Below are 144,179 nucleotides of genomic sequence, written 5' to 3'. Positions count from 1 at the left end.
AGGTGACACTTACAGAACCTGTCTGATCCCTACTGTCCAGGACTGCTGGTTGCCCTCTTTGCAGACTTTCTGGAAGATCAGACTGACTATTATTACATCAGACATCTCATGGCCACTCACCCTCTTTCACCTCCTGAATAATCTCTTCAGGCAGAATAAAGTTCTTCTCAGAATTCGGGAAGGGCAGGATCTCTGATTCATGCTGAGGAAGAAAGGAATACATTATGCAAACATAGTAACATAGTATAATGAGTCTGATTTGCATGCCGTTCAGGGTCTCTGGAGAGCTGGAGACAGTCATTACTAGCCAGAGATGTACTCACCAGGGCCTGCATGTCATACATGGTGCGCAAATGTTCCCATATAACCTTCGATGATATCTGACGGCCGATGTTCTGGCTGAACTTATCCCGAATACAGATCATGTGGAAGTGTCTGTTCACACCTGCATCAAGGAGAAACGACAGGAGAGGCTCAGATTCAGTGCTTAACGGGTCCATGGCGGTGGTCAGTATTCAGACACCACAAGAGGGAGCAGTGCTATTCTTATTTATATGACTATTTACTTGAATAGGGCTGCAGTACCAGATACGGCCACTAGCTGATTACTGACATTTATGTCCTAGTGGGTGTATCTGGTACTGCAGCTTGGCCTCATTTACTTTACATAGGGCTGCAGTACCAGACATGGCCTGTAGGACACAGATGGTGCTATACTGAATATAGTATAAATGCTGGGTACTCTTCTTTGAGGCATAGTGCCGCCATGTCCTAGTGGTTGTGATTGGTACTGCAACTTTGCCTGAACTACCTGAGGCGCAGCGCCAGACACCGCCACCTGAGGCGCACCGCCAGACACAACCACATAGAGGAGGATGGCACTGTGCAGAACTCAATCAGTGTCCTTGTGGCTGTGTGTGGTACAGGGCTAACATGCAGTACCAGACTCAGCCTGACAGATTAGGTGGCGCTGTGACAGCAGATGTCACTCATGGATGGTCAGACCAGCGCTGGTGTGTACTACGTTTCCACTGACCTCTATAGGAAAAAGTCATTTCTAGCTGTTGCAAAACTACAACTCCCATCATGCCCAGATAGACAAGCGCTGTCTAAGCATGATGGGAATTGTAGTTTTGCAGTAAGGTTTAGGCATCAGCTGCCTCTCCATTGTGTTATAATGGGCTGTATGACATGGCAGCTACTGAGCATGCGCCATAGCAGTCTCTATTGTTACACTATCTATTCATACAAATACAGTACAGGAAACCGAGATCCGCCCGCAGCTCCTCCGCGCTCCACCCTCACCCCTCCCCGGCTACGCCACCTACTCCAGCCCGGGGATCTACTGCGGCCTCCACTCACCGACGGGCTTATGCCCGAGCATGGCGTGAAACAGGCACACCTCTACCTCCGGGCTCCACAGCACCGGCTCCTCCGCTGGGGGTCCAGGGACCGGCTCCGTCCGCTCCACAGCTCCTTCCCCGGTCTCTGACTCACCCATCGCAGCCGCCACTACCGTGAAACACCGGAGGACTGCCGCCTCCGCTGGAGGAAAGAGGTAGCGCACAACGACAGCGACACCTAATGACGGCTTATGGGTACTGCAGGTAAGATTTACAACACGGAGATCGGGAATATAGGAGCACAGCGCCACCTGGCGGAACGTCCTGCGTCCGTGTTTCCGGATCCGCAAAAACCACGGAAAGGCCTCATTCACACGTCCCGTCCGTAGTTCGGCCCGTAATAATTCACGGAATGATGCAACTTGTCCCAACCGCCCACAATGCTCACATGATACCTCGGGAGCCATTTTCCCCTCATGGTGCTGTGGTAGAGTGCTGTAGAAATCCTTCACTCATTTAGTTTTGGATTTCGGCCAACGTCTTTAGCGCAAAGATGGACGATCCAGTGGCTGATGCCCTCCTGTACTGGCTTATCTCAAGAGTATTCGGACAAAGGCGCACAACGCAGGAAGAGATGCCGAGGAGGAGGACGACGACTAGGCGGAGTCATTTCCGTCGGCTATACGCGCGCCTACGTCAGCACCCGGACACATTCTGCAATTACTGCCATATCTCCATCGCAGGGTTTGACATTCTGTTGTCCGACCTACGTCCAGGACTCCGCTCCCAGGACCCCGCCATACGACGCTCCATCTCTCCAGAAGAACGGCTCATTATCACCCTCAGGTATTAACACATAATGGCCGCCATTTCCCCCAGCTACACATAGTGTGATCATAGTTGTTCCCTTTAGGCTGGGTTCACACTGCGTTTTTGCAATCCGTTCAACGTATCCGTTTTTAATTGGCATACTTTTAACGGACAGAAAAACTTAAGTCAACACTACTTTTGTGTCCGTATAAAAAAAAAACGCATCCGTTTCGAACCGTTTTTTGTTTTTGTTTTTTGTTTTTTATTTTATGATGGAAGTTGGTGAAAAAACAGGTAACACACAAATGCATCCGTTTTTGCATCTGTTTTTTCCATAAGACGTGATAACCAAGTTATATCAACAACAGTATCCGGATTGGACTCTGCTGACTGGTAAAGGGTTGTCTTCTCCGCTCATCCATGTGGAGGTGCTCTTAGCCACTCTGGGTAGAAATCCATCCTTGTAGATCACATACACCCCCTGATTTTCTCACTTGGGTCTATGGGTTCTTCCAGCAAAAGGCCATGTTCCCACTGCGTAAGTTTCATAATAATCATGGCCGTTGTTGCAGATTTCCAACAACGGCCGTGATTACTACGGAACTTATGTAGTGCTGCCCTCTATGGAATCCCGGCTAAAGTGTATTCATATACATATAGTATACACTCCTGCTGGGATCCCTAGCAACACAGCAAAAAATAGACTTGTCAGTTTTCTCCGGCCGCACGCTACATTGTGTGCAGCGGGGAATTCGGATGCGGGTGCACACTGATGCTCCCACATCAATGAAGATCTTCTTTGACACCGGCCGTTCTGTGACCCAGCTGGGTCACAGAACGGCCGGTGTCTTTATGCCATGTGAACATGGCCTAACAATGCAACATGTCACACAGCTAGAAACATCCAACATTGGTTGAAGGAGCATGACCACAACTTCTAAGTACTACCCTGCCCTCTAATTCCCCAGACTGAAATCCAGTGGATCATCTATGATGGTGGTGTGGGCTCTATGGACCCTTCAGCAGCTGTAGGATACAGACAGCATGACTCCTGATACCTGTGACACCTACCAGGAACTTCTGGAGTCACTGTGTAGTTGTCCTCTCTGCCTGTTGCTGTCACCCTGGATCTTGTCCTCTCTGCCTGTTGCTGTCACCCTGGATCTTGTCCTCACTGCCTGTTGCTGTCACGTCACCCTGAATCTTGTCCTCTTTGCCTGTTGCTGTCATGTCACCCTGAATCTTGTCCTCTCTGCCTGTTGCTGTTGCCGTCACCCTGGATCTTGTCCTCTCTGCCTGTTGCTGTCACGTCACCCTGGATCTTGTCCTCTCTGCCTGTTGCTGTCACGTCACCCTGGATCTTGTCCTCTCTGCCTGTTGCTGTCACGTCACCCTGGATCTCGTAACACTAATATATATTTTTTCCTTCCAGATTTTTGGCCACCGGGAAATCCTTCTCCGCCCTGCATTATGAATTCCAGCTGGAGACGTCCACGATTTTTCGGATTGTTCTCCAGACCTGTGAAGTCATCTGGCAGCGCCTGAAAGTGGAGGTGATGCCCCAGCCAGATACAAAAAACTGGCTTGATACTGCCGATAGCTTCTACGGCTCTGAGCAGTTCCCCAACTGTTTAGGAGCGCTGAATGCTACACACATCAGGGTGAGGAAGCCGCCTCACTCGGGGTCCCGCTATTTTCATTCCAGGCCGTATTACTGGGTGGTCCTGCTGGCCTTGGTGGACAGCGACTTTCGATTTGTCACTGTGGATGTAGCGGCCTATGGCAGTGCCGCCGAGGCTCGTGACTTCAGGGCAACCAGAATGGTTGAGATGATGCAGCCAAACCAGCTCGCCCTTCCGGGACCAAAACCTTTGCCGGGATCTTCAGGACCTCCGGCGCCCTATGTGATGGTGGCTGGTGAAGACTTCGGACTCTCTCCCTCCTTGGTGTGTCCATTTCCCGGCCACGATTTGGATGACAAGAGGAAAATCTTCAATTATCGGCTTGGCCAAGCTGTGTGGTATGGGGAGTGCGCCCTGGGGATGCTGAGCCGCAAGTGGCGGGTCCTCCAGTCCTCCATGCAGATGAGTCCTGATAATGCGGTGAAGGTGATCCAAGCCTGTGTCCTTCTCCACAACTTTTTCCGCGGTCAGGATACTGAAGGTGATAATGACCTGGAGCCGGCCATGCCGTCATCCGACTTCCTACCACAGCTAAACCGGTGTGAAAGAAGGGAATCTGCAGGAGCGGCTCTCCGGGATCTGTTTGCTGACTATTTCCTGTCACCGGAGGGCGCGGTGGACTGGCAGGTGGACGCTCTCCAGTAGAGACTTAGTTTCACGTCTTTTGTAGCTTGAAGCCCTTTTACAGTTAGGACCCTTGAGGAGGGTTGGGGGCTTACAGTATTTTCTGCTCTAGTTGCCTTAAAACATTTTTTTTGTGTGTGTGTCTGAAACGCATCGGTGATGGTTTCCCCAGAATAAAGTTGTAAGTAATTTGGAGTGTTTTGCTTCTTTGCACCCCAGGGTAGTGTGCAGCGTCGTGCTGTGGGTGGGTTATACTCCCTATTTCACCATCCCCATGTGATCAGGAGATGCAGACGCAGTGGATCGGTATAAATAGATGTTGTACTTCTGCCTCATCATCTCTTGTCGTTCTCTTACACGTCAGCCATGGACCCTGAGCTACCAGTCCCTCCCACACACCAGACCCTGTGATACACGTAGCTAACCTGTCTGACGCATCACAAGATTACTGGAATTCTTAGCTTATTTCTGGTTTCTGTGTATTCCCTGCACAGCGACTTTATGGTATCAGTGTATACTGGTATACTGCAGTGTTGTCACAGTAAGGTAGCACTATGACGGTATTATATGTGCTACAGCTGGTGCTATGTAACTACCACTGTAGCAGCCATAGCAGCTGCTATGGGGCCCACTGCATCAGGGGGCCCTGTGGCCTGCTCCTGAAATACCCTGAGCCCCTTGAGCTGTCATTATTTGCCTTCCTGGATCTGCAAATGTCCCTTTAACTGAAAGCACTGCAGTTATGACTACACTTCATGGCTTAGTGGTCAGTCAGGAGGGGGCCCAATAAAAGGTTTGCTATGGGGCCCAGCCATTTCTAGTTACTCCACTGGAAGGGACAGTATGGCAGTGTGATTTGGGCATTATGAGGGCACTGTATATGGAGACTGTGAGGTGCTATTAGTTAGGCACAGTGTGGCAGTATTATAAGGGCACTGCATGGCAGGTGTATGTGGATACTATGTGGTAGTATTTTGTAGGCCCAGTTTGACAATGTTGGGTGGGCACTGTATGGAAATATCAGGTGGACACTGTGGTAGTATTATGTAGGCACACTGTATGGCAGTATTATTCTCATTCTATAGCATTATGCTATAATGTTGGAGTAACTTTTGCATAGGACTTGCACAAGAATGATATGGCCACCAGTTTTTTATATGACGGTATGTCACGCCATGTGCTGCCACAGTCTCTTTAACAAAGTTTTGCATTTCATCCTTCTTGCCTTGTTGGTACAGTGTCTCTTTAAGGGGCCATTTACACGTCCGCAATATATGGTCCGTGCATGGACTGTATCCTGCGGACCAGACCTTGGAACATCCGTCGTCATGATTCATAATGATGCCAGAAACTTTAAATATTCGCGATGCTGTAATGACACAGCATGTCAGTGCAGTAGCACAAAAATTTATACAGTTTCAGAGCTCCTGGCTCCCCGCATCATTATGAATCATGACGACGGGAGTTCCAAGGTCTGGTCCGCAGTATATAATCTGGAATGTGAATGACCCCTAAGATGACGCTTTGTGTTTCTGTCATTTATCAGGACAGTCTGGATCTGGAGCAGATGTTCTCATATTTCCTGCTGACAAGTGAGGAATGTACAGAGACTTCTGTATTACTGGGTCACCACTGCCTCATCCTTCGCCTGGGTCATAGCCATGTCACTGCCTGATCTTGGGCCGTGTAGACTTCCAATATTCTCAACTAGAAATCTCTAACAGTTTTGTGTATACATCTCTGATCCGTGTGCTTTCATGGTTACAGATTACACACAGACCCACTTACTAGATCAGGAAAAAAATGAGGCAACTACAGGTAGCGGAGTGACACATGATTGCAGAAACAGAATTCCTTTGTAGTCTGTAACCATGGAGACACATAGGCCTGCACAGGAGCTGTATACACAATTTAGACGTATAGATAATTTTTAATGGACTACTTTGAAAGTGTCTAATAAATATTTTCTTGAAGAGATCTTCAAAAGCCTTAAAGGAGAAGTCCTATAAAATTACAAGAAGGCAGGGGAGTGCGGGAACATAATAAAGTATAGTTACCTATCCCTGTGCCCTGTATCGCCACTGCTGGGTCCTGCTGCCAGCCGCCAGCCTCCTGCAGCTCTTCCTGCTGCAACTTAACGTACCTGGCTGATTGATTGCTCTCTCAGCCAATCAGTGACTGGGGCGACTTGACCGCTTACCAACTGGAACAATCGATACAGCATGGTGGGTCAGACTAAGCTGCGCATCTCAAGCCATTCTGTTGGGCTGTTCGCACCATCCATAGTTTTACGGATCCGTATTCATGGATTGTCTCATTGAAGTCTATGAGAGTATCCATAATTTTCGGATGTTACAGAAGAAGAGTATAAAAAATCACCTTCCCATTTTTGCAGATCCGCAAAAAATCTGGATTAGGGATGCATTATGGATGTATTTTTTTTGCGGATGTAATATACTGTCCTAAAAAAATAAAAGGTGTGAATGAGGCCTTAAAGGGGTATCCTGGTCTGATACGGTCTGATCTCCGTATTGGACCCTGACGGCTCTGTTATGAATAGAGGCGCACAGGGTTGGCAGGCGACCCACGGCTGTATTCATTCCTATGGAGCGACGTATAGAGCCTTTGGGATAGGGAAAAAACTATTTTTATCTGTCTATTCTTACGTTGGCCAGCAGGGGGCAGTATGGTGCTAGATGTTGAAAACGGAATGATCTACAGATAATTAATTCAGAGAGTGTCCCTATTCTAATGCATTCAATGAAAATGAAGGAAGAATGTGAACAAGAGACAGAAAATCTGATTTTCCTTCCCTATAAGAAGTGTCATAAAATAAGTAATAGAATTGATTCTCCTAGTGGCCTGAACAAAAGCCTGAGGAGATCGCCTCCTGATTTCTGGTTTCCTTCTATTCCCAACTCTCTATATTGTATAGAGTTCACGTGTTCCGAGACTTTGATGAAAATTGCATTTAAAATGATTTCCCTCTCCAGATTTGTTGGCTTCTTCCTAAGTTGTTAGTCCTGATCAGACGCTGTGGTCCACCATGCTTACACCCTTAGGTTATATTACAACACACGGCCATTGTTTCGGAATAACGGCCGTTAATTGTTAAATGACGGCCATCCTCCTAATTTCAATGGTGTTTGAACATAGTCTTTTTGCGTTTTAATCCACTCCTGGTTTTGGTTGAATAATACTGAGCACAAATACTGTGGGGGGGTTCTGAGCAGAGTTGGTGATGTCACAGAATGGGGGGGGGGGGTTTAGCAGAGTTGGTGATGTCACAGAATGGGGGGTGGGTGTTTTCTCAGCAGAGTTGGTGATGTCACAGAATGGGGGGGGGTTCTGAGCAGAGTTGCTGATGTCACAGAATGAGGGGGGGGCAGTGTTTCTGAGCAGAGTTGGGGATGTCACAGAATGCTTGTAGTCAATGCTTGTAGTCCCAATGCAATAAGTGACACAGGGATAACGTAAAGCTCGTGGGCCATATTCTGTAACAGGCCCCCACCTATCATCTATCACATTTGTAGGGCTGGTGATGTTTGGTTTGAGGATGTCACAGAGGATGTCACAGAGTTTTTGAGTAATCTTTACTGTACTCAGACATAAGTACTTTTTTGAGTAATAGAAGTAGTAGGCTCTCTAGCGTAACTCCCCTTAAATTATCCAAATTAATATTTATAGTCTTAGATATAGAGCTAAGACTATACATATTAACTGGGATAATTTAAGGGGAGTTACGCTAGAGAGCCTACTACTTCCATTACTCATATTTGCTGGTTCTTGGTGCCAACCAAGTAGTGCACTCGCTGTACACCCCTCTTCCTAGCAGTACTGTTAGGTTGAGTTCTTACACTAGAATATTTCATAAGTACTTTTTTCACTTCTTAAATCTAAGTTTGAAACTTTTTCTGCAGTGACAGAACCTTTTAATAAGAATGTTGTGTTATAAAGGGCCGGAGCGGATGACTTGTGTGTCACCAGGAAGACAGAATTGCTGAACTCTGAGAATTTCCTCCTTTAATCTCCTCCGCTCGCTGTGACATGTTGTCGCCCATCTCCGCTCATAACACCATTTGCAGGGTTTTGAGAATATCACCGGTAGACAGGTGGAAGAGATGAATAAGACGCCCTGTACTCCCCCGGGAGGAACCACTATGGAGTCATTCAGATGTCTGAGGTTTCCTACATAGTTTATGGGTTTATGGTGAATATTCCTAACATGGTTTAGAGTTTGATGATAATATTCCTGATGGTCCAGAGGTCTACAGTGGACTGGGAGATGATAATATCCACTTTGTATTAGGTTGGGTGTCTAGGATGGTGTTAATATATTCCTGGTGCTGTAGGGATTACTGCTACAGAATTGTGGGTGCAGCTTTAAAGTAAAAGGTCCCCTTCACACATCAGGAAAATTTGTCTGGATTTCTTATCAGGTTGTATTAGACACGGACACCCTTCAAGATTTTTTCTGAAGGATGTCCGCTCCAGAAAATAGGTCAGGAAATTATAAAACCTGTCCTATTCCCGTCTAGAATTCCATCATTGATGTAACCATATGGGAGTAATGGGATGTAACCATAATAGGGAGTGTCAAGAATTTTGGGCGATTTCCTGGTAATGTCCGCAATTCCAGATGCTACAATACATATTTCTTTCCTGATCAGAAATCTTAAAGACAATCCTGATGGTTTCCTCAATGTAAATACTGACTTATTGGCATGAAATCCTGATGGTTTCCTGAAGGCCTCCTGAACAGGATTTCCTGACAGTAAAAACTGACGTGGACATGTTAAGGGGGCCTAAAACAGGAAGTAATGCATGATTGGTACAGGATAAGTAATGTAATGTATGTGCACAAGGACTCTACACCAGCAGAACAGTGAGTGCAGCTCTGGCCCCCTTTAACACGACTATCAGTTTTTACAGTCAGGAAACCATCAGTGCCTTCAGGATTTCCTGATCAGGAAAAGAATTTAAAACATTTCTGAACACTTTCCTGATCCACACTAGTAATTTCAGAAGCTCCCATAAACTTCTATGGGGCATCTGTTCATGAAACCCGAACGAAAATGGGACAGGTTCTAAAATTTAGGAAAAATCCTAAAGGGAGTCAGCGCCCTACACAACCCTATGGATCAGAAAATCTGTCCGGATATCCTGATAGGGATCAGTACAGAATAAATAATGTATGCACATAGTGTAACTCATGGGTAAGTAATATAACACATTAACCTGTAGGTAGGATGGAGTCAGAGTTCCACTTTACATGTCAGAGTTTTCCATATAAATGATTTAGCCTATTCCCTCCTCTGTGACAAGACAATGACATATTCAATCTTAGGAAATCTTTCCCCTGCAGGAGACAGTAAATTCCTATGGAGTTAATTGAGACTTCTGGCTTGGACTCAGCTGTTTGGGATTTTGGGCGCTTGCAGAGGATTTACAGCCGCAGATGCTTCTGACACTAATGTCTGGTCGGGTGCGGACACTCATCCAGCCCTTTATACCGGTAACAAACAAGAAGATCACCAGATGTGACCATCTGAAACCCAGGGAGATCACTGCTTTATGTGGAGCAAGATGGGGAAAGAAGACAAACAAAAAACATTACAAATGACAGATCTCAGTTTCAAAGTTACCACTTTGGCCTTAAAGGGAATCTTTCAGTACCCGGGCCCTACCTAAGGTGCTGGCAGTCCCCTAGTGAGCATGGTGTCTTTTGATAATTTGTCCGTGCAGTGGATTTTGCACAGTGCCACTATAATGAAGAGTCAAAGAGGAGTTGTTTGTGCCGCACTCTGGCACACCTCTCCACTCCTTCCTCCTCCCTTGTCTTCATGAGTAATCAATGCTGCCCGGCCTCCTGTTTGCTCAGCTGTCAGCCAGTGTCTCTGATTGCAGATCAGTCCTCTGTAGGTTATGTCTGGAAGAAAAACTCAGATATAGTTGAATCTCTGACCCCAAATGTGTTGGAGCTGTGGTCTAGGGGTAACTCCCCTGTCTAAAGACCTACCAGCAATTCCTTATTTGCTTTAAATACCTGTTTGAATTGAGTGGATGGCCGCCATTTAATGGCAAATAATTGCTGTTATTTAAAAACAATTACAAAATACTGAGCAAAAATACTGTGAGTGAATATTGCCTTAAAAAGGATACATTAATGGGAAAAAAAAGGAAAAAAATAAATGTAATTTCCATCAGGGTATTTGAACCAAAAAAATGAACTGCTGGCAGGTAAGTAGACAGGTGACTTGCCCCTAGATCACAGCTCCTACACAATTGGGTTCAGAGATTCTACTATAGCTGAGTGTTTCTTTCAGACATAGGTTAGGTTCACACAATGAGGGAGATTTTTTAAACATGGTGTAAAGTACAACTGGCTCAGTTGCCCCTAGCAACTAAGTAGATTCCACTTTTCATTCCTCACAGACTCTTTGGAAAATTAAAGGTGGAATTTGCTTGGTTGCTAGGGGCAACTGAGCCAGTTTTACGTTATATCATGTTTGATAAATTTCCCCCAATGTCTTTTTTTGGCCGTTTGACAGCCGTCTTTGTGGACATCCATCATTTTGAGCTCAAATAACGTCCGTTAATTGGAAATTACTAATAACAGGCGTTATTTATCCTCAAAATGTCTCAGGTCCAAAAAGACAGCCTTCGAACGCTCAAAAAAAGAAGTTGTGTGAACCTAGCCTTAAACTGCCTACAGAGGACTGATCTGCAAGCAGAGACAATGACTGACAGCTGAGCGAACAGGAGACCAGGCAGCATTCATGAAGAGGAGGAAGGAGTGGTGAGGCGTGCCAGAGTGCGGCACAAACAACTCCTCTGACTCTTTATTACAGTAGAATTGTGCATAATCTGTTGCACAGACAAATTACCAAAAGGTACTATGCTCACTAGGGGACTGCCAGCTACAGAACACTGTCAGCACCTTAGATAGGACCAGGATGCTGACAGATTCCCTTTAAAGGGCCGAGTAGCCACCATATCACTCCCCACTGGGGTGTGGCCTAACTTTCCACTGACTGTGGATAGTATAATCATCTGTATTATCCTGCAATTGCATCCAGCTATTCACTTATATTGAGTCTTTGTGTCAATCATGCATCAGAAGGATCAGGATGAACACTATTTGAAACTCAACTGATCCCTCACAAGAAAAAAATCTTGTCTACCTGTTGCAACCACTAGGGGTCAATCCTTGCTCCTTATACAGGTGTTTACAGATATAGATGACTTGCTTTTATCATGCACTGGCATTAGAGATAAGCAAACCGGGTTCAAGTCGATCCGAACCTGAACGTTCGGCATTTGATTAGCTGGGGCTGCTGAACTTGGATAAAGCTCTAAGGTTGTCTGGAAAACATGGATACAGCCAATGACTATATCCATGTTTTCCACATAGTCTTAGGGCTTTATCCAAGTTCAGCAGCCACCGCTAATCAAATGCCGAAAATTCGGGTTCGGATCGACTTGAGCATGCTCGAGGTTCGCTCATCTCTAACTGGCATCCATTTGCTCCCTGATGTTTTGCCTGTATGTCAGTCTTCACCATCATTGCATAATTCTATTTTCTGTCAGGAGGAAGAGGATGAACAGTGTTCGAAACCCAACTGATCTTTTAAACTAAAAATCTTATGTACCTGTTGAGACCACTAGGCGGCAATATTTTCTTAGCTTCATTTACAGCTGTATACATATATAGATAACTTTAGCTAGTAGTTACACCCAGCTCCACTCTAATGTTATGCCTGTGGATGAATAGTCTTCACTATCATTGTAGAATTCTATTTGTGTATCACGTAGATCAGGATGAACACTGTTTTAAAATTATATGATCCTTAACAAGTAAAAATCTTAACTACCATTCATGTCCACAAGGGGGCTGCCCTTACTTTGCTCCATTTACTGGTATATAAAGATATAGATTTGTTTTTCTAGTATCATGCAGCTACACCAATCTCTTTTCTAATGTGACATCTTTGTGTCAGTCTTTACTATCATTTTAGAATTCTATTCGAGCATTAGGAGGATCCTAATGAACAGTGTTAGAAACTCAGCTGATATATGAGATGAAAATCTTAGCTACCTTAGTGACTACTAGAAGGCCATCCCTGCATCAGGTAGATCATGATGAACAGTGTTTGAAACTTAACTGCTCCTCAAAATTTCAAAATCTTAGCTACCTTTTGTGACCACTAGGGGGAAGTCTTTACATTGCTCCATATACAATTATATACAGATATAGATGACTTTTGGCACCTCAACAGCACTCAAAAAGGGAATTAACTCAAGTGTAGTGATGTGTGGGTGGGTGCAGAAGAGACAAGCCAGAGTCCAGCACTTTAGAAAAACAGAACAGTTTACTGGAAGTGGTGCAATACAAAGAAGTGCCAGTAGCAACAATACAGTCCAGTATAACACAGTAGACACAAATCTTGCTTGTAACTGAGGTAAAGATCAGGTGCTTGTAGTAAGAAGGTAGAGGAGAGGAGTTGCCAGAGGTGTCCTGCCCAATGTAGAAATGTACTCTGCCAGAACAGTAGAAGTAGAAGAAGAGAATAGAGAATACTTGTACTCACGAATGACTTTTCTAGTGACAACTAGTTGCGAACTACCCGTCCTAGGTGGGTAATACGAGCCTCAGGTCTTTGTTATCTGGGTGAAGCAGATTTCCGACATTTCCCAGTTGTCCTGCACTGCGCTGTGAAATACGTAGACTTTTCTTTTAGTACCTTTGTTCCACTGGGATCAGTTCCTATAACCCCTGAGGAACCTACCCTGCACGGTTTAGAGAGGTTCACGGCATTGGAAAGGTGATCCCTGTTAGGCTTCTTTCCCCTTGTAAGGGCTTAGCATGACATTCTGGTTCTAGTGCTCATTAGAAAAAAAGTGTCACTTGCTAGCTGTGTCCCTGTTAGAGGACCTGGCCAAAGCCAGGTCCTGGCTTAGCTTCTCCAGAGACTTGTTTGTCTAGCTCCTTCTCTCAATAAATCTCCAACTAGACTGACTAACTCCTCCCACCAAGAACAAGGTCCTAACTACAGGGGTCTGACTAACCCTGGCTTTGATTGGTGGGCTGTGTGTATGCAGAGAAGAGAGAAAGCAAGAGATAGGCTAAAAAAAGGTGGAAAAGTACCCGCACCTGTGAGTGTACAAAAGGCAACACATGATACACGATAGTTAACCTCTGGAAGACTTTAGCTGTGAAAAAGACAGAACACAGTAGTGACACCTAGTGGGAAAAACTCTTAAGTACGGCAGATACCTCATCCCACTTGTGTGAGTCCGAGAGAGTTACCTTACTCAGGTGCAACGTAATTCACGGGCCCATAATGGGTCACTACACTAGTCCTTGAAAAGCCCAGAGGACTGCCAGTAGGGGACTGTACAAGGTGAAGGCAGTCCATACAGCAGGAAGGAGCAGATAAAGTGTCATCTTTCATTTTCACTTCCACCCAGTGCCTCTGTCTTATTACATCTCATCACATTAATATTGCATCCCTGCCTCTCCTTTGTCATGGTGTACAGGTTTTTCAGCTTTAATGCGGGGCCCAGCCGCGGTGCCAGGGCCGGCGGGAACTTGTGGGCGCATTGGTATCTACTGGGACAAGTTGCCTGGTCCTTAACCCTATATGTTTCTAACATATCTTCATGCATTGTATCTCCATGCCCATGGCTGGATGGTTTTTATAGGGTTAAACACATGTGGCTTGATGCAATGGAGCAGAAGTGAAAGTAATTATTCCACTTTTTTGCATGGTTTACAACTCGGCTGAACACCACAAGGCACCATGGACTGCGAATGTTACTCTGCACATATGGTGTTACTCCATGCTTTCACGTGTTCACTTGCACCTGGGACACTGTTGGCACTTTCTATTTTGTTACTTAAATTTGGTTGCAGTAAATGGGCTAAAGTAAATTGAAAGGGTAACACTGCATGAAAACCATGCCTCCTCTATTGTTATTGACAATCTCTTGTTAATCACTAGTTGTTTTGCTGCTGGGAATCTCATCAGTCACTTGTAATCTTCAAGAGAATCCTGCAGCAATCAGTTTCCCATCACAGGAGATATTGTAGTGTCCCAGCACAGGGTGCTGTTCTTTTGCACCTGAGTAAGTAACTCCCTCGGGTTCACACAAGTGGGAGATGGTGTAACTGTACTGTTGTGTTTTCCCCACTAAGTGTCACTACTAGAGATGAGTGAACCGGGTTCGGGTTCGAGTCGATCCGAACCCCAACGATCGGCATTTGATTAGCAGGGGCTGCTGAACTTGGATAAAGCTCTAAGGTTGTCTGGAAAACATGGATACAGCCAATGACTATATCCATGTTTTCCACATAGCCTTAGGGCTTTATTCAAGGTCAGTAGCCACCGCTAATCAAGTGCAGATCGTTCGGGTTCGGATGGACTCGAACCCGAACCCGGTTCGCTCATCTCTCGTCACTACTTGTGTTTTCTATTTAAATTGTGTATGTGGAGAGCCAGCTGAAGATAGAAAGGGTTAAGAATTTTATGTCACGTTATGTTCTGTCCATTCACAGGTGCAGGTGCTTTTCCCTCTTATTTGTCCTGTCCTATCCTCTCTTTCTCCACGCACACACAGCCCCACCACTCACAGGAGGGTTAAGTTAGCCCCTATAGGAATTAGTTCTTGGGGGGGGGGGAATAGTCAGTCTTAGCCTAGTTTTCAGTGTATGAGGATCAGCTCAGTCACAAAGTTTTTCCTGTGAGCCCTAAAACTACTATGCAGTGCTTAGTCTTACAAAGGGGAGAGAAGCCAAACAGGGAACCTCTCTAACATGTGCAGGGCAGTTACCCCAGAAGCTATAGGAGATGACCCCAGTGGGACAAAGGTACGGAATGTCTACGTATTCCACTGCGCAGTGCAGGACAACTGGGAAGTCTCGAGAGTCTGCTTTGCCCAGATAACAAAGGACTGGGGCTCATACTACCCACCTAGGATGGGTAACTCGCAACTAGGGGGCATAAGGCGGTCAGGACTAAAAGTCATCCGTGAGTACAAGTATTCTCTTTTGCTTCTTCTATTCACCTCTACTGTTGCAGCAGAGCACACTACTACATTGGGCAGGGCCCCTCCAGCAACTCCTCTCTTTCTCTACTGCAAAGCACCTTTCTAACAAAAGCACCGGCTCTCTACTTCAACTTCCAGCACCTAAGTATTCTGCAAGATTGTAATCGTTATACACAGTTACCACATGTACTGTTCTTGGTTTGCACTACTTTGGTCCAAAGTAAAAGTACTTTATTTTTGCCAACGCACTAGACTCTGGCACCTACACACACCTGTACTCTTGGGTTAATCACTTTTTCTGCTGGTTAGGCGTCAATTGTCCGGGGTGGGTGCAACACCACTCCAGGCTACCGAGACAAGTGCCCAAGTGACCCTAGACCCACTCAGATGCCACACCTCCGTACCAGCTGACCCGGCAGGGAAAATCACCAATCCCCAGCGCCTCACCGCAATATGATGTATTGCATTGTGTCCTCCAGAGAAAGTAAATTATTATTGCCAATACATTACAAAATTTTCTTAATCTGGAGTTGTCTTTTAAAGGGGAACTCTGGATAAGAAAAACTTTTTTTCTATTAAAAGTACATTAAAAGTTATATAGATGTGTCTATACAATGTATTACCATATTTGTGCAGTTTTGCCACACTGGTAGCTGATAGAGATCCAGGAAGTAAAAAAATGGCCTCTGTGCCAATCCACATTGTCTCCTGCTCCCACTGCTCTCCCACCTTAGGAGACAAATCTTACATGCCTCTGTCTCATGTCACTGTGTGTGTTTGCCGAGCACAGGCTGATGATGCAGACAGGGGGCAGGGTGTGATGTCACAGGAGACTTGACTGGATCCCCCAATCCCCTAAGTGATTTACCATCTCTGGCCAGCCACAATCAGGTGCAGCACTAATTTTACTGATTGTGATAGGTGGGGGACTGTGATGATCAGCTGAGGGAAAGCATTGCATTCTGGGAATTGCTCAACCAGGAAGGACAGAAACACAATACAGACCCCCCCCCCCCCCGAACAAATGGATTTTTTTGTAGTTTCAAAACTGGGATAGACAGGTAAGTAATGTAATATGATTCTGCAGAAGTTTAATTTTTTTAATCTCTACCTGGAGTTCCTCTGAATTGCATGGGATGTGTGTTGGATCAGGAACAGACCTATGATTATAGTTTTCTAATTCTTTGCCAATTTGGGGCTCAGAAGTGCACCCCCCGAACAATTGCAGAATCCTAGGTATGCTCACACATATCTCCCTCTCCATCACTTTCTTGGCCTCTTCTTCCATTACGGTGTTTTGACGCTTCTTCATTTGTCATTTTCAAAGTCACATTGCTTCAGTCCATTAAGCAGGGTTCCTTCTTGCACGTGTCATGAGGTTGAGTATATCTCTCATTCCTCTCCACATATAATAAAGGCGCCAAACCGTGCACGGATGGTATTTCATCTCTTTTTATGGCCCTGTTGTTCTACTACCTGATCAGGAACCGAAAACTTTCCCCATGTTTTCCATCCCATAAATACAGACGGTGAGAGATCTGAGATCAGAAGCGAATCCGCTAGATGGGGGACAGCAAAGTAAGTCAGGATTTACAAGTACAGGTTAGTGTCTTTAGGACCCAGAGTGACACCCCCAAAGTTAGTACCCAAATCCTCTGCAGCGATTGTGGTACCTACCGAAATCGAGAGGCACTGGGGTAATGCTTGAAATGATGGCCTGAGTACCCCAATTATTAGTGCTAAACATTCTGCCCCAATAATAAATGCAAACTCTGTTGCCACCATATTAGTGTCATCCAGAGCACCCCATAAGTGCCATCCAGTGTGTCCTATTACTAGTGACTTCCAGAGTGTCCTATGATTAGTGACATTCAGAGTTCCCCATAATTAGTGCCATCAAGCGTGCCCTATTTGTGCCACCCAGAGTGTCCCATAAGTAGTGCCATCCAGGGTGTCCCAATAAATAGTAACGGTTATGGTGCCTTCATGAATAGCACAGGCTAGCTTCTTAATAGTCCTAACAATGGTGCTACCATGAATAGTTCCAATGATAGTGCTCCTATTACTAGTATCAGCCAGAGCATCATCCTGAGCTCCCTATACATAGTGTCCTGTAATAGACATCTCCTCCTCTCCTCTCTCACAGTCTTTCCTGATTCTTCTGCTGTTCAGTAGGGAGAGTGAAACGAGCAGGGAGAGCATCTGAATATAGTTAGACAGCAATATTCACAGTGGTAGTCAGTCAGTGTAGGGAGGGAGAGCTGACCGAGTAGGGTTTGAACTTTGCGAAATTGTCAGTGTAAGAAGGGAGAGCTGACCGAGTAGGGTTTAGAACCTTCTGAAATTGTCAGTGTAGGGAGGGTGACAGAATCCAGCGTTTTAGCACTATAAGGATTAATTTCTTAACCCTGAAGTGACCAGGCATCCATCATAGTCCATCCTGGCCATTATCTTAACAATGTATTTGAGTTCTCCGAGGCTAAAAGGGGAGGCTTGCTGGGACATCTTGATTTGCTGAGCTTACCTTACGCTGCGGCCTAGCATTTCTCACACGTGTTGCCTGATACATGCAATGATGTATGTAGATAATTGCGTATATACACACGGGCGAATAAAAGATACGCTAATGCTACGTACCTCGTAATTTCTCTGCTATTACGTATTTGATGCTTTGACCTGATAATCTGTACTCACCGAAATGTACACTTCTACTGTATATTCGTTATTTGTTCATGAATGTTCGGCGAACACAAACCGAATCAATCACAGGATCTGAACCGAACATCGGGATGTTGGCTCATCAGTAGTCAGCACCGGTAGAAGGGACATAATGCCCCCAGCCTCCTATATCTTAGATTATATAACCTCCCCGCCCCCCCCCCCCCCCCCTCCATTAATGTTGACTTTCATTTCCCGGTCTTCACACATTTTCTGGTTTTAACCTTTAGATTGTGAAGAACCATTTACAGATCACAGGGTGACAGACTCAATTTAAGGGTCATTGCCGGGAATGGGAGGAAGGCGAGACCAAAATATTTTATCCTTACCAGTCCTGACACTGGTGTCAATCTGCTTAGAGAAAATATTAATATTAATAAAATGTGAGGAATTAAATTTACCAGGAGATATGATTTACTGTCACCTCTGACCCCTGGTCATCCCCTGACATAAATTACCTAGACTATCTGCCAATATCTAGTGGTGATATTACATCTTCGAGCACTCAGCGACACGTATATACTGTAAATACCCAACGTCGCGTGTATACTGTAAATACCCAATGACACGTTTATACTGTAAATACCCAACGACACGTATATCCAGCTACCATTAAAGGACTAATTATTTGTCAGTTTTTGGGAAACAGTACCATTCTTCTTCACAGTCAAGTGAATGCAATACCAGAGACTGCCAGAAATAAGCACTAGATATACAGCTATGTCTACCCTACAGTTTCTGTTTTTTAGATATTGGCAACACATTTTGACCTGTATACAATGGACTGGGCACTGCTTTTAGGATTGGGTACTAGTCTTGTAGGATGGGGTTCTGCTCCTGCAGGAGAGGTACTACCTTGCAAAAGTAGGTATAATTCTTGCAGGATATACAGTAGTATTTCTCTTGCAGGATGGGATGCATCATGCTGCAGTACTTTTGAATGAAGTATTAGGCTGGGTTCACACACAGTATTTTTGCTCAGTATTTTAGTCCTCATATTGCAACCAAAACCAGGAGTGGATTAAAAACAAAGAAAGGCTATGTTTGAAACTTAGTTGATGGCCGTCATTTAATGGCAAATAATTGGCATTATTTTTTAACATCGGCCACTGTTATGAAATAACATCCACTAGTGGTAATCCACTAAATTTCCACAGTGTGTGAACATAGCCTTTCTGTGTTTTCAATCCGCTCCTGGTTTTGTTTGCAAAATGAGGACCAAAATACAGAGCAAAAATACAGTGTGGGAACCCAGCCTTAATCTTGCAATGCTGGGTCTCTTGCAGGATGGGTTACTACCCCTGCAAAACTAGGTACTATTCTTGTAGGATTGGGTACTACTCTTACCACATGAGATACTTCATAGGGTACTTCTCTTGCAGGATTGGGTGATTCGATACTCTTGCAGGATGAGGTACTACTCCTGCAGGCCTGTTTACTGCTCTTGCAGAATGAGGTGATGCAATACTCTTGCAGGATGAGGTGATACAATACTCTTGCAGGATGAAGTGATACATTACTCTTGCAGGATGAAGTTATACAATACTCTTGCAGGATAAAGTGATACAACACTCTTGCAGGATGAGGTGATACAATACTCTTGCAGGATGAGGTGATACAATACTCTTGCAGGATGAAGTGACTCAATACTTTTGCAGGATGAGGTGATACAATACTCTTGCATAATGAGGTGATACAATACTCTTGCAGGATGAAGTGATACAATAATCTTGCAGGATGAGGTGATACTACACTCTTGCAGGATGAGGTGATTCAATACTCTTGCAGGATGAAGTGATACAACACTCTTGGAGGATGAGGTGATACAATACTCTTGTATAATGAGGTGATACAATACTCTTGCAGGATGAGGTGATACAAACCCTTGCATTATGAGGTGATCCAATACTCTTGCAGGATGAGGTACTAATTCGTCTCGTGAAGGATGGGGTGCTACTTTTGCAGGACTGGGCCCCTTGGGCTGGGATATCACTTGTACTACTCTGACAGCAGATTAACCTGATTGCTGTCTTTACATTGTTTGAAATAAGATTCAGAACAGTTTCAGAAACGCAACATTGTATCTGTTGTGTTCTGTGAATGTATTTGACGATGCTTAATTATTGTTGTGATCACAAAGTGTATTGTGATACTGACTTTGGTTAGAGAGTAAGTGTGTTATTTGTCCAGGAATCACACAAAATGCATCTTGTGGCCCCATCCCCAGTGCACCAAACCACCTTAGGCTGGGTTCACACTGCGTTTTTGCAATCCATTTAACGGATCCGTTTTTTTAACGGACAAAAAAAACAGTGTCCGCAACGTTTTTGTGTCCGTCAAAAAAAACGGATCCGTTTTGATCAGTTTTATAATGGAAGTCAATGGAAAAATGGATGCACACAACTGCATCCGTTTTTGCAATCCGTTTTTCATCCGTTTTTTCCAAAAAACGGATGAAAAAAACGGATTGCAAAAACGCAGTGTGAACCTAGCCTAATTTACAAAGGGAATACATTACGATTATTTCATACTTGCTTTCGTTCTCAGTGCCCCATGAACTATAGGGATATGACAGCAGGTTAGTTGCTTCCAACCTGCTGTTAGTTTCCCTTTAAATGCAGACACCCCCGCTCCCTATATGATTTACAGACCAATCAATGTCATGTGACCCTGAGCATGACCCCACAGGCTATATGACCTGACCCCAGTAGAATGGGAGTGGATACAATATCTCATAACCTGATGATTGCTCCTCTGTCATCCGCACCCAATGGAGCGCAAAGACTAAATGATACAGAGGATACTATTAATTAGTAAAATTGGAAATTATCCATAAACCAGAAACGCGAGAGAGAATCCCATCCAGGCAATAAATCAGCCCGGCCATGCGAGGAAACAGAAGAAAGTCACATGAGGAGCAATGAACCTGAATCTATAACAGTTCAAACCCTGAACAAAAATAAAATCTATATACATATGATGACTTGTCATCTATACTGTTCATAAGTAGAAAAATGCAATAAAGCCTGTTTAAAAAAACAAATTCTGTTGACAACAGGTTGGCTTTCTTTAACTAATTAAACTAATTAAACAGCGCCACACCTGTCCACAGGATATGCCGTGTATTGCAACTTAGCTGCAATAATAAAAAAAAAAATGGACTAAACTGTAATACCACACATAGCATGAAGACTATTGTGGCACTGTTTCTGGAAGATAGTAGCCCTCTTTTTCTAAGCGTGGGCAGCCCCCTTACACATTAAGGCTATGTTCACACTATGTATGTGTGCGGCTGTATTTTTTATGCGGCTGGAAATGTGCGGCTGAAACTACGGCCGTGGGAAAAAATAGACATGCGGCTGAAAACATACGGTTATTTACTTGTTCAAGGGCTTATGTCAATAATCACATAAGCCCTCCTCCTGATGAAGCCCATGTATGGGTGAAACTAGTTGAGGGGCTGTGCGGTCTATTTTAAATGCATTGCTCTCTTAGCCTAGTTAGATAGTAAACATTACTATTAGTTAGTCAGTAGTCTGCAGCTACTATGACTATATAAATATATATACAATCCACCTTGGAAGGCTAGGATAGCTATGTGATTTTAGTGAGCACAACTTTATACTTATTATTTTCTATTTGAAGGCCATTAAAAGTTACGTTTTACTTAGTGGTAGGTGTTATTGGATGTGATTTGGGCTTTTGGCCCTTACAAGTTGGCTCTGGTTCTGGTTTCTCCTGGTGCAGCTAGTTAGTAGAAAAAGTACTTTTATTGCTGCAGCACTTCAGGGCGGGGAGTGAATCTGGTGTGACCTAAAGCATCCATGCCCTAGGCCTGCGGAGCCTCTCTCACTGCCTTCCTCCAGCCTAGGGGCATGCTGAAAGTAAACGGTGGGGGAAGAGGTGCTGCAGGCCTAGGGCACGGATGTTCAAAGTCATGCCAGATTCACAACCCGCAGCAGAAATAAAAGTACTTTTTCTTCAAACTATCGGCACTGTGAGAAAGGCTGACCCCAGAAGCGGATAACAATGGCGAGGACCTCTACAATGTGGTTTGGGGGCGGCTTCATGCTGGTATAGAGTCGCTTTAAGATTGTGACTAGACTGTGTTAGTACCAAAATTTGAATCTTAAGGTGGACATGCCCCTTAAGAAGGACTGTCTATGCAGTGGTACTCCTCCATGGGTTTCTCATGTGTGATTTTGTGTCAGTACCAGGGCCGACCCTAGCTTCTCTGTTGCTGTGAAAACTAAAATGTCCCCTCCTGTGCCCTCAAGAGGCAATAATCCCCCCTCCTGTGCCCAGAAATAGCAATAGTCCCCCTTCCTGTGCCCCCAAATAGCAAAAATCTTCTTTCCAGTTCCCCTAAATAATAATCATACTCCCTTGTGTGCTCCAAAGTAGTTAAGAATCCCCCTCCTCAGCTCCCAAGCAATAATAATCCCCCCTCCTGTGCCCCAAGTAGTGATATTCTCCCCTCCTGTGCCCCAAGTAGTGATAATCTCCCCTCCTGTGCCCCCAAGTAGTGATAATCTCCCCTCCTGTGCCCCCCAGTAGTAATAACCCCCTCCTGTACCCCCAAATAATAATAATCCCTCTCCAGTGCCCCTCCCCCATTTCCTTCCATACTAAAGTTAAAAAAAAAACAACAACAACAAGCTATTCACCTCTCCAGTAGCAATGTCATGGAGCAGCCTGTGGCAGATAGACATCACCAGCTGCTCTGGATCACTTCTATATGGCAGGCCTAATGCAGCCTGCAGTTTAGAAATGAAGGGCAGAGCAGAGAGCTGACCCTCCCTGCTCTGTGCCACCTCTTAGCTGTGTCTGCAACCGGTGGCCTCACACTGCGGTCCCTGTTTCTGTACGCATACTCTGTTGTGCTATACGCTATTAGTCTAGTGCGCCATGGAATATGCTTACAGGAGCCGAGACATAAGTCAATTGGTGGTCCTGCACACTATTGGGTGGTCATACATATAATATATGCATAGCCGCTCACTGTAAAGGGACGACCGGTGCCGCCCCCACAAAGGCAGTATAGTCTGCCACCTGAGGCGAGATCTTCATCTTGCCTCATGACAGATGCGGCCCTAGTTTGTACATTAGCACCACCACTAGAGTGAGCGGCATCGGACATCTGTGTCATTCCTATTACTCATCATAACATGACTTTTATTAGGCATTAGTAAATGGGCACTTAAGAATAAGTGTCCTCATCTCCATAATAACCTAGAAGTTACTTGTCTTATCTCAAGGTCTCTGAATCTTTTATGTCTAAAGTAACTGCACATGGGAAATGTGAGCTTCTATCTTATAGCAACCAAGAATCTGCCCTTGGCCTCACTTTGTCCAGGTAAAATCACCACAGTTACTGGTAGCTGAATTTAGCCTCATCCTCTTGATCTTTTAGGCTATGTTCACACAAAGGACATTTAATGATAAGCCGTTGTTATAAATGAAAACAATGGACGTTCTTTTCATAGTGAAATAAGTTGCATTGAAGTCAATGCAAACAACGGCCATTGAAATAATTGACGTCAATTATTTCCGTCCGTTGTGCATTGATGTCAATGCAATTTTTAATGCAACAATGGCCGTGGCCGTATATTACGTCCTGCCTCTAGGACTCCTAATGACCAACAGAGTGAGGGCTACAGTGCTTCAATACCCTACTAGTTCAGTGTCCATAGGGTAATGAAGACACATTCCCTTTAAAGCGAATCTATACTTGCAATCTGCCCCCACCCAACCGCGTGTACCATCAGACAGCTGCTTTAAATTCAAGATCTGTCCTGGGGTCCGTTTGGCAGGTGATGCAGTTATTGTCTTAAAAAACAACTTTTAAACTTGCAGCCCTGTGTCAAATTGGCGTTGCCTAGAGTACCCGTGCCCTAGGCCTGCACCGCCTCTCCGTCCCTCATCCCCGCCCTCTTCACTATTAGGAATGGCCCTGGGCAGGATTTCTCCTATTCATCACTTGTCTCTGCACAGGTGCTGGATTGTTAAGGAACATGTGCAGTGTTCAGACAAGTGGTGATTAGGAGAAATCCTGCCCTGGGGCATTCCTAATAGTGAAGAGTGCAGGGAGGAGTGGTGGCGCAGGCCTAGGGCACAGACACTCTAGGCCACGCCAATTTGACACAGGGCTGCAAGTTTAATTATTTTTTTTTTTTTAGGACAACAACTGCATCACCGACCGAACGGACCCCAGGAGAGATCTTGGATTAAAAGCAGCTATCCGAAGGTAAAAGTGGTTGGGGGGGGGGCGGATTGTGGGTAGAGAGTGGCTTTAGGGAGTTGCTTCACCCAAAGCTGAAGTTTCAGTATCTGATACAGATTCCTTTTATTAGTAACCCCCCTTTCCTCCCCCCAAAATAACACTTTTCTGGGGTTTTGGTTTCTGAGCTTAAAGCAGTGTTTGAAGCAAGTTGCAGTGTATTCCTCTAAAGAGAAAAGTAGTCACCCTGAGCACAGGGCCCCTTCAAGGGCTCTGTAACTAACAGCAAAGGGGCCTCTAATTTCTGTAATGAAAACCTTATGCTAGTTGACCGCACTTTCTTCAGGCTACATAGAGGCGGCAGCTAGATGCACAACGTTGTCACCTCACACAGGCCCCAAGGAGACTGTGTCACCACATACCGCAACATTTATGGACCACTTGCAGTTCTTGTGTGCAATGTTGTGGGATGCTCTTACAAGGATTAGGAAGGAATTAAGAGATTTCTTGTAAATCCAGAGCGCTACCCACCTCTACAACATTTGCTTTCCTTGTGCATGTAGCTGAGGGATCTTGGTAAAGGTTGTAATAAATCTCAGTCAGTGGAGGGTGACAGCGCAGAGGTGACAGATGTCACAGCGCAGGATTAGCTGTGAGATGTAAACAGCAGCCAAGGAAAATGCATGGGGAGCAAGGTGTATAGCTGTCAGCATCAGACTCCGCAGAGAACTTCCACTAGAATTCTTGGCAGGATAATAACTTGGGATCCCCCTTTACCATAAACTGCTAACAGAATGTGACCACCCCCAACTAATATTGGGTCTGTGGAGATGCCGAACTGCTTCATGGCTTGCATTTACACTAATGTAATGTGGTGTCCCACCACTGGTGTTTATCACTTCTTTTATGCACCTCTCAAAAAGTTCTCAGGTTACGTGGTGGATGAAGTACTTTCTATGCACAGCTGAAGGAGGTAATGGGTTAATTGTTTATGTGTACCATGTGTTATGTGCTGACCATTAGGAGGTGCTCTTTATTTTCTGCCTATCCTCTCTAGCCTCTTTCTTTCCCACACTCATCCCCACCACTCACAGGCAGGCACACAAGATCCCCTGTAGGAGGAGTTAGACTGGTGGGGGAAGTGAAGTCAGTCTAGTCAGATTTCTGATTGAGAGAGGACACACCCAAAACCGTTCCTGCAGTAGTTAAGCCAGGTCCTGGCTTAGGCCAGGACCCCTGTCAGGGACACTAGTTCAGTGGAGACTAGTCCTTAGTGTGAACAGATGCAGCTAGAGAAGGAGAGTTCAGGGTAGTATCCTGAAGTAAGAGGAACTAACCTCAGTAGGACAAAGCAACCGTAAAGTAGAGGTCTGTGTATCCTACTGTGCAGTGCAGGTAACTGGGAAGACTTAGACACCTAGCTACACTCAGATAACCACAGCTGGGGCTCGTACTACCCTATTGGGATGGGTTCTACAATACCAGAGGGCAGAAGGCAGTCAGACACAGTCTAAATGTAAGTATGAGTATCACTTCACTTGAGATATCTACCAAGTTTCCGGCAGAGTACAAGGCTACATTGGGTTGGGGCTTCTCTGGCAAACTCCTCTACTCTCCTCTTCTGCGAGCACTATACAAATCTTCTTCTACTTTTCTCAAGCACCTACCTCAAGCATTAGGTCAAGCACTCAAGTTTGTGTGTCAAAGATTTCTATTGCTTGTAAAACGCATACTGTAAACCTGCAAAAGCTCAACAGTAAAGTTGTTAAATTTTTTATATCAAATGCACAGGACTCTGTCTATCTCTGCTCATCTCTGTCTGCATCTATACACACACACTACCATACACCTTGGGTTATTTTCCCCCTTCTTTGGGAGGCGGTACCGAAAATCTGGGTGGGTCAGTTGCCACTCTAGGTTGCCGTGACAAGAGCCCAATGGACCCATAACAACCCGGATGGTGATCGACCATTTTGGGGAATATACTACCAGCCACATACATCAGGATCAGGATCCTCATCTTTTGTAGAGCACATACAAAGAGCGTCTCTTGCTCTGGTGGACCCATATTGTCCTAGATTACAAAGACAACCCAATAAAGTGAATTGACTTGGTGTAATTCCTTATTTTTTCTGTGGTGGGGCTGCAGAGAACTGAACACTTACAGCAATTTTTCCCTGCAGATTACAGCTGATCTCTGAGGATTCCCGCTTTGGGACACTCTGTGATCCTATTATGAAGGAATCCTTCTGATAAGTACAGTAGGTATTGACCAACACTGTCAATTTGGAGTGTTAGAAACATAGAAGACCGATAGCAGCATATTTGACGCTGCGAGTTTGCAGCGAAATCTGCTGTGGATCCTGGTAGTGTGAAGTTGAATGAGTCACATACCCGCTGCCAGTATGTGACCGGTCCCTTTAACCCCCAGCAGCCCACAGCCCCCTGGCCGCAGCGTACATTTCCTGCTCGGTGCAGCGCCTGTGTGTAAGGCTCCTGGCTCCCCTGGCTCCCCATAAGCCAATCAGTGCACGGCAGCACCGATTGGCTGATGGGGAGCGAGGGGCCTCCCCCCACAGCTCATCCACGGTCTCCGACCCCCCACGCAGCTCAACCGCGTTCGGCTCCCCCCTTCCACAGCTCCCTCGTGGCCGGCTATGTCACTGCCTCCGGCAGCTCACCCATGGCCGGCTATGCCACTACCTCAACTCTGTTGTATCACTACCTCAACTCTGCTATGTCACTGCCTCAACTCTGCTATATCATTACCTCAACTCTGCTATGTCTCTAACTCAAATCAACTCTGCTATTTCACTTCCTCAACTCAACACTGCTATGTCACTACATCACCTCTGCTATGTCACTACCCCAACTCAACTCTGCTATGTCATTACCTCAACTCTGCTATATCACTACCTCAACTCTGCTATGTCACTACCTCAACTTAACTCTGCTATGTCACTGCCTTAACTCTGCTATGTCACTACCTCAACTGCACTATGTCACTACCTCAATTGTGCTATGTCACTACCTCACCTCAACTCTGCTATGTCATGACCTCAACTCAACTTTGCTTTTTTACTATATCACCTCTGCTATGTCACTACCCGAACTCAACTCCGCTATGTCATTACCCCAATTCTGATATGTCACTACCTTAACTAAACTCTGCTATGTCACTGCCTCAACTCTGCTATATTACTGCCTCAACTTAACTCTTCTTTATCACTACCTCAACTCTGCTATGTCACTACCTCAACTCAACTCTGCTATGTAACTACATCACCTCTGCTATGTCACTACCCCAACTCAACTCTGCTATGTCATTACCCCAATTCTGCTATGTCACTACCTTAACTAAACTCTGCTATGTCACTGCCTCAACTCTGCTATGTTACTGCCTCAACTCAACTCTTCTTTATCACTACCTTAACTCAACTCTGCTATGTCACTACATCACCTCTGCTATGTCACTCCTTTAGTGCATCTAGAAAGATGGGAGATGGCTCAAATTACTCAGGAGGACTTAGTCAGTAAGACCAGCTAGGTTTGGGAGCATGGGACTCACAAGATCTGGCGGTGCACACTGTGTAGTACAGCTATGAAGCTGAGCTGATTTTGCTTCCTCAACATATTTGCAAATAACATTGTGGAAATAATCTATTAGTATAATGCACCTGCAGACTGCACTAAGTACCGAGTCAGGCTGATGATAAATGTGCCGATCTGGGGAGGAAACCAGACTACATATGTAGCAGAGGGTCACAGGTGTGAATACTTTTGCAATTCTTTGAAGTGTTAGCCTGGGTTCACACTAACATAGTATGGATGCAGTTTTGCATCAGTATTACGGCTTTAGGTCCGTCCTGACTCATATCAGCTGTCAGTACAACCAAAGGCTTATCCATGTTTTACCAGACTCCCTAGTGCTGCATAAAACTACTTCAGCCATCGGTATTCAAATAGCGGATGATCAGGCTTGAGCTCATTTGAGTTGTTCTCATTTACCCGGCAGCTGGGCCAGAACTTGAGGCTGTGATAAGCGAATCGGAGGACCATCATGGAGGATCATCCTTATTGAATTTTTGCTCACAGGTCTAAAGTTGCACGCAACTTTGCCGCTAGAGATGAGCGAACTTCAATTATATTCAGGTATGTCCGAACCCAAACTCAGCATTTTTGATTACCGCTGGCTGAAGAAGTTGGATGCAGTGCCAGGGAGTCTGGGGAAACATGGACATGGCCTATAACAAGATGAAGGGTGAGACTGGCCTTTTGGAAGTCCAATTGGTTATCTATATGTATAACCCCCATCCACCTTGTATGTATGGCAATGGCTACAGCCAGATGATTCTGTCCTTCTACAATTGTTGGGCCAATTGTTCTCTCCTTCCATGGCTCCAGTGCTGGGTCAGTCGTGGAGACCACAAAGACGTAGAAGAGTCAACCTGATTGGGAGGATTAGAAGATCTACTCCAAATGTGGCCTCCTCGATGTTGCAAACTTCTTCACTTCCATTTACATAAGCTGCAATACCAAAAGCAACCCATAGACAGGTGTGGCGCTCTTCCTGGATGAAAGCAGTCATGTATTTTCTAAATCTGTACAATCCCTTTAAGATTACCCCTCGCTGCCGACTTGTGAGTATAAAGTGTTATGTGTATGCAGCTCACTAGCTCTAACAATAGGCTCTCAGTACAGACAAGTCTCTGTGAGACCGGGTTATTAATATCTATTTAGGTTATTATTAAGTATCTGAGACCTCCATGTCCACATTACCTTGTAATCCTCACACAGGACTGACCATTGAGCAGGATCCAGTCGGTTGTCAGTGACAACCATCCATTGTGCGGCTCTGGATCCGCATTGCGGTGTAAATACATATACATGAAAGCAGGCAGCCCACGTCTTGCACAATAGGAACGTATCTCCAGTCGCCCAGGATACCGACCTTCCAGTGTGAATGGATGCAGATTTCTTAACTCTTCAGGTGATGTTCCTTCAGATGATTATTCTTATCCAAAACCCTGAAAATGTCATCTGAATCTTCACAGGATTCCACCTTTATCTACTACAGGGGACGGGGGTGGTGAGTGGTAGACAAGTCCTGACCTAAGATGATGGGAGTAATGAACAGCAAGTACCAGCAGGGGGCCCCAGTCCTAAGAGCACTATATGGATTTAGGACTTTGCCATACGGAGCTACAAAGGCTTGAAAAAGGTCAGAGGTCTGACCGAATCATCTCCAATAGCAGCATATTACTGTATGTTTGATTGCTTCTCATACTACGACATATATCTCACTGAACACTGGAATTAATCTTCACATGATATTCTTGGAAAAGTTGAAAAAAAAAAATTCAAGGTTTGTTTGATAAATATGTTGGTTATGGCAGGTTTAAAGGGACTTAAAGGGTTTAAAGGCCCACTTTCCGTATCGTATTTTAAAGCCAAAACGAGGCATTTTTGTGTCACATACTATTAGTAAATAAGGTGGAAAAGTAAACTGGCAGGGAAAATGGACCGAAAACAACATTAGTAAATCGGTCCCAATACTTGCCTAAGGCATGTTTACCACTCACCACCCTTATTCCCTTTAAGAGAGGGGAGGTGTAGGGGGAAATGTATCAAGCCTGGTGCACGGGACCAGTTACACCCAGCAACCAATCAGATCCCAGCTTTAGATAAAATTTTTAAAAGAAAGGAGAGGCTTACTGTATTAGGGCCTGTTTACACTACAGAATCGGCGTAAAGATTCCCCTTGAAACCCCCGCCTGCGGACTACGTGCCGAATCATGCCAGCTATGTCTTTCAATGGGAGGTCTTGGTGCCTCCGCTCTCCGTGCCTCTCTTAAAGAATTGACATGTCAATTCTTTGAGTGGAAAGGCACAAGGATCGGAGGCGAGCAAGGGTGGGGGTTCTGAGTGGAATCTCCACACCAAATCCGTAATGTGAACAGGCCCTTATTAGGTAATTAAAGCGGTTGTCCAGTAAAAAACTTTTTCTTTCAAATCAACTGGTATCAGAAAGTTCTATAGATTTGTAATTTACTACTATTAAAAAAATCTCAAGTCTTCCCATACTTATCAGCTGCTGTATGTCCTGCAGGAAATGTTTTATTTTCAGTCTGACACAGTGCTCTCTGCTGACATCTCTGGCCTAGACAGGAACTGTCTATTCATAGAGAACCGAGACAAGAGTTCCTGTCTTGGCCAGAGATGTCAGCAGAGAGCACTGTGTCAGACTGAAAATAAAACAACACTTCCTGCAGGACATACAGCAGCTAATAAGTATGGGAAGACTTGAGATTTTTTAATAGAAGTAAATTACAAATCTATATAACTTTCTGACGCCAGTTGATTTGAAAGAAAACGTTTTTCTCTAGACAAACCCTTTATCTGGGACCCGCATGTAGGAGCCCACCACTCAATGGAAGGTGGCAAACTCTATGGTTACTCTATGGTAGGAGGTCCTAGCAATTAGACCTCCATATTCCACCTCCTGCTTGTCTTCTGTAGTGGGAATGCCCAATGGGCAGAGTCACATTGGGGGCTGTAGTATTCTCTGTAGATTATAACCAATTTGTATTAAAAGCATGACCAGTGGTTGGGTTGTAGTGATGCATGTACAGAATATAAGATTGTAGTGTTGTACATATAGCGCATGTTAGAATTGTATTGTTATCATGTCCATTACTTAGTTCACGTTGGGGGTTGTAGTGTTATATGTATAATCTATCATAGAAATGTATTATGGTCATGACCAGTGAGCAGTAATATTGGGGAATGTAATGTTCCGTGTATATAATGTACAACAGAATAGTTTTATGGTCATATCCAGTGGTCATGCCTGTATTGTTGTCCTGTTGGGGGTTGTAGTTTTCTGTGTATACAATATATACTATCTATCATTACTGAAGAATCTTCAGTCTTCCACAGTGCTGCACCCCTGAATAGTAGGGGTTCATTGTGTCTATGCTTTTGGATAGTGAATGTATGTATGCACGGCAGGCTGCACAGCAGGATGCGCACATCTTGTCTTCTCTCCGCTGAATACTTCAATAGAGCTTAACAAAAGCTTAAGTCTTTACAGGAAATCTCTCCTTCACGTCAGACACTTTACAAACATCTCCCATTTATTAGACAGGACGCTGAACATACATATTTATTAACATCAAGACTAATCTGCTTTGACATAAATAAGAGGACGGTATAAGAAATAAAGTGCAAGTATTAAAATGCAAGCAAAAGTCACAGACAAAGGAACTCGGAGGATCACAAGTATATACATCATAATATTACAGGATCAGAACTGTACAGTGGAGGCATAAGAGAGAGCCCGACCCAGGCATCCACCATGGGGATCAGTAGTCATGATAAATCTATATTGGGTATAGCTCTCGTTTCTGGTGAATATCCTTACCAGACAACACATCTCAATATGTGGGCTCTGATACATCCGTACCCAGTGTAACAACCCCCCCCCCCCCCCCAACACAACAGCCAAATGAAGATGTAAGAAAATATTAACACCAAATAATGGTACAGCCAAAATATCAGGTGAGGCAGTGCTTAAAGTGCAATTCCAGTCATTGATAAGTGATAAGTTTTGCTATATAACTTGTGTTAAAGGAGCTCTCCAGGATTAGGAAAATCACAAAAAAAAAATCATAATGTGTGTGGTATTACAATTCAGCTTCATTTACGGCAATAGAACTGCACTGTAATACCACACCCAAACTGAGGACAGGAGAGGTGCTGTTGCTGGAAGAAAGCGGACATGGTTTTCTAATCCTGGACAACCCCTTTATGTTGAGTCACTGTCATTCTTTTATGTGCAAGAATTTAACTACTACAATACTGCCCACTATGTACACGAATATAACGACTATAATTCTGCCCCTCATATACAAGAATATAACTGCTACAATACTGCCTCCTATGTACAAGAATATAACTACTATAATACTGTCCCTATATACAAGAATATAACTACTATAATACTGCCCCCTATGTACAAGAATATAACTACTACAATACTGCCTCCTATGTACACAAATATAATGACTATAATTCTGCCCCTTACATGCAAGAATATAACTGCTACAATATTGCCTCCTATGTACAAGAATATAACTACTATAATACTGCTCCTATATACAAGAATATAACTACTATACTACTGCCCCTATATACAAGAATATAACTACTATAATACTGCTCCTATGTACAAGAATATAACTACTATAATACTGCTCCTATGTACAAGAATATAACTACTATAATACTGCCTCCTATGTACAAGAATGTAACTACTACAATAATGCCTCCTATGTACAAGAATATGACTACTATAATACTGCTCCTTTATACAAGTATATAACTACTATAATACTGCTCTTATGTACAAGAATATAATTACTATAATACTGCCTTGTATGTACAAGAATATAACTGCTACAATACTGCCTCCTATATACAAGAATATAACTACTATAATACTGCCTCCTATATACAAGAACATAAATACTATAATACCGCTACTTATGTACAGGAATATAGCTACTATAATACTTCTCCCATATACAAGAATGTATATACAAGGTGCCCGCTTCTATTTCCTTTCCATATGCACATAACTACTATAATACTGCTCCTATGTACAGGAATGTAACTACTATAATACTGCCTCCTATGTACAAGAATATAACTACTATAATACTGCCTCCTATGTACAAGAATAAAACTACTATAATACTGCTACTTATGTACAGGAATATAACTACTATAATACTGCTCCCATATACAAGAATGTAACTACTATAATACTGCACACTATGTACAAGAACATTACTATAATACTGCCTCCTTTTTACAAGAATATAAATACTATAATACAGCTCCTATGTACAAAAATATAACTACTATAATACTGCTCCTATGTACAAGAATATAGCTAATATAATACTGCTGCCTATGTACAGGAATATAACTACTATAATACTTCCCCCTATGTACAAGAATAAAGCTATTATAATACTGCTCCTATATACAAAAATATAACTACTATAATACTGCTTCTATATGCAAGAATATAAGTACTAGAATAATACCCCTATGTACAAGAATATAACTAATGGAATACTGCCCCCTTATGTACAGGAGGAATATAACCACTATGTTACTGCCTTCCCAGTGACGAGAATTATACTCTTATTATACTTCACCCTGCAGGAGCTGTTATACTGGAATTGCACTCTAAGCATATTTTCCACACTAAACAGCACAGGATATTGATGTTACTTTTCAGCTCTTTTGGGGATTTTTTTTTATCTGACCCTACCAGCCAAGTTCAACCTGATGGCACCTCCCACATTGTTTATATGAAGGGTACATGCTGGTCATAGGAGGTAGGTAGACATAGCAAAAAGTAGGGGCCTCCAACCCGTTGACTGTCATTAAAAAACGTTACGTTCTAGTGTTGGTCCAGCCATAGGCTGCATGACACCTTACGTGGGACTGAGGTTAATAGCTTTGCACAGGGGCACAGATAAGTTTGTGCCTGTAGGCCTTACCGCCTGCATTTACAATGTGTGGTTAGTACTGCTTGATCCCGCAGTGTGAGGGACCGAGAAGCACCAGGGCATGTATAATAATGCACAGGCCAATAATGTGATCTGAGCCTTAAAAGAGTGGGGTTTATGTAAACCTTGGCTTAAATGGCCAGTTCCTCGGGGGCGGGGTCAGGAATCCTCCAGTACACTGGGAGTTTGGCAATGGTTGGGACACCACAGGTTGGAGGCCACTGACTAAATCCATGAGATTAGCATCACATCTCCACTAACAACACAAAATAATGAAGTATACATCACTGTGATATTTGTCGTGGTTTAACCCCCTCCCCTTCCCCTATTTGTGCCCCTGTCCTTCTGCTCTCATACTTGCTGTTTACTGTACCAAAATGGATTTTTCCGCTAGTATTTGCAGAGCGGCTGCAGGAGGGTGCAGATCAGCAGTCCCAGTCTTACTCCGTCAGCTGTTATTTACTGAGTCCTGACATTCACTGTAATGGATGGTTTGGTAAGGCAAATACAGCAGATCCCTATCACCATCTGTCCGTGCGTTACTGACAGAACATCTTTGCCTGCGGCTTCCTCGGGTTTGGAGACACACAGTCCTTTTTGGTTTACTTCACATCATCGACTGAAACATAAAAGCTTCATGAATAATATACAAAAAATTCATTCACCTCTCCCCCTCTCTTCCTGGATGGATATGGCACATTCCAAAATGCTCTGGGCTACCGAATAACACACATAAAATGAATTCAGCTCTCCCCCTTCATCTCTGGGTGGATATGGCACATTCCAAAAAAGTCTGGGTTACCAAATAACACACAAACAATTGATTCATACTCCCACATCCTTGGGTCAATATGGCACATTGCAAAAAGTTCTAGGCTACCAATTGCCACCATATCTTTGATGAGACAATATCAAGGGTTCCTTCCTGGATATGAGAAAGTGACAACCAATATGGCTTTTGGTCCAGTTCCTGTGTATTCCTTTCTAGAGTAAGAATCTGCCTACAGATCCAGGTTAAAGACAGTCTTTCTGTACGCCATATTAGAGTCTGTGGATATCAAGGCAGGGGTCCATGCTCAGGACCACTGACTGGTCCACTGACTGATTGAACTGGCCTATCCAAATGGTGGGGGCTACTCGGAGAGATTCAGAGGTTGCAATCGTACCTAGACCCTACCCATGGGGCCTAAGGGTCCCTTTATCCCATACAAGAAGACCCTAGCTATAACTTGTACGTCATAGTTTGAGGGTCTAGTAACTGGATGTGCATTAGGTCTCAAGATCTCGACTTCTGGTCTATGGAGTTCTCGAAGCTCCGGCCGACAATCCATTTAACCTGTTAACCATTTACTATATCAATAGGGAAATTTAACCTTTGGAGTCTTGGAAAGCTATGAACTGCAATAGTAGCCATATTGGTTGTCACCCTAAACAATGGTGGTATGGACAGTATCTGTCTTATAGCGCCAATCACCTTGAGTAGTCCTAAAGTGGACAGACAGGATAAGACTGTCCATAGTCACTGTCTTGAGAAGAGTAAGAAAAAACTTTTGTTTGGAACATCTTTCCTATTTGTAATAACCCAAACTCAATGTAAACAACAATGGATAAGGAGAGGAATAGATTATCCACCATTTTCCAGTGCAACATCTGTAAGGTGGTGCTTCTTCCACGTAAAAATTATGGCAACATATCTTGTGTTTTATAATTCATGCCTGCATGCGTCACTGGAGGGCTTTCGCAACGTCATGGCTTCTGCTGGTTACAGTATTGTGCAAAGGTTTCAATGTTGGAGAGGAACAAGTTAATCTTCTGAGGAAGGTTGATGTTGAGTACATGTACAGACAATATATGTGCCAGACACTCTCTTTATAGTGAGAACAATGAACTTGAAGAAGACTTTATGAGGCAAAGCTATGGAAGTTCTGGTGGTCGTCTCTCCTGTGCCTTCAGTACGGGGTCTCCCTGGTGATCTGGGTGGAAAACGTGTGGTTGGTACTTGAGATACTGTTGGATTTCCTGGTAAAACCAGGGTGCTTTTTCTTTCTTCTCCATGGTGGGCATAAAAAACTAAGGGTGGAGACAAATATTTGTCGAAAGTTTGCAGATACCAGGTTGTAGAGTATTGGGTTGACAGTTGAGCTCACATAGAAGAGGACGTTGGTCAACATGTAGAAGTAGTGGTAGAAGTCGTGTAGTTCACTGTGGATAACAAACACATGGTAACTACATATAATACTATTGATCCCTCTCCAGTGAGACTCCACCTACACTCTATGTTGGGCTGGTTACGCAGCCTCCTGACACTGACCTTACAAAGTACTTTATGTTTTTGCTTTATTGAAATATTATTGTTACTTTCTTCCTAACCTACAAGCCTTGGTGCTTCAGAGCTCCTGATCATGTCGTTCAGTAATGTAGGGATAAAAAATGAAGAAATTCCATTTTATTAACTTGAGGAAATGATACTATTTAAGTGGATATTTGGCACGTGTACAATCGGTTTTGATATGTACAGTGTTGACCGCTGTGTCATTGCTTACCCGTCATCAAGGCTAATATCCTGGATTAGAAAACTGGCATCCACAGCCAGTGTTTCCAGCTCGTATTCATTGTACTTTTAATAAATACAGGAACAATTTCAGGAGTCTTGCATTAGCTTAAGCTTTGGGTCATACTTCATAGTCTGTAATAATTGACCTTGTGTCTGGTCTTGGACAATAGTTACTGGAACGTTCACAGGAGAAGTAGTCAAATCTATCGCTGGCCAATGGTGTCTAACCTATGGTTGTCCGGGTGTGTCTAACTTATGCCTGTCCAGCGGCATCTGACCTATGGTTCACGAACAAAGTGTACCGCTCTCTAGCCGGAAACATTGCCTGCACTGCAGCTAGGAAGAGACATTGCCTTTGGGGAACAAGGGGTACATGCTGAACTTCTGCCTTTGAGCTTCAGCATCGCCCATGGTCAGGCGGTATAATGAGACTCTAACTTAGAACCTATAGAGGTTTTTAAAGGAGTATTCTACCCCAGCTACAGTGGGGGAGTCAGGACATGCTGGGATTTGTATTCCGCAAAAATTTTTACATCAACTAGATGATGCTGAAGTAAAGTGAGGTCCCTCATGTTGCTGTAGTAGTTTTACTAATGGCTGCAATAGTACTTACTCTGTCCAAAGCTCCTCTGGTACGTAGCAGAACATGAGACGCCTCACGTGATATGGAAGCCAACAGACGACAAAGGCGATGACTACGACACCTAGTAGATAAGAGAAAGAACAGAGTGAGGCTTCCTGGATTTTGATTTATCTTATACCGGTCTTCCTCTAGCTGTTGTTGAAATACAACTTTTGCTGAGAGCAAAGAAGAACATTCGCTCTTGGCAGCCCTGTAGTATTTACGATGTAGGCATCCCCCTGTAGATAATCCCCATATACAGTAGGTACTCCCCCCAGTGGTTAGCCCCCCTCCCATGTAGGCATCACACCAGTTAGATAGTCCCCCATGTAGGCATTCCTCCTGGTAGTGAGCCCCCTTCCCCCAGGTATACATTCTACCTGGTAGTTAGCCCCCCTAGTTCCTTAGTAGGCATTCTCCCTGTTAGTTAGTCCTCATAAAGGTATTTTACCTGATAGCTAGCCCGCCCCCCTCCCCCCCAACGTTTAGGTATCCCTCTGGGGGGGTTGAAAGGTATGCAACTACAATATAAGTCCTAACATCTGCTAAAAATAAAAAAAATCTATGGGCGTCTTCATAAACATACTACCATATAATGTAGAAGGGCAGAAGGGGTTACTGATATACTGGCCTTGCAAAGTGTTATGTAGGTAGAAAGGATTAAGAGTAGAGATGAGCGAACCTGGAGCATGCTCGAGTCGATCCGAACCCGAACTTTCAGCATTTGATTAGCGGTGGCTGCTGAACTTGGATAAAGCCCTAAGGCTATGTGGAAAACATGGATATAGTCATTGGCTGTATCCATGTTTTCCAGACAACCTTAGAGCTTTATCCAAGTTCAGCAGCCCCAGCTAATCAAATACCGAACGTTCGGGTTCGGATCGACTCGAACCTGAACCCGGTTCGCTTATCTCTAATTATAATAAAAATCTAATTTCACCTGAATGTTATATCTAAAAAAAATATCATATAAATTCTGACAGTGCCCCCATTATACTAAAGTGCTGTATAATGACTATATTCATTGTCCAAATAAACCCGTCAAATTGCCCTAGCATGAGCTTGCCATATAATTCACACACAGTAGTGCCAATCATCGAAAGAAACAACAGTCAAGTGTCCAAATAATACCACCATACAATGCCTACATAGCTCTACCGTATTAATAATACTAGTGATATTGTGTTTGCCATTCAACGCGTCAGAGATCTCTGTCCTGTTTGGCCTTAGTACTACTAATCCTAAAATTTTCAGTCATCCTAGGTGAGTAGTTCCTCACTCATCCTCGAAGTTCTCTGCTTCTATCTGGAGCATTCATCCTGGAGACCTAATTACCCACTATTTCTATCTATTATCCTATCCTGCTCTACCATTAAGACCTATGGGCATCTGAGTACTAAACCCAAGTCAAACCACTATTCAGTGTCCAAATAATACCACCTTACAGTATCCAGAGTGATGGGAGTTGTATTCCGTCTGCTGGTTGGAGAACACTGTTCTATAGGAATCTAGTGCCCTCATTTTTTTTTTTTGTCTGCCATATATTTTTACACAATACTCTCAATGCCCAAATATAACTTCTATTCAGAGTCCAAATAATACCACTATATGATGCCTCACACGATGCCTCACTAGAATTATGCTAGTCTTTGATGGTCCAAAGCACTGAAGGTTTAGATCAGGGGTGGGGAACCTCCGGCCCGCGGGCCGCATCCGGCCCCTGAGACCTCCCGATGCGGCCCGCGGCCCGCGGCTCCCCTGTGACACGCGCTGCTCTGGAGGAAGGAAGAAGCCGGCGCACACAGCATCCTCTGTGACAGCTGCCGTGCTGTCTGTGTCGGCTCCTTCCTCCTCCAAAGCGGCGCGTGTCTTCAGTCTCCTGCGGGCCGCGCGCGATGACGTCATTTCATCGCGCGCCGCCTGCAGGAGAAGACCGGCACAGAGGACCTGGGAGAGAAGAGGACCTGGACAGCGTGGGAACGGAGGAAAGGTGAGAGGGATGTTTATTTTTTTTTATTTGGGGGTTAAATAGGCCACCAGGGACATGACTGATGGGGGGGGATAACTAGGCTACCAGGGACATGACTGATGGGGGGGGGGGATAACTAGGCTACTAGGGACAAGACTGTTGGGGGTTAACTGGTCCACCAGAGACATGACTGTTGGGGGTTAACTGGTCCACCAGGGACATGACTGTTGGGGGTTAACTAGGCTACCAGGGACATGACTGTTGGGGGTTAACTAGGCCACCAGGGACATGACTGTTGGGGGTTAACTAGGTCACCAGGGACATGTCTGATGAGGGTTAACTAGGCTACCAGGGACATGACTGATGGGGGTTAACTAGGCCACCAGGGACGGGCCTGATGGGGGGTTAACTAGGCTACCAGGGACATGCCTGATGGGGGGTTAACTAGGCTACCAGGGACATGACTGAGGGATTAACTAGGCTACCAGGGACATGACTGATGTGGGTTAACTAGGCTATCAGGGATATGCCTGATGGGGGTTAAATAGGCCACCAGGGACATGCCTGATGAGGGTTAACTAGGCTACCAGGGACATGACTGATGTGGGTTAACTAGGCTACCAGGGACATGCCTGATGGGGGTTAACTGGTCCACCAGGGACAGGCCTGATGGGGGTTAGCTAGGCCACCAGGGACATGACTGTTGGGGGTTAACTAGGCCACCAGGGACATGACTAATGGGGGTTAACTAGGCTACCAGGGACAGGCCTGATGGGGGGTTAACTAGGCTACCAGGGACATGCCTGATGTGGGTTAATTAGGCTACCAGGGACATGCCTGATGGGGGTTAACTAGGCCACCAGGGACATGCCTGATGGGGGTTAACTAGGCTACCAGGGACATGCCTGATGGGGGTTAACTAGGCTACCAGGGACATGCCTGATGGGGGTTAACTAGTCCACCAGGGACAAGACTGATGCGGGTTAACTAGGCTACCAGGGACATGACTGATGGGGGTTAACTAGTCCACCAGGGACATGACTGATGGGGGTTAACTAGGCTACCAGGGGCATGACTGATGGGGGTTAACTAGGCTACCAGGGACATGCCTGATGGGGGTTAACTAGGCTACCAGGGACATGGCTGGGGGGGTTAACTAGGCTACCAGGGACATGGCTGGGGGTTAACTACAATAGCAGGGGCACTAGGCGAACAATACCTTGCCTTGCCCTGGGTGCTGCAAACCCACGCTACTAACTGCCGCGCACGGTATGCGGCCCTCGAATGATTTTATTAATGCCCGACCGGCCCTCGACATGGAAAAGGTTCCCCACCCCTGGTTTAGATGCTCCAATCCTTGGTTACTCCTGGGAGGGGGGATTGTTCTTGACCCCACACACTTCTATACTTCTATACCATGTAGCCCGGTAGCACACAAGGAACAGATGTCAGGAAATCTGGCTTTACTTGGCGAACCACTATATCTGCATTTTGCTAATCTGGGACCACATCCAGGAAATTTCGGAGCCACAGCATGCAATATCCTTATTATGCTGATGACAGAGGCCACAAGTTACATTACTATAATAGATGATCTGGTCGCGAGCGGAGAAGAATAGGAAAATATTCCATCTATGTTGCCTCCTCTACATCCATCATGCACAAAGCTATTCGGTATGTGCATTACTCTGTGCATTATCCTATCCTACCCCCTTTCATCCCAGGATACAAAGCAGAGAGAGAAGGCCTTGGGTTCTGGTGCAAAACCTATGGTTGGCCCACTACATATCCAGTAATACGCTAAGTATTGTCCCAGAGGTTGGGAGATCAGCGATGAACTAGAGATCCAGAGAATCACTGCACGGACGCATCATCAGATGAGAAGAATGGCGCCTAGTGATCCATCCTGTACTGTGAGGGACATTGGATATCACACACCAATCCTAGAACATCACACAGTGTCAACACAACCATCAGAAAGGATGACCACTGACCTCATTCCACCACTGTAATGGAATGGATGAGTTTTGCTTTTATCTTGGACACAATAATAATCTAATATTGTTTTGGAGACCATGTGGACAAAGCCATGAAGATGCTTCTTGAGGGAACATCACACCAGTCCTACTCCTGGGGTTATGGTATGGTATAATGTACAGTAGTCAGACCTCTCTATCCTCCACTCCAGGTACACTGACAGTTCAGGGTTACATTGATTTGGTTGTGGACTTCCAGGTACAGCACTACTCTTGTCCTCAGTCTGGGTTTGGGTTTTGAAGCTCAGTTCTACTGAAGTGAATGGATCTGAATTGTAATACCACACACAACCTGAGGACAGGGGTGGTGCTGTTTTTGCAAGAAGATAGCTTTCCTAATCCTGGATAACCCGTTCAAAACAACACCAGGCCGCATGTTACTTGTGCTACTGAGAGCAGCCTGAGAGAACTAACCCTGCTACCATGGTCGGCGGCATCTCTGGTCTCCCATTGAGTAAATCTGGCGCGTTACTGGTCGGCAATCACAAAAAAGCTGCCAGCAGGGAAGCTTGACTATTTGCATATCATACTGTACACCAGGGAGAAGGGGTGAATCTGCGCCTTCACACCCCTGCCGTAACTTTAGAAAATGTCCCCCAATTTGTTTATTCCTATAGTATAATACTGGACAAAACAGTTCAAGGTTAGACAATCCCTTTAAGTGCACAATTTCCGCGGCACTGTAAAGAATACTTTTAAACCAAGACTTCAAATGATATTATAAGCCAAAGGGGGAAAAGAAAGAAATTACAACTATATAAAGGTGTCATGGAGGCAAGCGCGATAATCTGCGGCGAGGCGGCGATTTCATCAGTTAAATCAAATTATTGCAATATGGGATTTGCCGCTAGACTGGATCGCGAGGAAATTGAATTTTTTTTGCTTCTCTTGGCTATAGAGGGAATACCGAAGGCGCGTTGCAGGGATCTGATTTCTCACATCTCTCCATCTCTTCCTATTAGCCGGGGTCCAGCTGGGGTCTGCACTATATCTACATGTCACAGACCTGTGTCTGGCTGGAGAACTGCGAAGATGGAAAGAGACAGTGATCACAGTGATGTGCGAGACGCGGCTGGGTGACAGGCATGGGAAGGTAGCTCTCCGATTATCATGGAAACTTGGTCTTTGTAGCTTTGATGTATTAAAGGGACAGGAACGTAATTCCTCCTTCTAGGCATTCAATTGTACACATTTCATGTATTTCGAAGCTCACTCTGTTAGATTGGTGCCAACTAGAGATGAGCAAACCTTGAGCATGCTTGGGTTCATCCAAACCCAAACACTCTGCATTTGATTACTGGTGGCTGAAGAAGTTGGATGCATCCCTGGGAAACCTGGAAAACATGGCTAAAGCCTATAGCTGGCCACCTGTAATCAAATGCACAGCGTTTGTTTTTGGACGAACCTGAGTGTGCTTGAGGTTGGCTCATCTCTAGTGCCAATGTCATACATAATACTCCATAAGAGTAAAGAGGGTGCTAAAAACCATGCCGAGTCTAATAGGCAATTGTCCACTGTGAAAAAAAATTATAAGTAAAGTAGTCCTTCCATGCCATCTGCCATGTCAGTGGCTGTTTGGAGCTCGGTGTGGCCCTCAGCTTGTGGTATGCATCCGAGACGGCTCCTGTAGTCATGTTTGTGTTTCAGTTATATGTTTTTGCATTTGTCTGAGCTCTGTCTGAACACTGCCCTACTCCTTCTGCTCTGTTGATTGATTAACCTGCCACCCCTGTCTCTTTCCTGCTAAGCTGCTTCTGGCCGCTGCACAGTTAACCTCTGTTTTGTGTAGGTGATAGACATCTTCTCTTTTCATTCACTCTTGCTGGATTCTGGACCTCTGTTCCAATCACATTCTTGACTGAATCCCTGACCTCCTATATACACTTCCTCAGTCTGTTGCTAGCTAGTAGTCTTCTTTGTAAAGTGTGCTAGCATATCTAGTGTGCTCTCTCTGTCTGCTATTTATGGTTTTCTGACTTCAGCTCTGAGACCTGACTATTTTCTTGGATTCTGTTTTTGTACCTTGAGTCCCGGCCTGTTGACTATCCCTTATATGTAAGTTTGGCTTGTCCGTGTTATGTGAATCACCTTATTGCAAGTAGAGGCCATCTCAGTGCTTGTCCGCAGTCACCTAGGACTGTTGAGGCATTTAGGCAGTGTCAGCTGGTTGGACCAGATTAGGGCTCGCTGTTTGTGTCCTTCCCCGTCCCTTCTCAGGCTACTCTACCTACAGTATGGTCATGACTAGAGATGAGCGAACCTGGAGCATGCTCGAGTCGATCCGAACCCGAACTTTCGGGAATTTGATTAGCGGTGGCTGCTGAACTTGGATAAAGCCCTAAGGCTATGTGGAAAACATGGATATAGTCATTGGCTGCATCCATGTTTTCCAGACAACCTTAGAGCTTTATCCAAGTTCAGCAGCCACCGCTAATCAAATACCGAACGTCCGGGTTCGGATCGACTCGAACCCGGTTCGCTCATCTCTAGTCATGACACCACCTACTGGAGGAAGCATCCCTGCAGATCAATGCAAAGAGAATTGAAACCTAACGGAGGGGTTTGTTTCAAGGTTCTTTCAAAGGGAACAAGCATAGACTTGCATGGGGTGTTACCTTCACTAGGTGGCACCAGAGAGCAAGTTCTCTTCTGGAGGAGGACTACTTTAAATAAAAGGAATTTAAGGGTTTTCTAAAAACAGACATGTCAGGAGAGTTGACAGTTCAGCTCTCAAAGAGGTTATCCTAGATTATAAAAACTTGGACTCTTTTCTTCCTTTAATTGCAGCCCTCTTGTGCTCGGGTTTGGGTGTGAAACTGCAGCTCAGTGCCATTGAAGTGAATGGAGCTGACTTGTAATACCACATACAACCTGAGGACAGAGGTGGTGCTGTTTCTGCAAGAAAGAAGCTGTGGTTTTTCTATTCCTGACTAACCCCTTTAAAAACAGTGCCTCACCTGTATACAGGTTGACTGTGGTATTGCAGCTTAGGTTTAGGATTATTCAAAGAAAACCAGTAAGCTAAGCCCTACATCATCAGCCAGACCCCAGGTGAAGATGGAGAAAACCCAGAGAAAACCAGTCACTGTAGAAAGTCTTAGAAAATTATACCAGCATAAGGACGGGGCCATTCTTGCCCTCCATGAGTTAATTGCTTCTCGTCGGAAATAATTTATCCATAACCAACTTTATGGGGAACGGAATAAAAAAAAGCGACAAATTGGTTTTGAGCGAGTGGCTTGAAAGAATAGTGTGTGTAAATGAGAATTGATTATGCGGACTAAAAGGCTTAAGCGAGACACAAAGGACGTGGAACGCGAAGCCGGGGAGTTTTTGTTATGAGGGAACACTTCATTTTGAAGTATTAGTCTGTTTATTAAATGGGGAAGAGATGAATGATTCTCCCAGTGGGGCTCCCAGCCGCCCATTACCAAGTTTATTACAAGTCGGGAAAAGTAGTTATTAATCTCCGCTTTGTCTCCTACCTGCCATGCATGAAGTCTTAAAGGAGAACGACAGTGACATTTTTTTTTCAAATCAACTGGTTTCAGAGGCTTATATATATATTTGTAATTTACTTCAATTTAAAAATCTCATGTCTTCCAGTACTTATCAGCTGCTGTATGTCCTGCAGGAAATGGTGTATTCTTATCAATCTGACACAGTGCTCTCTGCTGCCACCTGTGTCCATGTCAGGAACTGTCCAGAGCAGTAGCAGATACCCATAGAAAACCTCTCCTGACAGACAGAGGTGGCAGCATAGAGCACTCTATCAGACTGGAAAGAATAAACCCCTTCCTGCAGGACATCCAGCAGATGATAAGTACTGGAAGACTTAAGATTTTTAAATAGAAGCGATTACAAAACTATATAACTTTCTGACACAGGTTGATTTGAAAAGAAAAAAAAATTGTTGCTTTCCACTCTTGTCTTAAGTTTGTGTGCAGTAATTGCAGCTCCATTCCATTGAAATAAATGGTGCAAACAGAGGGGTGGTGCTGTTTTTTTTGGGGAAAAGCAACTGTTATTTTTTTCTTAATCCTGGATATCCTAGGTATCCCCTGAAGTTGGATTGGATATATTGGATGAGCAGCTAGTATAGATGCATAGGAAGGAATAAAGATCATAGGAATAAAGATCAGTAAGAGATCATGGGAGGTACGACCTCCGACCTCCCCGGTGATCTCTGTATCGGCCCCCGACTTCTGTGTTATGAATAAAGCCGCGGGTACAGCACATGGCCCGCAGCTCCATTCACCCCTATGGAGGTGCCGGAAAGAGCCGAGTAAACAAGAAGCTTTATTCATAACACAGAAGGGGGGCGATACGGAGATCACTGGGGGGTTCGGAGGTCGGATCCCCCATGATCTCTTTCTTGTCCCCTATCCTGTGCAAAGGGGACAAGTTAATTTTTCTTGAAATAATCCTATAACTTATTAGACTGGAATAATAGCATCAACTGGGCACCAGGGCCAGGAATTAGAGCAACTAGCTATGTTATACTGATGACCCCATGGTGAAAGCATATTGGCCGCATAGTGTCTGTGCACAGGGCTCTGCTGTCTGTATCCACAATACAATCCCATAATAAAAAAGATGTAGAAAAAACCTCTATGCATGATCTGTATCTGCTCCTCTCCTAGGACCATTTAGCAGCCAGGGCTCAGCTGCTCCCCCTACAGCCGCCCTTCTGCATCTACATTACTGCCTGACCCCGGCTCATATGTCTGGATCTTCCCTGTAGTGGGGCTGAGTGACAATAAGCACAGGTTGGCGGCACTCTCTGCAGAACAGATGTTCTCGCTGCATCTGCTTCTGTATTGGATTTCATCCTTCCAGGTGGTGCTGATGGAGCAACCTACATGATCACAAACAACAAACACGCTTCCTCAGTAACAAGCAATGGACATTAATAAATCTCCCGGGAGAGACGGCACAGCAGCTGCTTACCGAACCTGGAAATACCACAACAATATGACGTCCCTACTAACACTTGGCGAACCAGCAACACTAGTCCTTATAGATGAATCTGCATTTGTATATCCTTCAATAGGATATATAAACAATAGCGCCACCTAGGCAATAAAATATAAGAATGTGTTATAAGGATAAAATATGGATAAAACCAGCTTTTTCTCAGCGCCACACCTGTTCTCTGAGGCTGTTCAGTCCCATTACTTCAGTGGGGCTGAGCTGCAGTACCACACCCAACAATGTGGACAGGTGTGGCGCTGTTTCTGGAAGAAAGCAGCCATGTTTAAACCTGCTCAATCCCCTTTAAATGGGCTCTGTCACTTTTTTGTAACTTTTCTCTCCCTGGTCGTTCTAGTGATCGGTTGAGGTCTTAACCCTCTGATCACCACTGATTAAAACTCTTGATGTGTCTCTACAATATGTCATTGATTCTTTAAAGTGACTTTTTCATGCTTGCTGTCAGTGGATTGGGACGGCTCAATTAATATGTATCTGTTCAGGATTTATATTACAGATACATTGTAACCTCCCCAATGTTTAGTGTTCCCATTGGGACCTAATGGCTTTTTCATTAATTTCCATGAATTCTTGTAGTACTACTTTTTACCACTGCAGTAAACAATTTTTTTCATAGACACCAATGCAACAGCGCCCCCTTCATACAGTTTGATCTCAATCTTCCAATAAACTGAAGCATGTCACAGAAAGGAACAACTTCTTGTTGCAAACAACAAGTGATGCTCTATGGCAGTGATTTTCAACCAGTGTGCCGTGGCACACTAATGTGCCGCGACACATGGTTGGGTGTGCCGCGGGGAAAGGTCCCCAAACTATGGTGCCCCTGTGTTTTCTTCCCGGGCAATACGCAGCGATCAGTGGCGGATTATAATGTGGGCGGTTGCGTGGTGCGCTGCGGTGGGCCGTGATGCACGCATCCAATCAATGTGCGCTACGGCCCGCCGCAGCACACCACGCTCCCGGTCTCCGCTGATTGGAGGAGCATGTCCGGGCCCTACGGGCGGCCAGTAGGTGAGGCGGACAGCAGCGGTGACCATCTCGGAGGAGGTGAGGAGGAAGGGGGGGAGAGAAACCTGGGGATGGGGGAGAGAAGCAGGGGGGAGAGAAGCACAGGAGAGAAGCATGGGGGAGAGAAGCACAGGACAGAAGCATGGGGGAGAGAAGCACAGGAGAGAAGCATGGGAGAGAAGCACAGGAGAGAAGCAGGGGGGAGAAGTATGGTGGAGAGAAGCAGGGGGGAGAGAAGCACAGGAGAGAAGCAGGGGGGAGCAGTATGGTGGAGAGAAGCACAGGAGAGAAGCATGGGGAAGAGAAGCACAGTAGAGAAGCATGGGGGAGAGAAGCACAGGAGAGAAGCAGGGGGGAGAGAAGCACAGGAGAGAAGCAGGGGGGAGAAGTATGGTGGAGAGAAGCAGGGGGGAGAAGTATGGTGGAGAAAAGCACAGGAGAGAAGTAGGGGGGAGAAGTATGGTGGAGAGAAGCATGGGGGAGAGAAGCACAGGAGAGAAGCAGGGGGAGAAGTATGGTGGAGAGAAGCACAGGAGAGAAGTAGGGGGGAGAAGCATGGGGGAGAGAAGCATGGGAGAAAGAAGCAGGGGGAGAAGTATGGTGGAGAGAAGCAGGGGGGGAGAAGTATGGTGGAGAGAAGCACAGGAGAGAAGCATGGGGAAGAGAAGCACAGGAGAGAAGCATGGGGAAGAGAAGCACAGGAGAGAAGCAGGGGGGAGAAGTATGGTGGAGAAAAGCACAGGAGAGAAGTAGGGGGGAGAAGTATGGTGGAGAGTAGCACAGGAGAGAAACACAGGGGGGAGAAGAAAACAGGCCCAGGTTTCACACTGAGTGAGTATAAATACATTTAGAATCTATATTATTAACTATATGTATAATATGTACTGTTTGAGTGTCATTTTGTGCCATTTTGGTTGGTGGTGTGCCCCGGGATTTTTTAAGTATAAAAAGTGTGCCGCGGCTCAAAAAAGGTTGAAAATCACTGCTCTATGGTATATCTTCTTTTTGGATAATTAAAGGATTATCCCTTTAACCGACCTCTAAGAATGTCACATTAAATTAGCCAGGAAGGTGTAAGGATCTAATCTTCAGCTCCTAAAGGGAAGGCAGGATGATCGGTTGCTTCAGAATAGTGTCTGATGACTATCGGGTCACATTGTGAGTCAGGTGAATGGAGATTATAGAGTCATCATAGAGAAAATCTCTGAATACACAAAACTATTTATACACACAGCCTTCCCAGCCTGGAACAAAATGCACAAATCCTAACATTTTTATTACACTGGATATCAGGCGGACCGGCATATATAAGTGAACGCAATAGATAAAAAGGATAGTAAACCATTAAAATAGTTATACAACTATACAAAAATATGGTGTGACCCCAGATGATGTTGTAGCTGTGTTTAGAATGACCGTGTCTAATAAACCAAATAATAACCAAGCAAAGGTAGCAGGGCCCTTTCTGTCAATTGTTGTCCTTGAGTATAATAGGGTAATGTAATAGGTTTAGCTGCAGTCCTGTGTAAACCCACAGCTCACCATGGTATAATTGTGCCTAATGGTGCCTTTACACAGAGAGATTTATCTGACAGATTTTTGAAGCCAAAAGCCAGGAACAGACTATAAACAGAGAACAGATCATAAAGGAAAGACTGAGATTTCTCTTCTTTTCAAATCAATTCCTGGCTTTGGCTTCAGAAATCTGTCAGATAAATCTCTCTGTGTAAAGGCAGCCTTATGACATAAACAGCTCAGCTATATCTGTTACCGCTCAGCTCCGGTACATCGGAAAAAACTCGTCTCTGCTATATCTGTATGTGTTTAGCCATTCAAGACAGAAAAGCTCTATCTCCCTGCATGACCGGAATGGAAATAGCAGAATTATCTGTCAGAAGGAATAACTATGCCCCTGTCCCTGTGCTTTCTGCTCTGTAAGGTCAGCCTATAGAATATTTACTAGAGGTGGGTAGTGCCAGCGCATTGTCTCTGCCCCCGGCATCACCGCTAGCATATAGTGGTGACCCCCATCTTCTCTATATACAGTGCTGATTCCTGCTCCATGGGTCAGCTCACATCTCCAGACCTTGGTTTACAATTCCTATCATTCCACATATTTACAGACTTTGCCTTGGCATCTTTTACAGCATCCACTTGTGGCACTTTGTTTCTAGCACTGTATATGAGGCAGTCAGTGACTATCGCTGCATGGGGAGGGGGGGGGGGGGGTGTCACTAGTCACTATGTAGCTTTGTTTGTGAAGGTTTTCTGTGACAGAATGCAGAACTTTTTTTTCTTTTTTTTATGGGGTGAGCGAGTACTATATTTTGGCAATTTTGAAGTGGTAGTATGGAACCAAGGTCAATTTTTGTCCAGCAGAATTTAAAGGGGCACTCTGACTATCACTGTTAATGGGGGCTTACTATCCGGCAGCACTTTGTGAGTGGCACACCTTAATGGGGGACGCTGTACTGTTGTTTATAGATGTTCCCTGACATGGTTTAGGGGGAGCACTGTTTAGTCTATGACAAGCACTTTTTATAGGGGGCACTGTACTACTGTTTATGAGGAGCTGACTGTGTTTACCAGTGCTTATGGGGGAGTCTATTACTAGCACTTGTTATGGGGGACGCTGAAGTACTGTTTATGAGGAGCAGACTGTGTATGCCAGTGTTTATGAGGCAGTATATGACTAGCACTCTTTATGGGGGGGCACTATAGTATTGTTTATGAGGAGCAGACTGTGTATGCCAGTGTTTATGAAGCAGTATATGACTAGCACTCTTTATGGGGGGGGGGGGGGGGGGGGCACTATAGTACTGTTTATGAGGAGCAGACTGTGTATGCCAGTGTTTTGAGGCAGTATATGACTAGCACTCTTTATGGGGGGGGGGGGGGGGGTGGGGCACTATAGTACTGTTTATGAGGAGCAGACTGTGTATGGCAGTGTTTATGAGGCAGTATATGACTAGCACTCTTTATGGGGGGGGGGCACTATAGTACTGTTTATGAGGAGCAGACTGTGTATGCCAGTGTTTATGATGCAGTATATGACTAGCACTCTTTATGGGGGGGGGCACTATAGTACTGTTTATGAGGAGCAGACTGTGTATGCCAGTGTTTATGAGGCAGTATATGACCGGCACTTGTTGTGGGGGCACTGTACTACTGTTTGAGAGTACTGTTGAAGCCATTGTTTATTGGCGGCACTCATATACACTGTTTGCCTGATCAACCCATGACTTATGGGGTAAGGGATAGGGGGTGGACATACAACTGTAAAGGGGCCACTGACACAGCAAGCAGCTCCCTACAGGGGCCCTTCTCTGTTTGTGTCAAAGTAAAACAACACCCCATATTTATACCCTCAGGGCCCCTCTCTCTTGTCCTCCTCCACCCCCTTGATCACAGCCTTCCATGTAACAACCCCATGTAACTGCAGTTTACAAAACCCTGACTTCCCTACACCCCTGGATTTTGCTTGTTATAAAGGAGAGATTGTGTCATCCCTGTTGGAGTCCCGCTCCTTTCATCATTGTGATGTACAGCGCAGTCTCCGCTCATCAGTCGCAGTCTCTGTCAGAGATGTTATGCGCTTTAATGAGACGTTACTGAAAGTATTTAACGTTCAGTCAAAATGTAAACCAATCCATCTGTGATCTCCGTCTTATCACAGGAGACGTTCATTCAGTATTTATAGTTTGCACTGTTTATCTTCTCAAGATGGCGTGTCAGAAGTGACACAAGGACTGATAAAGTTTTTACTTTCTTTTGGAAATCTGTGTCTTAAAGGGACTGTCACATTTACAGTTTACACATAGCATGTACTCTATATGAGAAGCAGATAATATATTACATTGTTTATTTTCTACGAATGCTGTATTATACTGTACTTCAGAGCTGCATTCATAATTCTGCTGGTTTTTGAGCCACAATTTCCAAACTGTTCGTTTGGTGTCAAATTGTTAAAACTTTAAACAGCTTATGTATAGACGATAACTTCTTTTGGTTGGCACCATCATCCAGCTTGTATAAAATTCTGAGTAGGATTTTTCCATCTAAAAGGTGGTTGCCTTAAGGTGGAAAAATACTATTTAGAAAAGTTGGCTACCAGAAAGAGAGATGCGGTGGGAGTTACGGTCTATAGTAACATAGTAACATAGTAAATAGGGTTGAAAGAAGACAAGAGTCCATCAGGTTCAACCTAGGAAAATCCTACTGAGTTGATCCAGGAAGGCGAAAAACCCCTATGGGGCAGAAGACAAACGCCCCACCACAGGGAGAAACTCCCCCCCCCTCCCCCGACTGCAATGGCAACCAGAACAATCCCCGGATCAACGTATCACCAGAAATCTAATGCCCATAACTTGTAATATTATATTTTTCAAGAAAATCATCCAGGCCTCCCTTGAACTTATTTAATGAATCAGCCATGACAACATCATGTGGCAGAGAGTTCCACAGTCTTACCGCTCGTACAGTAAAGAACCCGCGTCGATGCTGATGATGAAATCTTCTTTCCTCTAGACGTAGAGGATGCCCCCTTGTCATTGTTACAGACCTAGGAGTAAAAAGACCACTACAAAGATCTCTGTACTGTCCATTCATATATTTGTACATTGTGATCAGATCGCCCCTAAGACGTCTTTTTTCTAGCGTAAATAACCCCAAGCGTGATAACCTGTCCTGGTACTGTAACCCACCCATTCCCTTAATGACCTTTGTTGCCCTCCTCTGCACCCGCTCTAGTTCAGCTGTGTCCTTCTTATATACCGGTGCCCAAAACTGTACACAGTATTCCATGTGTGGTCTGACCAGTGATTTATAAAGAGGCAAAACTATGTTCTCATCTTTAGCATCTATACCTCTTTTGATGCACCCCATTATTTTATTAGCCTTGGCAGCTGCTGCCTGGCACTGATCACTAAAGTTGAGTTTACTGTCCACCAATACCCCCAGGTCCTTTTCGGAAGTAGTTTTACCCAGTGTTTTATTATTTAGCACATAACTGTACTTATTATTTCTATGGCCCAAATGCATAACCTTACATTTATCCACATTAAACTTCATTTGCCATTTCTCCGCCCAAGCCTCTAGCTTCTCCAAATCCCTCTGTAATATGATATTATCCTCCTCTGTACTGATTACTTTACCCAGTTTAGTATCATCTGCAAAAATGGAGATTCTACTCTGTAGCCCCTCTACAAGATCATTAATAAAAATATTAAAAAGAAGTGGACCCAACACTGACCCCTGTGGTACCCCACTAGTAACTAAAACCCAATCTGAATATGTTCCATCAATGACCACCCTCTGTTTTCTATCACACAACCAGTTACTTACCCATTTGCATACGTTTTCCCCGAGTCCCAGTATCCTCATTTTGTAGACCAACCTTTCATGCGGCACAGTATCAAATGCCTTTGAAAAGTCCAGATACACAACATCCACAGCCTCCCCCAGGTCCAGTCTATAACTTACCTCTTCATAGAAGCCGATCAGATTAGTCTGACAGGACCGATCCCTCATAAATCCATGCTGGTGCTGCGTCATAAGATTATTTTCATTAAGATACTCCAGTATAGCATCTCTTACAATCCCCTCAAATACTTTACCTACTATAGATGTTAGACTTACAGGCCTGTAGTTTCCAGGATCACTCCTTGACCCCTTCTTGAATATTGGTACCACATTAGCTATGCGCCAGTCCTGTGGAAGAATCCCTGTCGTAATAGAATCTTTAAATAATAGGAATAACGGTCTGTCCAACACAGTATTTAATTCTTGCAAAACCCTAGGATGGATACCTTCTGGGCCCGGTGACTTATGGATTTTAATGTTTTTAAGGCGTTTCCCCACTTCTTGTTGCGTTAGGCAGGTGAGATTTATGGGAGGATTAACATTATCCCTAGTCATGTCGTCTGTTATGGGATTCTCCTCTGTGAATACAGTAGAGAAGAATGTATTTAGTAGATTGGCCTTTTCCTCTTCCCCCTCCACCATTACACCCAGATTATTTTTGAGGGGACCAACATTTTCGGTTTTAAGTCTTTTGTTATTTATATAGGTGAAGAACATTTTGGGATTTGTTTTACTTTCTGTGGCTATCCTTCTTTCTGTTGCTATTTTTGCTTCTTTTATTTGCGTTTTACACATTCTATTCTTCTGTCTATAGTTGCTCAATGCTTCCCCACTACCTTCTTGTTTTAGTAGTCTGAATGCTTGTTTCTTATCATTTATTGCACCCCTTACAGCTGTAGTTAACCACATTGGATTTCTCTTATTTCTACTACGTTTATTCCCATATGGTATGTGTCGTTCACACGATTTACCCAGGATGCTCTTAAATATGTCCCATTTCTCTTGTGTACTTTTATTTCTGAAGGCATTGTCCCAGTCTATGTTCCCAAGGTCCTCTCTTAGTTTTTGGAAATTAGCCTTCCTGAAATTTAATGTTTTTGTAGCCCCTCTACTAATTATTTTATTGAAGGATAATTGAAAACTTACTATGTTATGGTCACTATTACCTAGGTGACCCCCCACCTCTATTTTTGATATTCTGTCGGGCCTATTGGTTAAGATCAGGTCCAGAAGGGCCCCCCCTCTTGTTGGTTCCTCTACTAGTTGGGAAAGGTAATTATCTTTTACTATTTCCAATACATGAACTAGTATAAAAGTTTTAACATAATGACACTGTCCCACCATGGGTGTTGCTGATTTATACACCCTTTGCAAAAGCCTGTACTCTAAGTAGAAGTGGTAATAAAGTAGTACCTAAGTTTTGCCACTAGATGTCTCTAGTATGTATATCTTGTACATATGTATTGCAAGGCTGTAGTACTCAAGGGGTTATTGTTTTTGTAATTTGTACACCAATGAGAGCTCTTTCTCTTCTCCACCTTTCTCTATTCTTCTTTGTTCTTTGCACTCTCTTCTCACCCACTCACAGCAGGTATTACATACCCTGTAGGAGGTTCTCACATGGGGAGAGTAAGTGTAGTTTTAGTCTGGTTTCAGTACATAGAGGACGAGTCCAGTGTAGTCTAGTCTACAAACACAAATGGGAAACAATGACACTCTTTTCTTGAAAGCAGCACTTCTACACACTATGCCAGGGGTCCTCAACTGGCGGACCGCAGTACGAACACGGACATGGGAGCTATATACTACTGGAGGAGTACACAGGGGGGATAAATACTACTGGGGAAGCGCACGGGGGGCTATATACTACTGGGGGGCACACAGGGGGGCTATATACAACTGGGGGAGCGCACAGGGGGGCTATATACTACTGGGGGAGCCCACAGGGGGGCTATATACTACTGAGGGAGTGCACAGGGGGCTTTATACTACTGGGGGAGCACATAGGGGGGCTATATAAGGGCTGGTGATATAGAGAAAAAAATGACAGTTTTCCCACTAATAAGCATTAATTCTGTATGTAAATAGTTTAACGACACTTGTGAAATGTTACCAAAACAACACGTTTAATTCTGATATTCAGCTCAGACCTTTACCTGACAATAGACCCCGGTAAGTGGGCCTTCACTAAAAGTTGTTGAGTACCCCTGCACTATGCAGTGCTAAGCACTCACAGAGAGGACAAGTCAGGGATCCCCCCAGCCCAAGCAGTGAACAAGTCTAAAGGTGCAGGAAAGTATCCTGAAGCAAGAGGAACTTATCCAGATAGAGGAAAGTTGCTAGAAGCCTACGTACTCTATCTCGTAGTGTGGGTGTAATCAGAGATCTCTGACCAGTCTGCTCAATGCAGGTTACAAGGTCTGGGGCTTGTGTCACCCTCAACAACGGGTTGCCTGACACTGGTGGGCAATAGGTGGTGCGAAGACAAAGGTCAAAACACGGGCATAAGTATTCTCTCTACTCTTGAGTATTCTACTTATTCTACCTCTAAAGTTCCGTCAGAGCAAAGTACTAAATTTGGTTGGGACTCTCTCGACATCTTCCTCTCTACTTCTCTGAACTTACTCTACTTCTCAGTACGCAACCTAGCCAGCACGGCTATATTACCTCTCAAGCTCTCAGCACAAATCCTGTCTCTAAAGTCTAAAGTCTATTGACGAGTAAGAAGTCTATTGTATATCCCTGTACCAAATATTCTTGAAGTAAAGAAGAGTTTATTTATGGTAACAGGACTCAGTGATCATTGCCTAAGCACCTACACAGTAATCGCACCTTCCTTGGGTCATCTCCCCTTTCTGTGGGTGGCGGTACCAATAATCCTGGTGGGTCACAACTCCACTCCAGACCACCCTAATAAGTGCCCAAGGGACCCCCTCACAGCCCGGCAGGTCTCCGACCACAGGGGAAAGGGTATAGCCAGCTTCCCTAAAATAAAAGCAGGTGTGCCACCATACCTGTGTGCCCAACTTGCACTGGCGTGACAACAACTTCTGGCTGGGCTATATCCAGACCAATCACTACTGTAGTGGAGTCACACAGCACCATCTAGGAAGTGAATGGTCGAGCCTCACACCAGGGCTACACCACAACACCTAACAAGTGGTTTGGTAATATGAGCTTAGACACTGGCAGAATTATGAATGCAGCTCTGGAGCATAATACAGCATCAGTACCAGTTGACTGGTCCTTTTTAAAAGGATTCCCCAAAACTCTGATGTCTTATGTAGATCCTCCTGACTAGCATGGAGTAGCAGCAGCTGTCTCATAAGCACATAGGCACAGCGCCTGCACGATGCATGTGACTGTATCTGTAATTGCAGCTCAACCCATGTTATGTGAATGGGACTGAGCTGCAGTACCAAGCATGGCCACACTTGTATGTACAGTGCTGTACCTCTGTACACAATGAAGGGAATCCCCACTGATCACTGGGATAGGCCATCAAGGTGTAAGTTATCTTTTATGGTTGGATGTAACCAAACACAAATACCACTAAGGATAAGGGCCAGACGCAGGTATGTTATCCTGGATCCCATTCAGCAGACAAACAGGCTTACAAATTGTAGGCACACAGTGTAAGTTCGCTCATTCTTCTGCACATAGTACATGTTAAGCCTCACCTCACCCATTCCTGTGTTTTGTCCTGATCCAGCAGTTACTAGAGACAGAATAAGCCTAACCACATGTAGTGGACGGCAATGATCATTTAAAGTAGACCAATACTGGTATGCGAACAATAGTCAGCACCCAGCCTTTCCAGAATTAGTTCAGCAATATGGGAGCAGAAGATGTATAACTGTATATCTTTTCCCAACCTGAAACATTAACTATAATATCAACTATTATCATGAGAACCACAAGTGACACTATAATGGAGTTTGCCCCAGGCATCCCACTTCTGGCATGATGCTAATGTAGCCTCTCTTCTCCCTTAGGCTACTTGAAGAGTGTGACTGCTGAAAGAGCCTAAAGGCATTCCCCCAGCAGCAGCAGTCATACACGTTGTACTACAGTGTATTGGGGTCTCTAAGTTTGCAGTGGTTTGAAAGAAGGGGAGGACTATCAACTGGGTGTAGGGTATGTGGGAATGTCATTGTGGGGCATTTAAGGAACACTCAGGGCAAAACTGATTCAAGGAGAATCCCTTTGTCCAGCTCTGACCCCTGCACTATAGCATAACGCAGTGTATTATTGGTACCTTGGTTTAAGTGTAACTTGGACTGAGTGTAACTTGGACTCGCTTTGCAAGATGAGCTTACAGTTTTTCAAAATTGTAATTTGGTTTAAGAGCATTGCTTTAGTTTAAGAGCTTCCTGTACTGGGTGGGAGGGGGGGGGGGGGGGTTCATGGTCTGCACTTAGCTATACACACTGCTGCTATAATGTGCCTGCTCTCAGACTCAGCCACTCACACTGCTGCTATAATGTGCCTGCTCTCAGACTCAGCCACTCACACTGCTGCTATAATGTGCCTGCACTTACACTCAGCCACTCACACTGCTATACAGAAAAGTTTCTGTCACTGTCCTCCTGCACAGTTCTGTGAATCTCACTTCCTGATTGGTCCATACTGAACACCCCCCCTTCCCCATTGCTGTCATGTGACCACACAGACCTCTGTCAGCAGCCCTGCTTCCCTGTTAGCCTGTTGTACTACGCTACTGCATTGTGGGGATCTGCAGCTCCATCCTACAAACTGCTGCTATTTCAGGTTTATGGGCTTACTATATATTATACTCCACATGCTGATTCCTGTCCTATACAGTAACTTATAATATGACTTATTTAGCTGTCTCTAAGTGTTTGTGTCGGCTTGTGGGAGCCAGCCGAAAAGCCAATGGCTCAGGATCACTGAAGTAGTCTATTATGATCAGTAAGTTCTCAGCTCCATGCAGATGTAGCAGAGCCAGATTTGTAAGTAGGATTTTACTATGGGTGCACTGATGGTGTCCCTTCTATTACGCCCTGCCTGGTTGTTATACAGTGGTTTATGTATTAATAGATTTTAGTGTGTTGATCTAACCGTTTAAAGAGTTTTATACTCTAGCCAAGAGAGAAAGGCTTCCTCCCCCAGCTACACCATCCAAATAAATACAACAAGCAAATAATATCAGCTCTGCTACTTCTGTATGGTAATATTATAGTGAACAAGGAAAAACTCTGTATAAAGTGTTCCATAATGTCAGTGCACATCATGGCGCGAGGCGTCTAATAGCCTGTACAGCACATAATGATGAGGTGCACGGATCCATTTATTATATGATGAGATAAAACCGCCAACTTATCCACCAGCACAGCGTGAAAGATTCGTAAATCCTGCTTGACCTATTAAATCAATAAAGCTGGAGAGATTTACCCAGAGCGGCTTCCTAAGAAGTCTCCAGACCTCAAGTAAATCTAAAGAAATGAGAAGAGCCGCCACCGCCGGGGGTGAGGGCGCCATCTCTATTGTGTGGAGAATAGAGGAGATTGCAGACTCGCCTTACCCCCGGCTTCTCTCCTACAAGCGGCTAAGTGGCTTGTGCTAAGATGTAGGAAATCCTGTCTCAGGAACCCTGGGATGAGATTAAAGGAAATTGTAGATGGAGAATAGAAAATGGAAGGCGACAAAGTTTAATTACTGCGAACGCTGAAGCAGATAGGAGACATGTAATCCTGGGGCACTGATCCAGGCTCCCATCACGCTTAACCATTTTATCACTAAAGTGCTGCCATTAAGTGTCTCGGTTTATTAGTCCATAGGGTACAATGGGGCTCAGGTGCCAAGAACTGTCGACCAGCCTCCTGCAGACTTTGGATGACGTATACACAGGCTTCACTGACGGGTGAAGTGAATAACCTGAATTATCTGGTGACAATTGCAGCAGAAGGTGAACAGTCAGTTCTTGGCTTTGAGCTGGAAGCAAGGACAATAAAGAAGCATTAGGACCTGAGCGACAATGGCCAGCCAGCACCCTGTGCCGCAAACAGCTGTCTACAGGTGGAGGACTTTTCCTTCTAGGGAATTCACTTGTTAGGCTTAAATCCCCAGTCATGTTCTATGGCTTCTAATATCTCAATGGTGGAATCAGATCATCCAGCGTGTCCACACTTGCTGGGTGTTTCAGGTATGTAGTGGTTAGTACTGACCAAAAATGTCCACGTAAGGACAACCAGTGACTAGGTCATGGGGGCCCAAGGGGGGGGGGGGGGGTTTAAGAATGTAGAGCAAGCAGATGAAAAAAACTCTTGCTGGCAATGATAGAAAAGATATTACACAGGACATGGCAGCTTGCTGTGTGTGGGGCCCCACAGACTGGTCAATGTCCATGCCATGAGACCCCTGTCCACCCTCAAAAGTAAGATGAAAAAAGGCACCTGATCACATTCTCCATCATGTGAACGGTTGGGGGTGTGTGCATCCAGTGTCGGACTGGGGTATCTGGGGCCCATTAGAGGAAATGATCCTGGGGGCCAACCAATAAAGAACCAGTGAGAAAAGACATGTCAGTTAGTGTTAGTGCAGGTTCCTAAGCTGGGGGCCCTCCGGTCCTCTGGTGGGCCAGTCCGACACTGTGTTGATGTGACACATACCACCTTGCTAACCATTGTACACACCTAGTACCCCCCCATGACAATGATATTCCCTAACTACCTAGTGGTGGTTGCAGGTATCAGAATTATGCTATAAATTGCAATCCCTACAAATCCACTATGAAATAAATCCTTAAACAGAATGGGGAGTGAGGAACTTTACAGGTCTATGACTTCTATGTATACCCCTGCCCACTGCCCCCATACAGAACAGTCACTGACTCTTTGCATTTAACCACCACTCATGAATTGCAGCACTGATTTTCTTTTTAATGACGCCACACATTACTGTCCTGTCATGTAAATGCCTTTATGTTATTTGTTATGGTAATTTCCAGATCTCTATTCTAATTGTCCCCAATGTCATTGTTCCTGCTTTATGTTCATCTGGAAATTTCTCTCACCTTTAACTGTAAAAAAAATTATAATTCAATAAAGTAACCTTTGAGCTCTTGGATAACAGATTGGAGCTTCCTGTGTCTCTATGCTGGATAAGGTCAGCAGATACTTGTTAGTTTACCCTGTGAATAGTATCTCTAGCCCTGGAGAACTCAGGGGGAAAGGTGTAATGCCCCATTTCTCCTGTGGTGGCAGTGTAGAGGTGATAAACACTTTAGGGAACATTTATGAATGATACGCCTGAGGTGTACGCCAGGGAGAAGGGGCAGATTCGCCCCTTCTCCCTGGCGCGTACGCCTCCCATACGCCCCGCTCGCCCGATGGGTAAGCTGGGGGAGCTTGGGGGGGGACTCCTCATTTATCATGATTTACGCAGGTTCAGATTTAGTACGCCCTAAGGCGTGCGGGTGCAGATTTAGTTCCCTTCCCACAAGGGAAAAAATATGGACTAAATCTGTGTTGTATTTTTATATACCTCAATGGGAGAAAGAGGTGGAAGGAACAATCAGCAGAGTGAGGGGTCATTTTGTTTCTGGCTGGGGCTCTTTATTGGGTTAATTTAATTGGCAGCAGTAAAACAATTTGTGAACAGGCCCCTATAGACAGACGTGTACTGTGACCCCACATGTCATCATCTGCTATTGAAGCCCAGCGGTCAGAATGTTACCAGGAAAATCAAACAGACTCAAAATTTGCAGTCTGCGTTAGGGTCTTGAAGTCTTGCCCTAGGTGTTAAGGTGGAATATTTCCCAGAATTCCCCACTTCTTTTGATGATTCCACCGCCAGCCTCGTAGACTCTTCCTCCTGCATGGTATGACTTTAGAAGTGCCCACAAGAGATCAGAGAGGATAATTGAAAATTCTCTACTGTTACATGGAAGGTATATGAGGAGCAGGAACATTGTGTGCGCCTGGAGCAGTAATATTTATGGTCTTTGTTCTGTTAGACCAGCCATGAAAAATGTAAAAAAAAATTAAAAATTTGTCAGACAAGGCAAGGTAGGATGTCCACTGTGCCCTTAAAGAGTAACCAAGAGTGGGAAACATTGCCATGTAAGAGACAGGGTTAGATAGAAGGGATGGAGCCGGCCCAACTGGAAATCTCAGAATTACTAATCCTTAAAGTGACATATTCTGAGGGTGGTGTACAGAAATGATGTAGGTGCTGTAACTGTTTCACAGAAAAAATAATTCCAGTTTATGAATCTTTAATACTACATTGCCAATGTTTTAGCAGATAGTTTTGTGACATGCGGCCTGTCTGTCTTTTTCACAGCACAAACACTAAGGTACAGTATGTCTCCTGCTGACAACATAAAGGGATGTCTCTGCTGCTGTCAGCTGGAGTCACATCATCAGAAGGATTGTGCTTCAAACAGAATAAAAATCTGTTATGTCCTGGCATCCTCCGCGTTAGATCTAAACTTACTTTATACAAAGGGTATGTGCACTTCTGCAACCAATATTTTTATTACTACTTTGCTTCATAAATTTTTTAAAAAGTGACTATTTTTGTATACAGCTCTGATGCAGACTTATGTCTCTATGGATATAGACTATTAAAATGTCAGGTTTTTGTCATGTAAAAAAAATCAGATTGAGACAAATTTATTTCAGATGTTTTTCCACCTCCCATATGACCTGTAATCTGTATAACTCTATAAACTGAGGAAGAGAAAAATATAAATAACACAAGAAAAATAATGTGGTTACGTAAGTGTGGACAGTCTTATAAATGGACACGTCTTGTGTTCAGGATTAACCAATCACTTTTTGGCTAAGTTCACACAATGCATTTATTTGATTAAAAACGTCTGTTGTTGCAGATTGCAACGCTGTCCGTTATTAATTCAATAAGTACATTGCATTGACTTCTATGGAATCCCGGCCAGAGTGTATACACTCCGGCCAGGATTACTTTCAGACGCACAAAAAACTAACATGTAAGTTTTGTGAGGCCTCGATTCATTGAATAGCGGCCGAACAAGACTGAAAAAGCAGACAATGTAAAGTGCGGCTCCAGACCTCCAGAGGTGAGCGGCACGGGGAGAGAGGGACAGAGGATAGCGGCACGGTAAGGGACAGAGGTGACGGCATGGGGAGAGATGTGAGCGGCAAAGGGGGGGAGGGAGAGATGTGAGCGGCACGGGGAGGGAGAGAGGTGAGTGGCATAGGGAGAGATGTGAGCGGCACGGGGAGGGATGTGAGCAGCATGGGGAGGGAGAGAGGTGAACGGCACAGGGGGTAGAGATCAGAGCGGCAAGAGGAGAGAGAGTTGAGTGGCACGGGAAAAGCATGCAGAGGGGTTGAGCAGCGTGGGTGGTGGACAGCCTTTCCGGGGGGGGGCTTATTTTCAGTGAGTCTCAAAACACAGGTTTAGCCAGATATCCCTCTGGGAAGGACTCTGCCTAGGGGTGGCTCCTGTAAGGAAACCACCATATTAAGTGGCCCTATAAGTTAATGTAATGACAAGGGAAAAACCAAGGCCAGGTATCCATCCACAGACAGCTGTTTCGGGGTGTTGCCCCTCATCAGTGTGGAGCAGGATTCTGGCAAGGTGGGAGCAATGCCTAGTAGAGCCATAAGAGAAACACATCGCTGATCTCAGGGAGACCAGCCAAACGACAGCACTGCCGGCTGCTAGTAAAAGCGCTCAATGCAGTGAAATCCTAGGTGCATTGCATCCCCATGGTGGTTTTGGTGGTTTCCTTACAGGAGCCCCCCCTTGGCTGGGTCCTTCCCAGAGGGATATCTGGCTAGTCCTGTGTTTTGAGACTCTTCAATGAGGCTCCACGGGCTCTTCTTTTGCATATTCATGTTTCCCAGGGGCAATGCACCTAGGATTTCACCGCATTGAGCACATTCACTAGCAGCCGGCAGTGTTTTTGTTTGGCTGGTCTCCCTGAGATCAGCGATCTGTTCCTCTTATTTTAGGAGGATATCTTATGTTCGGGGAAACACTGTAGTTGTTCACATGCTTAGAAAAAAAACTATTGGGCAAAATCTGTCGGTACTCACCCCTATGTGTACCCACTGCTTAACATTTGTCCTTTACTTCTGTAAATAATTTTATATCATTAGGCTATGCTCAAACTATGTAAGAGACCGGCCCGGTCACGGAATGGCCGGTTTCTGAAAAGATCATCCCGGCCGGACGATCTTTAGCCCCGCAGAGTTCTGATGCATGCACATCCGTGTGCACTCGCATCAGAAGTCCCCACTGCAGATGATGGAGCATGCGGCCTTAACCGCTCGTTCCACAGTGTGCACTAACAGGGTTCTCTGCGGCTGCTATTCAATAAATAGCGGCGCCGCTAGGAATCCCGGCCGGAGCGTATACTATGTGTATACGCTCCATTGGGTATCCCATAGACGGCAATGTAACGCATATTTTTTTAAATAATAACGGCTGTTGTTGGAATGTGCAACAACGGCCATAGTTTTACAAAAATATACATAGTGTGAACATAGCCTTAAGTTGTTTATCTGCTTAAAGAAAAACTTTTTCAGGACTTTTTGTGGCAGCTGCCTGCTTTACCATTTCACTTTTTATATTCCTAGATAATGATGTGTGAAGTTTAGAGACGTGTTATATGACCACAAGCCATGGTCTGGATAAGTGTATGAAATTGCTTCCAACTGCACGGTGCTCTTCATAGAGCCAATGGCAGGTTACATCTTCTGGCGGCGATCCCAGATTAGTCATGTGAAACCTTTGGTGATGGCCGCTCATGGCGTTCTATAAACAGTTAGTTTATAATCCACCACTGTTTACAGAAGCCACGAACTTCACTGCAGATGGATAGGAACGAGAAGCTGCTCATCTTTGTCTCCTGTTTAATTTATATGAAATGCCAAGAAAACATTTGATACAGTACAAACAAGAGAAGCGAACAATATAATAAGAGGCTGCACAGACTGCAACATTTACACAGCACAACACAGAGTGAGGTGCAAACAAATGATATCAGATGTGACACTGCTGTATCCTGCACCACCACATTACCACAATATTAGTTATATATAGGGGACAGTATTATGGTAGTTATATTCTTCTACATAGGGGGCAGTGTTATAGTAGTTATAGATATATTCCTAAGAAACAGATATGTAGCACTCACCAAAATCTGCAGTAAAAGTCCGTTTATTGAAGAAAATTCACATGAAGATCAAGGGAGGGAGGTGATTGCAGAGGCGTCTAAGCGAAACGCCGTTTTTGCGTCAACGATTCTTCCGACACAGGCCAGAAGAAGCGTCATTTGATGCGAAAACGGTGGTTCGCCCAGATGCCTCTGCAATCACCTCCCTCCCCTCATCTTCATGTGAATTTTCTTCAATAAACAGACTTTTTGCTGCAGATTTTGGTGAGTGCTACTGTAGGTCCTCAGCCCGGAAGATGCATGCAGTCTGTACGTGAAACAGTCTGTCGCCTTGAACGCTCCTGCACTCACTTCCCCTCCCCACACAAGCTATATGATGACCGAATAAACAAACTGAGTTGCAGCAGAATCGATGAGTGCAAGCTCTTTTTCTTTTTTTGTGGATTTGTTATACCTTCTATTCAGCTTTACTGCACCTCCGAGCTGCACTCTGGATGCCTAGATTCTTCACATGAACTGTCCTAGATCATGGGTATGACTACCTAGTTCCATGAACATTGGTGCTAGCTCATTACCTTTCTTTGAGGATTTAAATATAGCAGTTGTATTTTTGTGCATAGGAGACAGTATTATAGTAGTTATATTCTTGTGCATAGGAGCAGTATTATAGTAGTTATATTCCTATATATAGGGGGCAGTATTATAGTAGTTATATTCTTGTGCATAGCAGCAGTATTATAGTAGTTATATTCTTGTGCATAGGAGTAGTATTATAGTAGTTATATTCCTATATATAGGGGGCAGTATTATAGTATTTATATTCTTGTATATAGAAGCAGTATTATAGTAGTTATATTCTTGTATATAGGAGAAGTATTATAGTAGTTATATTCTTGTACATAGGAGGCAGTATTATAGTATTTCTATTATTGTACATAGGAGGCAGTATTATAGTAGGTATATTCTTGTATAGGAACAGTGACTATAATCTGTAATTTTTGATCAGTCACCCTTGATTATATTCAACTGGCCATAGGTCAAATATATAGTGGCGCTGAAGTCTCTTTAAGCTGAATAGTTAATGTGAGTGCATTGTACAATGTGTTCGCTTTATGATGTGAGTTGTCTCCCGTTCACCCTGTGGAGTCTCCCCCTTGGTCTCCCTCTATTTAAAGCTGATAAATCTTTCAGTATTTCTGTAAAATTCCTAAAATATTTATGAGTATTGTCTCCCATTGTGCTGCACAGGCAGCTCTTACTGCTCTGGATCCAGTCCTGACCTGGCTCTTATAGGAAGGAGGTCCTAGTTCTGGGCTGTCAGAGCTGAAATCACAGTTATTGAATGTGAAACATCTCAGAAGTAAATCACAGACATGGCTATAAGATATTAACTACTGCGGTCAGGCTGTATTATTGTTACTTCTATGTATGTCCTAAACTGAAGGGCAGCATCCCACCATCTATGCCTCAGAGACCACGTCAGTAATTCTGGAGGAGCGGAAAATCTAGGAAATCCATATAAGAAACCGTGTGGTACAGGAAGAGATACTGACATGAGGTGAAAGAATATTAAGGCACTGAAGATAAGGGTACAGTGTAGGATAAGGACAGGACAGGGGTCAGGATATTGTCTTTGTCAATGTGTCAGTGTCCTGTACCCCAAGTGTCAGTGTGGCATTGTCCTGTACCCCGTGTCATCATGGCAGTGTCCTGTACTACAAGCGTCTGCATGGCATTTCTTCTACCCCAAATGTCAGCGGGGCATTGTGCTATACCCCAAGTGTCAGTGTGGCATTGTCCTGTACCCCGTGTCAGCATGGCAGTGTCCTGTCCTGTACCCCAACTATCAGCATGGCATAGTGCTCTACCCCAAGTGTCAATGGGGCATTGTAACTAACAATGACAGGCTGACACTTGGGGTACAGGATAACGACAGGCGACACTGGGGGTTCCTAAACACTGCTTATTTGTCACTTGTGTTCCTAGGACAATAAATCACTTATAACTAGATTCTAGGCAATCATTGTGTCATCCACTCTCCTGTTCACGACTATGACTAATGGCTTAGAGTCTTTCCATCTCCTAGGGCCTCCATTTGTGTTCCTAGCACCGTATCTAGATATCTTGTTGACATCCTTCCCTGCACCTTGGGGTACATACCCCTCCCCCTTTCCTCTCATCCGTGTCCCCCTCATCTTATACCAGCAACCGGTGACTTAAAGAGAACTTTTGGTGGTAGATAAGCCTCATGGGAAAATCCATCCGTTTCTGCATTATCTGACGCTCTTTATTGTAACTGGAGATGTTTAACAAATTGTGAAATAAACAATGATCATTGTCTCCCTATGGAAACGATTCGAAACATGTGCGGGCTGCACTCCACCAGTAATGCGCTCTGTTGGAGCAGACTTGTGTGCAACCTGTTAGAGCCGTCGTAGTCACTGAAGAACAAAGTCCCGTCTGCGTTGCAATGCAGAATTAATGAGCACTGGGCCGCTGGATGACAAACGTCTTTGTGTTCTGTTTGTTTATAGAATTTTCTTCCAGTTTAGATGATAATAATTTTGGTACATTGTTTCTCTGCAGATAATTCCAGGCTGCGGGTGTTTATCTTTCGCTTTTTATTTTCAAAGGAAGAAGAAATTATTGAGTTTACTTAATTCTACCCTTGAGATGTCGGCTCGGCTGTAAATTACAATTTCTGTTATGAATGAGAATTTTTAATTTATTATAATAATTATATAATGTAATAATTATTGGTGACTTCATCTGGGATGGCGCTAGAAGAGAATTTCTGCCGGATTGTCTTAACACTGGGTAAAATCCAAGTGGGTGAATATAGTTTGATACTTGCAGGCCCGCTTCTGCCATGAGGCGGAATGAGCCTTCCGCCTCAGGCGGCAGAATTTGCGGTCCGGCTGGGGGCGGCATTATGTCCCCCCTGCTGTCATTTTTGTTAAGTATCACTTAACAAAAATGACAGCGGCCGCTCACCTGCCCGCGCTCTCCACATCCCGTCAGGTCCCGCGATGTCACCCTGCAGCTGTCACGGACCTCCAGGCTGTGGTGAGTGGCCGGGGTCGGTGGGGGACGCGCTGGGGTGATCGGGTCGCGCGGGACCGCCCTGCGCGACCCGATCACCCCACTCACTCACCACAGCCTGGAGGTCCGTGACAGCTGCAGGGTGACATCGCGGGACCTGACGGGATGTGGAGACAGCAGAGATCGCGGGCCGGCTGCGGTGTGGGACAGGTGAGTAGATGGCTGCTGCTGCTGCGGCGGTGGCGGCGGCGGGGGTGGTGGTCGGGGGGGGGGGTGTTGTTCCGGGGGGATGCCGGCTATCACTCGGCGGCAGAAACCCTTGAATCGGCCCTGGATACTTGTACAGTCCATTGTGTTATAAAAGATTACACGCCTTTTAACCTATTTTTATTGTATTTAATTTTTTTGTTTTGTTTTAGTGCAATCCAATGCAGTCGCGCCATCATAAGGGACCATTGGTACAACCTTGTTCAGTTTGTTTTGCCAAGACTGCACTCGGACTCTCTTTACATACAGTGTAAGGCAAAACTGCCATAAATGGGCACTAATGGGGAAGTAACTGGTATATGGGGCAGTATTCAGAGGCACTGGCTACTATATGGGGCACTATTGGGAGCCTAACTACTATATGTGTCACCATTGGTGAGAGTAACTAGTATATGGTGCAGTACTGGGAGAGATTAAGGTGCTGCTGTGGGGATTATAAACTATATGGGGCACTATTGGGGGGGCTAACTACTACATGGGGCACAATTGGGGGAATTAACTGGTATATTGGTCAGTATTGGGAGGGATTACCTACTATTTGGGGCACTATTGAGGAATCAACTACTATTTGTGACACTATTAGAGGATTACCTAATGCATGGGGGGAAATAATGGGGCAACTACTGTGTGGAGGCACTATTAGGTATAACTACTGTGGGGACACTACTAGCGGTAACTACTGTGTGCAGGCACTATTATAGGGTAACTTCTGTATGGGGCACTATTAAGGGGTACTGTTAAGAGAACTATTGTGTAGAGGTGGGTAGGTGGCGGTATAAAAGTACAGTGCAGTGCAGTTTAAGGCTATGTTCACACTACGGATGAGACCGGTCGTTCCGTGACTCCGGCTGGGTGATGTCCCGGAACGGCCGGATGATTTTCCGGCCACAGAGCTCTGATGCGGGCGCATCAGCGCGCGCCCGCATCAGAGCTTCCCATAGCCCACAGTGAAGTGAGCGGCCGGACCCGCTCGCTTCACTGTGTGAACTGACAGGTCTTTCTGTGGCCGTAATTCACTGAATTCCGGCCGCAGAAAACGGACCTGTCAGTTCTTTGTGGCGCCGCATAGATCCCGGCCAGAGCGCACACGATGTGTGTACGCTCCAGCCGGGATCCCATTGAAAGTAAGGTTATGTTCCACCCCGGCGGCGAGAACTACGGCTGTAGTTTTACGTAGTGTGAACATAGCCTAAAATTGTAACTGACAGATTCTGTGTGGAGTGGTCACCAAAAGAAGTCATCATGACAGTCTGGGTAAAGTGGAGAAAACAACGAAAGAGGTAGACTTCAATCAGAGAAGATGTTGCTTGTGAGTCACTGGATGTACTGTAACTGAGCTGTAATATGCTCACTGTATGGAGGTATAAATGGTCTGTTCATAGGGTTTTAAATACAGTATAAGACTATGTTTACACAACATATGTTTTGCATAAATCACAGCTGTTGTTGCAGTTTGCACCAACGGCCGTGATTTATACAAAACATACGTTGTAATGGAATGAATGGAATCCCAGCTGGAGTGTATACAATCAGTATATGCTCCGACCACGATGCCATCAGGCTGCTCGAAAAACTGACATGTTCACATTTGAATTAATCAGAAATAAAGATCATCCGGCCAGTACTGCATGATGATCTTCAGTAACACCGGCCGTCAAAGATCAGCCAGTGTTATATGTAGTGTGAACCCGGTTTTATGGTATTTGTCATTAGGTGGTGGTAATGCATCAGTAAGCCCGTCTTTCCACACATGCCATATATAACCTCTTCAATGCACTTTTATCAACACTAAGGGGGACATTTATTCGGTCCGTCGTTTTTAACGCCGGACTTAAAAATGTCCCCGCATCTCCAGCGCTACGGGGATTTATGTAGAGGCGGACTGCCTCTACATAAATCCTGTGCGCTCTGGTGCGCACCGCCGAAAACCTACGCCAGCTGAGGACTGGAGTAGGTTTTCGGCGTATCTTTTGGCAGAATGGATGGTGAATCGCGCGGACTCTGAGTCCGTGCCCTCCATTCCGCCCCCTTCACACCCCCTCCCCGCCCCCCGGCGTACTCGTCGGAAAGTGCCGATTTGCGAATATTTTATTTGCAAATCGGCCATTTGCGAATAAAATATAATGCGCAAATCGGCACTTTCCGCCGAAAATCATCCGTACGTCGGATGATACATGTCCCCCTTAGTCATGGCATAGCAGAGAGGAGTATGTGCTGTGCTGTGATTGGCCACAGACATAAAGGAAAGGGAAGTCCTGTACGTGTACCACTGCTAAACAACCCCGCTCTCATGGCAGCTATAAAATCACCTTGTCAGCACTAGGAAGGGGTTAATGTAACAAAACCAGACAAAAAATCTTTGGAAACGTCATATGGAATTGAAAGATCTGTAGTGAAAGAACGTAAAGTACATACGCAGGACTCCCACGCCATGCTTCAGGGACTGTATGCGGCTGGGCTCCATGGACATGCTGAGCACTGTCTGCTGGCCCCCGATGGTGCACACTTGGTTTTCCTGATGCGCCTGCTTCACCATAATAATGAGCTGGTTGGCTATGATGGTGTTCAGGACGGAGATCACAACCATCGGAAACACAAAGGAGAGGAAGGCGTTCACCTAGAAGAAAGCAGACAGGAGACTGTAAGACTAACACTATGTAAGCACCATGCTATGTTCCATAATAAAGCAATGTTTTTTCTACACACCACATGAGGAGGACGTCAACCCAAGGCATCACTCAGGGCATGATGTAAGTCATGTTCACACATCTGCACCTATAGGATAGCCAACAGCTATCTCCCCTGATCATCCTGTACACGTGAATGAGTTTTCAATGGGGAGAAGGGGGTAAGCTACTACCAGGCATCTCTGTTAGGGGCTTAACAGTCATTCCCGCTTCTATAAACCATGTCTTGGGGATATGGAAGACGGCAGACCACCATATACATTAGACAATTGCCCGGTTAGTGGTTTTGAATGACAATACGGTAATGTTTATGGCCCGTGACACAGAACCTTCTAGTAGACTTGTTAGCCCGACGCCACCTAATGGCAGATGACCTCTCCAACACAATAACACATGACTCTCATTCATTCTGTGTGGCACTGACATTATTATGAACTCGCTTTAATAATCCAGTGACAGAGATGATAATATGAAATTAATATCGGGAGTAAATGGAGACAAATGGGCGATAGTTCTGTGGGATCCAGTTAATAAGATGAAATATTGGTGAACCATCCATCAGAGGACTCCGGCTCTGCCTCTCCAGTCATTAGCAGGCCAGACGTGTACACCGCCACTCTGCGAGGCTCTGATTCATTGCTGATTGCCGCTGGGTTAATTAGTTTCTATAAATGGTAATTTAATATGATGGGGATTTCTTTCTATTGTCTTCAAGGACAAGATGGAGCCAAATCTCCAAGTGAGGGGGAAGGGGAGGGAATAGGGGGCAGTCGGTGCAATTTCATTCATAACTAAATGGTGTCACCAGAGGCGCAGCCTGGCGTACCTGGACTAAAACATGTAGAAGCTTTCTGTAGTAGCGGACATTGAGGTGGAATCTGAACCAGTGCTACTGCTGTCCTCTTAGGCTGTGTCCACACATTGCAGTTCTGTCACAGTACCGCGTAAAATCAGCACTAGGCAAACCTAAGAAAATAATATAGTCCTACCGTATGTACTTGGGGAAAGGACCATGGTAAGCAAAGGGTATGCATTTTTTTTCCCCTGATATTGTTATTGCAATAGGCAACATTGCAAATAGTCTCAATCAAAAATCTTCAACTGTACAGTTCCTATACATGCCTATGTGTCTCCATGGTAACAGACTACAAACAAGCCCTCTGTAGTCTGATCCTACAGTCATGTATTACACCGGTCAGTAGAAGAAGAGTCTGGATGAGGAGAGTAACACATGACTGCAGGACCAGACTACACAGGATTCAGTTGTAGTCTGTTGCCATGGAAACACAAAGAGAAAGCATATTTTTTAACCTCAAGGAAGTCACATTCCCATTGAGAATCCATCAGCAGAAGGTAGGTAGACCTATAGTCTGTGTATAGAGCAACAAGCACAGATTGCCATAAAGCAGGCTATGGGTCTGATTCATAGATATAGACGACTTTACACAGCGCGAGTACCTTTTCTTCTGAAGCACTAATCATTTCCCACCCACCCCTATTCTGTGCCGCCTGTCAGATTTCAAACAGCGTAAAATCCTCCCGCGTCCCCTATCAGTAATGAAATCCTGTTTTTCAGAACATTTTGGTTTATCTTGAGATGGCAAACAAACACCCAGACACGCTGAGATCAATAGTCTTGTTTGGAGGTAAGACTGGGAGCGTTCAGCGCATGCTGCGAGAAGAAAGGCGTCTTCCCCGCAGGATCCGATCTCTCTAACGTGTCTGGTTTTTAATAAGTTGTTTTGTTCTCATCAGAGGGTCAGATGAAAGATTCCCAGCTGATGATGACTGGGAGTGATTTCTCTATCCACTGGGTGCCACTGCTGTGTGGGAAGAAATAAAACCGAGATGTAATAACACATTCAGCTCTGCTACATCTGCGCTTAACTATTTAGGAATGGATGGTTTGTAACTTGAGCTATGCTATGTAAAACCACACATGACGCATCGGGAAATGAACTTGGGCCATGCCAAAGGAATAACGCAGCTCTGCTACATCAGTCTGTGCTGTTATGCTGTAATGCACTGACTCAGCTATCAGTCATTCAGAAGTTGGTTGTGTCTGTGCACTGGGTGATCCTCTGCTTTATGCTTACAAATTCTGCTGCATGATGATGGCTACAATAAATTCTGCATCTGCGCCGGACTACTACACCATTCCTGAAGTGGGATGCCAGCAATACCAGATGCAGCAGAGTTGAATTTGGCGAGAGAGAGAGATATTGTAGAGAGAGTTACAAATATGGCTGTAAAGGCCCCATACAGCTGCAATAACCGACAGCCGAATGATCATTCAGCTATCAGTTTTTTTCCCTACTTGCTGCCCGTCCTCCCCATTCACAGGAATGTTCAGCACAATAAAGGGATTGTTTGTGCGGCCAGGATGCTCAATTTATTGTGTTGTGTAAAGGCACTGCAAGCAAGTGCCGATCCCACTGATTAGCGGATGGACGAAGATCGGTCAATCTAAAAGGACCCTCAGTGGGAATTGCCAGATGTTTATTATTAGACCTCACTAGAAATAGCCTTATAGTAGTAATACTATTGTACATAGCAGTATTATAATAATTATTATATTCTTGTATACAGGGGGCAGGATTACAGTAGTTATATTCTTGTATATAGGAGCAGTATTATAGTTATATAGTTGTATAGTTATACACGACATGGAGGGAGAGGAGCAGCCGCACATCCCACATATGGCTGCCACTAGTGCCGCTAGTATATTCCTGTGCTCACATGTCAGTACCTTATGTCTTTCCCATTCTGTTTGCAGCAGCATTGGTGAGTGCAATACCACATTCATACTTGTGTTGCTTGGGGGCAGCCTTCCCCGCCGATGGTGCTGGCCGGGTTTTGGGGGGGGGCACTTTGGGTTTGGTCCTGTGAGATTGGGGTTGCAGGGCCGTTCCATGGCCCCCCTTCCCTGCACATGCACGCTTTGCGGGGATGGCGGTCGCTGACCGACACGATGTGGAGTTAGCGTAAGGACCCGTGTGAACCAGGGGACCTGCACGTGGTACACGGGGCTATTATGGTTTGATCAAATTAGATACCGACACCCTGACGGTTTTTAAAATAGGCCTAGTGGCACTAATGTCAGCCATATGTGGGATGTGCAGCTGCTCCTCTCTCTCCAGTTCGTATTATAGTAGTTATATTCCTGTATATAGGAGCAGTATTATAGTAGTTATATTCTTATATATATAGGAGCAGTATTATAGTAGATACTGTATATATGGAAACAGAGGCAGAGTCAGGTGGCTGGCACTACTGCTAATACAACTAGGTGAGAGGATCAAAGGGTAGCAAGCTGAATCCTGGATCGTACAATGTGACCGGCTAGTGGAGGTGCTCTGCACTGAACAGTCAATCCAACATAGGTAAATGAAGAAAAATAGAAGCGGTCACTCACCACTGTATCACCGTTGAACGCTTCATTGATCCAGATAGACACACAGCAAGGAAGGGGGAAGTTGGAAAAGTGGGTGCAAATCAGACAAACGTTTTCACGCGGTCACGCGCTTCATCAGGTCTGGCCAGACCGCTTCTGTTTTTCTTCATTTACCTATTATAGTAGTTATATTCTTGTACATAGGATTCAGTAATATAGTAGCTATACTCTTGTACATCTGATGTGGGTAGATTGTAGTGCAGCATATTTGTAGATCAATCTTGTATGCTATATGGGGTTCTCTTTTGGTGACTGATCACTGCAGTTTTTAATCCTGTTAATCTTAATCTGACTGGTGTCTATACCTGATGTGTTTTTACTTTTTCTTGCCTTCTTTTTAATACTCAGCATGCAGCTGTCTCACATGGGCTTGCTGCTATTACAAGTCTATAACCCCCCTCCCCCCACCTGCCATATGCAGAGAGACCTTCGGGCCACCTCATGTAGAAGCCACTCAGTGCACCTACTACATATACATATACTATAGGTACATCCATCCTGCTGGGATTTATATTCCTACACTGACATAAACCATATACATTTCTATATTGCTTACTTGGGGCTGTAGGCAGAAGTGTAACTCTTGGACCAGAGCTGAGTGTTTCGAGCATTTATTTAATGCTTATTTAATGCTCTATGTAAGGACAGAGTCTCACCGCTAAGCCTACACATCTATTAGGAGACATGACGGGAGGATGTCAGCACATTGCTGTCTCTGCTCTTTCCTCCGTGTCTCGGTGAGATGTTTCGGCTTATTTATAGACCCCTCACCATATGTACAGCACTCTATAGTCACTACAGTCATCATACACATCAGCAAGGGGAAACCCAGGCGCTCAGGGTCAGTCTATGGTCTAGAGAAGGAAACCCATACGGACCTACCCCATGTTGGAAAAGAATCGGATGGGTTCCTATAGAATAATTAGGGCAGTTAATTATAGGTTCATAGACCGTAGCCCTGGCTTTACTATCGATTGTCCGAATGACCGAATTATTAGGAACTCACCCAAATAGGCTTAAATTCTCTACAAATATGCCCAAACCATGTTTCAGGAACCTGACCCCACCAATCATTCATCTATGCAGCTGTCCTTTAAGGGTCCTTTAACACGCACAGATAAATCACTTAATCGCTTGTTTAGCGAACGGCATGTGATGATTTTTTCTTTTGAAAGATAGGCAAGGCATTTAGACGAGAAGATAAATCACTATGAGAACTCATTAATGCAATCGTAATTGCGTTCGTATCTATATACTGGGAATGATGAGTGTTTACATTGAAAGACTTGAGAACAAGTAACAATGATACTGAGGTCAGCTTCAAAGGTGCAATCAACCACATTGCCACATTTACTCCAGAAGATTATTGCTTAACAATTTTTCGCATGATAATCGGCCAGCTAAACAGGCCCTTAAGACCCTGAACTACAAATCCTGACTGATGAACAATCCAGCATCAAGATTCTTAGACAAATTGCTCCTTCTATTCTTGCTTCACCCCAGACTATACAGTGTGACACCCCTCCAGACTGCACAGTATGACCCCCCCGCCACCAGACTACACAGTGTATCCCCCTCCAGATGACACAGTGTGACCCCCCACCAGACTATACAGTGTATCCCCCTCCAGATGACACAGTGTGACCCCACTCTAGACTACACATTGTCAGTAGTGGATTATAATAGGTCTGTTTCAGGCGGTAGCCTGGGGCCCTGAGCTCCTGGGGGGCCCATGGCCAACCAAAAAGACCTATATTGCAGTGGTGTATTATCTCCAGGCTACAGTTCTGCCATGGTTTGCATAAAAATCACTGCTTTTTACCGCAATTTTGCACTAATCAGCGCAAAGCTGCAGCCAGGAGACAATGCAGTAACATTAGAGAACATACTGAAGGACCTTATCATGTGACAATGATGTCACCACAGGTCCTTTTCAGGTTGCATTATGGAGGAAAAAGACTAAAGCTAGTTCCGCCATAGTTACCGTGGGTTTGGGGGCCCAAGCTTGGTGAACAGCCCGGGGCCCATGGTAAAGTTAATCCGCCCCTGCACAGTGTGACCCCCCTCCAAACTACACAATGTGACCCCCTTCAGATGACACAGTGTGACCCCCCCTCTAGACTACACAAGGTGACCCCCCTACAGACTACACAATGTGACCCCCCTGCAGACTACAAAGTGTGCCCCCCCCCTTTCCAGACTACACAGTGTGACCCCCTCCCAGACTACACAATGTGACCCCCCCACACACACCAATACATCATAAATTTTAATACTGATTTCCTAGACCCTGTAGACATGTATTATCCAGGGCTCCGCCACAACATCAAAGAAATGCAGGAGGTCTTGCTCCCAGTACATGGCATACCAGCTGCATACGGCGGAATAATTATGAGGACGACATCTACAGGCCAGCGGCATCCTTCTGATGTGTTGAAGGGTAGACATTACATGCTTGTTGATGAGCATGTCTTTATTACTATGGCATTCAAAGCAATTGTCAGTCTTTCAGTGCTGTGACACTCCCGCAGCCCCCCTGCCACTTGTCAGTCGCTGCTTCTGAGATTTATTGAATTCAGATAAAAATTCTATTCACTGCAGGCATCTAAGAGACGAGAAAACACGTCTTCTATCACACAGCACAGGGCTAAGGACGTTACAATGCACAGCATCACATTGAAGTTAATTGGACCTATGTGAAGGGGTCCTCAGGAGAATTTTTTACTTTCAACTGGTGCCAGAAAGTTATACAGATTTGTAATTTTATTTCTATTTAAAAAAAAAACTAAAGTCTTCAGGTACTTATCAGCTGATGTATGCCCTGCAGGAAGTGGTGTATTCTGTCCATTCTGATATGGTGCTCTCTGCTGCCACCTCTGTCTGTGACACGAACTGTGTCCAGAGCAGCATGGATTTTCTATGGGGATTTGCTACTGTGCTGGACAGCTCCTGAAAAAACAGAGGTGGTAGTAGAGAACACTGTGTCAGACTGGAAAGAATACACCACTTCCTGCAGGACATACAGCCGCATTTAAACTTGTGCCATGAGGCTTCATCCATACTCTGAGACTGATGGGGATAGCTGGATGCAGCACTCCCATAGCAAGTGAATCAAGCATCAGTATGCCTGATTATTGGTGGATGTTCCAACAGCTGGACCCCCATAGGTCAGATATTTATAACCTAGCCTGTGGATAGACAATATGTTGTTGTTTTTATTTCTCTCAGGATAAGTGCTTTTAGGACGGGTTCACACTACGTAAGTCACTGGCCGTTCTGTGACCCGGCCGTGTCACAGAACGGTCGATGTCAGTTAAGTTTTTCCTGGCCGCTACTGCAGTACCGGCCGGGTAAACTTCAATTCTATTGAATTGGGTTGTGGACGCATCCATGTGCGCCCGCATCCCAAATCACCATAGCACACAATGGAGAGTACGGCCGGAACCGCACTCTCCATTTAGTGAACTGACAGGTCTGTGCACCTGCTATTCAATGAATAGTGGCTGCACAAAATTGACATGTCAGTTTTTCATGCAGCCAGGGGATTCCTCTGACTTCTATGCAATGAATCTTTTGTATTAATCACGGCCGATGTTGCTGATTTGCAACAACGGCCGGGATTAATACAGAAGATATGTTGTGTGAACATAACCTTATTGTGAAGGTACGGTGGTATTTCTATCTGGCAAATATTACATATGAATGGGGTATTCCCTTTCCACAAGATAGGGGATAGCTAGCTGAACGGTTGTCCAATGGGCCCTGTGTGAACAGAGCGGCAGTACGCAAGCAAGCATGTTGATCTCCATTCTCATGATCAGTGGAGTCCAAGCATGTAGGCCAGCTACTTATTATCTATCCCGTTGTCCATCCCTGGGATGGGATACCAAAATTAAATATCTGCCTTACAGATTACTAGAACTATTCCCCTCCCCCCCAAATAATATATTTTTTACCTAGAGACGCAACTGTTTCAAGCACTACTTATACCTTATTCTATATGGTACAAGGTCAGACACTGAATTGAGTATCTAGCATGCAATACTACTTTTAGCCTGTAGTGGCCGCTATAGGGAAACTATGGCTGAACCATTGGCAATCATCAGATCATTAAGCGATCATCAGTTGTATTAAGGCTTGTAATAGATATTTCCGTAGTTGTGCACTCCGTTCTATTGGATGACAATGATCATATCTGTGAGGGCTTCAAGGAGAAGATCATCTTCACTTAAGATCTCATTGATTTCCTTGAGCTATATGACTCAGTCTTGGTGTGTGCACAATTAATAAGCGCTGGTTAACATCAAATTAATCTCCTGAAGATGTTTAATACAAACATAAATTATTCTGCCTAGAGGCCTGCTTCTCCCTGCACGGTGACAAGTAGTATTGATCAGACAGTGAGAGAAATAGAATAATAGATGGAGCTCATGAGCAAGAATATGGACCAAAACAGATGTAAAAGGTCAATCTCTAGTGGTAAGACGGTAACAATTATTCTATCCTATAAGTGGGTTTTAAAAATGATCTCTGCTTGTTACAAGGGTCCTCTATATCATGCTGATCACAGGGTGTCCCACTGCAAGTGACCACCTATTAGTGTTGAGCGGACTTGCAGAACTAGTCAGGTTTGGCAACACTCTCTGATTGCCAATCCTTGGCATTTGACTTCCAGTAGCTGTAGAAGTTTGATGCCGCCCTAGTGCTGCCAGGAAAACATGGATACAGCTATGGACTCCCAAGGGTGGCATCCAACTTCTCCAGCCACCAGGAGACAAATGCCAAATGTTGCCGAACCTGATCAGTTCCGCAAATCTGCTAATCACTACCTATAATCTGTGCTGCAAGTGCTCTATTTTCCTTCAGTGTTGCCATAAGATAAATGGATTCTATGGATGGATGGATCTATTGGTTAATAAGGACAGATTTTCCTTGACAACAGACAGTGGACAGCAAGTTGCAGAGAATTGAGACTCCTATATGCTAAGGGTATGTGCACACTACAGAATCCAGGCGAATCACCCACAGCTTGCCCCCGCTAGCGGCCATGCGCATCTCTGCCTGTGCCATAGACTTCATTCTATGGTCAGGCAGATTCTGCCATCCGCCAAAGAATGAACCGGTTTCATTCGGAGGGGGTCACACGTCCGGATTCCGTGGTGTGCGCATACCCTAAGACTAAGACTTGAGCCGTTGTTCTGAGCAAAGGAGTGTGTTGTTAGTAAATATGTAAGGAATCACATAGGCTATCTCATGGAAGGACATTACTTGATATGACAGTGACCATTTAAAGAACCTTGACACCAGCCTGATACATTTTATCTGCAGTGATACAGTGTATGAAACTACCAGGAAAGGAGAGCTCATATATTATTATCTACACTAGATACAAAGTTGTCAGAGGTACAGGGAAACCTTGGATTACGAGCATAATTTGTTTTGGGACATGCTTGTAACTCAAATCAGTCGTATATCAAAGAAAACTTTCCCATAAGAAATTACAGAAACAGAGACGATTCGTTCTATAACCCAAAAATAAGGTAGGTAAGTAAAGAAGGGGTTAATCAGTTAACTCTCCTACACTCTCCACACAGAGCTCCCCAGGTGGTTGCAAACCTGCTGGTACCTGCTGGTTATAGAGCCGGCTGTCTCATACTAAGAAATCTCTGTCATTTACCAAGGTACAATTTTTAAAAATTGTTAGCTTGTCATGCAAATGTTCTCAAACCAAGTTACTTATAATCCAAGTTTTCACTGTATTAGGTTTTTACCATCATTCTCTTATATCTTATATACTTTATCGGCTGCTGTCCCCTTCAGGGGTTAAACCCATTACTCTGTGTCTACAGGATCACAGATGTACTCGGTTATTGTGCCAATCTCAGATAATTATAACCTCCCCTCGGGGGCCGCTTATTACAAGCAGTGCCATGGTCACCGGATGAGACCCTTTGTTGAGTCTGCAGTGCATATAGTGACTGTATCATGTGTCAGAGTCACCCGTGTAACATAGACTTTAATGTCATAGTCGCCTGATACATTAAAACAGTTTTTTTTCCTTGACATTTTACCATGACCGAGGCCGCCACAGTCAAGGGCCCTGCATTATGCCCCATCTTCTCTGATGTCTGCATGTCATTGTGACACGTCTTATCAGCCTCACTGTATTAAGTGCATGTGAACTTGAGTCGTCCTCTTCTGTCAAGAGTTTTATTTGTCTCTCAGAGAATTAGGTGATGCCCTATACAGACTCCATCACAGCTCGGATTGTACTGAGCCAAATATGACCCTATCACCATAGGTATAACACCTCTAACACAATGGGGAGACTTATCCCACTGCTTTATAGTAAGATTCTCTTTGTTGCCCAAAACAACCAATCACAGCTCAGCTTTCATGTCAAATATTACTCTGGTAAAACAGAAGAATAGCTGTGATTGGTTGTTATGGGCAACAGAAAGAATCTTGCCCATCCAAGATCTATCCCCTCCAAGCCTTTATATTCTTCATAATTATGGGTCTTGCCTATTAGGATCTTCTTGTCCCATAACAGATTGTGTTAAAAAGGGTGCAGCCTCCTCCGACTTTTAGGGGGAGAGTAAGCTAACATGGGTGACAGATTCCTACTTCCGGTTCAGTGTCCTAGAATCCATGTGGCCACTGCTTGGTTTCAAGTACAGTACAATCAGTCGGCACTGCATGTATTTTGCTGGGTTCCCCTATGCTCTTACATAGGAGCGTGAGAGGATGATTGCCAGCTGGCGCCCTCTTCCTCAGCCTATCAGAGGCTCTTTCCAGAAAGTTCTAACTTATCAGCTACCAAGGTACCTCAGGCTGCTCTTCTGCAATGGGACACTAGCTACAGCTTCTCTAAAATACTTCTGGTGGGTAGTAGTCTAGGAGAGTCAGTCAGACTTGTTTTTCCCTGACCAGATCAACACTAGCAAGAGTTCCTACGGGAGTTTCTTCCTAGGCCCGTACATGCCCTAGCCTACTATAGGACTATAGGATGCTGTTTCTTTTTTTATAAGCACCTAACTAAAGCTACCTCACAAGAGCCACCCCATGGCCGGGTCCTTCCCGAAGGGTTTTTTGGCTAGTCCTGTGTTTCGACTCTTCGATGAGGCTCCACAGGCTCTTCTTTTGCATATGCTTGTTTCCAAAGGGGCAATGCACCTAGGATTTCACTGCATTGAGAGCTTTCACTAGCAGGCGGCAGTTTTATAGTTTGGCTGGTCTCCCTGAGATCAATGATCTGTTTTTCTTATAACTAAAGCTATGGCCTGCTAAACTACCACTAAAGAGGTGATCCAACCTATGTCAAGGGCAAATGTTCTTTCAAGTAACTAAAGTCCTTTCCGCTGACCAAGGTCTATTTCACGGCGGTTTGGAGAAATGTAATATGCTGACGTGCCCTGCTGACTACAGCTCGCTCCTGTACTACTGGATCTGGCACTCTGTGATCTCTCCAGCATTAGATGGAACTTCATAGCCGTGAATATGAGTTTTCTCTATTATTCAAGTCACATAAACGCAGACAAGGTTGTGAGAATTGCCCTGAGTACTGCACTAATTAGACAGCCCCCCTCCTGGTAGCCCCCAGCCTAAACCCAAGTTTACTACTTAAAACTTACTTTTCTGTTGCAAGCCAAGTATTATTCCTTGAAGGTCTAAGCTGTTAAACAGAACCTCACCAGTACTAAAAGGAAAGCGCAAAATGCCTGTGAAATGTGAACTTGTTACCAAAAATGTACTGTCTATTCCTTTAAGAAAGCTGCAAGTAAACTGTTCAACTGTTTAAAGGGAATGTGTCACTTAAATTTTCTTCAACTGAATAGAATCACATGCTAAAACATGTTCTTTTATTCTAATCAGTTTCTATTTGCTGACTAATTTATGTTTATTTCACTATTTGTACATTGGTATGTGGGCTGCCATATTGCCTGGGCTGTTTTAACAGAATTTACTGACATGCTTTAAAACAAGACTCATGGATATAGATGGCAATAGACAGACACTGTGCCCTTGAGATGAATGTAAAACATCATTGAGGGCGCTCTGTGACCTTTGAAAAGGTCATTTCACAGGGAGCTGCAATTGTCTTGTATTGATTTTATCTATCTACTAGTGTGACGCTGTAATGCTGTACAGATCACTTTACAGCAGACTCCTCTAATCATTACAGACAGAACAGGAAGTCTCAGCTTAGTTTTAACCCCAGTGGTGAGAATACAACTGCAAGATTTCCAGATTATTTTATAACATAGAGAGAAAAATGGAAAATAAAAAAAAAATGTCACAAAAAGTTCTTAAAAAAATCTGCTTAACATAAAAACATTATTTAAAACAATAATTCGTTCAGCCAGGGGGTGTTAGCTAGGGCAGGTGGTAGCGTACTGTCTCAGCTCTTTACATGGGGCCTGAGTGTTATGTGTCCTCCCACATGTCCAAGACACATGCCCATTAAATATTGGTGTAGGTGCAGGTGTAGTGCGAGGAACTACAGAGTCCAGTGCGCACTTAAACAGGTGCAAACCTATACTGTAGAAACTTCATAAAGACATGGTAGACATCATAACAGACTTTATAACTAACGTTATAACTGTCTTTTCACAAGGTGCAATAATACAGAGAATAACTTGCTTACTGAAATTCCTTGAATCCGCTTGAGATATACTTGAGACTTTGGATACTTTGAATACTCAGGATAATTTTATATCACTGCCTCACACAGGTTTACTGGAGAATACTTTTGACTGAAGAGTAGGTGAAATAATATTTGACTGATTTGACTGAATAGACTGGCGGTGGTGATAGTGGACTGTCTGCAGGGGAGGAAGAGAAAGGGATTCCGTGGCCCGGGTCACTGGGACCTATCCAAACTCTTAGATACTCTGCATAACTGCACATATACGGGTATGAACATCCACCTAATGCTGTTTGTGGGCACTGAGGGACTCAGATCCAGGAACACAGTCCCACCTAGTGGGTAAAACTAGCCGTCAGTGACACCCCTAAAGATACTTAGCGTGTTGCAGCAGAGTTCTCTGCTTTACTTGCTCTAACCTAACTGCTGTCTTGAATCTTGTCAAGTTATCAGCATGTGTGGATAGTAAACAGGAGACACTAGCCCAACATGGATAGGATGAGAGGAACTTTAAATTAGGAAGACAGTTTCTTGAAATATTGTCACCAAAGATGGATCCTGGCCTCCAGGCCCAAGAAAGCACGGCAGTAGGAACAACACCCTCTTGACTTTCTAACTAAGGATACTAGACTGAGCTGAACTGAAATAATCTGAACTAACATCCCCAACTACTCCACCTTACAATATAAAACCTACAGGGCACTCTACGATTGGAAGAACGACACTTTGTGACACAAAATAGGAACTCTGCTAGGTTACAGGAGGGCCCTGCATGAGGTACCCTTGACAGAAATTGGTCTCAGTCAGCTTACATGTAATTACATATTATAGGATAATACAGAAATCAATCATAAACTCTAGTAAACCTTCTTCAGCTGTACCATATGCTATATAGAAGACAGTGACACCTAATGGTGGGAGTGCAAACTTCAGCCTTCATCCCAGAGCATAGATATACCTATTGATACCGACCTACACACTTGCTATACACCGCAGTGGCACATCCGCTCTGTGACAGCTCTGGGCACGTCTTCTCCATCACAGTGTATAGAGGGAACTACTGTACTCCCCATAGGTGAGACCCTAATGTGATTTTCTATTTAATGCATCTGACGCTAGGCCCTTCCTGGTCACAAGCTCCACTAACCCTGCTGCCCTGTTATGTTGCCATTCATATCTGTTTCCTATATAACTAAGATAGTTTCCATTTAGAAGTCTTTGAAAGCTGGGAGCAGCCCCAGTGAACACCATCTATATACCAATTGGCATTATTAGTATTACTCTGTACAAGAGTGTTGCTTGGGGCAGCATGTGGTGATGGTGGAGGACACATATACTATTGAATATGGCGATCACTGGAAACAAAACACCCGAGGCACAGGCAAACTATCTAGGCTAAGTGCCCGTTGTATGAAGTGCTGGGTTATTTAGCATTAGAAAAACATGGCCACTTTCTTCCAGAAACAACACAACTCTTGTCTCCAGTTCAGGTGTGGTTTGAAATTAAGCTCTATTCACTTCAATGGAACAGAGGGGCAATACCCCATCTAAACTGGGAGACGAGAGTCGTGCTGTCTCTGGAGACCCTCTAGGGCTACACCTGACTCCCTATCATAACCATACACACACAGTTCATAGCCCCCCAATCATATTATCTGACACATGGAAATAATGATGATTGATCGCTCCCACCAGCGGCTTATTTCTCCAAAGAAGTGTAAATGAACCAGAAGCTTGTATGACTGCACTGAAGTATAATTGGGAGATTACAATTCTCCCCATACAGCAAAAGATGTGGTATAAAATATACTGATTTCTATGTATTCTAACATCCTTGGCTGATGCACAGTAATAGCAATTCACAATTAGAAGGCAAGGGGTTTCCCGTCTAGAATTCTAGGGGCTTAAAAGTTTTCTGCAGTATTCCTTTAGTCTCTGAAAATATTCATCTTCTCATTTCGAGTCACTCTTTTTCCTATTGTTGGGGTGGGGGGCATGATGTAAAATTTGGCGGAGAGAGGCACCAACTCTGGGAGTGTACCTAAAACCATGTTCATCCTGAGCTTTCTAGTTCATGACTAGAATGCCAGAATGACAGTAAAGACTGACACACTTAGCAACAAGATTAAAGGTCGATATCGTCCAAACCCACCGTTGTGATTGATTTGGTCGTAAATATGTGTATGGCGTTGTCTAGAAACACAGCCGAGAGACCTCTTTGTTCGGTGCTCTTTTGATGCGGCTTACCTCTGCTCTATCTATAGACAACACAGGAACACTTGGCTCTGCTGAACATCCCTGTGTTTCAGGGGGTACAGGCGGGCAGACGTTATGACTAATGGACAAACGATTGTTCTGCCGTCGGTCATTGAAGGTGTATGGGGGTCTTAATGTCAGTGCAGTGCAGAATGCCAGTCAGGCTCTAGGAAAGCTGAGTGATGCCCCTGATGTTTAAAATAGTCAGAGACTACTCTTTTCCGCCACAAAATTGCTGGAGATTTTCTGTGTGTCCCCATAAACTAATCTGAGCTGATTTGTGGTCGGAGCTGTAATCTGCACTGCGGGAGACATTGCCAGTTTTATGTGCCTAGTAAATTTTTCTGACATTAAAGTTTCCACTCGGTGGCTGAAACCATCTCCAATTACCATTGCGGTTATTTATGACCAGACGGACCTTCCAGCAATTAAAGCCGAATCTTCATCAGATCTTTTTTTGTGCCATTGTTCAGTGGAAGGGAATGGGCGGCGGCATGCTGAGCAGAGCGCCATGGGTCTGTATTAAAGCCAGACTGATCATGTATATGTGATATGTGCTGGCTACATCAACGAGTACTTCTTCACCTGAGATATCTAAAAAAACACATTAAACACATGCATGCCAAGCCAAACGTGCATATGCATAGGGAGAAACAGCTGTCAGCTGAATCAGCATTCTTGTATATGACCACCTTTAGGCCTTAGGGTATGTGCACACTAAGGAATCCGGGCGGATCACCCACTGTGGATTCCGCAGCTCACCACCGCTCGCAGCCATGTGCATCTCTGCCTGTGCCATAGATTTCATTCTATGCACAGGCAGATTCCACCGTCCGTACGAAGAATGAACCTGTTCATTCTTTGGGTGGTTGGCGGAATCTGTCTGACCATAAAATTCAGTGTATGAGACCAGCGCGGGGCGAGCACATACTCTAAATCACAAAACAGACCTGCATTATGGATAACTTTTTCTAACAATTTGTTCTATATTGGATCTTCTTATGTAGCATAGACCATTTTTATCTATATTTGTTAGTTTTTTGTTGTTGCTGTTTTGGTATTTTGCTGAAATACAGATATAATACATCATAACTACAATGAAGGGAACTAGACAAAAACAGAATATGCATTTGTAAATTCAAATATTTTAATATTAAAGCAGCAACCAAACTGCACTCTCTTTTGTAGATAGGGTGCCCATGTTAAAGGATTCCTCAATCCCGTAATATATGAAGTCAGAGATCTCTGCACACATTCTACACTGGCTATAGTGTTGCTACATTGGCTTGAAGAAGGTCGGATGCGCAACCGAAACGCCGCTGGTAGCCATATTTACTTGCTTTATCTCTATGTATCTTGATCTGGTTGGATTGTGACACAAAGATTCACTTCATTAAAATTATTTTACTAGCAGAATAACTTGTGAGTGCCGTGATCTCTGACTTCACTTTTTTTGACATAAGCAAAAAATGTCCAGCACTCCAATAACACTGTTCACACTGTGCAGGTTGCTGTATCTGAAATACAGACAAAAAACAGGAAGATGCAACAGCAACCTGCAAGTGCTAGGACTAAGCGACTGTGTCATTACAGTGTTGTGGCGATTCAAAGAGTTTCCCCGCTGCCGGCATGATATTAAGACATCATGCCAGGCGGGGAACAAATCCATTACTCACCTTCCCCGTCCGTAACATCTGCAAAATTGGGGACGTGTAAATGCCAGCTTACCGAATATATCAAGATAGATATTTGAAATGGAAGAACTGCTCTAAAAATTTGGTTCTTAGCAAACCATTTGATTAAATAGAGTGTGCCATCTCACCACGTTAAGGTGACCTCAGAGACTTTTTAGGCTAATATGAAGCCTACAAAACTGGGCATACAGGACCCAAATAATCTCTATTTAAAACACTCACAGGAGATGGGTGTAGTGTTAGGTAAATGGAGATAGCCACATCTCCCACATATACCACAAAAGGCAATTTTGTAGGCCATATATTAGCCCAAGAGAGGCCATTGTTAGTGTAGGTTCGTCTCACTGAGGCCACCTAAATGTGATAAGATGGTACACTCCTATTTGATCAAATAGTTTACTAAGAACCTAATTTAAAAAAAAAATTAGAGCAGGTTTTTCATTTCAAATATCTATTTCGTGTATACGACGGGGGCAATGTATACGGTAAGTCTTAGCACTTGCAGGTTGCAACCTCTGTTTTTTTGTATGTTGTAGAGATATGTCAAAAGTTTGAATCGGTCAGGATCAGACCCCGATCACTGGAACGAGTGGGGAGGGAAACATACATGTAAAGCCCCTATGGCGCTATTATATGCGGGGAGCTGTGGGAGGGCTGCCCGAGTGATCTCTAGATTGTCCAGACAGCCCATAGAAGATAGCAGCGGTCTGCTGCCGCCACATCTATTTCGTGGAGCAACGACAGAAGATCGTTGCTATCTTATTGATTGTCTTTCAACATGTTGAAAGACAAATGACACAACGATCGACGGCGGATCATTGTCTTCTTTTACACAAGGCGATTATCGACCGTAACGGGTGATATCGGACGAATATCGTTTTCTGTAATAGTGCCTTAAGAGCTTCTCTTCTGGCCATCTGTGTGCGTGAGATATGGTGAACAGCTAAAAGAGAATGCGCTTATTCCAGCGATCAGTGTGAGAAACCCAACCTTTCTCTGACATGTCAAAAGTTTTCTTTTTTTATGTGACAGTGCCCATTTAAAGGGGTTATCCAGCGCTACAAAAACATGGCCACTTTTCCCCCTACTGTTGTCTCCAGTTCAGGTGCGATTTGCAATTAAGCTCCATTTACTTCAATGGAACTGAGTTTCAAAACCCACCCAAACTGGAGACAACAGTAGGGGGAAAGTGGCCACGTTTTTGTAGCGCTGGATAACCCCTTTAAGTCTGCACAGTATTTTACTTGGTATATCAGTAGTTTGTGCTCCATACCTGATCATATAGCTAGAGACAAGAAAATCAGCCATGATGACTAGACTATACAAGATTGCTCTCCTGTTCTTGCCATCTAAGGGCCCTATTACACAGAGCGATAATCTGCCCGATCAGGTCGATTTGGCAGATTATCACTCTGTGTAATAAAGACAGTGATCAGCCAAAGAGCCAATCATCAGCTGCTTGTTGTCAATTAAACATGTTTAAAAATCATCGGCCAGCGTCCGTGCATTGCTACATGTAATGGTGCCCAGCCAACAGCTGATGACAGTGTAAAAGTTATAGTTTATACTTACCTATCCTCCCCAGTGTCCTGCAGGCCTCTGTTCCCTGCTCACCACTGACACTTCTGGTATTATCACTTCAGTGACAGGGTGCTCAGCCAATCACTGGCTGCTGCTCTATCCACTCCTGCCAGTGATTGGCTGAGCAGCCTGTCACTGAAGATATGGGACCAGAAGCGTCAGTGGTGAGCAGGGACATGAGAAAAAGCATGCCGGACAATGGGTAGAATAGGTAAATATAAACTTTATTATTTGTTATGTAAAAAGCATGGGCTTTACAGACATTGTAAACCATGCCCTAGCAGCCCTGCTTTAGAGTAGTGTATGAGCTCGGTAAGCAAGTGCTGATCTAGAAGTTCGGCGCTCACTTACAGTGCGGGTTCAGGCCGTGTAATGGTGTGCAGAGCCACTTGTCATAAGGCAGCCTTGTATATACAGTATAAAGAAGCCGCATATTTAGATGTTATTGTGTGGGGGCTGGTAATTCCTGTTTGTCTCTGCAGGTTTCCTGCCGCTGACACTTTTGAGAACGCAGGAATTCGCACCCCTCTTCCGTCCTGAACTGTGTTCAGTTCTCCGAGAACACTTACAAGGATTCTGCGTCACCTTTGTTAATGATGGCTGCACAACCTGTGTCAGACCCCGTCTCTATAAATCCCACTGATTCTCTGCGATACATTTCATGGCTCCCACTTTATCCTCCTCCACCCCTCAGGAATAATCGCCTCCTTTTCTGCACTCACTGCTACGATTTATCCTTTGATTATATTTCAAGGAAAGACTTGCAGGTAGCTAATATAAAAGTTGTGAGCTGACACAATGACGAGTGATTAGGCAGCGGCGATCAGAGGTGTAAGTATGAGGAGGTGGAGGGGGCTATATTTAGGACTAGTTGAGAGCTAGAGGGCGCAAATGTGCTAATCAAACCCCTTAAAGCAGCATATCCAAACTGCAGCAAAAATACAACTTTTATCCCCCTCTGGCTGTCAGGGCGTGGTGGGAGTTTTACAAAAAGTGTAGATACAGGTTAGAAAATACTGCCTAAAAGGAGATCCCAGCATTGAAAGTTATGCCCCATGGTCTTGGGCTCCACCCCCCCCCCCCCCTCCCGATCCCAAGAATTACACTTATTACTCCCTTATATTCCCTGCTGATATATATTGCGCATAATTTAAAGGGGTTATCCAGGCTTAGAAAAACATTTTTGCTTTCTTCCAGAAACAGCATGACTGTTGTCTCCATTATAGGTTTGCTTTTGTACTTAAATTGAATCTGTCAGCACTCAGACCTGACCCAAGTTGCTTACAGTGTTTTTTTTTTTTTTTTTTTTCGCTTGCAGCACTCTAGTGGACATGATACCTCTAGCTTATCCATCCATGTAGCAGAAAATGTATAATACTTGTTTTCTAAGGGTGGTATTACACGGGACGATTGTTCGTCGATTAACGATGAATGATTTCAAACGACCGCTATGATAAACTATTTTAATTGTTCACCCTATTACACAGGATGATTACTGTTATTTACAGTTGTTCTTGCGCTCGTCCTTTCCTGGCTGATAGAACAGGGAATGAGCGAACGATGCGATTTGGGCCAGATTCTATCAAACTATGAACGATTTCTTGTCATTTAATCAGTGCCTGCTATTTCAAAAAACGATAATCGTTCAAATCCGAACGATCTAACGTTTTTGAACGATAATATTCCTGTGTAATAGGGCCCATACTGTAACCAAGTATTAAAAAGGAGTTGCGTGGCATGGTCTGGCACGCCTCATTCTTGATTTCTTCTACTTCCTCCATTTGAATAATAATCTAATCTCGGCCTCCAGTTCGCACTTCGCTGATGATGTGCATGTTCTGCGTCCTATACCTGTTCAGGCACCGGAATCAGGAAGAGCGCTGCACATGCATTGACAAAACGTGTGCCTCATCAGCGGTGTGCAAACTGTACCACTTTTGTACCACATAATAAAGGAGACGCAACTTACATGCTCTACCGCTTGTTCCACACTACACTCTCAGAATTACGTTCTTTGTTGTGCAGCTCCAGCTCTCCAGGAACAAATGAAAACTCATAGGATCACTTGGGTTTTTGGCCATGACTGACTGGGGCACAAGGTTCAACCCACCTGCAGGTACCTTTAGAACTAGTGGTGGTCCACCTAGGCTGCAAAGAAGGTTTACCACACATGGGGGACATGGTGTATGGATCTTACTTGGTAGAAACACTTAATAAAGAAGAGTGTAACGGTCACAGTGACGTCCACCAAGGAGGGTGCTATAGGAGAACCAGCTTTGAAGCAAAGACCCCAGTCATTCCGATTAGCCATGCGAGTTGTATTTTCACAACAGTTGGGAACCAAGAGTTGGAGGCTCGCTTAGGCTTACCAAGACTTCCATTGTTGTATTTATGGGTGGCTTTGAACCCAGTTCTTCTCCACCTACCTATTGATAATGGCAATCTTACCCAGGCCCAAAGACACATGAGAAGATGGCAATATCATAAATGGTACATAGTAAATGGGTGTTGCTTTGGGGCCCCGAAGCGACATCATTCAGTCCTGGCATTTCCTATAAGAGCTTTTTAAGACATAACTTTTCCATTACCGCAAAAAGGCGTGTTGCTTGGAAAACGATTCTAGATAGAATTTGTAGAAATCGATAGTCCTCGGATCTCTGCGTTTGTTAGGAAAACAGATCAATTTTTCATCTGAACACTCGACATTCCTTAACAGATCAGTAACTGCTTGAGCCCTGTGGTCTCTCCTTGAACAAGTCTCTTAAGCTTGGCATTAAATGTTCTCTACACCCCGAGAACAAGGGGTATACAAGTCAATCATAGTGCGTTCACTATAACTGCAGTTTTAAGGAGACGTTCTATCTCGCTGGTAGTATACCAAGTTGCACCCATGATTGAAAATTTCTCACCTTGAAAGGACAGGTCGGGCATACCGTCTTTCTCTGATCGGCTGACTTTAACTAGGGCTTACTTTTGGAGTAGGGCTTACATTCCAAGTTGCAAAGCGTTTCCTTTGTATAAAACTGGAGGTTCCCTTTAAATTATAATGATTAAGTGTTGCTGTTTGTTGTGAAGATTGTCTATGACTAGTGTTAGGAGGGTAACTCTTCCCCAGTTTTCCTAATTGTCTCGACACAGCCGCATGAGATCGCCGTCAGACCTCATCCTTAAGGCCTCATATTGAGCCTCTATTATCATAATTAATGTAATCAGCACAGGCGATAAAACAATAATTCGCACATAACGCCGCATGTTTGCAACATCTGACCTTTTGGAAAGGATGTAATTACCGTACGCAGGATAATTGCTGAACCTGTTCCACAATCAGCCGCTTGTGATTCTCTTTAGGAATTGTGTGATAATTACTCTATCAGTCAACAAGGATGACCTCAATATGTATATAGACCAGGGCTCTAAATGAATAACAGGGAGGGGGAAAGGTTACAGGTACCAACACTCAGTACCACTTTATATAAGTGGCTTATGTTATTTTGTTTCATGATCACATTGTAAATGAAAAATTCTTGCATACTGGAGTGCAAACTATTCTATAAGATGATCAAGGAAGGACACAATCCCACTAGATAGCATGCGCACGATGTTCAAGGAGATCATCAAGGGTGGAAGCTGTTAAACTTCTAGTTATCCCCCCTTCCTCTTCTTTCCTGGTGATCTTTCCTTCCTCTTCTTTCCTGGTGATCTTCTAGTCTATCCTCCTTTTTTGGCAATTTGCTATGAGAAGATTCAGATGATGATTTTGTAATTCCTTCATAGTGGACATAGCCCATCAAGGTGATTAAACACTTAGGGGCCTTGTACACAGGCAGATTATTGGCCAAGAGCGTTGCTGGAAACACTCCTTCATGTAAAAGTGACGAACCCGCTGAGGAGTGGGAAAATGCATTTTTAGAGATTACTTTAAAATTCATCATTATCAGCTGCACATCTCCCTGTGTAAACAGGTGTGAGACCGATAGCAATGGGAAACTGATGTGCATATATCCATGCTGTCAGTTTTCAGACCATATAAACAGTGCATACATACTTTCTGCACTGCTGTGTGTAGCTGGAGGAGGTGGAGCGGCTTGAAGATACAGAGAGAGTAGGGGTACTATTACAGGAAGCGATTTTTAGACGATCAACGATTAGCGATAGACGACCTCAAACGATCGCTATGACGAACGACCTGAAACCGTTCACTCAATTACACGGAACGATGATCGTTACTTATTACCTTTTTTGCGTTCGTCCTGTGGTTGCTACTGCGTTCGCCACTACTGCGGAACGACCGAGCGACGTCTTATTACATGCGAACGATTTGCAAATGATCAACGATAAAAAAAGGTCCAAACTCTATTAAATGACCAACGATTTCTCGTTGGTCGTTTAATCGTTGTCTGCTATTACACTAAATGATTATCGTTCAAATCCGAACTATTTACCGATTTTTTGATTGATAATCGTTTGGTGTAATACCACGCTAGGACAGGAGAGCCGGAGGGCACAGCAGCACACTGGGTATTTATGCACCGCTTGTGTGATCTAAACACTGACAGCACTGATATTTGCATATCTGTGCTGTCAGTTTTCATGGCCGCACATATAATAAAATGATCGCCTGTGCGGACCAGCCGTTTGATTAATTACGCTGCAAAAGATCTCACCGATTACCGTTTGCGGCCGGAAGTGGCTGAGAATTATTAGGTCTAAAAGGACCTTTACCTACTAGGATGATTGTAAGGTGCCCATACAATTTGGCTGACTATCATCTCTCCCAGCTAAACATTTATATATTCCCTATGGGGAAGGGTAAGCTGCAGCCTGACAGCTGTGGCGCAGATTTACTCCTCTCAGAACAAAAGAATTGGGTGATAAAAATCCATCATATATGAAGTTCCCATACACTTTATACTGTTGGCCAAACTCATCAGTGGCGTTGGGTTTGTCTGACTTTACCATAAGGTGTATGGGGTTGTCCGGTCTAAATTAAAAAACTATGCTTCTGCCAGGGCTACAGGGGACACAAAAGTGCGGTATACTTACCTGTCCCACTATGCTCCAGCTGCCGCTTCCCGGGCCGCCACCTGTCCTCCGCGCTCCATCGCTGTCATCATTCTAACAACTTTCTGTTATTTGCCATTGCCACAGGAAATGGCTATTTAGCATAGACAGTATAGTGCTGTCTATGAGGAGCTGCAATTTCATGGCCATTTAGCATGCTATCTTCTGAGGTCTCCAGGCAGTTAATATAATATAAGCAAGTTACCAGAGAATGGATCCAATACTGATGGGCACCATCATAGATAAAATATTAAAAGACCATGCAACCAGTAATACAAATAACTCAAGAATCCACACTTGCTACGGCCAGAGGTGCTTTTAAAGTGCGTTCTCTACCAGTTCACTTCCATTAACAGCTTTTCCTATGTTTGCCTTGTTCAAAAGAAAATCTTTGCGCGACTGATCAAATTAGCGGGACGAACATTTCCATGAATAAAACATTTTCTTTTCCAATGTAAACAGACAGCAGGGGGCCATGGTGTTCAGTCGTCGCTCAGAAAACAAAAGTCACATTTGACACATGTTTTTAGTAGTTATGAGAGAACTTTACGCAGATAAGTACTAAAAAGAGTGCTTGTAACAGTATGTCAGAGGAAATTTAGAGATTTAAAAGAAAAATAAGGAATTTGCTGTCATGTGGACACAATGCGGATGATGCCCTAGCACCCAGGGGTCATCACAGTTGGTCTTAGTAAGTCACCAAGTTATGCCTGTAGGTTGTTGAGACCCATTTTCTGTTGATCTAGTAGCACATCCTCCACATCCCAGTAATCTTGTAGCATATCCTAGGGATCTAGTAGTACATCCTTCACTTACTTTTGATCTTGTAGCATATCCTAGTGATCTGGTGGTACATCCTACACATCCTGTTAATCTTGTGTCACATCCTCTGCACCCGGTTGATCTAGTAGTACGTCCTCCAATTATTCTTGTTGATCTTGTAGCACGTTCTTTACTTCCTTGTAATCTTGTAGCACATCCTGTTGATCTAGAAGTACATTCTCCACTTACTATTGATCTAGTAGTACATTATCCACTTCCTGTTGATCTATTAGTACATTCTCCACTTCCTATTGATTTAGTAGTAAACTCTCCACTTCCTGTTGATCTAGTAGTACATTCTCCGCTTCCTGTTGATCTAGTAGTACATTCTCCACTTACTATTGATCTAGTAGTACATTATCCACTTCCTGTTGATCTATTAGTACATTCTCCACTTCCTATTGATTTAGTAGTAAACTCTCCACTTCCTGTTGATCTAGTAGTACATTCTCCGCTTCCTATTGATCTAGTAGTACATTTTCCACTTCCTGTTGATCTAGTAGCATATCCTAGTGATCTGGTGGTACATCCTACACATCCTGTTAATCTTGTGTCACATCCTCTGCACCCTGTTGATCTAGTAGTACGTCCTCCAATTATTCTTGTTGATCTTGTAGCACGTTCTCTACTTCCTTGTAATCTTGTAGCACATCCTGTTGATCTAGTAGTACATTCTCCACTTTCTGTTGATCTAGAAGTACATTCTCCGCTTCCTATTGATCTAGTAGTACATTCTCCACTTTCTGTTGATCTAGTAGTACATTCTCCACTTCCTGTTGATCTAGTAGTACATTCTCCACTTCCTATTGATCTAGTAGTACATTCTCCGCTTCCTATTGATCTAGTAGTACATTCTCCGCTTCCTATTGATCTAGTAGTACATTCTCCGCTTCCTATTGATCTAGTAGTACATTCTCCGCTTCCTATTGATCTAGTAGTACATTCTCCGCTTCCTATTGGTCTAGTAGTACATTCTCCGCTTCCTATTGGTCTAGTAGTACATTCTCCACTTCCTGTTGATCTAGTAGTAGATTCTCCGCTTCCTATTGATCTAGTAGTACATTCTCCACTTCCTAGTAATCTTGTAGCACATCCTGTTGATCTAGTAGTACATTTTCTACTTCCTCTTAATCTAGTAGTACATTCTCCACTTCCTCTTAATTAGTAGTACATTCTCCCCTTCCTGTTCATCTAGTAGTACATTCTCCACTTCCTATTGATCTAGTAGTACATTCTCCACTTCCTGTTGATCTAGTAGTACATTATCTACTTCCTATTGATCTAGTAGTACATTCTCCACTTCCTGTTGATCTAGTACATTCTCCCCTTTCTATTGATCTAGTAGTACATTCTCCACTTCCTATTGATCTAGTAGTACATTCTTCACTTCCTGTTGATCTAGTACTACATTCTCCACTTCCTGTTCATCTAGTAGTACATTCTCCACTTCCTATTGATCTAGTAGTACATTCTCCACTTCCTGTTGATCTAGTAGTACATTCTCCATTTCCTGTTGATCTAGTAGTACATTATCTACTTCCTATTGATCTAGTAGTACATTCTCCGCTTCCTATTGATCTAGTAGTACATTTTCCACTTCCTATTGATCTAGTAGTACATTCTCTACTTCCCGTTGATCTAGTAGTATATTCTCCACTTCCTTTTAATCTAGTAGTACATTCTCCATTTCCTGTTGATCTAGTAGTACATTCTCCACTTCCTATTGATCTAGTAGTACATTCTCCATTTCCTATTGATCTAGTAGTACATTCTCCATTTCCTGTTGATCTAGTAGTACATTCTCCACTTCCTATTGATCTAGTAGTACATTCTCCACTTCCTATTGATCTAGTAGTATATTCTCCACTTCCTGGTTTTCTGATAGTACATCTTCCACTTCCTAGTAATCTTGTAGCACATCCTGTTGATCTAGAAGTACATTCTCCACTTCCTGTTGATCTAGTAGTACATTCTCCACTTCCTGTTAATCTAGTAGTACATTCTCCGCTTCCTATTGATTTAGTAGTACATTCTCCACTTCCTGTTTATCTTATAGTACATCTTCCACTTCCTTGTAATCTTGTAGCACATCCTGGTAAGCTGGTAGTACATTCTCCACTTCCTGTTGATCTTGTTACACATCCTCCACAACCCGCTAACCTTATTAAGCTGGCCTACTTGTACATCCTCCACTTCCTAGTATTCTTGTAGTGCATCCTAGTGATCTGGTAGTACACCTTCCACTTCCTGTTGATCTTTTCCCACATCCTCCAAATCCCACTAATCTTGTAGCCAATCTTCTGCATCCTGTCGATCTAGTCGGATACCCTCCACTACTTCTTGTTGATCTTGTAACACACCCTAGTAATCTTGTTGCACTGATCTGGTCATACATCTTCCCCTTTTAATTTTTTCACAACTTCTCCACATCCCATCTACTGCCGTCTCTAATAGTACATCCTCCACCTCCTGTTGATCTTGTACGTAATGACTCTACATAAATCCTGTACACACCGGACCCTCTCTGTGTGCACACAGTGAAATCTACGCCATCTTAGAGCATTTTTCTGGTAAAATGTGGCACATGCCTCTCTGAATACGACCGCACCCACCAATCTACCCTTTCGCGGTCTCACTGCTGCGAGTGGTGCAGAGGACCGAGATGCACATAAATTATTTGCAAAACAAGCATTTGTAAATGGATTTAGTCCCATTTGGGCCCTCTGTGCTAAAAAATGGCCTCTCCACCATAAATATTTCCCATAATCTACATCTACTTCCATTGGTTAGTACTAGTGATGAGCGAATACTCTTCGATCGAATAGATATTCGATCGAATAGTAAGGTATTCGATCTATCGAATATTATCGCATAGTTTGCCAAATATTCGATAAATATTCAGTAAGCGTTCAAATCCCCCAGCTTCCGTTTTTTACTTCCAAGTGGTCGAATAGATGTTTTTCATTAATCAAATACTTGTTCCCATAGACTTTAATGGGATCGAATATTCGATCAAATATTCGGAAGATTTCCATACGAATATCGAATATTCGAATATTTCACCATTCGCTCATCACTAGTTAGTCCTTGCCAACTTCCTTCTGAACTTTTAGAGCATCTTCCACTTCCAGTTTATCTATGTAGCACCCTGCGTTGCTAGATATGACGATGCACACCGCCCATTGATTTCAATGGGAGGGGAGTTATGCTTCATCCCTGGCACTGCACGAAGTTGAAAACTTCCATATTATTCTACAGCTGATCACTGGGATCAGTTTATAAAAAAAAACAAAAAACTTTTTGAATCAACCTGCTAATGTTTGCACTTTGTATAACCTGAATAGTAGATGAGCATTGGCTCCTCCTAGCTGTGACACCTGACTTAAGGTTTGTGCAGCGAAAAATTTCTATATATTACATATACAGAAAAAAGGCACCATGGCCTTCTCAATTATATCATGAAAATTCTTCAAATCATGCATGCTGATGCTTTCATGGGGGGAAAAGATGTAATGGTAGTGCCCTTAAAGAATTGTTTTCAATCCCGTGTCTCTATGCAGATGTAGATCTCATCTATGTGTAAATCATTTTTGGGGGCGGAAAATCACTTTAAGGCCAGAACCGTCAGCCCTATGCAGGTGATAGGTAGAGATTATTTACCGTGGCCATTCTGAATGATTGTTTACGACTATGTGAGCGAAATATCAGAAGAGTTCATGAAACGAGCAGATGTGCGGTGCGCTTCATGTGATATAAACTGCAATTTTATTAAGACAGTAAGAGCTCATAAAATGGATCCGTGACCTAAGGCAGACACTCGAAATAATACAATAAATAACATTCCTTTGTGCAATTCCCTTCCGTGAAGTGTACACAGGCCATATACAGCAGGTATGACAGTCTTTAAAGGGCACTTGTCTTGTTGTAAAGGAGTTGACTCAGTGGTGCCCCCCACTGGTATCAAAAAGTGCCCCAAAAAGGGTTATATGATCAGATGACACCATCTATATAAATCTCTCTATAGTAGGTTCATGAATTCCAGTGACAGATCCATCTAGCTCCGGCATCAATATGCTAGGGCTGAATATGCTCCGGTAACATGCTGCCCCCATCATATTTCACACCACACATATTGATTGGTCCAGGGCCTGATATAAAATACCATCAGTCATTTGATGCGGAAAATATCAATAATATACCATTCTATTCACAGGAGTGTAGGACAAGTTCCATGGAGCTAAAGAATTATGTATAGAGAAGTAAGAGATGTAAAATGTACAGGAGTCAAGCACAACTAAAAATCCTGAAACAGTGCCTCCCTGGTGTATTGGCTGAATGTAGTATTGCAGCATTCAAATCAGTGAGGCTAAACTGCAATACCACACACAGCCAAAGGACAAGAGTGTTTCTAGATGAAAAGAGCCATGTTTTTCTGATCTCATATAACCGCAGTAGTGAAACACCATGCAGCTGCTATGGCTCCAGGCTGTGGGATAGGTATAGGAGGAACAGGGCTTACCATTGCATTGGGCCTATATTGATAAACGCCTAAAAAAAATAGCTGTTTTCTTCTTAAAACAGCAGCATACCTGTCCTCAGGTATGTATGCAGTATAAAAAGTCAACTCCATTAACTTTAATAAGCTGCAATACCACTAAGAAACTGAGGACAATGGTGGTGCTGTTTCTGCCTGTAGTGGGACAGTACAGCGTTCGGCTGAGTGTGTGAGTGTGTGTGTGTGGGGGGGATGGGGGCGCAGACTATTTTAAGTTTTACAGGGCTATGGTGCTTTACTCTGGAATGAAAACCTGCTGCAAGAATGGAGTGCCATAGACTTTAATGGCAATCAGATCTGCAGCAGATTTCATTGCATGAAACTCATATTGTGAAATCTCCTGCACTACGGTACATGTAAACATACCCCAAGGGGGTGTGAGATTAGAGGGGTTATCCAAAAACATGGCCACTTTTCCCCCTCTCTTGTCTCCAGATTGGGTGGGGTTTTGAAACCCAGTTCCATTGAGGTAAATGGAGCTTAATTGCAAACTGCATCTGAACTGGAGACAAGAGAGGGGGAAAAGGGACCATGTTCTGTAGCGCTGCATAACCCCTTTAAAAGTGTTTTTTTTCCCCAGACACAGTGGCTGACTATGGTATTGCAGTCAATCCCCTATTACTGATTAAGGGTACAAACCCACTTGACGTATTTGCTGCGTGAATCAGTCTTAAAAATAAGCAGGCAAAACGCAGGTTGGCTTTATACAATTGTTCTGCGTTAAAATACGCAATTGCGTATTTTTGAAGCGTGAAGCTACATGCGTTTTTCGCACAGGTTGTTAACAACTGATGCTTTGCTAACAACAAGCTTCACGCTTCAAAAATACGCAATTGCGTATTTTAACGCAGAACAATTGTATAAAGCCAACCTGCGTTTTGCCTGCTTATTTTTAAGACTGATTCACGCAGCAAATACGTCAAGTGGGTTTGTACCCTAACTGCAATACCAGATTTAGCCTCAGGGCAATGGTGGCGCTGTTTTGAGAAATAAAAGCAGCACTGAGTCAAATACGCCCCACTATAATGGATCTACACTCACTAAGATGTGTCGGAGCAAATATTTAGTCATTTGTAAAAAGCTTGATGTGTGCGCCGCGTATTTTAGTATCAAAGGATAAAAACAAATAAAATATCTCTCTCAAAGTAGGTAGCTATGGTACGTGCGGCTCTGGTACACAAGAGAGCGCACTACAGATAAATCTACGTTAGTGGCCTATATTTATACCCCAGAATTCATCCAGCTCCACTTAGGAAGATAAAATGGATGTGAAGCGGTGCGTGAGTTTATGTATCCCAGACCAGTGTCAAACAAGTGCAAGCGCACTGCGTGGGTTCTTAAAGGGACACAGCATCCAAAATCTATATTTTCTTAATTTTCTTTTTTATTAGATAAAATCTATTGTGCTATGTTATCAGCCACATGTGCAATGGCACAAGAGGTTAAACCTTCATTAAAGCTTTGGGCTGATAAGATTTAATAAGGTTTATGGGTCTTAAGGAGAATAAAAGGGGTTAAACTCTGATACTTTGGTGGTGGCCATCTTATATTATTGTGTTATTGCAATGGAAGGAGTACAGATCTTTTAGAGAAGGCGGTCTCAGATAACAATGATATGGCCTCTAAATAACATATTACCCACCTCTCTATACCCACTCCCAACTCTTACTGAGGACAGCCCATGAGTATGTTTAGCCCTCCCCTTACCCTGTGCAGACGTCCAGCCCTAAAGGACTATACATAAACCCAGACCTTTTCCCTGGGTAAAAAACCTGTAATAATTGCCATATTGGCTGTCATCCAGCTTTCCTAGACTCCTTAACGGCAGATATACATAGTTTTGCAACAGTATAGTTTTGCAAGGCGAATGCTATACTAGTATACTATAGTATTTGCCATTTAGTAGTCCAGAAAAGTCACACCCTACTTTTCCAAAAGGGGATATGATGTGTAAGGCCCCGTTCCCACTGAGCAAAACTAGCGGAATTCCGCCGCGGAATGCCGTTAGCCTCCCTCTCATAATGGGAGTCTATGGGAGGGGCGCGCTCCTGCTTTGTCCGCGCTGAAGAATGAACATGTTCATTCTTCAGCGCGGACAGGGAAGGAGCGCGCGCCTCCCATAGACTCCCATTATGAGAGGGAGGCTAACGGCATTCCGCGGCGGAATTCCGCTAGTTTTGCTTAGTGTGAACGGGGCCTAAAGGGATTATCCAGGTTATTTCCTCTTGAAACAGTGCCACTCTTGTCCTCTGTTTGGGTGTGGTATTACAGCTTGTTGCATTGAAGCCTCTGTATTACCAAACACCACCTAGGACATGTGTGGTGCGGCTATTTAAAAAAACAGCTATGTTCTTCTAATCCTGGATAACCATTTTAAATAGGGTTTACAAATGATTGGTGGGGGTCTGTGATCGGGAGCCCCCAGGCTGCAGAATTATAGGTGTCTATTCATTTCTACGGAGAGGGACTGTGTGTATGTAATGACAGCAGCGGATGGGTCCCCTGTATTCTCCATATTGTTTGGGGGGACCAGCTGCAGTCTGAAGAATCCAGACACAGCAACAGAAAGGGACATCAGAACTGAACTTTCTCTGAACCTGCTCAGGATGGAGACTTGTTTGCTTTAGTTTTTACTACTCACCTAAAATAAAGATCCATCATGAAGATAAATGACAGATAAGCGTGGAGTAAAGATCCTGTTATATGTGTACTATATCTGTACATCAGTATATATCAGAGGATGCCCAGGTTATAGCAGCATGCCCCATATCACTATATATACCCATGTTTTACCAGCATGCACTATATAACTATAGAAAGGAGAGGTACAACTTATACCAGCTGTACATATATAGCTATATACAGGAGATACCCAGGTTATACCAGCATGTGCCATATAACTATACACAGAAGATGTATAACTCATAACAGCTGTACATATATAATTATATAGAGTAAATACCTAGGTTAAACCAGCATGCTCCATATCACTATATCACACCTCCTAACTTTTTCTAAGAGCAAAAAGGGACATGTGCGCCATGGTCCCCATAGTAATGCCCCTGTAGCCATGCCCCCTATAGCGACCCTTCATAGCCACTCTCCCCTATAGTTTAGCCCCAGCAGTCGGACCCTCACCAATCACCTAGTTATCCTGTTAAAAGGGGATAGCTGTAAGTTGTAGCAATACCCCTATAGTGTCCCGATATGGGTGGTCCACTATATTATTTTTATTTTTATTTTATTTTTAGACCACCTAGGTAAAGTATCTCTGTCAGGTGTCACACAGAGGGGATGAAGCTGCTGTTAGCACTTTCACCACTAGGTGTCTCACTCTTCCCTAGCTAAACTGTCTGCATGAGCACAGCTGAAGGTAAAGGGATAACTGTGTGCTTTTCCACCAACTACACTTTCCTTCTCCTCTCTTTTGCACAGCACCACAGACCGGAGGGTTGGGAGGTACGCTATATTCAGGAGATACTCAGGGTATACCAGCTGTACACATATAATTATATACAGGAGATACCCAGATTATACCAGCATATTCCATATCACTATATACAGGTGATGTATAACTTATACCAGCTGTACATATATAATTATATACAGGAGTTACCCAGATTATACCAGCATGCCCCATATCCCTATATACAGGTGATGTATAACTTATACCAGCTGTACATATATAATTATATAGATGAAATACCCAGGTTATACCAGCATGCTCCATATCACTATATACAGGTGATGTATAACTTATACCAGCTGTACATATATAATTAGATGAAATACCCAGGTTATACCAGCATGCTCCATATCACTATATACAGGAGATGTGTAATTTATACCAGCTGCACATATAAAACTATATACAGTTTATACCAGCATGTTCTATAAGACTATGTCATGGAGATGTACTGTATAACTTATACCAGCTGTACATATATAGTTATATACAGGAGATACCCAGGTTATACCAGCATTATGGCCAATATCAATAACCGTATGGTTGTGTAGCAGTAATAGCAGTCTAGATCTGACAAGAACTGTTGCGTTGGTCAAAGGTCACGTGACCTCTTACGAGTTTAGCGCGGTATTGATCGGAGGCTGTCAGCATGTCCCCACATCTCACAGCTAATAGCGGCTGCCTGTGAGTGATGAGGTAACAGCGTGTTCTGTGCTGTGCTTGACACTATAGTAGTGGAAGTCAATAGGAAACTCAATGAGGTTTCATTATGTTACAGCCTTATTTGAAACGTTGGCCACACTACATACCAGCGGGCAAGAAATCAGCCGACCTCTGACCCCTCCTGTAATGAACCTATAAATATCTATTAATTATAGGTTGGGGAATAGGTGGCAATGGCGTCACTGTGCTTCACCTACAATATGGTTCCAGTGTGTTTGATGAGCAATTTCCCCTTAAAATGTCCACCCTCAAACGTCATTAGCGTTCATTTTTAAACCCGTTTAAAAGAAACTGATCTTTGTTGCCCATAGCAACCAGTCACAGGGCCACTTTATCTTTTATGTAAGAACCAGGAGCTGTGCTGGGATTTTGTGCTGCCAGTTTCCTTGACCTTGGGCATTCGGAATTATTTCTTTAAATATTTTTAAAGTTGTCATTCTAATGGGAGACTGGGGCCCACTGTAATGGGAGACCAAGGCAGACTGTAATGGGACACTGGGGAGTCGACTGTAATGAGAGACTGGAGTCCACTCTAATGGGACACTGGGGTCCACTATAATGGGAGACTGGGGCCCACTGTAATGGGAGACCAAGGTAGACTGTAATGGGACACTGGGGTCCGCTATAATGGGAGATTGGAGTCCACTGTAATAGGAGACTGGAGTCCACTGTAATGGGAGACTGGGGTCCACTGTAATGGGAGACGGGGTCCACTGTAATGGGAGACTGGGGCCCACTGTAATGGGAGACTGGGGCCCACTGTAATGGGAGACTGGGGCCCACTGTAATGGAAGACTGGGGTCTACTGTAATGGGAAACTGGGGTCTACTGTAATGGGAGACTGGGGTCTATTGTAATGGGAGACTGGGGTCCATTGTAATGGGAGACTGGGGTCTACTTAATAAATAAATAAGATGGTTATGATCGGTTTTAAAGAACATGCCCATGACATGCCCACTTTTCAGTTATAAACCAAAATTGAGGGATGTGTCTAGTTTTTGGCACTTTTGTATTGCAGACTATTAGTGAAAAAGACAAAACAGTATAATGGACATAAATCCGACATTTTTCTGATGGAAAAGTCAGCCTCATGGTGGATCAACTGATCTACTGTTGTGAAAGGCTAATGGAGGAAGGGGGGATGCTGGGAGAGGCCAGTCTAGATGAAGAAGAGGTAGGATGCTTCAACTTATATTTTAGCCAGGAAAACCAGTTTGTTTGTTTTTTTGTTTTTTTTAGGGCGTTGTTCACCGAAAAAAAAAATTCTTTCAAGTTCTTTCAAATCAACTGGTGTCAGAAAGTGACAGAGATTTGTAATAAACTTCTATTAAAAAATCTCAAAACATACAGTAGCTTATGTATGTCCTGCAGGAAGTGGTGTATTCTTTCCAGTCTTACACAGTGCTCTCTGCTGCCCCCTCTGTCCATGACAGGAACAATCTAGAGCAGTAACAAATTCCCATAGAAAACCTCTCCTGCTCTCCAGACTGGAAAGTATACCACTTCCTGCAGGGCATACAGCAACTGATAAGTACTAGAAGACTTGAGTTTTTTTCATAGAAGTAAATTACAAATCTCTGCCACTGTTTGGCACCAGTTGATTTGAAATCTTGTGCAGAGGTGGTAGCGAGAGGAGAATGAGATGTGGAGTTAGCTGGATGGATGACTTACACATCTTATGTATTGCTCTAGTAATGGAGTCCCAATCCGATGTAATGGGGCAGTGCCAGGAAATATGTGATACCTCTGTCCTTGCCACATCTTCAATAGGAGTCATTGGTAGATAATTCCCATCTAAACAGATGGTGCAGGGTTTTATACCAACCTGTCAGAATTTTATTTAAGTTTTCTTGGGTATGAATATACAGCTCATCCTCCCAAACTATGATAACACCAGGCTTGTCGGGAAGATTTCGCGTCGGGAGGAATGAATGCATTTTAGATAAACATTTTAGTATAGACTGCTCAAACGAGACCATAAAGTTTTGTAGCTCGTAGGTGGTCTGCTGTTGGTGCAGGTCGATGTAAAGAGTTTACGTGAGAATTAAACTCATGTATTTAAAGTTAAAGTGTCACTGTCGTTATAATTTTCAAAAAAGCAAGTTTGCAATTTACATTCATTATGGGTCGAAGCTGCAATACCACATCCAACCTGAGATCAGATGTGGTGCTGTTTTTGAAAGAAAGCAGCCATGTCAATCCCTTTAAATGAATAGTGGTTAATCAGTTGTATACAGTACTACAGGTTCCAGAATACAATGCTTTCCCTCGGCTGTTCATCACAGTCCTCCACCCTGCCTATTCCCCGCCCAAAGCTGTTGCAGAACCTCTAGGCTGTGTTCACACATTGCAGTTTCATTGTGTTACTGAATTATTTGCACACCACACAGCACGTTGTATTCTCTACCTGTAACACCACACAGCACGTTGTATTCTCTACCTGTAACACCACACTGTATTCTCTACCTGTAACACCACACAGCACGCTGTATCCTCTACCTGTAACACCACACTGTATTCTCTACCTGTAGCACCACACAGCACGCTGTATTCTCTACCTGTAACACCACACAGCCCACTGTATTCTCTACCTGTAACACCACACACCACGCTGTATTCTCTACCTGTAACACCACACAGCACACTGTATTCTCTACCTGTAACATCACAAAGCACACTGTATTCTATACATGTAACACCACACAGCACACTGTATTCTCTATATGTAACAGCACACAGTTACTACCTGTAACACCACACAGCACACTGTATTCTCTACCTGTAACACCACACAGCACGCTGTATTCTCTACCTGTAACACCACACAGCACACTGTATTCTCTACCTGTAACACCACACAGCACGCTGTATTCTCTACCTGTAACACCACACAGCACACTGTATTCTCTACCTGTAACACCACACATCACGCTGTATTTTCTACCTGTAACACCACACAGCACTGTATTCTCTACCTGTAACACCACACAGCACACAGTTACTACCTGTAACACCACACAGCACACTGTATTCTCTACCTGTAACACCACACAGCACACTGTATTCTCTACCTGTAACACCACACAGCACGCTGTATTCTCTACCTGTAACACCACACAGCACACTGTATTCTCTACCTGTAACACCACACAGCACTGTATTCTCTACCTGTAACACCACAAAGCACACTGTATTCTCTACCTGTAACATCACACAGCACAATGTATTCTCTACCTGTAACACCACCCAGCACACTGTATTCTATACATGTAACACCACCCAGCACACTGTATTCTCTACCTGTAACATCACACAGCACGCTGTATTCTCTACCTGTAACACCACACAGCACCCTGTATCCTCTACCTGTAACACCACACAGCATGCTAAACGGCAGAGAGGATCAGAGCCTTATTATGGGGCTCAGATCCTCTCTGCCGTTTAGCATCATTTACTTGTGTTACTGCATCATTTTTGTGTATACGCTGCAGTACTGCAATGACACTCCAACATGTGTGAACACAGCCCTAATTTCACTGCACACTTCTGCACAATTAGAGAAATCAGTGCAGCAGCTGCTTCTGGCTGGCCAGAGATGGTAAATCACTCAGGGGATTGGGGGATCCAGCCAAGCCTCTGCCTTGGACATCACGCTCTGCCCCCTGTCTGCATCATCAGCCTGTGCTCAGCAAACACACACAATGTGAGACAGAGGCATTGAATATTTGTCTCCTAAGGTGGGAGAGCAGTGGGAGCAGGAGACAATGTGGATTGGCACAGATGCCATTTTTCTTCACTTCCTGGATTTCTATCAGCTACCAGTGTGGCAGAACCGTACAGATACGGTAATACATTGTATAGACACATATATTTAACTTTTAATGTACTTTTAATAGAAAACAAGTTTTTCTTATCCGGAATTCCCCTTTAAAGAGGTCTTTGCAGGAGATTGCCTCGAGGCTTCTTTTATATTTTGGCAACATCCAGTTGCTTGACCTTATAGCCAGTCTGCCTGCCGCTAGGAAGCATCTTCAGATTGGCAGCATCATGTCACACACATGCCAAGGGGCTCCCCATGAAGCAGACAGCTGAAGGAATCTCCCACCTCACGCTGGATCTCTGTGCAGAAGGATAATGTATTGTGGAAACAACAGGCAATTATTACGGCTTTGAGCTCAGCTCGGCAGATGTCGCAGAGCTGACTTTATCTGCAGCAATCTAATGGCCCTATTCCACGGAACGATTATCGTTCATTTTCGGACGATATCGACCGCTACGGACGATAATCGTTCCGTGGAATAGAGTGCAACGATCAGCCGACATCGTTCATGTCGGCTGATCGTTGCAGTCGCTTGTTTTTCAACATGTTGAAAAACAAGCGACTGATATAGCAGCGATCTGCTGCCGTCGCTCCGCTGAATAGGAGCATCGGCAGCAGACGCTGCTATATCCTATGGGCTGCCCGGACGATCAGCGATCCTCCGAGCAGCCCCCCCGCAGCTCCCCGCCGCCCCACCCGCACTCACCCGCTCGCTGCAGCCGCGTTGAATAGCGGCGGCAGCGAGCGGCGAACGAGGAGCAAACGAGCGCTAATAGCGCTCGTTTGCTCCTCTAAAACGGCCCGTGGAATAGGGCCATTAGCTTGTTAGACGCATCAGGGTTGAATTTACCAGATGTAGTAGTGACGTGTTTGTCACATATAATTGGACTGAAAGTGCCCAATAAAGCAGGATCCAGCAGGGGTGGTAGACTATGGGAGTTTGTCAGATTGCAGGGATGAGTTTGCGGGAGAAGGTAGGGCTGTCTCCTGTGGAGAGGGGACAGGTTAGTTTTTCTTGTAATACCCTTTAAGCGCTCAGTGGCACTGTTAGTTACAGTATACTTTTTACAGAATCCTAATGAGAAGAAAGAAGGAAAATGAAGTGCTTAGCTATGTGCTTCTTATCAATCATTCTAGCTATCAGTGCCCTAAGAACTTGATCAAAATCAAAGATCATGTCAAGAGTTTTTTTTTAAATTATTATAAATGACAGTGACACAGTTTAGGGCCACGTTCACACAACGTATGACACCGGCTGTTCTGTGACCCGGCTGAGTCACAGAACGGCCGGTGTCAGTGAAGTTTATCCCGGCCGCTACTGAATTACTGGCCAGGTTAAACTTCATCTATATTCAATTGGGATGCGGGCGCATCCCTGTGCGCCCACATCCCAATTCACCTTTGCACACAATGGAAAGTGCGGCTGGAGCCACACTATCAATCGTGTGCACTGTCAGGGTTGTGCGGCCGCACAAAACTGACATGTCAGTTTTCGTTGTGGCCGCTAGGGATCCCGGCCAGAGCATATACTATGTGTATACACTCCAGCCGTGATTCCATAGACTGCAGCACAATGTAAATTTTCTATTAATCACGGCCGTTGTGGCAACAACGGCCATGACTAATAGAAAATTTACGTTGTGTGAACGTAAAGACTTATTTTTTGCCCCCCATCTCCTAAATCAGGGATAGGGAATGGTTGGCTCTCTAGCTGTTGCAAAGCTAAAATCCTGTGCTTCCAAATCACTGCATGGCTGACCAAATGTGGTGTAACAGAGTCTGGGAAAGATGAGGGATCAACCCCAAGGCAGCCATTAGTTTTTTGTTTTTTTTTAGAAAATTACAACTTAGCGTTGCTTTAATTGACTCGGGGTGTATCTAATGTATCTAATACACATCTAATAGAGCAACCGTTTAAATAGCTTCAGAAAGGATATTAAATATCCAATAACTGTAGACCACCCTGGGACAAGTAACACTCATGATTTCCCTGCAGGGCCGGTGACATTGTATGGCTATGTAAGCGATAGCTCCGGGGTCACCCCTGCACTTGGTGTTGGCTTTCTTTCCAGAATTAAGAAAACCCTTAAGTTGCTCTTACGGTTAAAGCTACTGGGAACCAAACATAATAGACAATATTACATAGAGACCTTGCAGGGCCTCGGCGGTGTGAAGTGATGGAGTCAACCTGACAGGTTGATTAAAGAACTGGGTAGCTGGGAGTGCTCACACTAGTAATACTGGTAGTCACCTAGCTGTTACAGACCCCATGTGTAGGAGCGATGCCAAATAATAATGAGCAATTTGCCAGAAATAGCAGTAAATGCACCCAAAATCCAGGACTGTGTCACTATATAATATATAATAATCCTTGTTACACAAACATATAATACATGTCTATATATGTCATTTTATTTGACACCGCACAACCTGCACTCCTCTTGACACTCGTCTTCTGCCCCTGTAACAGCTCCTGCAGGGGGAGCTCTGTATGCAGTGTGCATTGTTCTGTAGAGTTACACCCCCTCCATGCAGCAGATATATACGCCTGTACCAGTCTTCACTGTTCTTTTTTCGCATTCAGGATAGACGTGTGTGTATCCCCTTTGTGTAAACCTCAGCGCACATTATTGGCAAAACGCAGTTTTATGTCACATTCAATTACTCAGATTACTTAGAGGAATAAATCAGGGGTTACATTAATGTTCTGCCGCACGGACGGTTAGCGGGAATAAAGCAATTACCTCCTTTTATGTACAAACTGCAGAAATGGCTAGTGCTTTATCAGAAACAGGGAAAACATGAAATAATTATAACATGGTTATAAAAAGAGGGCATCACACCGTATAACAATGTTCATGGCACTGGCACCTTACATTACCCTACACACCATATTAGCTGATGGCTTACAATTACAGTCACACATTACAATGCAGAAAGTCACATAAGATCATGTCCCCATAATGCTCTGCTGCCCCGAGGCTCCATCGTCTAGGGAATAATTATTTCACATAGGACTGTACCTAGTGCCAGGTATCTACTAGTGTCATATACTGGAAGTGGGTGCCCCTAAGGCCGGACCAAGAAGGGAGTCTGTATTATATCTGTATGTGTTTATTAATATGTATTTGATTTCTTATGTACCACAGAGATGGTCTGAGCTAGAGATGGGTCATCACTAACAAGCAAACACATCATTCAGGGAGTTAGACAACAGCGCCACCAACAGGCTCCTTAGATAAGTATATCAGCTAGAGAAGAAACATCTAGAAAGGGGGTGGAGCTATGCTAATGAGCACCACATAAAAGCCCAAGAGTGACAGGAATTTCAGTCATTCAAGTGGAGCTGTGGTAGAGGACACATCATCAGAGGGGACCACATACTATGAGGGGTTTGGGGAGATAACTAGGGGACAGCTCAAGTAGTACTGAGAAAGTGTGACAAATATGAGTTTATCAAGCCAAGAAGGTTATTTTGTCAGAAGAAGTAGAATGCACATTAAGAACTATTAAGCTGAGAGGCAAGTATCGAGATACCCTAAGTATTTTCTGGGATCTGCTCTCTTGTGGCTTAGGGCCCTATTCCACAGGACGATTATCGTTCAGATTATCGTTAAATCGTTCAAATCTAAACGATAATCGTTCGTTTGAATAGCAGTTAACGATTAACGACCGAACAAGAAATCGTTGATTGTTTAATAAGACCTGGACCTATTTTTATCGTTGCTCGTTCTCAAATAGTTCACATTGAATAAGACGTCGTTCGGTCGTTCGCAGTAGTGACGAACGCAATAGCGACGGCAAGACGACAGCAAGAATGATCATAAGTAACGATTATTGTTCCATGTAAATGGGTGAACGATTTCAGGTCTTTCGATCGTTTACCGTTAACGATTATGCGAACGATAATCATCCCGTGGAATAGGGCCCTTAAGGCCTGGCTCAAATAACTTAAAGGACTATCATTCCACTGGGTAGTGGTTCACTTCAGTACCAATAGGGACGACTCCATAGTTGAAAAAAAACTCCATTCCATCACAGGTGACCTGTCTCTGGCTGGCAGCCATCTTAAAGGCCACTCTGCTGAAAGACTGTAATGATAAGTGCCTTCTGTTTAAAGCAAAGTCACTGTTCCCCCTTAAAGTCTCGACTCTCTGTTGTCTGAATTCTACTGCACCTCACCAACATCAAGGGTGTCCCTGTGAACACCTCAGACAGCAGTACTAAGGAGTTAGCTCCAGGGGAACTACAAGGTCCACCATCACCATCCATAACACCTTGGTGAAGCCTCCATTCAACTTCTGTGGCAGATCGCCTAGGTGAGAGAGTGAGTAGTTGGACTTATGAGAAGATACTTTATTATAATTATTATTCAGTTATTCTCTCTCATCCTCATCCCCTTACTCTAGTCTGCCACACTAGTTTAATGCCCCGTCCTTGGTGTCTAGTGATTTATTACTAGTGCCTCTCTTTTGGTGCCCACTGGTTCAGTGTATCTGTCTTTGGTGCCCACTGGTTCCTCTGGATTTGGCATAAGGTGGTCTTCTTCTCTGATTTTCTTATCCTAACCATGAGTGCGAGAGTCTTCGTTCTACACAAAGTCACTACAAGTTATGCCGGGCAGAGTACTGAACTACCTTGGCAAGGCCCCCTAAGACAGTCCCTTAACCTGCTCAATTCAACTATACCTTCTTTACCTACGATCTGTACTCCAAGCAGCCACAGCTAAACGTTATGTGTTGTCCATCAAGAGAAAGGAAATTGTATTGCTTGTAAACCCGGGGGTGGGCATCACCACTACTGGCCAAAGTGACAAGTGCCTAGTTGATACCATCACACCTAGCCCACTGCTTACAACACCCAGCAACCCCAGGTTATGGCAGAAGGCCAATCATTTATCTTCCTCTCTCACAGGCCAGCACTTAGAAGGACCCAGTCCCTATAGTTACCAGCAGCTTCGTCCAGTTGGGTGGTCAATGACATGCAAACACGGAAGAACTCTCACAGGCAAGGGGGACAACTCTGCTATCCTTATATCTACACAGAGGATGGTTTCTGTATGGCCTCGATATCACACACAACGATCCTAGAAGAGGCAAGCACAGACCTGTAAGGTCAGTGCTTGCTTTCCCCTCATTACCTGCTCTCTGCCTGTGCTATTACACGCACAGACAGTGAGCGCGGAGGAGCCGCAGGGATCCTTACATTGTCCGGGTGGCCCGATAATCATTTGGTGTATTAGGACCTTTATTATTAAGTCTGGATTTCTGCATCCTCCTTTTACATACCGCTATCTTAAGTTACTTAGACGTTAGAAGTTTGGATAAGTCTTGTGTGAGTCATTTTCTACTTCTCTTATCCCTGAATGCCATCAGAAGACACTTGTCAGGTATTACAATAAAGCGGGGTGAGCGGAGAGAACACTTTATCCTTGCCAGCACTCTCAGCACCCAATAACTGTCACACAAGGGAAGATTTGGCTTGTGCAATCGCCACTTCACCGCACTTCGGCTCTGCTGCATTACTTATTCTTTCTTGAGGACAGTGAAGACTGGCATTCATTACTCTGAGCCATCGGGGGCTCGTGGAAAAGCATGTTCCGTTCATCAGATGACGGTCTCAGCGGGGTAAGGATGATATTGAAGCACATGACACTAAATGAGTTCCTGACACTTAATGTGATCAGGATATTGCAGTTTGCACCCATCTATGGAGACTTCTGACACCTTTTATATACAATTTCTCTGGATCAGTGGTGTAGCAATAAGGGTTATAGGGGTTGCAGCTGTGACTAGGTCCATAAATCAGGGGGTTGATAAGTCTACAGTGTACCACTAATTCTGCCTGAGCCTTATCTCTTCCGGCACTTTACCGTAACATGAACATAAGGAGATACACACACACACACCTATACAGTATATATAAGGGATTTAGTGCTCCTATTGTGCGCCCAACAATGGGTCCATCCAAATGGAGGACACAAGAGTCCTGTTCTCATTATCAGTAGGAGTCAAAGTGAAGAAGGTCTCGAGGACTATAACTGTGGATAGATAAAAAGTGTTGTTCATAGGAAAGCCCCATAAATATTCTTATCACCTATCCATAATGAGAATTACTAGAGGCGCCTCTACTGAAAACGCCTCCAGTCGCGAGAACGTACAGGGAAGAGATTTCCTAGGGACAACACTTATCACAATAATTTGCAAGAACGGGAGTCCTGTGTTCCCTGTGTAAATGGAGAGGTGGTGCACATATCAGACAGCAGCTTGGGAAACAGGACCCAAGTCATATGATCAGTGGCGGGGCCCCAGCAGTTATCACTTTGGATAGATGATATGTATATTTAAAGGTGTTTTCCTAAGAACAACCTTACCACCTATTTAAGGTGATAGCCTTTGGACACCTCACCACTGGGACCCCCACTGACTATGAGATTTGTGGTCCTGCCCTCCTCTACATTCAAATTTGTTGGCTGCGCCATTCAAACAGGGAACGCCGGATTCTTGTAAACACTGGGTGACCCAGGGATTACCACTGTAAGAAGTATTGTCCCTAGGAACGCCCATGCTCATGATTTGTAGGAGGTCCCAGCAGTGGGGTTTGTGGCGATTCCCCTATCCACAGTGATATTCACTGGAACCCCTACAATCATGGGGTCTTGTGCTTCCCCTTTGAATAGAGCTGCAGAAGTTTTCATGCCTGACCACCACCCCATTTATAAGAAGGACAGGGGTCCTCCATTCTTATGATCCATGAGGTTTCTGGTATCACAATAGATAAGATAGACCCTTTTAAGAATACTAAATTCACATGAAGGACAATGGACCCCTATTCTCAAGTCATTTGGGGCCTCCTGTGAAACTTATCATCTATCCTGTGGATTTCTGTCTGGTTGTAGAAAAACTGCTGCGATATACAGTATGATCCCATCCATTATAAGAGATGTATCGTAACCTCTGCACAATATTAAGCGCCAGGATAAGAGGCCTAGAGCCATAAAGCCATTGGATGAAGCTTTAGCAGCTGCTGCCTGATGCATTCCTAATGGCAGAGTATTCAGTATATTAACCTCCTATGGGTAAAATATCTGGAAGGAGATGCGGCTATTAAGAATATTCCGGGCATGACACAAGCTAAAGTCCTGGGCGCTCAGCGGTAGATCTGCAATGGAAGCTAGACAATGCCCAGACAGAAGAATCCATCATTCCCAGACAGCAAACCAGATCCAGAGGCTTTACTTATTCCTGATCCCATGATGGGCTTGGATACACCAGCTCTGCAGACGGTATCACAAACAACAGAATTCTGCTACTTTCCATGTTTGTAGCACTATATTGCAAGGACACCTAAAATTCACCGCCATCATCTGTATGGAAATAATGGTTTCCGTAATAAAGACAAAAATGAATTTCTCTGTTTTGACCTTGGTGATGATACAAGTCATGGGATAATGTAATAGACTATTGCTGATTTATTCGTCTTTTCAGATGCAGATTCAGCTGGCTTGGCGTGATTTATCCTCGAGTGCAGATGTAGCAGAGCTGAGTTTGTAAATACACAGATATAACAAATGGTTACTTTCTGTTATTGTGGATTGTAGCACAATTGTCACATTGGCTATTACACTGCACATAGGGATCCACACCTAGCTTGTCACACACCCTGGCATATAAACCAGCACTGTATTGTACGGTTATATCCACCCTGTTTCCTCTTTTTGCTAGTGCCAGTCCTGAAATGTGTAGCAGCTTATAGATAGGTATGAGTGTACCTGCTTAATATGCGTACCATAGGGCTATAGCAGGAAATCTATACAGTGATCCCTTAACTTACAATGGCCTCAGGATACAATATTTTCAACATACAGGGAGGGATTTATGAAGACCGACGTACAAGTACACCGGTCTTATATTAGGCCCCGCCCCTTCCCCCCGGCATGCCTCCTCCCCGCCTCATCACGCTCCCCCAAGCGCCCCCAGCCTGCCAGGGAGAATGGGCGAATCTGCACCTTCCCCCTGAAGTACGCCTTGGGCGAACGCTTTGTAAATGTCCCACAATGTTCCTTTCTGGACCATCGTAACTTGAGACCGGACTTAACATACAATACTACAGTCAGGATCTTCAACACATGTAAATAACTAGATGATCGACCAACTAGTAGCCATTTTACTGGTAAAATCCCAGTATTAGTTAAGTGCATGCAGTGGTTGGCTGTCTGGTATCTACTCTGTACAGTATAGTGCGATACTACATGTTCTGCACTGCTCTTTACCTGTGCCATGATGAGTTGCTCCATTGGGCACTGGGTGAGGGCGGCTTCATTTTATTTTTCTGGGACCCTGTGTGATCTGTACAGAACTTTGAAAACTCTTCGGTTCTCTATATAGAAAGTGTCCAGTAGCTCTTTTGACCCCAGAGTCAAGCTAGTCCTGGCTAGACCAGTGAAGGGGTAGGAGATCTAGTTAGTGTTTTAAGCCTGGCTCAAGTCAGTGAAGGAGATTTAGCCTGGTTAGTTTCTAAGCTTAGACCAGTGAAGTAGCTTCTGTAAGCTTCTTTCTGCCAATACAACTGCTGTAGCGAAAATTAGCTCTGGTTCTGCCAGTGAAACCATGCTGAAACATGCTGAAGGGGTATCCACTAAAAATATGTATTCCACCTCCGGGAGGGAGAGTATCATGAAAAGAGAAAAGAAAGAAATCTACCCTCCTGCATCTACTAGATCCCTAGGGACCTCTGACTATGTGATTTCCATGCCATGAACTTTTAACGCCTTACGTCCTGCCATAGGGAATCTTAGTGCATCCGACCGTGAGTAAGTAGTCTTTTAAGTAATCCTATTCACCATGGGGAACCAACCTGTGAAGATCCCTTACAGCAGAGCCAATCTATAACTTCAGAATAACACTCAAAGTGCTTCAAGACTTCCCTTAGGACTCTCTGGAGCGACCAAGGGGAGTGTCACCTCTTCTCATACGCTAAAAGCTAAGATTGAGTCTGTGCCTAAAGAGACTTTATATTGTATTGTCTTGTACAAAGAAAACTTCTCTGGTAAAGTTATTGTTTAGGGTTCCATTTTACTGTGTCAGTACAATCTAGTTAGACTGTACACCACCGACACTTTTACAACCAGACACCATAACTATGGAATTATAGAGTTATTCTTGTGTGTAGACTCCCATTGATAATAATGTCATGGCCACTAGGAAGGTGTTCTTGGTTAACTACAGACCTCAAGCTACTGTGACTACTAACACCTCCCAGCTTGTCATACACAACATCTGCCCTTTTTGGTTTGTGCCACTTGGCGGCAACACACAATCTTGCAAAACATATGCCCTAGCCTTGTGCCTGTCATAAGACAGGTTAGGATATGTTCACACTAAGTAAATCAGGCGGAATTCTGCAACTGAACTTTCCACCATGGAATCCCGCCTGCCTCAGGGTTCCATAGCCTTTCTATGGGAGAGCGCATGTGCTCTCCCATAGAGAAGCAGTGTCACAATGAGTCAGGCAGGATTCTGTGGCTTTCCGCCTGATTTACTCAATGTCCCCATTTGGACATTGTTTCTAGTAATTTCAGCCCACAACATACTGTCCTATAGTGCTAGGACAATACTGCCATATACAAACCAAATAGTGCCAGCCTTTATTTTATTAACAACAAAGCCTGCCTAATGCCTCCATCGTCTTCAGAAAATACTGCCATATATATCACAAATCTTACTACCTTTTAGTGTCAGGATATATATAATACCATCATTTACAATACTTTATGCTTCCATATGCATACCAAATAATACCAGCAAATAGTTCCAAGACAAAACAGCCTGCATAATGCTACCATCAGACAGTACTGCCACATACACCTCAAATAATACCATCATATAGTGCCAAGCTAATACAATCCACCTAATAGTCTACCATAGACTTGTATTGAGTTTCCATACAGGTATATGGGAATGACACAGCAGTTTCTTTCTAGACATAAACAACCCAAAAAACAAAAACTCCTCAAAAAACCCAGCTCAGCACTCTATCTCACAGCAACAGTGGAAAACTACCAGCTTCTAAGCTTCTTATGTCATAGCTTTTTTTTTTTATTAACCCCTTCAGAGTATGGTACAGGTACAGTGCAATTACAGTGAACATAGCAAAGACACATTACATATAAAACAAAGTTCAATACTACAAAACAGTACAAGTGTGCACAACAGAACAACACAGTGCAAGTTGACCATTGAAAGTACAATAAAGTGAGAAGATGGCCTTCCATTACAACAACGTCCACAAATGTCCATGATCAAAGGTGCCCGTACTCCCAAGCACTACAGCTGTTGTTTCGCCACTCTTGGCCAGGTGATCACTGTGGGATGTCAGAGGTGGGCGGTGTTACAACTTGCCTGGCAACAGAAGAGACTGAGATCATGTGACCTTTGTCTCAGAAGGGAGGGGGAGGAGAGATGAGCCGAGACAGAGTGGACCAGGAAGTGAGGATTTTCAGCAGCTTCAGGGAGTCAGGATGTGCTGCAGACAAATTCATGTAATGGAAACCTATTACAAACAAACTTAGATTATAGGTAGGGATTGAACAGGGTTAAATCTTTCCTATCCGGAGTTCCCCTTAAATGCTCAGTTTTTTGTATGTAAATGTGGAACATTCCTAAGCTTTGTGCTCGGACTGGAAACCATATGGAGACTGTTGGATTTTTACAAGAAACCCAGTAAATATTAATTAGCAAGAGGAAAGATACCAGGGGAGGATTTCAGCTTTCAAGCAGATTTTTGTTGCACATAGTCATTAGAGATGCAAAACCTCAGCCCGCTTGCACATGAGGATGGGGGGCGGCAGGTGGGGGGATGTGAGCCGGCTGCTGTAACTTGTGCTTAATGAACATTTTATAGGAGGTAAAGAGGACATGGGCGCAGAGGAGCACATTTACTCTGACACAATCCCTGCCTCTCTTAAAGAGCCCAAATCCCTGTATTGTCCTCCGGCACTAATTTGTTTCAGGGGAAAACTGTAGCTTTCAAACAGATTGCCACCAAGCTTTCTCAGATGCCTGAATGGAGCACTTACAGAGGTGCAGCTATAAGTAGCAGGTGCACCTGTACTCGGGTGCCTAAGGGGGACACTGGTATCATTAGTGGCAAATTGTAGGTTGTACCCTGTTACCAATGGTGCATTAGGGGCCATCGCTGTAATTTACCTTTTAGGGGTCTGGAAATGCTGACTGACATATAAAAAGTTGCCCAGCTTTCCTGGAATCTAGAATTTTATAGAGCTTCCACCTCCCTGTTGCCAGTCCTGGCCTGGAGCTGAAGGTTCAGAAACGGTAATGCTAATCTTGCCCTGGCCATAGCTAAAATTAGTAGAGCCCATCTATATAAGAAAGATTTAAAAATTAACCCTTGTAGGTGAAAAGCATAGGTGGATTCCAAATTGACTGGACGTGGTTATTACACTTATCTCCTCTGCTTTTGTTAGTGCAGCCTCTTGTTCTACTTCTCGAAAATTTGCCCCTGTCAGTGCTGCTGCACAGACCTTCATAAACTGCTGAGCATTGGAGCTGAATTTTATCAGGTCTAGCTTAAAGAGGACCTGTCATCCCCGGTGCCGGGGTGACAGGCTCCCAACCCCCCGCTAGAGCCCCTTATACTTACTTGATCGCGCCACTGAGATGAGTCCGACGCTCATAAAGAATGAATGGAGTGTCGGACTCACCAGTCATTCTCTATGAGTGTCGGACTCACCTCAGCGGTGCTCACGCCAGGCTTCCCGTGGGGATATCACAAGGGCTTCCCGCGATCAAGTAAGTATGAGGGGCTCTGGTGGGGGGTCAGGAGCCTGTCACCCCGGCACCGGAGGTGAGAGGTCCCCTTTCAGCAGTCAACCTTAAAGTGGTGGGAGGCCTTTGATTTATAGACCTGGTCACAGCTGCAACCTCTATAGCTATGGTATGCCATGGGAAAGTGCAGATTAATCTTATGGCGGAGAAGGGTCCTGGCAGGGCCGTATCTGGACCCTTCCATCTCAATATTTGTAGACATCAACAAATTTTCCTTAGTTTCGTAGTAAAAGCGTTAGGGTATATGCACACTACGGAAATTACAAGGATAACTTGCTGTGTATTCCACCGCTCATCCCCGCCCACTTCACTCACCGCTGGTCCCATAAACTCCATTCTATGGTCAAGCGGATTCCACTGTCCACCCAAAGAATGGACATGTCAATTCTTTGGGCAGATGGCGGAAACCGCCTGACCATAGAATGGAGCCTATGGGACCGGCGGAACTTCAAGCAACATATCCGCCAGCAACTTATTCTCGTGATTTCCGTAGTGTGCACATACCCTTATTGTGTAACTATTAGGATTTGTTATTCAGGAGCTGGAAACATGGCTTTCAGGATTTCAGGAATTGGAGTAAAAACACGGCTGACTACATATATTTGGAATTTTTTTATTTGGGTCCTGCGGGATTTCTTAACAACCGTGTAGAGCACTATAGAATCCTACATGGCTGAGATACGCTTGGGACGGATGTATCTGCTTAGATTAGACTATAAGACCACACATATCCGGCACGCAGCCCGAGATAAGAGGCTTCAAAGAACCAGCCAGCATCTTCTTCCAGGCATGTGGTTTATTTAAGCTTCTTCTGCAGCCGATAATCTGGGGACCACACAGGGTCCTCAGCTTTGGATCATCGAGAAGTCTCTCTCTTTGATGTCATAAGACGCCAACAAAGACATTACCAGACTCACCATTACCATAGCTCATCTCAACGATCCTTTGTGGGCCAGCTAATATTTGAAGCAATGCTTTCCAGATTTCAGTATACTGAAGCTCTGACGACCCAACACACTATTGGTCCATGGACCCCTCAAGCAGCAGGGACTAATTAAGATACATCCTTTACAGCAAAATTCCCCAACCTGTGGTTTTCCAACTGCTGCAAAACCACAACTATCAGCATCCCCTCACAGCTGAAGGCAGTCAGGGCATGTTGGGAGTTGTGGTTTTGCAACCGTTGGTCAATTGGTGCTACTTACCACTTTCTTCAACTCATCCAAACATTGTTGGGGAAAACTTATGGCAGCTCTGGGTTGTCCAGTACTTGGGGGCAGTATATGACAGTACAGAGGTATTGTGAAACACTGTAAAGAGGCATTAGCCTCAGCCACAGGTGTTTCCCCTAGAGCGCCTTTAGCAACAGGTGTGCCTCCTAGAGTGCCTTTGGTCACAGGTATGGCCCCTAGAGTGCCTTTGGCCACAGGTATGCCCCCTAGAGCGCCTTTGGCCAAACGTATGCACCCTAGAGTGCCTTTGGCCATAGGTGGGCCCCCTGAATATGCCTTTGGCCATAGGTGTGCCCCCTGAATTCCTTTGGCCATAGGTGTACTCCCCCATGAGTGCCTTTGGCCACAGGTGTGCCCCCTAGAGAGCCTTTAGCCACAGAAGCCCACTACAAATTCAGTATAAACCTATGATCTCTTCTGCACATTTATAAGGTGACTTTGTATCCCTGCATTGCTTTGACCTAGAATAGTATAATGCCACAGGGCACAAGCATCACATGGGCATACATGTAGTTCACCCACATAAGTGACAGCTGGCATCCTGATCTATCTCTTTCAATACAGCTGATACTGGCATTTTGCTGCTCTACTATCACACTACTCCTCCCCCAGTAGTAAAATGTCCTCTCCAAGACCCTCACAAGATGCCAATGTGCCCAGCATGACCCTGCCCGCTGCGGCTGCTCTATCCCTTGTCTGATACGGAACCCTCCACTGAGTTAATCAGGTCTGTCGGCGTTTAATCATGATGTAAATCTGTGTCTTTGATCGCAGATTTAGGAAACAGAAAGTAATTAACACAGATCTGTCTATTAGATACGGGATCCCTGGGCTCAGCCCAATTACAGATCGCAACGTGAAGCTTAGAGATAAGCGCTGGATGAGTTACAGCTTAGTGACTCCAACTCCCACCATCTTATTGTCTGGTTGAGGGATTAACAGTTATGGTGACAAAGTTTTCTGAACTGGTGTCAGGTCTTATGTCGAGGTCACATCCAGAATAATACTATGTAGGAATGGCATATATGGGCATTTTATATTAATGGGGGCACATTCATAATACCCAAACCACAACCTGGTAAAATACTCGGCCTTAGTGGTGAGTAGACGATTCCGCTTATACACAAAATACCTATTTGTCACATCCCCACATGTTTGACTTTCACAGACTATAACTCCCAGCATAGGTACACCCTCTTTATTATTGCATACACAGGGTATTTTTGATCATTTGTGAACCATCCTATAAGAAATAGAAGGGATTCTTCCAAACTCAACTCCAAAAGGGGTTGTCTTGTGTTGGACCATTAGAGTCTGGGGCCACCAGAAAGTTGTCTGATATTTTGAGTATACGATCTTATTATGTCTGTGCCTTAAGTGGTATTCCCAATAGTTTAAAGGGGTTTTCCAGCACTACAAAAACATGGCCACTTTTTTCCAGACACAGCCCCACTCTTGTTTCCAGCTTGGGCGGGGTTTTGCTGCTCAGTTCCATTGAAATGAATGGAGCTTAAAGGGGTTGTCCAGGGAAAAAAATTTTTTTAAATCAACTGGTGTCAGAAAGTTATATAGATTTGTAATTTACTTCTATTTAAAAATCTCAAGTCTTCCCATACTTATCAGCTTCTATATATCCTGCAGGAAGTGTTGTTTATTTACATTCTGACTGAGTGCTCTCTGCTGACATCTCTGGAACTGTCCTGAGCAGGAGAGGTTTTCTGTTGGGATTTACTACTAATCTGTGCAGTTCCTGACTCGGCCAGAGATGTCAGAGAGCACTGTTTCTAAATGTAAATAAAACAACACTTCCTGCAGGACATACAACAGTTTATAAGTATGGGAAGACTTGAGATTATTAAATAGAAGTAAATTACAAATGTATATAACTTTCTGACACCAATTGATTTGAAAGAAATTTTTTTTCGCTGGACAACCCTTTTAAAGGGGTACTCCGGTGGGGGGCTATTTTGGGATCTGGCCGGGAAGGAGGTGGCTGAGGGAAACAACGTCCACTTAACTCCCCAATTCCAACGGCAGGTCCCGTATTACGGCGCTCCGGTCCCCGGTGTCCGGTTGCTTTCTGGTGTCTGACGCGGGCTCGAGACGTGACGTCTCAAACTAGCTCAGCCAGTCAGTGACAGAGGCGGGATCTGAGCAGACGTGATCAAGTACCTGATCACTGTCGACCATAGCCAGCGCCATCTTGTGTCAGTGACGTCTTCATAGCAGGCTGGCCCAACTGTGAGATGTCAGCAGATGACTGACAGCTTGCTCAGCTCCAGTTGGCTGAGCAAGCTGTCAGTCATTTGACATTGCTGGCGGAAGAAGGAGGAACTGCCGGGGAGACTGCCGATGAGGGCTCCAGAGAAATGTGAACGGAGACCGACCAGTGAGTATAGAAATGGCTTTTTTTTTCTATTATTCCTACTGGAGTTGTCCTTTAAAGGGAACCTGTAACAGGCTCCCAACCCCCCGCTACAGCCCCCTATACTCACCTAATCCCGCCGGGTCCCACTTCTGGATCCGGTCGGGTCACGGAGATCTCAGCCGCTGTAGCCCGGCGCGCGCGCTGAGAGATGAGTCCAACGCTCATAGAGAATGACGGAGCGCTGGACTCTCCTGTCATTCTCTATGAGCGTTGGACTCATCTCTCAGCACGCGCGCCGGGCTGAAGCGGCTGAGATCTCCGTGACCCGACCAGATCCAGAGGCGGGATAAGGTGAGTATAGGGGGCTGTAGCGGGGGGTCGGGAGCCTGTCACCCCGGCATGGGGGGTGACAGGTTCCCTTTAAGCTTAGTGTTGGGTCTGTGGGGGTGGAGCATGACACAGGGATTCTCTTATTGGATTCTTGCATCTTTGTGCTTAGGGCAGGGGTGAAACATGACACAAGGTATCAATCTTGCCCAGCATGATAGGATTTGTAGTTTTGCAGAAGCTGGGAAACCATAGGTCAGAGAGCAGTCTTATAAAATGCACAGAATTGTCTGACTCTGATGCAAAAAAATTTGTTACGTTCTACAAATTTTTTATAGCAAAATCGAATGTCCTTGTTACCAACTCCTACATCTTTGAATAAAATATAAATATGTATGTATAACTATTTCTATCCCTAGTTCCTTATATATATATATATATATATATATACTTAAAGTGATAATTTTTTAGTGTTTTCTTGTTTGTGATGACATAAATTATAAGTCTTTCCCTATGATCCACTCGGTTTTATTACAGTGTGTTAAGTATCTCAATGCACAGTCTGTTACCAATCTCTCATCCTAAACGGAACCTGTCAGCACACTGCTGAGAATTAAAGGGGTTATCCTGGATTAGAAAAACATGACTGCTTTCCCCCAGAAACAGCATTCTTGTTCCCAGTTTGGGTGTGGGTTTTGCAGCTCAGTTCCATCAAAGTAAATGGAACTAAATTGTAATACCGCACACAACCTGAGGACAAAAAAAAAATCCTGGATAACTCCTTTAAACCAGCCACTATAATGCTGGTAAATACCCGAGCAGATCCGTCACTTGCTTTGTTTTACTAAGAGATGGAAAAAGAAATATAAAAACACCAAATGTTGTTCCCCAATAGAGCAACAGCAGCAGCTAATTCACACCGGATTGTTGATTTGTGGATTAAAAAAAACAACAAACAAAGCAAAACTTTGAGGAAAGGAGGAAGATTTGCATGTGCTATAAGCGGCACAAAAATTGGGGCATAACATAAAGTAAGACAAGTAATACCACAATCAAGTAGAGAAACAATTCATCTTTACTATACAGGCAAAGAAACAACAACTAGGGGATTACTCAGAGCACTATTATAAAAAGTCTGGCCACAATAGTTACACACCAGTATGCGATTTGATACTACATAGGTAAAATCGGTGAACGACTGTTTACACGGAACGATCTGCGAATTGTTTGCGAACGACGATTTAAGAACATGTTCAGGCTGGGTTCACACTATGTATATTTCAGTCAGTATTGTGTTTCTCATATTGCATCCAAAACCAGGAGTGGATTAAAAACACAGAAAGGATCTAGTCACACAATGTTGAAATTGAGTGGATGTCCGCCATATAACAGTAAATAACTGCCATTATTTCAATATAACAGCCGTTGTTTTAAAATAACAGCAAATATTTGCCATTATATGGCGGCCATCCACTCAATTTCAACATTGTGTGACTAGATCCTTTCTGTGTTTTTAATCCACTCCTGGTTTTGGATGCAATATGAGAAACACAATACTGACTGAAATATACGTAGTGTGAACCCAGCCACAAAGATCAAAATGAACGTTCGATCGTTAGCTGCATTTACGATTATCGTTCAAATTCGATCGTTATCGTGCAAATTCGCAGGATAATCGTTCTGTGTAAAGGCAGCATTAGATTACTCTGGCTCTATCTGCTGGCTACACACAATAATGCATATAGAGTAATCGAAGTGCTTCATGCATTTCTGTGACTACTTATAGCCTTTACACCAGAGATGGGGAACCTTTGCCCCCCAGCTGTTGCAAAACTACATTTCCCATCATGCCTGGACAGCCAAAGCTAAAGCCTCAGCTTTCCAGGCATGATGGGAATTGTTGTTTTGCAACAGCTCGAGGGACGAAGGTTTCCCATCCCTGCTTTACACCAACATCACAAAAAGCAGAAAAAGCAAAATAAGCACTAAAAAGCCAGGAAAAAAAACAAAAGGTAAAGAGAGACCAGAATGTTTGTTTCTTTTTTTTTGCAAAAAATAGAATATTTAAGGAAAACACATTATTGATTTGCATAATATGTATTTTGGCACCAAAACAAAGGATGTCCAAAAGGCAGTTATAAAATTGTGGCATAGCCTAGCCCTATTACACCAAAAGATGTCTGACAGATTTTTTCAGCAAAAGCCAGGAATGGACTATAAACAGAGAACAGGTCATAAAGAAAAGACTGAAATTTCTCCTCTTTTTAAATCCGTTCCTGGCTTTGGCTGAAAAAATCTGTAAGATAATCTGTCAGACATCTTTTGGTGTAATAGGACCTTAAGTCTTAAAAATTTTTTTTTTTTTTAGAGAAGTTGTGGTCACTTGTCCTTTAGTTTTAGTCATGCACTGCTGGCATCCCATGATCCATGGCTGAAAAAAGGGTCAATCAAAGCCATATATTTTAAAGTTAAAGCTTATATGAGGGCTCTGAGGGTAATTTAAATATAAAAATATAAATGATCCAAGTGTCCATTCCATTGGACTCAGCTGCCATCTTGTCCTCATTGGCAGCCATTATCAATCCTACCCACAAAGGCACAAAGTAGAAGCAATGTTAGCCACTGGCCACATAGACCCATCAGGTTCTGAACACATAGACAGTGAGGCCATGTGCAGACGCTGTAAGAGACCGGCCGTTCCGTGACCCGGCCAGGTCATGGAACGGACAGTCTCTGAGAAAATCATCCCGGCCGGTACTGCAGTACCGGCTGGATGATCTTAAGCCCCGCAGAGTTCTGAAGCGGGCATATCCATGCGCGCCCGCATCAGTAGTCCCCACAGCACACAATAGGGCATAGGGCCAGAGCCGCTCGCTCTATTGCGTGAACTGACAGGGTTTTCTCTAGCCGCTATTCACTGGATAGAGGCTACAGAAAACTGACATGTCAGTTCTCTATGTCGCCTCGAGGGATCCCGGCCGGAGTGTATACTATGTGTATACACTCCGGCCGGGATCCCATAGAGCACAAGGCAACGTATCTTTTCGTGAAAAGTCCGGCTGTTGTTGCCGATTGCAACAACGGTCATACTTTTACGAAAAGATACCTTGTGTGAACATAGCCTGAGACTGTAAGTGTCCTATCAGATGAAGCGATTCTTAACGATTAGCTATTAACGATAAATGATCGCAAAACAAGATTGTTAATCGTTCACCATATTACACAGAACGATGATTGGTAGCCACAATCGTTACTATGATCGTTTACTCCATCTGATCCCAGCAAATGAAGGAGCGATTTGGAATTACACTGAACAATTAGTGAACAAATGCGGAATTACAGCGAAAGACTAACAATCATTTTAAGGTCAGATTGAAATGAACCTTCAATGACACAATTTTTCAATTATTAATTACACCACAACAAAGCTAAAGTTTAAATATCACAATTTTATTACAATAAAAATTTACATAAAAAATCTTTTTAAGTGCCAACGGAATCCAGTAATAAATGACAGCCAAGACACTTCGGTCTTACAAAATGTTGGAATGTATCACTATATTGTGTAAACATCAGAAAAAAATAATCAATAAATGTAACCATGCAGTGTGTCCACATAGCCTCGCAGGATTACTAAATGCACTATCCAACTAATCCCACAATAACATGGAATGAATATACAAGATGCTTACCCATCGCGTGTCTGGCGCCAATAACCCCGACGCACGTTTCGCGTACAGGTCGCTTTATCAAGGGGCGTCCCTTGATAAAGCGACCTGTACGCGAAACGTGCGTCGGGGTTATTGGCGCCAGACACGCGATGGGTAAGCATCTTGTATATTCATTCCATGTTATTGTGGGATTAGTTGGATAGTGCATTTAGTAATCCTGCGAGGCTATGTGGACACACTGCATGGTTACATTTATTGATTATTTTTTTCTGATGTTTACACAATATAGTGATACATTCCAACATTTTGTAAGACCGAAGTGTCTTGGCTGTCATTTATTACTGGATTCCGTTGGCACTTAAAAAGATTTTTTATGTAAATTTTTATTGTAATAAAATTGTGATATTTAAACTTTAGCTTTGTTGTGGTGTAATTGTTATCTGATATAAAGCTAATTAATTACTTGAATTGGACCGGTTACACTATGGTAAATTAACTCTGCAAAGCGGAGACCAGTGTTCATTTATTGTTGTAAGGTCCATTGGAACTATTGTATATAAAAAAATTTTCAATTATTGCCTGCAATAACACGGAATGATTATTGTTTAAATTCAAATGATAATGATTATCTGCACGATAATCGCCCCTTGTAATAGAGCCCTAAGACTTCCTGTAATTCCCAAATGTTTACTATATGTCCGCATTATGAGGATAAGCACCGGCAGCTTCACACCCCTATCTAAATACATGAGCGCCTATCAGAAATAATTATGCATGTGATGTACAGTACTTTTCAAGTCTTCAACACATAACTGATCTACTGAAAGGGATCTGCCAGATATGTGAATGGCACATCAAAGCCTCAGGGACAGCATATCAAAAAGGCATGGAAAATTCCCATATGCGATTGTCCCATCCATCACATATCCTCCCGGTTCGTATTGCACATACAATGTAGGAGGCCAGGACTGTTCTGTAGCAATCCAAACGTTTACAATTCCCAACAGGATAGTTTAAAGAGGCAGCTAAGTAAGCATTTGCCTACGGCTTGTCTATAGCAGCTGCAATGCTATACAAAGCCAGGTGAGTGGCTGTTTTTGTTTTCTAACCCATGACAACCCATTAATGGCTTTCTACTGTACCTGTTGTCTTACAGCATTGTCTATACTTCACTGCCTTCTCCACCTGAAACAACCAGTGGAGTATGACTATCTATGCTACATGTCAAAAACAAAAACATAATGAGCCCTCGCTCCGCAAAGCCATCACAGCTGGAGAGAGGAGATTACTGCAAGCTTATGCATAAAGATACAACCTTTTGAATATATAGATTTATTTATGCATACTGCTATTTATAGACGGGTCGCTGACGATCCACAACTCTATTTCCATGTGAATGCTCTGCCATTATAAGGATGGGGATCTGCGGATATTGAGGCTTCTGGTGGCAAACGTAAACAGTACCCACTAAAACGCAAAGATATGGGACACAAAAACTGTAATTTATTGGATACAATCAGCAGCACCCACTGATTACTAGAATAAATACTATTCTTGAAAAGGGGGGTATACAAAAAAGACACCATATGGGGCCCCTGGATAGACCTTCTAGATCTGCCTCCCTCTCGCTTTCAACATAAACCAATGGAGGCCTTCCTTTTACTGGCCAACCAAAATAGAATAGACACACAAAGGTTTGAGGACTTTTAGGCTATTTAGCCACGTACAGTAATAGTTAATACGCTGCATGGTGGTCCGCTTGGATAATAGCCAGCTGCTCTTTACCTTTCTGACCCAACATAGTATTATGTGTCAGACTTAAATCTGTCATATACATAATCCTCAGATTATTCTGTGTATATCAGACACGTCTTGTGAGGAACAGGTCGGGGACACACGGAATACACAGACTAGGTGAAGCCCTGACACTGCTCCCATTAACTGTCCCTGCCTTTTGGAGAACCCAACTCCTTAACAGGCCGGCCCCAACCTGAAGACACAAGACACAGTCAAGATAATGAAATACACAATAATAGACTGGTCAGCAAGCCAGGCCAATAGCTATCCGGCAATAAAGTACTAAGTCAGTGGTTAGAGGGATAGTCAGGAGAATGAGAGCCAAGGTCTAGTAATAAGGTATCAGACAAAGTGAATAGCAAGAGATAGCTAGCTTATGGTGCGTTTACACAGAGAGATTTAACTGACCAATTTTGGAAGCCAAAGCCAGGAATGGATTTGAAAAGAGGAGAAATCACAATCTTTCCTATATGGCCTGTTCTCTGTTAATGGTCTGTTCCTGGTTTTGGCTTCAAAAATCTGTCAGATAAATCTGTCTGTGTAAATGCACCATTATGCTAAGTTTACACGAGGCGATTATTGGCCCGATCGTACGATTAACGATTTCGAAGTAACGATTTTTTTTTTTAGAACGATCAGCGTTTAGACAGTTTGATATATCGTACGGAAAAATCGTTTTGCAATCGTGCGCCCGCAGCCCGGCAGGCCCGCAGCCCGCCCCCCCGCTCAACCGCAGCCCCCTGCGCCGCCCCGATCGCCACCCCCGCCGCTCCGATCACCACCCCCGCCGCCGCCCAGATCGCCACCCCTGCCGCTCCGATCGCCACCCCCGCCGCCGGGGCGGGCAAGGGGCTGCGGATAAGCAGGTGGGCCGGGCTGCGATCGGGGCGGCGGGGCTGCGGGCGGCGATCGGGGCGGCTGGGGTGGCGATTGGAGCGGCGGCGGGGGAGGCGATCGGGGCGGCGGGGGTGTCGATCAGAGTGGCGGCGGGGGTGGCGATCGAGGGCGCAGGGGGCTGCGGATCAGCGGGGGGCCGGGCGGCGGGCGGGGCTGCGGGTGGCCAGACTATCGCGCGACGACTGTTTACACGGAAACTTGAATTTTTAGCGATCGGCGAACGACGATTTATGAACATGTTAAAAGATCAAAATGAACGATTTTTCGATTATTCGCAGCGTTTACACGTACGGTTATCGTTCGAATTCGATCGTTATCGCGAAAATTCGCCCGATAATCGTTTCGTGTAAAAGTAGCATTAGTCACTGCCAATGACGGCTATAACAGGCAACTAGAACATGGTAGGGATAGTTACATAGGCAATGAAGTCCTGTTCCAGGAACAAGATTGGAGCAATGACTCCAGCCCCTCCTCCGGAACCAAATCTGACTGGCAGGAAAAACCTGTGCAAGGTGGTTAAAGGGGTTATCCAGCACTACAAAAACATGGCCACTTTTCCCCCTACTGTCTCCAGTTCAGGTGCTGTTTGCAATTAAGGTCCATTTACTTCAATGGAAGTGAGTTTCAAAACCACACACAATCTAGAGACAACAGTAGGGAGAAAGTGGCCATGTTTTTGTATCGCAGGATAACCCCTTTAAGCTCCATTTACTTTAATGGAACTGAGTTTCAAAACCCCACCCAAACTGGAGACAACAGTGGCCATGTTTTTGTAGTGCTGGATAACCCCTTTAAAGGGGTTATCCAGTGCTACAATAACATGGCCACTTTCTGTCAGAGACAACACGACTCTTGTCTCCAGTTCAGGTGCGATTTGCAATTAAGCTTCATTTACTTCAATGGAACTGAGCATTAAAACCCTGCCCAAGCTGGCGACAAGAGCAGTGCTGTCTCTGGAAGAAAGTGGCCATGTTTTTGTAGCGCTGGGTAACCCCTTTAATGGCTCCGGACGAGCAATGCAGCTGCCGCCAGCTCCTGATGCATCTACACCCATTCCCTAAATGGTCTAACTCTTTTGTATTGCTTTGTGTTTTATGTCTACTGTAGACTACACTGTTGTGTGTGGACACCATAAACTGGTGGTCCACTACCCTCTGCCAGCCATAAAGATTTGTTTTCCTCCTTTTTTTATTTCCCTATTTACATATTTACGAAATACACAGACTAGGTGAAGCCTGATACTGTAGTAGGTCTCTTTGTGCCTTTGGTGCATTGTGGGAGACCGTGGGTTTGAGTGCATAGGCTTCTAGCAACTTTGCTCTATTCGGATCAGTTCCTTTACTTTTTATGGAGACTGTCCTGCACTGTGTTCCTTCTGGTTCTCGGCGTGGGTTGAGATGATCTCTGACTTGTCCTCTCTAGTAGCGATTTAACACTGCATAGTGTTTGGTAGTATTGCTTGAGGGAAACTGCGTTTGGGTCTAGCGTGTCCATGTGCTCTGCTCAACGTCTGGATCACAACTCCCTGATACTTCCTCCACCCATGTCCTTCTTACAGCGCATGTAAGGTGTGCTGTGGGTGGGTGAGGAGTGCATGTGAAAGATGTTAAGAGAAAGGTGATAGCAAAGAAGAAGAAAGAGCTCTCATTGGTGTACAGATCCATGTGAAACACACAAAAAACAAAACAAAACAATAACCCTTTAACTTCTACAGCCATGCAATATCTAGGCACATATACTTGCGATAACGACATCTAGTGGTAATACTTTGGTACTGCTACATTACCACTTACACATATGAGTAAAGACTTTTGCAAAGGGTGGAACCAATAGCAAACCCGTGGTGGGACATCACATACCAAGCCGTGAATAACAGGATCTGCTTAATGCATAGACCATAATTTAGCATCACATATGTAGATCTGATGAGCGGGTATACCTATTGTGATCTCTATTAGTCTATCAGAGAATGGGAGCAGTTACCAGATGACAGCTGTTCTTACACTAACAATACATGAAAGCTTTACCTAAAGGCCATATTACACGGAATGATTATCGGCCGTATTCGGCCGTTACGGATGATAATCGTCCTGTGTAATAGAAGGCAGCGATCATCCGTCATGAACGATGTCAGCTGATTGTTGCTGTTGTTTGTCTTTCAACATGTTAAAAAAATTTGTCAGACAATCTGTTGGTGTAATAGGGCCCTAAGTCTTGAGTCTAGTCCATGCTGAGAAGGCAAATCAACTCCTAAAGGTCCTGTTAGTACAAGTTTTTTATATGATTCATACAAAGACAAAAAGATTAGTTTATGTAGCACATTCATTTTATGTGTAGTTTTTTCCATTTCCAAACAAAATCCCTACTTATGATGGATGAGTAACCGCAACCCCCACAACTGGGCTCATAAAGGAGACAGGAGAGGAAGTGTACAACATGATAGACTTTCCATGTGGCCAACATCATCCATGGTCTACACTCCTCCATGTACAGACAGCGATATATACACCTCACAGGTCTCCTCCATGTACAGACAGCGATATATACACCTCACAGGTCTCCTCCATGTACAGAGATATATACACCTCACAGGTCTCTTCCTCCATGTACAGAGATATATACACCTCACAGGTCTCCTCCATGTACAGAGATATATACACCTCACAGGTCTCCTCCATGTACAGAGATATATACACCTCACAGGTCTCCTCCATGTACAGAGATATATATACCTCACAGGTCTCCTCCTCCATGTACAGAGATATATACACCTCACAGGTCTCCTCCTCCATGTACAGAGATATATACACCTCACAGGTCTCCTCCTCCATATAGAGAGATATATACACCTCACAGGTCTCCTCCTCCATGTACAGAGATATATACACCTCACAGGTCTCCTCCTCCATGTACAGAGATATATACACCTCACAGGTCTCCTCCTCTATGTACAGAGATATATACACCTCACAGGTCTCCTCCTCCATGTACAGAAATATATACACCTCACAGGTCTTCTCCATATACAGAGATATATACACCTCACAGGTCTCCTCCTCCATGTACAGAGATATATACACCTCATCGGTATCCTCCTACATGTACAGAGATATATATATACCTCACAGGTCTCCTCCTCCATGTACAGAGATATATACACCTCACAGGTCTCCTCCTCCATGTACAGAGATATATATACACCTCACAGGTCTCCTCCTCCATGTACAGAGATATATACACCTCACAGGTCTCCTCCTCCATATAGAGAGATATATACACCTCACAGGTCTCCTCCTCCATGTACAGAGATATATACACCTCACAGGTCTCCTCCTCCATGTACAGAGATATATACACCTCACAGGTCTCCTCCTCTATGTACAGAGATATATACACCTCACAGGTCTCCTCCTCCATGTACAGAAATATATACACCTCACAGGTCTTCTCCATATACAGAGATATATACCCTAACAGGTCTCCTCCTCCATGTACAGAGATATATACACCTCATCGGTATCCTCCTACATGTACAGAGATATATATATACCTCACAGGTCTCCTCCTCCATGTACAGAGATATATACACCTCACAGGTCTCCTCCTCCATGTACAGAGATATATACACCTCACAGGTCTCTCCATATACAGAGATATATACACCTCACAGGTCTCCTCCATGTACAGAGATATATACACCTCACAGGTCTCCTCCTCCATATACAGAGATATATACACCTCACAGGTCTCCTCCTCCATGTACAGAGATATATACACCTCACAGGTCTCTTCCTCCATGTACAGAGGTATATATACACCTCACAGGTCTCCTCCTCCATGTACAGAGATATACACCTCACAGGTCTCCTCCTCCATGTACAGAGATATATACACCTCATGTGTCACCTCCATGTACAAGGAACGTGGTAAATAAACTAGTAGTCATTATTTTATTAGCTTTGTATTAGTCATTCTTACACTTCCTGCCTATCGATGTACAGTACTATTAACCCCTTGTAGGGTGGATGTGTGGGATTTGGACCCTGACTCTTCGTCAGATGTAGTAATAGCTGACATGGTAACGTATTGACACGCTGACACTGTGATGTGTTGCCATGGGAAAAGAAAAACTAGTTATATAATCAGAAATATGAAGTGTCAAGAAATGATCTAAAGGAGAAGAGAGGATACTGAGGGAGACAGACAATGGTGCCGCTCAATGCATCTCATCTGTCTTTTGCCTATCTCATATCTATCTGTCTGCTTGTCGATCATCTATCTATCTATCTATCTCATATCTATCTATCTATTAAACAAGAAGTTATACAGCACTCTCAATGGCAATGAAAAAGCAAACACTGGTTTATTCCATATCATGAAAACTTTAAATCTTATCTATCAGCAGGTTAGAAGCATGTTGTCATGTCCCTATACTCAGGCTCGGACTGGCCCACAGAGGAGCAGGGGAATCCCCCAGTGGGCCCTACCCATTGGTGGGCCCCTGAGCAGAAGGTCTGCATCCCTGTTTAGCAGCTTCAGGATGACATATAATCCCCTAGTTAGTTCCATGGGACTTCACCTTTCGAGAAACTTAAGTGGACGGCTGTGCTGTTTGCATAGAGCAGGGATGGGGAAACTTCGACTCTCCAGGAGTTGCAAAACTACAACTCCCATCATACCTGGACAGCTCCTATACACTAGAATAGGGATGGGGATCCTTCGGCCTTCCAGCTGCTGCAAAACTGCAACTCCCATCATGCCTGGACAGCTCCTACACACTAGAACAGGGATGGGGAACCTTCAGCCTTCCAGCTGTTGCAAAACTACAACTCCCATCATGCCTGGACAGCCTTCAGCTGTCCAGGCATTATGGGAATTGTAGTTTTGCAACAGCTGAAAGGCCGAAGGTTCCCAATCCCTGGCATAGAGTGTCTGACCAGCTACTAAGAGTGAGCAAGCATTGCCGGTCATATACACAGCACTGTGCAAAGACGTTATAGTAAAGTAAAAAGTTTGGCACTGGGTATATCTGGTGTATGTAGGGTGGGCCCCTAGAATAAAATATTCCCTGATGGGCCCAAGGTACCCCAGTCCGACACTGCCTATACTGCACGGGGCACTGAGGATAAATGTCATTTTCTTACCTTGATCCTCAGCATCATTTCTTGGAGTATTTGTAGGTTATTTCATATGTCAACAAAGCGTTCTGGTGCACTGGGGGTGGGGTATCACCCTCAGGGCACCAATTCTGCTTTCCCATCCCTCCTAACTAAAAGCAGAGCCTCACCCAAATATTCATCAGGGAGGGCCGACTGGCCAGGGGTGGATCAGTGCACTATGGATAGCCCCACCCACCACTCACAGCTGATTCGGCCATCAATCTATGGTGTATGAGCCCCTCCGATCAACCACTGACAGATGATATCAGTGGTGAAAGAGGTTGGCCGTGATGGAAAATCACAGCTGACCCTTTGTTAAGAAAGAGACAAGCTGCAGCGAGAATGTTCTCTCTGAGGTTTATCCCTCCCCAACCCATAAAGAACATAGGAACGTTCAGTCATACCAAACATTTTTGTGTATGGGGAGGATTGGCAGCCGGAAAGTGACGTAACTGGCAGTCGATCGGTCGGACTTCAGTTATTGAAAGTGTATGGGAACCTAAAGGCTCCACATAAAGAGCTAAAACATTGCATCCTGTTAAGATTTTGTGATGTGGAATAAACAACCATTTGCCGTTATCATCATCATTGGGAGGGCTGCAGAATTTCTTGTTTGCTATAGAAAAAGGGGATCTACATCTGGTCTTGTGCTGGCACCTACTCACTTGCTGTGCACCGCTGTTATGGCTATCTAATCTCTATCTCTTTCTCTCTGTAATAGAGAGCATATATAACAGTTAAGAGTCTCAATATAAACTGTTAAAATCATTGTGCAATGCAGGATCCCAATATTAGAGATATGTCAGGGTGCAATAGTTCTAAAGTTCAAAAATATAACATCCTGCTTTATGCAGATAGCGTAACCAGCCGGTTACCGGACCAGGAATAGAAGCCCCGTGCAAAAAGCCCCCTTGAAAAAGGCCTTTATTTTACTTGTGAAGGCCGAAACGCGTTGTAATTAAAGTATTTGTTCTACTATATCCAGTGCGGTTGGTATATACCGTTAGTTAGTATACGGAGCTGACATATACCACCACATATATGCCACAATACTCCTGCGCTGGCCCAAGTTGCACGGGGCTTCTATTCCTGGTCCGGTAACCGGCTGGTTACGCTATCTGCATACCTTCTTCCCACCTTGGTGGTGATGCCCCGGAACAGCTGCGGAGTACAATCATTTATGCCTTCAATAGAGTTGTGCCTAACTTTGCACAACTCCCCCAGGTGAGTGGCCCCTTGTAGTCATCTACCACCATACATCTGGCCTCCACCTACTACACAAGGAAGCGCCCCCCCCCCTCTCTCCTTTCTTTCATCCTGCTTTATGGTCACCATGAAATGGTTTTCCTATTTCAAAGTATGTCTGCACACTCTTAATCGTATACAGGACACTTGTGACATGAAACAGATGCTGGCTGTCATCTCACTAAGAGCTTGGTCCCATTTATCTGGTGATCCGGCATAATTACCGCCTGATAGCGAACCAAAAAACAATGCATACCATACCAAGGGATGGCTATTGTAGACAGTCCATAGGTTTGGTGCTATGCCACATTTCAGCCTACAGGGCAATGGATAGGGACATCAGCTGCAACTTGTTGCATGCACTATTCCCATCTGGAACATGTGTGAACCCAGCCCTATATAAAGATATAATCACAGCCAACATATACACTGGCTAAGATTTGCTTAGAAAAACACGCCAGAATTCTACTACTAGTTGTGCCGATATGTGGAAATCATGGGGTGCACCAACTGTAGGCACAGTGTACATGGCGACACTATTGCATTTCTATAAAGTTCTACCTGTTTTATTATATCTTCCTTGTGCATTTTATTGGTGCCATTACAGGTGTAAACTGATAAATTTCCAATCTGCATTATTAATAACCACAGTGATTGATATAATGTACTTTGCAGAAGACAGGATTTACAATTAATGAACCAGAATTACTATATTACAGGGGTAGTAAAGGGGTCATTCCCCAAAGCCTCCACCATATAGTTTTGTGCCATAGGGATAAGCAGCTGCCATATACACAAGGGTGCCACTTATCTGTAGAATTGGGCAACATTAAATCCAACATCCTGATCCTTGTTTGCCCTAAGATGACTACAAAGTACAATAGGATAGGTCTATACATGTCAGATCTTGTTGGCAACAGTAGATTTATAGGGGGACACCAAAATATCACTGAGGCGCTTTGTATATTCCTTTGGTTTAGGCTTCCTCTGCATGTATACTCTTATGCTGATACAAGAATTGGGTAATACTAGGTCTATATCTCAATGTGGAAGTTAAAATAAAGTGTTGCAATACATGATATAGTAGTAGTAGTAATAAGTAGTAGCTTAGTACATTGTATCCGCAGAGGAAAATCTCCTCATCATCCTAGTTGCATTTAGGCAGGAAGATCAGTGTTTGTTGCAACATAATTTCCATCCACAGGATAGAAACACTATAAATTTATGTCATGTCCAATAATAATAAAATCTATCCTCACAACAGTGGCGATCAATAAGTCACAATGCACAGAGCAGGAATCTTTTCTATTCTGTTAGAGACGTCGCTGCTGCTAGAGGAATGCCATTAATCTCATGTAAATGAAAGCGCAACCACCAATATGGTTCAATAGAATCTCTTATTAGCCAGTTAGGAGTGTTTAGGGAATTGTGTCTAGTTCTATCAAGGATGTTACACCATTCTACAACTTGTGCGGAGCCAGGGGTTCAGAACACTTCTAAATATCAAGGATTCTTAGTTTAGGATTATTGGGTCCATAATTTGACCAATACAGATGACAGAGTCTTCAATATCATTGGCATTAAGTAGTACTCCAAAGTTAGGTGAACTACATAGAACTCTACGATGGATAATTCTTATCTGGGACCCAACAATTGATTGAGCATTTTCGACTCTATAGTAGATTATGGCAAATATTCACTAATTGACTTTTGCTTGGATAATATGAAAAGAATTCCATCTAAACGTAATACATGGATGGGTGTTGAAAATATTAGTTATGTAGACAGAAATGGCATAGATAGATAGATAGATAGATAGATAGATAGATAGATAGATAGGAGAGAAATATAGACTGTAGTATATAGATATGAGATAGATTTGAGATAGATAGATAGATAGATAGATAGATAGATAGATAGATAGATAGGAGAGATAGTTGAGTTAGACAAGATGGACATAGGTTTTTGCAGTGATTTATACACTAGTTTGAGATGTATAGATATTAATATAGAATGTAGGTAAGGTTAGATAAATATCTAGCAAAACTTGACATGGATGGATGGCTGGATGGATAGATTAACCTGATATGAATTGACAGACTTGACATGGATAGATAAATAAATACGTTGACATGGATAGCCTGATATGCACACATAAACTTGACATGGATGGATAGATAGATTTGTGATAGAAAGACATGACATATCAGATAGATTAGACAGAGAAACTTGATATTGGCAGGTGGGCAGACTTTAGGGATAGGAAGACTTATGTGGATAGATGTAGATGAATAGATAGACATGGATGGATAGATATAGATAGACATAGGGACTTCGGTAGACAGACGTGGATAAAGACTTGGATAGAGAGACTTAGATAGACTTGAACAGATGAATAGATAGACTTGAATAGATGGATAGACTTGGATAGACATAGATAGACTTAGAGTTAAATGAATAGACTTAGATGGTTAGACTTAGATGGTTAGATAGTCATAGATAGATAAACAGACTTGGATAGATAAATAAAAAGACATAGATAGATAGATAGTAAGATAGATTTGAATAGACATAGATAGGCTTAGATAGATGGGCGTGACATTGATAGATAAGATAGAGAGAGAACTGACATTTGACAGTAGTAAGACAGGTAGACTTTAGAGATAGGAAGACTTCACCTGGCTAGATGTGTAAACTTAAGAGACACAGATTGAACATGTCAGAAATTATCTTCATCATCAGGTGGACATGTGATATAATACATGCACTAGGACATGTAACTGTGAGCAGTCTCTCTAGGCAGCAGTCTAGGGACCACATCTAATGGAGGAGACTATCACCTGCACTCACCTGGATGACAGTCTTGAATGAAGACATTTCCACAATCCTGGTGCAGATGAGGTTGTCTGGGTCCTCTACCCCTAAGCCATAGATCTCCCCCATAGTGAATATCATGGGGGTGGCCAACAGAAGAGATGCCAGCCAGATGAAAGAAATTAGCTTCTTAGTCCTGCTCCTGGACATGATACTTTTGGCTTTGAAGGGGTGGCACATGGCCATGTACCTCTCCACACTGAGGCTGGCAATGTTCAGGGCAGTAGCATAGGTGCAGGCGTCTCTGAGGAAGTAGTAGCCTTTGCACACTGTGTTGCCAAAAGCCCAGGGGTGGTGGACCCAGATGAAGTTGTACAGCTCAATGGGCATGCTGAGCAGCAGTATGAGGAGGTCAGAGAGTGCCAGGCTGGCCAGGTGGTAGTGCACAGTGCTCTGCAGGTTTTGCAGGGACTTCTTCCTTACCAGAGTGTAGGCTGTGATAGTGTTACCGGTGCAGCCGACTACAAACAGGAACAGGTATATGATGGTCACCAGGATCTTGGAGAAGATGTCTGTGTTCACATCCAGGTCGCCCTCAGCCATGATATGCTGGGTGCTGATGTTGGTGATGTTCAAGTCCAATGTGGTGGGCATCACAGAGTCCTGAGCCTGGAGAGACTGCATCCCATCCACTACAGGGACCTGGAGAGTTGCGTTAAAGTGCATGGTGCCTGGATGGAGCAGGTGTGACTCCCTGACTGTTCCCTGACTGCTTAGGTGTTGAAAGATCCAGATAGGTCTGGACCGGATCCTTCACAAGGGATGACCATCTGCAGGCAGGAGAATCTTAACTGGAGATGACCACCAGCAGGCAGGAGAAGCTTCACTAGGAATGACCACTAGTAAGCAGGAGAACCTTCACTAGGAATGACCACTAGTAAGCAGGAGAATCTTCAGTAGGAATGACCACTAGTAAGCATGAAAAGCTTCACTAGGAATGACCACCAGCAGGAAGTAGAACCTTCACTAGAAATGACCACTAGTAAGCAGGAGAAGCTTCACTAGGAATGACCACCAGCAGGCAGGAGAACCTTCACTAGGAATGACCACCAGCAGGCAGGAGAACCTTCACTAGGAATGACCACCAGCAGGCACGAGAACCTTCACTAGGAATGACCACTAGTAAGCAGGAGAATCTTCACTAGGAATGACCACTAGTAAGCAGGAGAATCTTCACTAGGAATGACCACTAGTAAGCAGGAGAATCTTCACTAGGAATGACCACTAGTAAGCAGGAGAATCTTCAGTAGGAATGACCACTAGTAAGCAGGAGAATCTTCACTAGGAATGACCACTAGTAAGCAGGAGAATCTTCACTAGGAATGACCACTAGTAAGCAGGAGAATCTTCACTAGGAATGACCACTAGTAAGCAGGAGAATCTTCAGTAGGAATGACCACTAAAAAGCAGAAGAACCTTCACTAGGAATGACCACCAGCATGCAGGAGAACCTTAAGTAGGCTTGACCATCAGCAGGCAGGCAGCTTCACAGGGGCTGACCGTCAGCAAGCAGGGTAGACTGTTCTCATCCACTTCCAGATATGTGGGGACCATCAGGCAGGACTTGGTGTGAGCAGCCCCTGACTGTTCTCTTCTCCTCTGTCCCTCCCTAGCTCCATAGCCGTCTTGTTAATCTCTTCATTCACAGAACCTGCCCCTCTCAGCCCCCTCAGCAGTCTCTGCTCCCTCCCCTCTCTGAGCTGTCTCTTCCCCGGTGCTCCCTCTCTATGTGCTGCTGCTGCTGCTCCGCCGTCCTCCTCCTCCTCTCTGTCTGCTCTCTTCTTTCCCTCCTTCTCTCACACTTTACCTCTCTGGTCAGTTTCTCATTCACTATCTATACTTCAGCTCAGAGGCTGGAATACAAAGCAGGTAAGATGTGGTGATAGAGTGTTACTGGTGCTGGGAGACTGGGACTGTAACTACCAGTACTTGTAGAGGGATGTATAAAGAGGGGATGAGATAGATAGATAGATAGATAGATAGATAGATAGATAGATAGATAGATAGATAGATAGATAGGAGATAGATAGATAGATAGATAGATAGATAGATAGATAGATAGATAGATAGATAGGAGATAGATAGATAGATGCTAGGAGATAGATAGATAGATAGATAGATAGATAGATAGATAGATAGATAGATAGATAGATAGGTAGATAGATAGATAGATAGATAGATAGATAGATAGATAGATAGATAGATAGATAGATAGATAGAGTGTTACTGGTGCTGGGAGACTGGGACTGTAACTACCAGTACTTGTAGAGGGATGTATAAAGAGGGGATGAGATAGATAGATAGATAGATAGATAGATAGATAGATAGATAGATGGATGGATGCTAGGAGATGGATAGATAGATAGATAGATAGATAGATAGATAGATAGGAGATAGATAGATAGATAGATAGATAGATAGATAGATAGATAGGAGATAGATATATATATAGATAGATAGATAGATAGATAGATAGGAGATAGATAGATAGATAGATAGATAGATAGATAGATAGATGATAGATAGATAGATAGATAGAGTGTTTCCCCGAAAATAAGACATTGTTTTATATTAATTTTGCTCCCAAAGATGTGCTATGTCTTATTTTCCGGTTATGTCTTATTTTTCCATGAAGAATTCACACTTATTGTTGAACAAGAAAAAAACCCGAACATTTATTTTATTTAGATATATATTATAGTACAGTGGTACCTTGGTTTAAGAGTAACTTGGTTTAACAGCATTTTGGTTTAAGAGCTCACAGTTTTTCAAAATTGTGACTTAGTTTAAGAGCATTGCTTTGGTTTAAGAGCTCCCTGTACTGGGTGGGAGGGGGAGTGGGGGAGGGGCATGGTCTGCATAGCGGGGTCTACAGTCCTGTACTCTGACCCAGGAAGTCTCCCTCACCTTCCAAATCATAGCAGATTCACTTCAGGCTGGGGCTTACATCAGGGGACAGGACTGTGGAGGTAATCTCTTCATAGCTGTAACCCTTCTCTCCCCGGACAGAGAGCACTGCATGTATGTGCCCACATCTTCCCTCCTCATCCCTTCATGCTCCCTGCAGTCTCTGTCAGCCCTTGTGTTTCCCATCCTCTCCATTACTGTACAGTAACTTATAATATCACAGATTCTGCCGTTTCTGAATGTTTGTTTCATCTGTTCTACATGTTATTCAGAATAAAAAATCATTATTTTGGGGTGTGGAACCAATTGCCTGCATTTCTATGATTTTTTTTATGGGAAAATTTGCTTTGGTTTAAGAGATGATTTGGATTACAAGCACGGACCCGGAATGAATTATGCTCATAACCCAAGGCACCACTGTAGTTATCATCACAAACCCGCATAAACTGACGACCCCACCCCCCTCCCTATAGCGGCATGGTGGTGGCGGGGGTCTTACTTTCGGGGGATACCTTATTGTCTTATTTTCGGGGAAACAGGATAGATAGATAGATAGATAGATAGATAGATAGATAGATAGATAGATAGATAGAAAATAGATAGCTACTGATATTGAATGATAGATTAAGATACATGAGAGAATAATCGATAATCATAGATAGATAGATAGATAGATAGATAGTAAGATAGATAGATAGATAGATAGATAGATAGATAGATAGTAAGATAGATAGATAGTAAGATAGATAGATAGGAGATAGATAGATAGATAGATAGATAGATAGATAGGAGATAGATAGATAGGAGATAGATAGATAGATAGATAGATAGATAGATAGATAGATAGTAAGATAGATAGATAGATAGGAGATAGATAGATAGATAGATAGATAGATAGATAGTAAATAGATAGATAGGAGATAGATAGATAGATAAATAGATAGGAGATAGATAGATAGATGATAGATAGATAGATAGATAGATAGATAGATAGATAGATAGATAGATAGATGATAGATAGATAGATAGATAGATAGATAGATAGATAGATAGATAGATTTTGGATAGAATTGAGACAGATAGATAATTTATGATAGATATGAGAGAGACCTAGGCAGAGACTGAATGATATTTGATTGAAGGCTAAATATGAAGATGGATTGATACATAAGAGAATGATGGATACCTAGGGATATAGATGGACAGATATTAGATACGAGAGATACTACATGTATAGACAGAAACACAGGAATGAAAGAAAGAAAGAATGTAAAAGTTCTATATTTGTATCAATATTCAGTCTCATATTTGCCTATAGGATGCATAGATAATATTATATGGATGGATAGGGAGATCTTTCCTGCTGCCTGTGGAGTTCAGGGTCACTCCCAGTACTGTTATAGGAAGTATATATATAATTATCTTGCGACATCGGGTGTTCTTACTTTCTGTATTACACAAGATTACAAAACATAATAAAAATACTCAACACAAACACTCAAAATATTTTTATTTTTTATTTTTTCCTACATTGTGTCCCATGCTATTATCAGATTCAGCACACATCACCAGTGCGGTGCCCCGTATCACATACTGATGTAGCTGAACGTGACATTTTCAGTAGCAGCTGATGTATTAAATGTCATGTTTGCTGCATCTAGAATGGAGGATCAGTGGCCCTGTTCACACATGTTGGAGTTGACACAGATTTCATTGTAGATTTTAACAATCTGCAAGCTATGCATTTGAATAGGGTTTCCTCAACCCTGCTTGGGTATAATGGAAGATTTCTAAAGATAAAGCAGAAGCAAAGCAGCACATCCAAATAGCTTTAGAAGTGGGTGCAGGCAGAATCAAGACTAGACTTTATCCAGTAAAAAAAAGGGGACATTATCAATGTTTCAACTAGGGGTATCACTAGGCATAAATGTCCACTTAAAGGCTATCCCCGAAAGTTTAAACAGCTTAGGGGAATAAAAACACATAGCAACTCACCTGTCGCCCACTTTCCAGCAGCTCCCTTTTGCGGTGGCGACTGCATGAGTTCTGTGCTCTCATCTTCCAGCACAGTCAGCATGGTACAGAGACACTGCCTGTGCTAGATGTGCCCTGGAGCCCCTCTGTCATTTATCTGTGCGCCATTAAGATGCACACACGCAGATAATTGATAGAGGCTGCAGGGACATCCGGAGCAGGCAGTGTCTCTGCACCACACTGCGTGCGCCGGAAAATGAGAGAGGAGAACGCCCACAGCTGCTGCTGCTGAGAAGAGCTGCAGGAGAGTGGGTGACAGGTGAGTTGCTGTTTTTTTTGTTGTTTTTTTTTTTTTTTGGGGGGGGGGGGGGTAATTAGTATAAAGGGCAGTATTGGGAGGGAAAGGCTAGTATATGGGGCACTATTGGGGGCATAACTACTATATGGGGCACTACTAGGGGAATAGCTAGTAAATAGGGCTGCACTGGGAGAATTTAGCTACTATAATGTGTGCTATTGGGGGGATTAAAAACTACATGGGGAACTATTGGAACTAACTACTATAAGAAGCACAATTGGGAGAATTAACTGGTATATTGCACAGTATTGGGAGAAATTACCTACTATATGGGGAACTATTGGGGGGCTAACTACTATATGGGGCACTATTGAGGAATTACCTACTATTTGGCACACTATTATAGGATTTCCTACTGCATGGGTAAATACTAGGGAAACTACTGTGTGGAGGCACTATTAGGGATAACTACTGTGAGGGTCACTATTAGGGATAACTACTGTATGGGGGCACTATTATGGGGTAACTTCTGCATGGGGCATTATTAAGGGAACTAATATTGCATGGGCTACATAAGGTAATATTATTACCATTTGGGGCACTATGGATAGGAAGCTTGTAGAGGTGGGTACGTTGTGTTATAAAAGTGCAGAGCCTAAGGGCCCTATTACACCAGCAGATTATCTGACAGATTTTTTTGAGCCAAAACCAGGAATGGACTATAAACAGAGAACAGGTAACAATGGAAAGACTGAGATTCCTTGTCTTTTTAAATCCATTCCTGGCTTTGGCTTACAAAAATCTGTCAGATAATCTGTTGGTGTAATAGGGCCCTAAGACTTGTGTCTGGCAGATTCTGCAAAGATGAGTGGTGACCAGAAGAAGTCATCGTGAAAGTCTGGGCCAAGTTGGAAATACAACAAAAGAGGACAACTCCAATCAGAGAAGATGTCACTTGTGAGTCACTGGATGTACTGTAACTGTGCTGTAATATGCTCACTGTATAGAGATATGAATGGTCTGCATATAGAGTTTTGTATACAGTATGATGGTATTAGCCATTAGATGGTGGTAATATGTGGTCATGGCATGGTGGCATTATTATTTTTTGTCCATAGAGTACATTTTATTATGTGTTTTGCGTTATAATGACTATTAAATGTAATTAAAATGTTGCATCCCCCCCCCCAGTTGATTTGACATTGCTTATATGGAAACTTCACTCGGGTATTTGTGCTAGTACTAAGGCATACATATATCACATGCTCTTCGTTTGCCAAGAAACTCTCTCTATACAGCTGTGGTATGTGGAGGCCTGTGGCCTGATAGCAAATCTCTTATGTCATCTGCTCACTGGTGCAATATTAGGGTCTAATCACAGAGACTGGGATTAAGGTTAAGATGTTTTTTTAGTTTACTCACATTTCCTGCTGAGCTGGGCCTCGTGTTATACTATTATAGAGATGTCATTTGTAGCTCCCAGTGTGCATGTGGTTAGACATGTGGTTGTAGTAAGGAGAGAGTGACAGCACCAGCAGAATAAAGAGTGCAGCTCTGGAGTAAAACAGAGGATGTAATTTAGGATCAGTACATGTTAAGTAACTCAGTACTGGATATGTAATGTATGTAAACAGTTACCCCACCAGCAGAATAGTGATTTCAGCTCTGGAATATAATACAGGATGTAACTCAGGATCAGTACAGTATAAGTAATGTAATGTATGTACACAGTGACTCCACCAGCAGAATAGTGATTTCAGCTCTGGAATATAATACAGGATGTAACTCTGGATCAGTACAGGATAA

General features: G+C 43.9%; 3 protein-coding genes across 4 annotated transcripts in view; 1 reads left to right on the top strand and 2 right to left on the bottom strand.

The window, feature by feature from the left end:
• Positions 1-1,743, bottom strand: part of MRGBP (MRG domain binding protein) — a 4,702-nt gene extending 2,959 nt beyond the window's left edge. Inside the window, exons 1-3 of the mRNA XM_069953854.1 lie at positions 1,363-1,743; positions 324-445; positions 121-202 (exon numbers count right to left, since the gene is read on the bottom strand). Of these exons, the coding sequence (XP_069809955.1) occupies positions 121-202; positions 324-445; positions 1,363-1,501 (343 nt within the window). The 5' untranslated portion in view covers positions 1,502-1,743. The remainder of the gene's footprint in view (positions 1-120; positions 203-323; positions 446-1,362) is intronic.
• Positions 1,266-4,636, top strand: LOC138772996 (uncharacterized). Of its 2 annotated transcripts, none has more exons than XM_069953852.1 (2): positions 1,266-1,607; positions 3,586-4,636. In XM_069953852.1, exons 1-2 carry the CDS (start codon positions 1,585-1,587, stop codon positions 4,478-4,480), a joined length of 918 nt encoding a protein of 305 aa, XP_069809953.1. In that variant the 5' UTR covers positions 1,266-1,584; the 3' UTR covers positions 4,481-4,636. The 2 variants fall into 2 exon arrangements, with proteins under 2 accessions (XP_069809953.1, XP_069809952.1); XM_069953851.1 differs by having other exon boundaries at positions 1,266-2,189.
• A 26,961-nt stretch (positions 4,637-31,597) lies between these two features.
• Positions 31,598-137,937, bottom strand: NTSR1 (neurotensin receptor 1). The gene is made up of 4 exons (XM_069952995.1): positions 137,171-137,937; positions 69,428-69,629; positions 37,198-37,288; positions 31,598-36,232 (listed from the first exon to the last, which is right to left on the bottom strand). The coding sequence occupies exons 1-4, from the start codon at positions 137,858-137,860 to the stop codon at positions 35,980-35,982; spliced, it is 1,236 nt and encodes a 411-aa protein (XP_069809096.1). The 5' UTR covers positions 137,861-137,937; the 3' UTR covers positions 31,598-35,979.
• Positions 137,938-144,179: the final 6,242 nt, after the last annotated feature.

This window comes from Dendropsophus ebraccatus, chromosome 14 (genome assembly GCF_027789765.1).
Source record: "Dendropsophus ebraccatus isolate aDenEbr1 chromosome 14, aDenEbr1.pat, whole genome shotgun sequence".
In the NCBI taxonomy this organism is placed as follows: Eukaryota; Metazoa; Chordata; class Amphibia; order Anura; family Hylidae; genus Dendropsophus; species Dendropsophus ebraccatus.
The sequence above is the reverse complement of the archived record's forward strand: the minus strand, read 5'-3'. Positions and strand labels throughout refer to the sequence as shown.

Bases quoted from the DNA above. Each gene is read 5' to 3' on its own strand.
- NTSR1 (XM_069952995.1), bottom strand. From the start codon at position 137,860: ATGCACTTTAACGCAACTCTCCAGGTCCCTGTAGTGGATGGGATGCAG. The intron at 37,289-69,427 runs GTATGTACTTTA...CTTATCTACTAG, and splicing joins GCATGGCGTGGGAGTCCTGC to GTGTCGTAGTCATCGCCTTT. The intron at 36,233-37,197 runs GTAAGTACTATT...TGTTATCCACAG, and splicing joins CCAGAGGAGCTTTGGACAGA to TGAACTACACGACTTCTACC.
- LOC138772996 (XM_069953851.1), top strand. From the start codon at position 1,897: ATGGACGATCCAGTGGCTGATGCCCTCCTGTACTGGCTTATCTCAAGA. The intron at 2,190-3,585 runs GTATTAACACAT...TTTTCCTTCCAG, and splicing joins CGGCTCATTATCACCCTCAG to ATTTTTGGCCACCGGGAAAT.